Here is a 144179-nt window from a genome sequence, read left to right on the forward strand (position 1 = left end):
TACGAGCAAGATGAGTAGCGGGCGTCATAACGGGAGGCGGGGGGTGTGATGTCTCGCAGCTTCGCGCCACTCCTGCGTGAATCGAGGCAGCAGCTTCGCACACGTGCAGATAATCAGCGCTCAAAGCGGGCGGGCGCGTTTCGCCAAGAGCACCTGGGATGCACCCGGGGAGGGAGGCGATCCTCATTGCAATCCACGGCTTCAAGTAATGAATGCGCGCGCGGCCTGAGAAATGCCCATCTCCTATTGCGCCAATTGACAATGGGGGGGGGGGGGGGTGTAGAACAGCGGCGCGAGTAATGAGTTCATCTGTGCCAGTCGAAGGAAGAGAGGGCGCTCTGGCTGGCATACGTGTTGTGGATGCTGGCCGGACAGGTGTTCATTACATGATTTAAATTGAAGAGCCCGTGGTCAACCATAAACCGCATCCGCACACGCCATGGCAGATGCGGATACCTGATGCACAAGTGGGAAATTAAAACTCTCCAGTAGTGTACGCCCTGTGGTCATCCAGAAGAGACCATATACAACGTTTAACAACGCAATGCCAGATCTACATATATGACGGAGGCATTACAGCGATACACTGCGCCGCTCCTGACGCGGTTATCTTGCTTGACCACCTGAATGTGAAGCCGTAGTTGTTGCTTCTGCATCTACATCAGCCATACAAAAGAATAAGATTAAGAGGTTGTTGGGCCGAGAGGAGATTGGGATGGTTTGGCCATAACGAGGACGTTTCCCTGGAGGAGTGGGACAACTGGGAGGGGGAGCCCAGTGTCTGTGATGCTTGACGATGGTGGAAAACAAACGGAGCCGAGCTCCGTGTTCGACCCAAACTAAGCGCGCGTTTGCTAAATCAGGTCGCCAGATTGAATGCAAAAAGCGCCCTGAGAAGGATTGTTTCAGGGCGCTTTATAAACTTAAATTATTATTTTGTGTTTGTCCACGATAATATCCATGCTGCAGCGTTCGGATTTATAGCAAACACGCTGGTATATTCAAGTGTGTTGTTTTCATATAGCTTATTTGCTGACTCCCCAAGCTGTCCTTCGTTTCCTTCTTGGCCTCCTTCCCAGCATCTGTGAAATTATTATATACAGTATTTTGGAAGCCTTCCTACATTCTCTAAACATGTTCGCACTGTACTCCTGCAGTTAGCGTATTTCATGTCCCCCTCTTTAATATCACGGGATGACAAACCCCGACTTTGAGTCCCTTTTTTAATTAGCAATACAGGGTGTTTAAAATGATGGACCTAATTTCAAAGCAGTATATTTCACGATGTCAACATGTTACAATTACACAAAAAGTTACAAATAGTTTAATGAGTTATCAAGTTTTGCTAACCATTTTATAAATGCTCTATGTGCCCTCCACCTGCTGTACGGACAACATCGAGACGATTGTTGAATTCGTCCCAAACGCCTCTCTTCTCACGTTTTTCTCTGAGGTGCGTGGTCGCCCTGTGCTCTTCCCCTTACATCAACAGCCTGATTCCTCATATTGTCGGTACCAACGACGAATGCTCTTTGACATTGACGGATCAATTCCAAAACGCCGTTGAAACGCACGGTGCACCGCAATTACAGATTCAGTCTTGCCTAACTGCAGAACGCAAAATGCCCCTCGTGTTGCGGGGTTACCATCTTGCGAATGACTGAGGCTAGGGGCTGTTTGTGCACTGGGAGAGGCATCTAGCGGTAATCATTTGAAACTCTACGCTCCGCCCTCTCTATGCCCCGCCCTTTGAAGTGGTAAGAGTTTCATTCATGGGCGGTTTGTGGTTGCAGAGATATAGCGATTTGAAATCGGGTCTAACTGTTTTAAACACCCTGTATATTCTCCAATAGAAGCATTGGCCTGCTTCTGATAGAAGGGTTGTGGGTATCTCTATGTACAACATGATGCTGCATGTGACGTCCCACGTTCTCTGTGGATCAGCCTCAACACTGGTTCACCAACAAACCTGTAACTTGTGACTCAAGCCTGACACCCCATGCTTGTACAACACTTTGTAAAACCGCTGCTGGATGAGGGTCGCTCACGCTGTGCAGGGCATGAGGATTATTGCCCATAAATCACCACGCTGGTGAGTGCAGGTTGGTGAAGGTGGAGTACTTAGGCGTTGGAGCGTAGCAGAGTACAACAATGGATCGTTGCCGCACTCTGCGGCCCACAACACAACCCACCAGAAAATTTGTGTAAAGTACGCTGCTTGTTTCCACATCGCCGAGGAACATTAATAACCATGACAACACCGCTCGTCAGAGGCCCTCTCTGGTGGGCTACACGCTGCAAATGCCGTCGGGCGCCCTGGGATTCCGACCTCGTCCATGATGAGCCGGGACACCGACCTCTGGCTGGTGCGTTGACCTCTGTGGGAGTAACAGAAGAGCCACGGAGGAGTCGCCAAGCTCCCAATGCGTGATCAACCGTGCTTCGCGTGTGGTGAGCATACGGCGCAGCTCCTTGACTTATTATCTCATGGCCCGCTCCACTCACTGCACACCCCACCGGTGGGATCTTTTGCTCATGAAATCAGAGGGAAAATTTTCGCAATGAAGCGCTTTTTTTTGTCAACAATGACTGCGGGTGGATGGAAAATCGCACCTCCGATTATCACGGTTAGCAATGTACGATGCGAAAGAAGTTTAACATACATACAAGCGTAATTATGACTTAAACTACTCTCCAAACCCCAATGTATGACTGAATGTTACGAGACAAAATCAGCTATTCGCGAAAATGTAATAACCAACAAAAAACTATTTTTTGTGTCTTTAGACAACTAGACTAAGAGAATGAGTACATGATATCCACAGGCCTAAGACTTGGCTCAAACCCTACGAGGTTTATTATCGACTAGACTGAGACTATGACTAAAATAAAATATGCCGACTAAATGAATTCGCGACAATACCCCATGGTGTCGTGTAACTCGGACCTGAGTGGCAGTGCCGTTTCCTCAAAATTTTCCCAAGGCCCAAATGGCCTTACTCTCGTTGTCAGTGTTCACCGACCGATTGAATGGCCGCGAGCAATGGGCACAGTGTAATTTGCGGGTCCATAATTAAGCCTCGCCCATAAACAACTGCCTTACACACTGGATCCATTTAAGCCAAGGGAGTTGAGCTCACTTTACTTCATTGGAGTTAATTATCAATGCAATCTCCAAACGGAACAACACCGAGACAGTGATAGTCACAGTACATCCATAAGCTCGGCTGGATTAAACGAGGGGCTCGTGTTTACAAGACACGCACAGGGGTGGGTGGAGGGGGGTAATAATACCTTTAACCTGTACACTAAATTGTGTGCAACTTGACTCAAAAATACTACACTGTACAGAGTACACACTTCAATACTCAATGAAGATCTGCGCCGGACTATAAGTCACCACAAGAAATATTTTCGTGCATTGCCTACAAATCCCCTGCATCAGCTTACTCACAGAAGGTCTGAGGCCTAATTTCTCGGGCTGCCCACAAAGGGGAGTGGGGGGGGCAAAAGGAACAAACTTGCCCGAGGCATCAGACGAAAGACGGCCACGCAGCAGACCTGGGGACTCGAATGGCCTTCTGCCCCCGGGTCTCCAGTAACTATATGTCTGGGATGCGCTGCCAATTCATGCAGCTATTTGTCCACCGGTATGCAACTTTTTGGAGGAAATGACAGTCGTTTAATTTAAAATTGGAAAACATTTCCACTGGTTTGTAAATTATGTGCAGCCACTTCCACACACAATCCCATCCCCCCACCAATTCTGCCACTTTTCTGTCCACAATTTCAGAATGGCCCAAAGTGGATCGCGTTAGGGCAGAGCCTACGATGAGGAATGTCTCCACCATTGTGCGGAATCGCGTCAATCACAAGTTTGGGGGGCGTGCCTTGCATGGGGAGAAAGCTGAGAGGATGTAGCAAACCACGTCGCACAAATCCGTGCACATGTTTGGGGCCTCCGTTCTGCTCCATCTTCATGTATTCGTACAGAAAGTATAGAGCAGGAGTTTGGGAGCTCTTAAAACATTTTCAGAAAGCAGCCATACGGAGACGGACGTGCACGTGAAAATGACGGTGATGATGACGATCGAAGAAGAAAGATGATCCATAATACTGTACAGTTTTTTTAGGTTAGATTGCGTAAATATATAAATGTGTTGTTTAACCCGCCATCGCACAATTAGTAAGGTTTGTCATGTAAACAGAACATGCCAATTCGTTACGAGTACAGCACAGCGGTGTGTTGGAGAGCCAAGCCACAACATTTCGCCAGTAATTACAACTAGCTTCATCAGGCGACAGCCAGATGTGTGGAGAAGTCCTCCTGTTGCGTTCCTTAAATAGAGGGGTAGATGTAATCACGACGCTTGTGCGCTCTTCAAACAAGAAAGATGATGCTGGTAAAGACAGTCATTGATTATTTTCCATCTTTGTAAAATACTTCCCAGAATTCACTGCCTTAACATATGTTTTTTTTTAATAACAAGGTTCCTCAAAGCCTTTCGATGAGTACATTCCCTCCACGTACACAGTGGCTTGAGATGCAGTCACAGTTGGACGCTTTTATAAACACAAATTGGATTGCACTCGAAACCAAACAACACGAGCAGACACGATATCAAATCTGCTGAGCCGATTCAATCCACGCGCATTGACACCACCTTCCGTCTCAGAGATGAAGACGTTAAGAGCTGCTTCAGTCTGCGACACACAGCAATGCATCTGGTCATAGTTGTGGCCACTGGTGTGCATCGTTTGTTTTGAGTGTAAATGCCGTATAAAGGAAACCTTTGTTGGACTTAACACATGTCGGAGAAACCGCAAGGCCCCCCCCCCACCGAGTCTCCAAAATGTCACCGAAAGCACCCCCCCAGCTTTGATCTTCCCACGTGGCGTTTCTCTGCCTATCTTTACTGTCCTCCCAACAGCTAGCGATCTGCAGATAGCGCTGGCCCAGTGTCTCAACAGGATGCCCTATATCACTCAGGTATTTGCAGTCACTAAACGAGACAATATTGCATGGGTTAGGAAGGGGTCCAGCAGCACGGATGAAGCCACAGTTACAGGTAAAGCCTTGCAATTGCTCACGCATGCCACTGCTGGCAGAAGAGTCTACAATAGAGGGAGCTCTTGAGAGACCCTGTGGAGGATATCTGGCCCACTGGTCCATGCTGAGCAGAGGTTTTGCACGTGCTAATGTATGTGCGAAGCACAATTCTGTACAATTCATACCATTACTTGAAGGGCATTTGCAATTTTGTTGTCCTATACTGATAAGAGGCGTGTATCAATGTGTGAATTAACATTGATTCTTACACTCGTGATAAATGTGTCAAAGAATGTGTGTGAGTTGGGATGTTGCTGGAGGAAGCCCACTGTCAATCTTCTTAAGCAGGCCCACTCAGAGGTTCCTGGAGGCCTGGGGGCAGAATGCCACCTGAGGTCCTCTGAATTGATATGCGGGGGCCCTCTTCTGCGTGAAATGCAGGGCCCTGGTTATGTGGCACGACGACGGTGCGCTGCTGCTGCTCGAGCAGCTGCATTGAGTGGCTGCATATGCGCTCATGTTTGTACGTTCGTGCAACGGAGCAGAAAAATAATATTCTCCCGTGGCTCCTGACTCAGAATTAAAGCTGAGGTTGGCACAGCAACAGCGAAGGGGATTGGGAAGGGGGGGGACTAAAAAACACGAACAGCACTCTCCATTTCCTTACCCAAACTCTGCGAGTGTAAGCTGTAATCACTGCTGTGAGCACTGTACAAGTATGACCTGTCAGACGTTGTTTACCCTTTCATGAGAGATTGAATTGCGTTCCCATTGCTCTTGAGAAGCAATTGTACGGGTAAATCAACACTGCATTGCAGTGGTTCGACTCTGGGTTTCAGCTGCCTGTGGTATAATCTGGGGGTTATCTGGTCTCAGCTTGGTCACCAATGACTGCACACACACACACACAAGACATGACATTAAATATTTGGTTCTGCTTTTCATTTTGAAATATTGCAGGTCTGAGAATTAAACGTTACCTTGCGATGCTCCCCATTTCTGTAAATTAGAAATCACTCGAGGATTCTCGGAGGGAGCTCTGTGATATCCACTTCTGTGGGCCGTTCTCTACCAGGAAGGGTTGCACTGCTGTTGCGAGACTTCCAAAATGAATCTTCGTCTCGGGATACAACGAACACAATCTAGATAAAACTTGGGGAAATAACAAACATCTTTTTTTAAAAATAAAAATCTACATCGCAATGCATAGTTCTTCTTTCTACAGTTTTGTTGAAATTCACAGCGTTGTTAAAACGGAGACAAACCTCGTGTCACACGAAAACCGTACACAGTAATAGATGCTCGCTTGAACTCTGATGCACGTTTCAACTGTGAAGGAGATAAGTATTCCCATGCATCCAAAAACTTCTGCCCACGTGGAAGCAATTATAGTGCATTTACACATTTTTATATGTCCACTGTTAAAAGATACGTAAATGGTTGTACCAGAATACTTTAAGAATCAAACCTCATCATCATCAACGTGGTGTTTCATTTGCCACTATTGTGAACACGTGGCACGCACAGGCAGACAGGAATGCACGAGGATATCGGCAGGCAAACGCTATTATTTAATTGTATTCCTTTTCCCAACCGTATTCCTCCTGACATATTGACATCATGCCCTAAAACGAGGACACACTCATTTTGGTAACGCATTGCAGTAAGCATTGCATCACGTTGTGTCAAATTATGCATTCCCATGAGCACTTAATAGCGAACTGGGCAAGTGGGCCTATCCCAGATTGCTACAGCAGCCCTTGAGTTCCACCCGAGCCGTGCAGCCCACTCAGGTAGCTCCTGTTGCCAACGGGGATTACAATGCGAACGCAATGGGAAAAAATTAACCCGTAAAAACAAAGTTTTTCACTATAAATCCTTTATATGCGTGGCGGCTAGAGTCCTCTCGTCCTCTGGCTTGAGATGGCTGCCACCTATGGGTCAGATGATTGCCTGCCACCATTAAGCAATTGGTAATTAAATATAATAAAAAAAATTCCTAAAAAGTGTAAAATTTTGGAAACATTTTTTCACTAAAATAAATTGTCACGCACAACGAGTCTGTGTGCAAAATGTCAGCTCGATTGGATCACGGGAAGTGGGTTTAAAAACGACCGAAAGATTTGCACGGTCGTAAGCACGCAAACAAGCAAGCAAGTGAACTTAATATAAAGGATTTAAAAAAGAACGGGCTGTGGAAGATGCCGTCGCATAACCACTTCTGAATACCCTTCAATTGCCACGTATGCACACTGTCACTTGCCCAGCTGCAGTGATATTTATTGCAAAGGTTGATGAAACCAAAACTGTTGCCCTCAAAGCAGGAACTATGCCAAATAGTTAACTACATTTAAACTCAACTAAGCAGCTCAAAGATAAGTTGTTGGCATTTTAGCAAGGATGTTTTAGATGGATACTATGAATGTGATAAACAGACAGGATAAGCAATGCAGGACATGGCTGATAAGTGTTGTCGATATGATTAGGGAAAACAAAATATCGTGCTGGGTAAGACGTGTGCTGGATGGGGAAGGACTTGCTACCAAGCAGGCATTGGAGTGGTCTCCACGAGTTCAGCGAGCAAGGGGAAGACCTAAGAGAAGATGGCGGGAGGCTTTCAGGACAGATTCTGGAGGTTGCATGTCGACAGTGCAGCAGCTGCAGGATCTGGTAAAGGGCAGAAAGCATTGACGAAGCGTGGATGTAATAGGATTAGCAATTTTTTTTTCGATTTAAAGCTTTCGTGACTGCAGGTATTCATCTTCTTGGTTCTTTCGGTAAAGTCACGTAGAAGGGAAATAATAAAATAATAAAAAATAAAGCAGTAAAATAAAATTCTCACGACGTTTCGGCCACAACGCAAGCAGCCGTCCTCAGGTGAAGAACAGGGCTGTCGGAAATGATGCACGTTTCAACTGTCATTCGGACGATGTCTTTTCGACAGACCTGTTCTTCACCTGAGGACGGCTGCTCGTGTTGTGGCCGAAACGTCGTGAGAATTTTATTTTATTATGTTTTATTTTTATTATTTTATTATTTCCTTTCTACGTGACTTTACCGAAAGCAATGATGACATTGATCTTGAAATAATAAATAATGGTCTTTCGTGAAGTCATTGGTGATTTTGAACCAGCAAAAATTTGAGAACCCAGAAAATCACTGCAATGGCTGTTTGGATTTGAACCCAAGATTTTAGGGATACCAGTTGAGCGCTCTGAAAAGATAATAGCTCCCAGGGCGACCCGACCACCTTTAGGAAGAGCTATTCATAACAAACATAGCCCACCTCTACACAGGTCAGCAGGGGGGAAATATAAAAAAACGCTATGCATCAACAACGGGTGGAAAAATTATTCAGTTTTTATTACGAACGTGATTTTTTTTTCAAACACAAAAGCATTTAGGTCACAGTGCCAGTGCATCGAATTCCTTCCATGAGTGAACGTGGCAGAAGCTGAGTGGCCCAAAGTGCCAGGCCTCTGCAAGGAACACTGTTGCCGTGGAGTTGTCATCTGAGCAACAACACAGGTCAAAGAGTGCAGAGTCAAATATGAGAGCGATTATTCCAATACTTGCACAGAAAACTATGCGCCTTTGCTCAACGGAAATAACGACGTTAATTGCGAACCAACAACTTAGCCATGCGTTACCAGCACACGCACACGTCTATTTAAAGAATCCTGGCATTTAACATCAGAGGTTCTATGACAATGCAATACGACCCACTGCAGCACCACACATATTTTTTTTAAAAGTTTTTTTTTAAAAGTGCATACCACTGCAGAGTTTACATGAAGGGATGTTTGCATTTTCGTGACCGCATGTCATCATTATTATAAGCAGACGGCCATAAGCCATTTTTTCCCGGTGTAAAATTGATCTCTACTTTTACGTGAAATCGGCTCTTAAACCGGCACTCAAACTCGCTCAGCATCCAAGCAGCATTTGCATGCAAATCATAATAAAGCAATTTTTAACAGCTAATATTTTAACGTGTTTTAGGAGGCATAATGTGGTACAGTCCTTACCATCATAAGCCATTGTCTATACGCTATTGCAGGAAGGCCTTCCCATTCCGTCACCATCCATCTGGGTCTAGTGCTGCTATCGTCCGTTTCTCTACTCCGCATGAACTCATCTTATCGCTCACTGCCCGAGGGGGTCGTGCTCTTGGATGTACTCTCCCTCCTTTGGTTGCCATTCCGTCACCAGTCTCGCCCATCAGCCATCATCCCATTCACGTGACCTGGTTAATCTCATTTATCTTACTTGTCAACACGATGTCTTTGGTTCGTGTTTCTTTCCTGATCCGTGTGTTCCTTTTCTGTCCCTCGGTGCAATTCTAAGCAACGCATCTCTCCAATGCTTCTTTGTGCAATTTTCTGCTTTGCTCCATTTCTTTGCCAATATCCATGCTTCAGATCACCTTTTCAAAGCTGGCAGAAGAGTGCACTGATTAAAAAACTGTCTTCTTCATGACTCACTAGTGTGCTCATTTTCACTATCATGTTCAACTCTCCGAAGGCACTCACACCATCCTGTTCTTGTTCCCCTCTTTATTGCAACGTGGTATATCACACTGCCCCTTGTTTGTTATTCTAGCATGTGTGTGGCTCTGGAAAAGAATACGGAGACTGAGACGCATAGTGAGCTCTGCAACGCATTTCGGCCCGACCAGGTATGGAAACTCCGGGGTAGGAAAATTATTCCATCGTGCTTGGCGAACCGTCGTGCTTGGCAAGAGTTTATTTTGATGGGACCCTTGTGTCGCTTATAAGATTGACTTATTAAGCAGCATGATCATTCGGGGGCCTCATCCTCACTCTCACAGCTGCAGCAATGTGTTTAGATGCCGTCCATGCTTCATTCACAATCAGAAATAAAGACAATACTGGTGATTATCAATTCCAGTGCTAGACCTAAGGCCTCCTCAAACCCCGTTAGTCACGACTTTGTCGCACACGTTCAGTGCGGGTTGTAGAAGAGAGATGCCCATGACTGGTTTAGGATATTAAGAGCCACTGGTTTTTAGCCATGGCCAGGGATAAAACTCAGGTGTGCTGGGTTCATATCTCAGCATGCTAAACAATTCATATTCGTATGGCTGATGTTTGATGTGCAGCAAATTTGATTTTACATTGAGGCGGTTGAGCCAGACAATTATGTCGGGAGTAGCTTATACGCTCCGCCACCAGAGTACAGCAGGATAATCGCGATGACTCATTCCACAGCAGGCGAGCGACAATTGCCACCACGGCATAGAGCCAAGCGGCATGAAACTCGATGAGACGGTTCTATTAACAGGTTCGCCGATGGCTCCTGGGCGTAGCCGTATCTCTCTCTCGCTGTCCCGCCAGAGCAGTCTACAGCTGCGAGGGGCCGTTAAAGGCAGTGTGGCGTCTTAGAGGCCCTCACGAAATCCACCAAGTTGTATTATTGCTGGATGGAGTTGTGCCGACGCGGCACAGACAATTCCACTGTAAAGTCCGTGTATGGAATCAACCCTACCCCACACCCAAATGGGGGTAGGGAGGGGGCTCTAGAGTGGGTGCGTGGAATGGAGCACCCATAATTTGATGCCTAATACACTTTGGCAGCTTGTGCATTTAATACATCTTCTGGAACTTGCTGAGAGGGCGGATTGCAAGCTTCGTGTACTCTCCCTCTCCTGCACCCCCCCGCCCTCTCTCCCAGATCCCTTCAGTCCCCTGCCCTGGCATCACGTGACACCACCTCCTCTCTGGTGAGGGAATGGATGGGGCCCTCATCCTCCCTCGCAAGGGCACCCACTCCACGCTGTCCTCTCACCTCCCTGCACTGGCTCACTTCACGCCTCCTTCCCCTTTAAGGATGGAATGCTCGCTATTCTTTCTTGTTTCCCCCTTTTCTCCTCTTCAAAAAAATCACCACGGCCCATCTGAAAAAGAAAATATTTAAACCATATAAGCAGAGCTTTTTAAAAGCATTGACAGTGCTTGTGTAGATATTTTCCAACCTCTGAAAAAGCAGATCCGTGCAGTCTGAAAGACAAAATGCTATCAAATTAGTTTTAAAACGAGATATTTTCTTTAGTCTTTGAAATGTGTTTTGTTGGTTGAGCAAACGTCTAGTTCAGCTTTTAGTGAGGACACAGCAACGTAATTCAGACATCTACCGATGCAGTTGAAACGAAAAAAAACAAGTCAACTGCTGCCACACAATTTGGCACGATCAAATCCTCGCGTTAAATCTGCTGTCGTGCAGACTAACGCGCATTCACACAAAAAACGTCAGTAGCTTTGCGTCTTTCTGCTGGAAAACATAACCACAGTGCGGCTGGCAACACGGCCTCGCTGACTGCGCTGGGGGTCCAGACACCGAGTGAACACGTCTGTGGTCAGCGCCACATCCCATCAAGACACTGGCTTTTGTCTCGCCATATGTGCACCGCCTCACCACTGCTTGCTCCCTCACTTTTTAAGACATGAAATATGCCCCCACCCACCCCTCCCGATCTGGAAATCGTTAACTTTGCTCTATACACAGGAAAGAGAGAACTAATGTTACTGGCTTCTTGCCTGTTTCCAGTGCTCACTCTTGCCAATTCTAGAAAGACTTCAAGATGGGCAGTCCACGACTCCGTTTTTTTTTCTCAATTTGTTAACAAGATATTGTGGTTGGTACTGTGAGTTGCCAACCAGAAACTGCCTCGACTCTGCACGACTGAACTTTCCTTTTCCGGTCCTTACAGGGCACTGTGGAGAGTAGATGGTCGACTGGAAATATGCTTCTAGAGCATTCTTTTTTGGGGCCATTTACACTTTTCTTACTGCTCCAGTAGGCCTAAACTCGACTGGTTGAGCCAGTCGTTACTTTGAAGTTTTAATAGACGGCAAATGACCTTCTCGGGGCTCCCTTCAATGGGCCTCTATTAGGCCACGTGCTTACATGGCTCTTCACGATACTCAATCAAATATAGTGGCACATTTCATCTCGAAGAGCTTGGGATGAGCAAAGAGCACAACCAAGTTTTAAATTGGCTTCACTTTGTGTCTGTGTGTTCCGTCACTGGTGACCGTTCGCAGCCATCCATTTGCTACACAACGAGAACTTGCTTTGTGCAACCTGTGTCCGGAGCCAGGATCTGTGGTGCTGGCTCCGTGATCTGACGTGGCCATTAATGAGTCCCCGGAGCCATCTCTCTTGAGTGCTTTAGTGCGTTTATACGCACACTAGGGAGAACCAGGCGCTCTTCCGAAGGGAGTCCCAAGACGTGCGGTTACGTCCAATAGAACTGGGCCTGCCAGGCACCAACTCGAAATGCACACAAAACGCAAAGGGGCGTTCATTGTTGAAGTTTTTGTTGGTTTGAATTATGAAGACGTTTGGAAAAAATGTAGTTCTCCAGCACTTCAAGTCGAAGCGGATGTCAGGAAGATTATGGGATTTTTTTTCAAAGATTGCTAATGCACAAGGAGCCGAATAGTTTTAATTAAAAAAAAACGCACGTAAATAAACTGCAGTATAATTGTTAAATTTCAAATCGTCTCACTATTGCACACCAGGTGATAGCATCACTCCATCTCCATGGTGGTCATCGTCTCAGGTGTGTTCCCTACCTTTGGCTGACATTCACACACAAAAAAACACGTGTAAAACCTGTGGGCTTTATGGCTAACTTATGGGTTTTCTGGCCTGCACTATTCTTCCGTCGTGATGCCCCCCCCCCCACACAAAAAAAAATTTGTGCTACAGTTTCGATTGTTCAACTGTCGTCCGCCCGAACCACCTCGGCGGCTGCTCCACGTGGAAGAGTCCTCGATCCGAAGTCTCTTCCACGTGCAAATCTCCACCCCCCACCCCCCCGGGGCTCGGCGTTGCCCGGTGCCCGCTCAACAGGCGCGGCAAGATCCCGCGCGCGTCGGACTCTGCTGGCCGCAGAGAACGGACGAGCGAGCGCGGCGCAGGTTAACTTGCAGGGTGCGCAAGGCTCAAATGGAGAAGACTGTACGCCCGCTCGGGTACTGTACATCCCCAAGAACATCGCGCCGTGTGCGCAGTCTCTCCCCCCCCCCGCCAAGGGCCTCCGCGCACGGCCGCTATCACTGCCAGGGGAGTCTCCTCTACCCTCCCACGTGCAGACAGGTTCCATAATTTCTTGCAGATGTGTCTGGCAGGCGGCGGGTTTTTTTTCTTCTCTGTTGTTTGGCCTGGCCCCGGTGACCGGGGGTGGGCGAGCGGGCGGGCGTGCGTGCTGGCCAGGGTGGGGGTGAGGTGGGGAGGAGGAGGAGGTGGTGGGGAGGAGGAGGTGGTGGGGGTGGTGTTGGTGGGGGGGAGATGCCAGGAAAATGTGAACCGTCGCCGAGCCGCGGGTATCGAGCGGTAGTCGTGGTCGAGCAGAAGAAGGCGGTTGGGGTCTTCTCGAGCTCATCAAGCGCAGAACCAGCTGTGGGACGAGGCACGAGTATGGCGACTTGGGGGGGGGGGTGGAGAGTTGTCGCGTCTTGCGCGACCGACTTACGTCCACGCGTGCGCACATTTGATTGTTGTCATTTTCAAAAAAAAAATGTGCACGGTTTACTGGGAGATTTTTTTTAAATCGGGATAATTCCTCGGAGATGGAACGTTCTCGTTTGCACGGGCATCCGAGGTGTCGAGTGACACGCAATGCGAACACGCAGAACGTGGACTCGTAAACGTCGGCCCACGCTGATTGTTGAATTCGGTCACGAAAATTCTCAAGCAGCTCATTGGGAGGAACTTGATTGGTCAGAATGAATTCAGTATTGAACTGTACAGAGTGGTCCAGTTTGTCTTGTGACCTCCAATTAATTGATCCCCTAACATTTTTCCCCCTCTGCATATTCATTTCTGTTTTAAATAAACCTTTAAAAATGTTAAGCAAGTTTTAGAAAACTAAATAGGAGTCACGCGACATCTGGACCACCCTGCATGCACGTGTCGAGTAATTGGTATCTTTGTAAACTTGACAATCTCTTTGGGTCGTGGTGAAGTTAAATACATTAATGTTGGCATTAAGCTACCAACCACGTGGCCCAACCCAAAAACAAATATGGGATCATTGCGTTGGCAACAATAACCTGCGTTTAAGTTTACAGGAATATAAATATTATTTGGGTTTTTCGGTAAAGCCACATAGATAGAAAACATATCTATGTGGCTTTACCGAAAGACCCAAAGAATATGAATTCCTGCAGTCACGAAAGCTTTAAGTCAAATATACAAATATGTTTTGGTTTTAATTCTTGTGCGTGTGGTGATGTTTTCATGTTGGTGTGATTGTGGTAAGGTCCATTTAATGGGCATCACTCCTTCACTGGTTGGAATCGCTACAGGTTGATGCTATGACATGGGCGACACTTTAATTACAACTGAAACGTTGCACGCTTTTTAATTTACACTCTTGTCGCAAAGTGAATATTAGACTCGATGTAAATTCGCTCAGGCTACTGCCCACCAGTAAGTCCAACACATTGAGAAAATACCAATGACAAATCAATATTTTTTAGTTCTTCACTTTCTGAGGATTGTATATTCTGAATTAGAAAAATATATATTTTGGGAGATCTCCCCACCACCGAAGAGGTAACTCGATTTTAATCAAACCTGGGCTTAAGTAAACTGCTTTTATAAATAATGCACAAGTATGCATAACAGTTGAGACCGCTCCTTTATCACAAAACAATACCCAGACTTCTTATTATTGGTTCTTTCGGTAAAGTCACGTAGAAGGGAAGTAATAAACTAATAAAAATATAAAACAATAAATATTCTCACGACGTTTCGACTGCAACACAAGCAATCATCATCAGGTGTGAAATCCACAGCAAGAAAATGTTCTTGCTGTGGATTTCACGTGACTTTACCACAAAAACCAAGAATATGAATCCCTGCAGTCACGAAAGCTTTACATCACAATACTCAGAATCTTTGGAGTAGCAATATTTTGGTAAGTAATCATTAATGAGCTTAAGTGACCCATTAACTCCCCCCCCCCCCCCCCCGAGGTGATGTGCAGATGAGCCTATTCCTGACCCTCTTTGAGGATGATACTACATACCATTCATTAGAATCAGTCATGCTCAATCCACTGTTGTATGAAGGGCTCCCCAAGCCACCACCACCTCTCGTTATCCTGCGATGCAATAACCCAACTAGCACTTCCACCCGAACTGATGCCATGGCTTTATCTCCTCGGTGGACCCTCTTGAGAACGATCAATTCCTTAAAAGTCGTCACTTTAAAATATATGGCAGTGGTCAGATCTAGGAGGTGTCTTGTGAGTCTTAGCACCCCTGTCGCTTCACCATCCCAACCAAAGCCAATGATTGTTGGATCCAGAGCTGCTGGCGACTGGGCCCATGGTTTAGGTCAGTGGTTCTCAACCATTAATGTAGCCTTGCACCCCTTTGGTTCTGAATCGTTAAACAATGTATCATGTCAATAAATAAAAAGGTTGAATGAAACAAAGTAGTTGTATATTCTTGGTTCTCTCGGTAAAGTCACGTAGAAGGGAAATAATAAAATTATTTAAAAAAGTATTTTATTTTATTTTATTATTTCCCTTCTACATGACTTTACCGAAAGAACCAAGAATATGAATCCCTGCAGTCACGAAAGCTTTAAATCAAAAGTAGTTGTACTTATGTGCCCGTGCTTAATTTGTATTTCGATTATTTAATTTCGAAAAAAACCTGGCATGTCTGTCACCCGCCAGAAAGGGCATATCGCATCCCCAGGGCCTGCATGCGCCCCAGGTTAAGAACCACTGGTTTAGGTGCATTGATCATGAAATATTCTCCCATTCTGAACCAAGTGTCCGGTGAATGGGCACAGGGTTAGCACTTGGCTATAAACGGTGATTAACGTGCACTTGAGGTCGTCACGTTTCTTCAGGGATTGATGGTAAATGTTCAGAACTTGCGTGGGACGTTCAATGCTTTATGCTCTAACCGTGTAATAATAAACGTCCAATGGACAATAATTGTCATTAATGATATAGCTGCTGAAAGTTACGCTTTGCAGATGAACTATATTAATGTTAAAATAAATAAATTGTTTAGTTTCTTGTGTGGGGTCCCTCTCTCCCTCTCTCCCCTCGCCCGCCTCATTCTGCCTTCACCACTGACTCAAATACACTTTTAACCGCAGTCATTCCACAAACACACATCATTTACCAAGTCCAAAAAGTCACACCCACAATTTTCCAAACTACCAACAGCCGGAGAGACATTTCTCAATTCGTTTTTCATCGCCCTTTCTCACAAACCTTTGCCGTGCACTGTGTTCTGTAACAACGTGACATTATCACCGCCTGGCGACGCTTAGTCAATTACAGAGGAGTTTATATCGGATGGGGGAAAAAAGAATGCGAATTTCAGTATATAGATATATTGCCATCCAGCACTAGATGATCATGACCTATGAGAAATATAAATCAACGAATGAATGAAATCTCCTTTCATTGCACCCGTGTCGGGAAAATAGCCATTGGCATCGCTCGTGCACGCGTCAACATTGAGGGTGGCACTATTTGTTGTGATTTCACGTTGTCCCGTCAGTCAGCCTTCGCGTAACCTGCGAATGTCTTTTACACGCTTTGTGGCTTTTGCAGAGAAGTTGGTTGGCGTCGCTGTGGGGGAGGAGAGGGGTCTTCGTGGAGTTGCCATGCAGCTTCAAAATAAACCATGTCATGGAAAACAGACGGCCGCTGGCCGTCGCCAACGCCAACATCTGATCTGCATTTCCTCGCATTCTTGTGGCAAGAGAGTGGCTGCTGCCTTTGTCTCGTTTTCTTAATAAAAAAAACCCGCGACATAACATCACAACAGCAAAAACATATATATACAGGAGTTACACTTAAGAACACGACCACAAGATTTATGAAAGTCACAGCACAAGTCATTGAACGTGTTACATTTAAAGTGGTAAATGCTTGATTCGTTTACATCACAACTTGTCCACCGTACAATGGTACAAGCTCGTGGAGTTCATCAAATAATTAAAAAGACGTACAACATTTGTCTTTAACGGTGTCGATTATTTGCTTGAATGCACAGGAATAAACAACCCCTAGGACAATGCTTTACTTGTGTACACGCAGGCAGAGACAGCTGCTTACAAAGCCGGAATATATCCTACGGAACAATGGGGGCGATGTGTCACAAGCCTTGGATATGGTCCAGCCCATGCCACGTACACACTACTCCAGGGGGAATCGCTTACACTGTTTTGCACACGAGGTGAGATTTAATACCACACTGGTGTTCCAGGATGGAGTCCACAGACTTGTGCAGTACATGCAAGAAGAGATCGGCAAAGCACAACTACGTCGGGTGGCAGGGTCAGTTTAATAAGAGTGTCTTTCACATTGGCCCAATCCATGGATCAGGACAATGAAGGTGAGCTCAAAACTAAACAGAGGCCTCCCTTGGGGTGCTAATTGGTGTGGTGGCTAATTATCATGCATGAAAGAACTAGCAACTTTCCAGAGGTTTTGCTCACCGCTTGCAGTTTTCAAACAAAGCACAAATCGCATCAGTCGTTTGAAAAAGTGTTGATTTGCATACAATGCAACATCAGCAAAATAACGACTCGCGACCAAAATGCAGCGCTACACTACCAAAGTCATCAAGGTGGAAGGGTACATGGTGAGAGAATGGGCTTGCCGGGAAGGTAGAGATTCTTGGTAACTTGTTAAGTCAAGACGCCCTTTTATACTTCACAATCAGCAACGGCCACATTTGTAGTCCGAAATGATATTTCTAATGTTAAACGTTTCTTTAATGTATAACAGATTTGGCAATTGCCAATGCAAATGGTTATTCCAGACACAACTTTGTCTCGCTCGACACACACGCACCACAGCACTCGCCATTTGCTTCCAGTGAGCGAAACGGTCATTATTGTGAAGGCCAGGACGGTAAAGACCACGGCCAAGTAAAACACAGCTTGTGAAAACCCCCGAGACACGAGCGCATCATGGGAAGGCCATACAAGCTGGAGGACTGTGCGCTTCGTGCACATGAAGGCGCTGCCTAAGGTCTTGAGTCAGGCCCACATCCTCATACCATCGCAGGGGAGTGGTTGGTGAGCACAGGACTCGCAGCCTAAACCCGTTTTACCACGAGCTTTGTAATTTGACGGTCCTTAGAGGCACCTACAGCCACCAATAACTAATTATTTAGATATACTTGGTTCTTTCGGTAAAGTCACGTAGAAGGGATGATGAATCCCTGCAGTCACGAAAGCTTTGAATCGAAATTTAAGTAATTAGATGTTTTGTTTGTTTGTTTCGTAGAGATAAATAAATACCAAGTTATGGACGAGTTTTCGATCAATGTGTCCAGTTTCTCTAGGGTACGTTCTTGGAAGCAACACGACGTTGATGCTCGGATTTCATTTACATTGGATCATGTTTCCGAGCGTAATCTCATAACCGAACGTTACAGACAAACGGACAAAGAAAATGCATTAATGCTGTCAAATGTGGTTGGAAAGCATTAAAACAGATATGCTCCTCGTCAATCAAGACTATTGTAAAAATCTTGGCTTTGAAACGTACTCCACCCAAACATTTATAAATGCATTGAGCCTTTGCAAAATATCAAGCGTTAGACTTTTATGTTTCATGCTGTAAATACAGATTGTCCTGCGTGTTCCAACAGCGAATTTGTAATTATAGAAGAACCAAAAACATGCGAACACTCGGGCATTATTACGACAACCACCACAGGGTGTACGAGTATTATTACGACAACCACAGGGTGTACGGGTATAGATATGGAGAACGTGTATATGGTGAGAAGGAGGACGAGAGGGATTGACCTAGGAAAGGCTTTGATTTTGTTTATTAGGAAACACGTTTCCTGCTGGGAAATACTGCCCCTTGGCATATTACAGTACTATATATTGTGTTCTTGGTACGGTCTACCAGCCTAACGGATCAATCTCAACATACATAATCACCATCTTACAGTCTGCATCTCTCATCACCATTCTACAGGCCTCATAAGCCCACCCTCAATTTAACCCATCACAAAAAAAACGACACGAGCATTGCTTGTTCACTGGATATGTTAAACTTTCTCAAAGGTACAAACTGCAAGGCACGGAGAATAATAGTAAAACCCCTACATGCAATACAAGCACTGTATCTCAGAGTGAAATGGTTGAGATCCTTTACCAATCCACCCAATCCCTGGCCCTGTCCGCAAGGCACATGGGGACCCAAGGGGGGGCAACTTCTAAGCCAGTTTTTCTTCCTCTTCAGAAAATTGACCCAAGCTGCTGCTGTGACTGCCTCTGCTGCCCCCGCTGAAGAGAGTGCACCCCCTACTCAGCCTTGAAGCCTCTTTGCCCAGGCCAAGCCCAAACCTCCACTGGCACCGTGCACCACAGGAAGCCCATTCAGCCGACCCGCCACCAACGACACATCACTCGCAGGAGCCTCCTCACGAATGAAGACTACAACCTTCTTGCACCCCCTCGACAACAACAACCGAGCCTTCTCACACATGACAACTACAACCAACTTACATCCCCCCAACAACAACCACCGAACCTCCTCACACATGGTCACTACAACCTTCTTACATCCCATCGACAACGACCTCCAACGCCTCACATGACGACCACAACCTTCTTAGATTCCCTTGACAACAAGCATCAATGCCTCCTCACACATGGCGACTACAACCTTCTTACACCACCCCAACAACACCCATCAACGCCTGCTCACACATGGCGACAACCACTTTCCTACATCCCCTCGACAACAACCACCTAGCCTCCTCACACATGGCGACTACAACCTTCTTACATTCCCGACTTGGCCTCGACAACAACCACCGAGCACAGCAACCGCACAACCGCACGCTTGCCGCCGTAGAATAAGACCTGCAAGACAATGGGTATGTCCGAGATGTTCCAGCAAGGCAGTTGGCAAGGCAGCCATGTACATAAGTGTAATGCTTAATCATAAATAGCGGTGACTATCGGTGATGATCATGATGAAGGGATTCTAATTATGATGACTGATTCTAGATTTGAAGTTTTCGTGACAGCAAGGATCCATACTTTTTGTTTGTTTCGGTAAAGTCACGTGGGTAAAAAATAAAATAAATAAAAATGAAAACAACTGCATTTAATTTAATTTAGTTGTTTTCATTTTAATTTATTTTTTACCTCCGTGACTTTATCAAAAAATACAAAAAAGTATGATAACTGATTTTTGATTCATCACGATGAGGGCACTCATGACTTATTAATCACGTCACGTGACCATGAACAACAGTCTGGAAAATAATAGTCATGGACCAACTTATTGACAGTGAATGTGATCTCATGCCATGTGCTGAACATCGTTGTGCTACTTTTGTAACAAGAGGTTGAGACTTGGGATGTTTACGTGCAATTAAAGCGCATATTTCTAACGTTGCATGTCTATGCCGCAGGCATGGTCTGAACCCCACTTCGTTGAGCTGTCATTTGTGGCCAGGTCGCTTCAGAAAAAGAGTCAACTAGCTCAGTGCGGCCTTACCTGGTAAAATAAAATAAAAAGTTTAGTTTATAAAGTACGAACCCTTTAAGTGCCATCCATTGCATTGCACCACCACAAAGTTCAAAACTGTACTCCTTCTGCTTAATATCGCCCCAATGATTTCCAACGAACATTGAGACTGGGAAAATCTCAAAAGCCAGATGCAGATTCTTTTTTTCTTCCTTGGAAAACTTCCTGTTTAAATTCCTCTCAGGCACAGTGCAAGGGACCTCAGCCTCCACAGCTACAGTAGTTGAATGCAATGTTTTATACAGCACATTCCTCGGGTTTAAATTAACTTTGTTTCCCTAAATATCCAATTAACTGTGGCACCCTGCAGGCCTCTTAAATTAATTCCATATGACAGAAGGCAATAAATGGAAGCAAATGAATTGCTAAGTGAACACAGTTCGATAAAAAAAGTAGAGTCGTAAAAAGTAGTTTCAAAAGTAACACTTGTTTAGGTTTGGCTTCGACTGACACTGCCTGGTCTCGTATGTTAAAGACCCAGAGAGCATATTCATAGCACATGGTGTGAACGAACGGCTGGTTCCGGAAATGGGGTCCACACAATGCTCTGTGAATCTGGCTACCTGAGTTGAACTCCTGTCCACGGCGACGAATTGGTGGCAAGTGCTACCCACACTGACGAGCATCGTGAGGTATGGTAAAATAATATTCTTAGGTTTTTTCGGTAAAGTCACGTAGGTAAAAAAAAAATTAATAATAATAAATTAAATTTAATTAATAAAAAACATTTACCTACGTGACTTTACCGAAAAAACCTAAGAATATGAATCCTTGCAGTGACGAAAGCTTCAAATCTAGAATTATGGTAAAATAACTCACATGACTCACATGGCATCCAGGAGTGAATTCTCAGAGGTTTCATACACTGTTTAGAACTAGTATGGCACCAACGTAATGTGTTATTTCTCAATCAACAATAAGCACCACTTTGCGGGGAAGTGAAACTGTCCGTGCTGGGGATGAGACTTACTCCCGTCATGGTAACATGGAATTTCCACCACTGGCTCAGGGCCACGAGTATGAGATGAGCAACGCCTCGATGCTCATTCAAACAAGAGTTCGCCTCTTAACTTTGAGTCACTAAGGTGACGTTGTGGACGACACGCTGCTGCTATGAAGAGGATGGAGAAGCGTTTGCTGTGTGTGCGTGGCGATGATTTCCCCCGTGAGATGTCTCATCTGTGGATCGGATATCCCCGTGTCAGCAGAAACTAGCTTTTTGCGAAAATGCTCTCTTCGTTGGAGCTCTTCCGCTCAAAAAACATCTCCAGCGTTTCATTAAACCACCGGCAAGCCAAGGCTAGCTTCAACATTGGACCTATTTAGGTCTACATTCTAAACTCTTTTCTTTCCAACTGATTCGCACGGATGGCTAAGTACGCTGCGAAAAAAGTTCGACATACATGCTGCATATACAAGCCAGAGTAAAATCCTAATTTCATTAAATTATTTTCCACTGGAATAACTGGCCAGTTTAATGAAGACAGGCATCTTATACCTGCTGCGGACATTGAGATTGCGTGGAGTACCGAATGCAGTGCAAATTGGGTCAATGGTCACACTGCAATTGGCTCCCATGAGTGTCTCTAAACGCTGCATATCGGATGCAAGTCCCGGAGTCGTGATTTCTTATGAATTAATAAATACATGTATTCCAGTACTCCATCGGCCACATCGTTAAAACAAAGAGATAATCTAGTTATGAGTACATAATCACGATTAAACCACGAAGCAGGGCGATCAGCTAAGCCTCGTGTATATTTATTTACAAACTTCATTATTATTCTTTGTATTATTTTTAAAGAGGCAATACTGTGCAGTAGTTGTTGTATGTGTGTAAAAAATGAAGACGCTAAAAAAAAACCCTGCTAAGCATCTCTTTTGTTGTTGTTATTGTGCACCACTCATCACGTCCACAGCATGTCCACAGCACGCCTTTCGTCCCGCGCCCCTGCGCTTCTGCTCGCCGCTAGCTCGCTCGCTCGCTCGGAGCAATTCCCACTGAAACCTTTCACTCCCAGCCTCCCACGCGTGCCTTTCTTTTCCACGCGTGCCTTCCCAGCGGACGCGGTGCTCAGGGCTCGCTGACGAAGCTCCGTCACCAGGGAAGGCGGCTAACTTGCGACGCAAATGCCTCCCCCCCCGTTGTAAGATGGTGACATCAAAGTGACACGCTACGTACGTCGGGTAAGAAGGTAACGGCAGAGGTGCGTTCCTGCAATGGCTATCACGGTCACTGCTCGTGGAAAGGGCTGCACGAGTGGGAGACCTCGACAGCCCCTATCCACGGGGTATTTGGCCTGCATATCACGGCTGATCAAACATCTTGGATGAGGTGGGATTACGCCGCGACTGTGGTGTAACCATTTATACTGCTGGGGGACAGAGGCAAGGAGGGGGGGGTTAAGAAACTGGAACTATTACTTTGAATGCCGTGCCGGGAAATTGAATCAACCGCACACCTCTGGATTGCAAGCCGAGTGCGCTAACAATGACACCAAGGCAACATCTTAACTTGGGCTTAAATGGCTTAAATGTAAAGTTCCTTTGCACATTAAATGATTCGCAAGAATAAATCCACTAGGGGAAATGTTATCAAGTCGTTGCTCAGTTTTACGAACGAGCATTACAGACTTGGCATCATGTTACAAACACAAGGAGCCCAATGTTTTTGTTTAAAGGAAAAAGAAAATGGGTGTATATAGTATTTAAAAGTTGCTATTGATATTCTCCAGAAAACAACATCTTCTGCCATTGTTGTGCACCAGTAAGGATTTTTTTTTAATCAGTGCAAAGTTTCCCCGAAACACACAACTGCTCATTGACGTAAGGTAACAACAAATACCTGTATTTAACTAATTAGGGCTGTCATCTTCACCCAAGAAGGGCTGCAAGCTAACAGTTTTAATTATCTCACGTCTGCCACAAAAGGTTATGGATTCCAGTAGAGATTTTTGCAGTGAGTCACACATACGAGTGTTAAACACAAACCACTGTTCTTTCTGCGCCTACAGTCAGCATGGGAGCTGTACGAAGATACATGTTTTTCGTAATCCCGCGTTGGCTGTGCTGGAACAAGCGCAAAAAAAAAACTAAAACGCAACACATTCGTCAGCCATGTGGCTACGTGGAAGAGCGAAGCGGCTCACAAACAGAAGGCTGCGAGATCAAATCCTGGTTGGAGTTTGACTCAGCTCATCATCCCCTCCGAGGTTGATACATTGAAAAGCACTTTGCAGGGAGGTCAACAGTGGTTGTCATATTGACAGACTCACTCCGTTCACAGGAATGTGTAATTTCCACCACTTGACCAAGGCTGCGAACAAGATTACGAGCACCGCCTCAATGCTCATTTGAGCAGGAAATCACTTTGACTGCTTGTTTGAAAGGCCATTGCCCAAAACGTCCCCTGCAACTTTACCCGAGCCATGCTAATGGAAAAAATAAAACATACACGAGACGGTCACAATTTGAAACTGCGACGCAACTGAAGCCCACTATTTGGTGGATGTAACATGAGGTCGAGCCGCAACGCACCACCTCTCCCGCCGACACGATCGCCGGGATAAATGTTTCCATGACTCATTGGCGTCCCGACTATAAACGTCGGCACGAATCTATCACGACCCAGCGAGGGCTTGGTGTGCATTCAGGAAATTCCAACTGGCTTTAAGTTTAATAAATAAAACGTTCAACGCGGGCCTGCAAACAATCCCCGTGGAATACACCCATTCATTTCGCTATACCGTTGTCCATGGATCGTTTTCCATGCCGTGTCCCCGCCGTGTTTTTCGCTACGCGATGGGCGAGAAAGAGAGAACGAGTTTCGCTGTGAGTGTCCACGAGAGGAGAAGCGCGACACCACACATGCTCCGGCCGGTAAACCCACGAACAGCCCATTCATTCCGACATTATTCAACGCTGCACCAAAAAAAAAACCCCACCGGCATTCAACGTTATCACGAGCGCCGCATTCCTCGCCACTTGGGCGCATTGCCCCTTACATTCTGATTTACAGCACCACATCAATGGAAGGTGCCACGTGGACGCCTGTTTCAGTTTTCATGTTTTGCCCTATCGCCCTGATATTATTCTGCAAATGCAAAAAAAAAATCCATTTGTTTTACATTACACGGTTGTGGTTTACGGGTTGAATAAAGGCAACGCAACAATGACTGTGGCGCTTCTGTCCACAGCGATCGTTACATTTTACAGTGCGTGGTTGGCACTACCAGACGCAGGTACGAGAGAGAATATTAAATCCAGTCTCACTTACCCGGAGAAAGCCTCAATGAGTAAAACGTGTATTTTTCAGGAGTGTCACATTAAGGAAGGGGGGGCCCTGGGGGTTGGTCACGATTGCTATGAGTTTCACAAACCATTCGGAGGTAATTTTTCAAATTTGGACCGTGATGTCGGCTCACAATGGCACGTTCTTTTTCCAATGACAGCACGGGATATTTAACGTCCACCGTGAAGCAGGCGGTGCATATGTTACGGTTAGCACACCCACGTTATTAACCAGGGCAGCCTTCCAGATTCAAACCGGGATCCTCCGCAACAAGCGGTGAACATGCTACCGCTGGGCCGTGCCACCACCGATATGAAAGAAGCGTAGCGTAATGAAGGCACATGTGGCCGACTCAGCTTCAAAGATCCCCCCATGGCCCAGTGGGTCACTTGATAGTGAACCTGGTAATCTTCTCAGCTTCATCGGTGCCAGATGTGGGCACGGACAATGAGATGCCGTAAGGATGAACGGGCGAGTAAGGGGGAAAGTTCTTCAGCATGCAGATGGTGCAACCTTAAGCTTTGAAAACACGTGGCTGATTCAGTCACACCGAGCTGTCGGTAATTACAGATTAATTTATGGAGAACTACCTACAAGTGTTTTAAGGGGGCCTTCAGTTAACTGCCAAAACGTGAACACCCTGAACGTACATCAGAAAGCGGGAGAGTTATTTATACGACACGTACAATTATCTTCGTAAACCATAACGCTTAAAAGCTGCGCGCTCACAAAACAGAACTGCATTCATTCGAATGCATGGTTAGTGCGGTTTCAAACAATAAAATTCCATTCTTACACATCATGTCGTGCACAAATACAATGTGTCTTTACATGTGTGCGTCCGATTCGTGTTTTTTTTCTCTCAACGAAACATCTGGATATGCTTGTCGAAGTTTGGCACGTTCAGCCAAATACAAAACCGGGACTTCCAGCCAACAGCTATCTTCAGGCCACGTGCACATGCTTTGTTCGCTGCCACATGTACGTGTGTTTGTGGTCATGTATCGCTTCCTCTTGTTAGCTGTGCATCCGCAGAGAGGCGCGCTGCGTTGAGAACCCACGAACGAAACGCAACGCCCGCGACAACGACTGCCGAAACGATCGGCACTCGAATACTCGAGTCAGCAGGCCAGAGCCCAAAGCGTTTGGCCGCATTATTGCCGTCTTGCAGCCTGAGGCCTCGAATAAGTTGGAGATGGTGGTGGTGATGGGGGGGGAAACGAGGGAATTTAAACGCGAGGAGGGAATGGCTGAGTAAATTTCCTGTCGAAAGCCGCAATCCATTGGTTCAGGGAGCATAGGAATTTCCATTGAGCAGTAAGCCGTTACACCACTGGCTGGGTTTGGCTCGCTGAGAGGGCACCAGTTTTGGGTTTTTTTCCTTCCCTTGTCCCCATGCATCGACTCGCAAAGGGTCGATGACAAGGGACCAGTCGTGTGACTGTAAGCTCAGTGTACGGCACCTGCAAGCGAGACGACTGCTCAAGAACCCATTTTTATTGTACATTTCCCAATGTAAGATTTAAACATACCCAAAACGTAATATATATGTACATTCATGGCAATTGAATTACATTTTGGAATTAGTGGCAACATTTTAACCACACTTTTTTAAAAAACCATGTAATGTATAACGCCTTTCTGTGAGTTCCTATATTGTAACATGACAGTTAATTTTATTAAAAAAAACTCCACCAAATGTTTAAACAAACCCTCCATGAATTTTACCTGGACCAGAGAGTTTACTTTCAAGCCATACAGCTCCTTACAGGACATTAGCGCTGGATCAAATCTGTAAATGACGAGAAACACCCCATAATATAGTTAAGCCCTGTCTTGAAAACTCACCTCGTAAAAATGGCCTTTACCCCATAGTTCTGGCCGTTTACCCAGCTGGTTCTGTTAATTTCCTGCTTTCCATGCATGGTGCATTTGGATCTACGGATGAAATGCTTCTTACAAATGTAAATGATCATCATAATTATAACAGAAAAATAGTGCAGGCTGGACAACCATTAACTTTCAAACAAAGCACAAAAACACGTGTACAAAAAGCACTTAGTCTCTGCATAATTTCCAAAACTGCTCATGATTGTTTTTCATCACGCCAAACAAAAGGGCATGAGCATTTGCGTGCTGCTTGAAACTTAGCCGCTGGATGCCGATTAAACATCTACAAAGGCTCACGACAAAAAGGACAGATTGACCAGGATTTACACAACGCTGCTGCCTGCACCGCGATTCACGACCGACGCCTGGCCGAGCTGTAGCTGCACACCGCGGGGCCCCTGAAGCTGTGGTGGTGGTGGGGGGGTGCTTACACTTCGTCCGTTGCCGCTTCCAGCGACCGAAGCAAGCGGTGGGGGGGGGGCGACGCAGCTGTGGAGGCCTTTGCGGTCGGGGTCTCCCAGGAGACTTACAGTGCTTTGGGCCTCCGCTCGGCGCGCTCGCGAGAAAACAAATTGTCACCGCAGCTCGATGGCTAAGCTTGGAGAGACGCAAATCTTGAGAGATTGGTTTTCTTTGTTGTACATTTTCACCACATCGAGCGCAGCGCGAACGTTGTGGAGCTACAACGAAGCGAACAATGCAAGCCAGAATCAGAATAGTTATTTATACTGGAGGAATCCGATGAGCTTTAAACGTTCTTTTTCACAGATGTCCACTGCAATGAGCAGAGCGGTGGCGCAGCGGTTAGCATGCACCCAGGGATCCGAGTTGGAGTTTCCTCGGCCAAAAAAAAAATCTACGACTGACATGGCGTGGTGGATTGAGAATGGCTGGAATTATTTTTTTACGTGGAAAATCGTCAGCAACCACAACGAGGCCACAAAATCATTTGCAGGCAGCGAACGAGGACCTCTCCAGAGGTCGCACAGCGGAGTGGGCCACTGGCTTTTAGCTAAATTTCATGAACACTCCTTCAATAAAAAGAAACCACACGGAACGACTGCCATATTTTGTGCAACAAAAAAAACAATATATTTTCTGTTTAAAAACCAGTGCATATATTTCAGGCATATGCTGAGATATTGCATCAGATTTTCTGAACTGTTGGCAAGTGATACTTGAGGACTTCATTGACACTGAACACCTTCCTAGCGGCGAGGGTAAAAAAAATGTGTGAAACGGGAGGTATGTTTTAATAAGCGGCGGAGGAGCAAGCTGGGCCACATCCGGCGTGTGTGTGCCTCTGCCGCCAGCAGACGTGGCACAAATACCTTCACGCGTGCGGGGATTTATTCTAACAAATTATTCCTAACTACATCGCAAAATAATTAAGGCTGTATTAGTTACCATCGCATGTAAACGCCCTGTAAGTATGTGAAATTGTTGGCTACGTACATCCAGTTTAATTACGTTGTGTAAAAATTTAAAAATTTTCAGTTTTTTTTTACTTTTGTCTCTTTCAATGTCACGCAAATAATTGTGATGAATAACTGAACATTTGTGGTAAATTAAAAGCAAATAGAATATGAAATGCATATTATTATTCTGGCTCCTACTTAAATAATGACATCAAGAAATACATGTTGGTGTGTGGCTCACGATATGCGCCAAACAGGGAAGCTGTTAACTTACAATTGCTTGTCACTCAAAATTACAATATTAGGCCCAGATGTGCCAGTAATGAATAGCCGCTACCTTGGCCGCGCTGCTGGGGACACGAGGCATTAAACGTTGAGGCGCCAAATGAAGCTGTGGTCCAGCAGGACCCACAGGTGTTAGCAAGGTGAAGAGCGACTTCCAGTCAGGTGGCTCGCTCTTAACTCCGCGAAAAACGCTTACGAATTCAGTTTTACCAGGTGAACTATTTAGCGCTTTTTCAGAAGCGACTTGGCCACGAATGACAGCTCAACGAAATGGCTTATCGTGTGGAAATTTAGAGCAGACATATACTCATAATGCATGTTTCTAAATGTGAAGGGAATAACCGGAGGACCTGGAGAAAAATCCAAGCGATCACGGGGAGAACACAAACTCCAAATATACAGGTGGCACGGTGGGGATCGAACCCACGACCTCCTGTATACCAGACGAGGTAGTTAACATCTAGCCACCGTGGCGCCCCACGGTGTGCATCCATGACGTTAGTATCGCGCAATCACACAGAGCATTTACATTTTAATTTCCCAGCTGTTTAGAGGCTTCCCGTACAATCATTTACGGATGATTGTTTTTTTTCAAATTAAAATGTTTATATTGTGTTGCACTGTAATCAGAGTGGAATTATTAAAGCGCCTAAGTCAAGCGCAGAGGAAATAGGAGTGAGCGGCAGAGAATATTAAATCGGAGAGGTCAGTGGGAGCGAAAATCGCATTCGAGTTTGAAAACAATTCGACAAAATGCTTTGTGGATTGAAGTTGGTTGGAGGAGAGATGTTAGTGGAGGCATCTCAAATTCTTCCAGTCACGAGAATGATCTTTTTCAGACATGGAAGATTAAGAGGCATTCTGCAGTGGATATGCTTCCAGACAAAGGATGCTCGTCTTGCCATATCACAGATCGCTGGAAGACGTTCTCTACCACTCAACCATTGATTTCCTTGCGTTAATTACATTGTCATTACGTGTCATCGATTGTCACTCGTCATCAATATTTTTTGCTTGCTCAATCTTCAGCTTGATAACCAATTAAAGCTTTTACATTTTAGAACAAAAAATATGTAGTTTGTGTTTTTTATGATCCATGATATCTTCCAACAGCCTCACAGAAAAGTCACAAACCTCACCATGCAGCGTTTCCTCCCAGGTGGTCTTAAGCGACAGCGGTGCAATCAAAAGGCAATTTCTCTCCTGTCTCTTGGTACTTTCCACCCCTGACAAAAGAAAACAACAAGGTATTTCAGAAGCCCGTGCTCACACCTCGAGATAGGAAATGCCTTTACAGACGTTAACAGGCGCTGGTACGGCAGCGACGCTTTAAAAGACGGACGTGGCACGAACGGGGGCAGAGGTCACAGCGCAAAGCTAGGCCCTACCCTTCGAGAGCGGCCGAGCCAATGCCCTGGCCCTAACGATAGCCTCTTTGTAGAAGAGCTACTCGAGGCGTACTCGATTTTCAAAACGACAGGTTAAACACAACACGTGTGCTGGGTCGCCCAGAAGATCCTGGAGGCCACGGGCAGGACGACACCCGGGACCCCTGATTCGTTACCGACAAGATCCTCTTGTGTGCGAGAGGAAGATTGTCCCTTTACAATCCCTCAGTCCCCCCTCCCTTCGCTGGGTGGCCGTGCAGACAATCATGGCCACTCACTCATCTGTACAAACCCGTTTATCTCGCACGCCGCATGCAATGCATTACTTGGAGTGGCATTCAGCTAGCAGCGTAAATTCATATTGTTTGCCTAAACTGATGGAAACGTTTTATATGGGGAGGTTTTTTGTTTAAACATTTTTCACGGTTGCTGAGCAAAAGGCCCTTAAAGGCCAACATTGCCAAGCAGCTAGCAATGAACAGAACTGTTCAGAATGTAATGGACAAAAAAGTTTACATGTTTCTTCAATTAAGCAAGGTTGTGAGAACCTAGGAGAAGCGAATATTGGAAGGGATTCCAAAGTTGAGCAGAACGAGGAAAGACGCAGAGAGGAGGAAAGTTTTGACCGTCATTGCCGTGATTGAACGAAGTTTGAATTTACCTCTTGTAATTGCTGGCATCATTAAGCACTGCACATACGTCAAATTAGCAAGCATTGTTGCAAGATGGTGAGTTAAACCCACAAAGATAAGACGTTGCCTCGTGTAATTCTCATTATTTTTTACTTCAAGCAACTCTACACAAGGTCCTTGTGAAACTTTAATTGCGCTATCTGAATGTTCAAATCAGACGCACGGTTTTTCATTATTTTCACGGTTATTTCTCTCCTGTGCCAGTTTCCTCTTTAAGTCGTCGCACGCCATTCCCACGTGAATCGTGGCCAGCAATGTGCACTTGCACCGTGTTCATCCAGGTAACCGCTGAAGAGTTCACAGTTGGTTTATTTAGGATATCTGAGAACGTGCAAAGATTGTGCATTAATCGTGGACAACATCTATGCACTATTGCACTTTTGCACAATAGTACGGCCCCATCAGATATATTAAATGTGAGCACCCACGTAGGTTGAGAACATTTTCTCCTAAATCAGAAATATACTACAACTCCACATGTGTATGTATTAATTCTAGATTTGAAGTTTTCGTGACTGCAATGACCCTTACTCTTTGGTTCTTTCGGTAAAGTCACGTAGGTGAAAATAATAAAATTAAATACAAATGAAAGTGATTTAATTTAGTTGTTTTTATTTTATTATGACTTTACCGAAAGAACCAAAGAGTATATGTATGTATGTGTGTTGAACTTCTTTTGCACCGCACGTAGTCAACTGTGCTAATCCGAGGTGCGTGGAAGGACAACAAACTAAACACAAGTAGTCTGCACGAGACACGAGAATGTGATCTTTTGTTCATCCGTTTTATTGGCAAAAAAAAAATTCCAGCAGCAATTGTTCAAGCATGCACATTCTAAATGACATCAGCTGTCAGTTCTGTTTAACACTGCCGCTGGGTTTGTTTAACTGACCTGGATGGACTCTCGTATGTTTACAGTTATCCATGAACTTCTATACAACTAAACTAAACTATATTTTTTATTTTACGAAGCTGGGCCCACTGAGCCATACACCTCTTTTTCTGAAGCGACTTGGCCACAAATGATAGCTCAACGACGTGGCTTATCACGTGGAAATTTATAGCAGCAAACTACGATACCAGCAAGTGGCTTTTATAGTAATTATACGACTGCGCACTATAGGCTACTCTCGTAAGCAAGCATTACTCAAAGCTTCACGATTGCCCTTCGTGCACTTGCGTGCACAACACATTACGCTCACGCGTTCTGGGAGCTACAGCCACAGACGGGAGTAATGCGGGGAAGAGCAACAGCAGCAGAATACCCGAGAAATCGGCTCAATCCCCTGGCCACACCCAGTGCCCCGTAGTCCCTGTGCTCCTACACAGAGTCTGGCTCTATCGGGCTGAGCTATGCACGTTAAGCGACAACGTTAAACTGCAGCACACTCACTTTATTTAAGAATAATAATAATAGTAATTATGATAAAAGTTACACATTTGTCAGTGCATTGCTGGATGATGGTCTCCCCACGCCATGTCGGTCAGGGGGATCGGTGAAGGTGTGAAGGGAGCAGGAGGCAGGACCCGTTTAGATTTCAACTCGCCCCTGTTGTGAGCCGTGGCCAAGAATCAAACTCAGGTCGGCAATTTTTTTTAGCACGGTGTGCTAAGGCACTGCACCACTTCTTCCCCATTTACTTATTCGGAATAACTAAATACAACAAGAAAAAATGACATTATTTTAAAAACTTAACCCAAAAGTGAGTTTAAATTCATGTGTTAAAAAAGAAAATGAGCGGCCCTCGTCAAATGCACATCTCTTCCTTTGTGCCTTGACGGGCGCTGCCCTGAAACGAAGACCCACGGTCACAGTGCAGGTCCGACTAGGGCTGAGCAGCAGCAGCAAGCGCACAATAAGCACTCGTTCAGCCAACATTCTCGAGCAAATTAATAATGCGCCGCATTCCAGCGGCCCCTCTTCCCCTGGAAATCAAGCAGGGCCTCGTCAATAAATACCGCCCCTGCAAACGATTTAGTGCCGTGAATGAAAATGTCAAACTTTTGAGCAAGCTTTGAAATATAAATGTATCGATTGTAAAAAAAAAACGTTTAAATCTTTTTATTGTTCTGCGGTGATGGTCGGGATTTTTTTTCCACCATCTAAGCTTTGAAAATGTATATTTTTAAGAAATTGGATTGTCTTACATTTTCCATATTGTTCAAGTGTTTTATTTCTTTTTGGAAAAAAGTGTCCCATGAAACAGAAAGGTTTAACCGTTTCCTAAATTACACATGCAGTAAAAGTGTATACAAAAAGATAAGTTGACATACATTGCGAATAAGGGATAGTTCATCAATTGCAGGATTTGTGGAAAGTGAGATTACAGTATGTTAATATGAGCTTTAAAAAAACAAGCATTTTTTATATTTTGCTCATTAATCGTTGCGTTAAGGCGTGCTTAAGTACAGCCATTAGCAAATGTGCACCGGCTGTAATTATAATGACACGAGATTTGAAGTTATACGGGCAGCCATGCAAGGAATTCCACAGAATAAAGCAGGCCTGTGTTTTAAAAGTAGCGAGTCAGCACCACCTAGTGATGATTATGAGCATTACAGTAAGGGCCCTGATCTCAAGAGCCTTTGTAGAAATTTTCATATTTCTACAGAGCATGAAAAATAAGAATGTTTGACACTTTCTGCCAATAAAATATGTGTTAAGATGTTCAAACACCAAATAGATAGCTTTTGCAAGGAATCACGTCTGCATTATCCACACGTACTTGTAGTAAAACATGCAAACAGACGTGCTCTGGTAATAGAGCAGTTATGTTCTTTGCACTGAGATGTTGCTATGTTGTTTATGTTAGCTGAACCAGAGCCCAAATCGTGACAGCATCAATCACAGCCACCGGTATTCACCGTGCAATGGGCATGATAAACAAACCAACAAATTAGAAGCCACAACAACGAAGATACAATTAGTGCACAGCCAATGTTTAAATTACTGTATAGCGCTTGATAGAGAAATCAAACGATTAAATAATGATGACGAAACAATTTTGACACCGTAATTAAAATAGCATTGCACAACCAGACGCATCAACAAAAATCTGAAAATGTAAACATGTGCGTCATTTTTTGTTTCATTTAAAGTTTTTGGTTTTTAGTTTATACCTCTGAAACATGAAACTATTAACATTATTTTTTCCACCATGCATCCAATTTGTCACACGCTGGTGGCTGTATGCAAATAGCTTCACCTCGTTATCCCAAGCCTTCACGACGAGTCGGCGATTAATCAACCAATTCGAGAATTCAAGTAATTAATTCGGAAAATCTAATTACTCACCCCAGGGGTGACCCAAGTCTATCTCCATAGCAATTCAAATTCTCGCGCTAATGGTCCCAGACTGAATAAACAGTAACACCGATTGCTTTGTTCTACTCCCGAAGCTGTCATTTGCAGAATTCGTGAACCCGAGTCTGTGTCTATTATGAGACTCGCGGCATGACGGTTTAGCACTGGGTTACATGGTTAACAAAAGGTGCTTTATAAGCATAAAATGTGCCCTGAACATGCAATCCCCTTTCTCATTCGCAACAATTCTCCAGCAAAAATGAAATCTGTTCCATAAAATAAAAATAAAATACCTTCACAATAAATGGCAGAATTTCTAATATTCGTTAATTGTGTTTGTATTATTTTCAAACCTTCACAGATAAAATTCCCACCCAAGCAACATTTCTGCAAGGAATTGAAATTCAATTGAAAACAACATTTTCAGAAGGTCATTTGAGCGTTCGTTTCAAATTTTACGCGCAGGTTACCATAAAAATGTGTTTTGTATGCAATATGTTTGAAGGTTGTATCATTATTATTCTCTGTGTGATTAGCTTTACATAAATAACGGCTTAAAATGATATTTGGCTTCAATGTAATTTCCTGCTTTGGTGAGAAGGGATATGCAGGAAATTGTACAGTGTGACTTATGCACCTTGCTATGTATGTATGTTTAACTTATTTGGCAGTGTGTATTGCGGGACATACACTTACATTCAGCCTATACATTAATAAGACATTTATAAATGATTTACAGCCCTTTGTTTTAGCTCTCCTATGTTGCTTTCAGCTTGGTCCCATGTGCTGCTCCCCACGATGGCGACCGTTTCGCTCCACATATTAGCAAGCCAACGAAGCTGTGCACTTTTAAATTTAGACTGAAAACTCGTATTTCTATAGAACTGCTTTTTGTGTGTATTTGTGGTCGTTCACCTGCACCTCCGATTAGCACGGTTGGCTACGTACGGTGTGAAAGAACTTCAACATACATACACATGAATATGAGCTTCTTAGAAACTAAACATAATTCCCGAAGAATCACTTCCTGAAGAAGCTGCCGGCATTCGGAGGGAAACGACGGACATCATTTACACCATTGGAACCTCATTTGCCAGTAAAAAATATGATAATTGTTTTTTTACCCTTCTATCTGGCAACAAAACTGACACCTTTTTTACAAAGAGTCATGTTTGCATAGACCACAATACCTGCAGTCATAATGCAAACAAAAAACATGGTGCGCCTTTTGGCGTCATCTGGTCCAACCCATGTGAGACTAGGCTCTAAGGAAAGCTGTCTCGGGTGTGGACCAATCAACTTCAAGGACAGTGCACATTATCAGAGTTATGTTTTTTGTTTGCATTATGACTGCAGGTATTGTGGTCTATGCAAACATGACTCCTTGTAAAAAAGGTGTCAGTTTTGTTGCCAGATAGGGTAAAAAACCAATTATGACGGACATCGTGTTGCACAACACGCGGTATGGTGAGTGCGTACGAGGGTGGGCACCCAATGGTGGCTCACACCTGTCATTCATGATCCAGCAGGCGAGGATTGGCAGATCATGGAGTATAACTCTCAAACTCACTGGGCTGCAATGTGACGAGGAGGTGGCAGTACAGCAGGTAGATTGAATCCGTATGTGCAGAGTGCTGAGTTAGAGCGCGTCTATATAAATGTGTCGTTAAACCTGCCATCACCCGACACAGCTAATTAGTAAGGTTTGTCACGTAAACAAAACATGCCAATTTGGTACTAGTCCAGCACACCGGTGTGTTGGAGAGTAAACCCACAACATTCACAAGTGTACTCGATTTATACTCGACTATAGAATCAAGATCTCGAGCATCATCTCTTAGATACTCAACTAGAAGGTGAGTCAGATGATGGTGAAAGGAGGCTTCCGCTCTCGTTAAAAATAAAGGCTGGCGAACACGCGGCTTTTCCGCCCCGTTTGCTCATCCGTCTTCGTGCCGTGACGACTCTGAAAGGGAAAACACAAAGCTCGAGTGGGAGCGGAACTTGGAATAAGTTCAAGTTCATTTATTAGGTATATCCCTGTGAGCCATTCGGCTCTTGAATCGGGTGCAACCGCAACAAACACAAAACAAAAACATGAACAAAAAAACATCTTAAAGTGAATATGTGACTAAGTGCAAACAGAAAATCCAAGAAAAGACAGCAAAATATTGCAGAAAAAAACACCGTACACCAACGCTGTGTGCAAAAATCCCAGTGGGATGCAAGTCAAACAACCAACAACAACCACAAGACAACTTAGATTAAGGCCATCAGTCTAAATAACAGAGAACATTGCCAACATGGTGCAAGTGGTAAGGATCCCATCCGTCTTGCAGCGGCGGAGGTGTTACTCTGCAGGCCCTTGAAGTGATTGCAGCAGAGGAAAAGGTGGCATCCAGCGTATGACGCGAGGATGAGGAGGAGGAGGAAAGAGAAGGGAGAAAAAACAAAGGGTAATGAGAGAAGCTGTGGGACAGCGTGGCCTGCAATTGCAACACAATTATGTAAATATGTATTTCCCCCCCCAAAAAAATATGACCCTTGGCAGTCCACGTACGCGTGCAGACATTGTTTTGGATGAACGCTCAGTAAACAAACCCCTTGAAGTCTGCGTGTGACAGCTGTGGTAAGAACACGGGGGTAGAAAACACACACGCCGAAAACATTTCTCTCGTTTAATTCCGGCCAAAGATTCACATGATTGTATAATTTCCGATATTCGAGGTTGTTGTGCAAACTCAAGCCTCCCGCACGGCTGTCAGTTTTGCGTCTCGCGCACGCACGCACACACTCATTAACCCAACCACAACAAATCTGCATCCCGATAAGGCATTAATTACGCGTCACAGGCTCCAACGTGGAGGCACGTCATCTCCCAAGCGGTTCATAATCACTGTCCACAGAGTGCTACGACTAATTAATTGCAAATGCTCGACGGAATTCTCAAAGCGAACGAAGAATGCAAATGTCTCTGAAAATACGACTGCCGACTTACAAACACCCCCCCCCCCCTCACTTTGCGCAAGAGCGCAGAATCGTGGTCACCACATCTACGCCTCTATGTAAGGAACGAAACAGGTGGACTTCTCCACAAATCTGTCTGTCGCCTGATGAAGCTAGTTGTAATCGTACTCAGATTGTAAATGTTGTGGCTTGGCTCTCCAACACACCGGTTAGTGCTGTACTAGTGACGAATTGGCCACGTTCTGTTTACGTGACAACCCTTACTGGTTGGCTGTGTCGGGTGGTGGCGGGTTTTAACGACACATTTATATATTTACGCGATCTAACCCAAAACAAACTCTATTGGTCGCAAAGTCTACCACGTGTTAAACTTATGCACACCCTGCCGCAGCGTATTCCGAATGCCACAGTGCCCCCACGTGTTCACTGCGATGAGTTATGTTTCGCTTTGCATCGAATATTTATTATTAACGTAAAAATAGATAGTGACATAATAATTATATTATAATTAACATTTGTATTTTTTTTTATAATAATTATCAATCATTGTATTAGTATCCATTGTTATAATAATTATTATCCATTAATAATACATATGATATAGTAATTATATTTTGATTTAAAGCTTTCGTGACTGCAGGGATTCATCTTCTTGGTTCTTTCGGTAAAGTCACGTAGAAGGAAAATACTAAAATAATAAAAATAAAACATAATAAAATTGGTTTATTTTTGTTTCATTTTTATTATTTTATTATTTTCCTTCTACGTGACTTTACCGAAAGAACCAAGAAAATTATAATTATCTCATTATATTTTGATTTAAAGCTTTCGTGACTGCAGGGATTCATCTTCTTGGTTCTTTCGGTAAAGTCACGTAGAAGGGAAATAATAAAATGATAAAAATAAAACATAATAAAATAATTCTCACGACGTTTCGGCCACAACGCAAGCAGCCGTCCTCAGGTGAAGAACAGGTCTGTCGGAAAGACAGTGTCTTATTTTATTATGTTTTATTTTTATTATTTTATTATTTCCCTTCTACGTGACTTTACCGAAAGAACTCAGAAGATATTTCATTATAATAACATCAAAAATATCATTTCTAAATATTATATCATTCTAATTATTATTAATTATATTATACTGTAGTTATTATTCGTAATTCGTTTGTCTACCAAGGAAGGCAAAAGGGTCCTGCCAAGTCTTTGCAGCAGGGGGCGACGTCACTCTGTGCAATCCCAATTGAGTCATTTGCAAAAATAAAAAATTCTTCCGACGGGATGTTTGGTCAATACCACATTTTTTTTACGGAAGAAAAGCCAGAGAACCCCGAGGAAACCCATGGATAACAAGGGGGGAGAACATACAAAGTCCAGTTAAACACGTAAACTTTCGCGACCAATATCATACATAATATAGGTTTTGTTGGGTTAGATGGCATAATTATGTGTCGTTAAACCCGCCACAACCCGACACAGCCAATTAGTAAGGTTTGTCAAAACATGTAAATGTTGTGGATTTGCGCTCCAACACACCTGTGTGCTGTACTAGTCATCAATTGGCATGTTTTGTTAACGTGACAAACCTTACTAAATGGCTGTGTCGTGTGTTGGCGGGTTTAACGACACATTTATATTTACGCGCTCCAACCCAACAAAACCTATATTACACAAACTCCACGCAGAAAGGCAAGTCAGACTTCGAACCCAGGATATTCTTGCTGCGAGCCACGAATGTTACAGCGGCACAGTCTGTCCTGCTGCCTCGTCAGGATGAACTCATTAGCTGTGTCGCTATCCTGCCCCCCCAACCCTCTACTGGGGCATGGGAGGGTTACAGTTCTGGAAGCCACTGCTGTTCTGAGTCAATGACATTCCCTTGTTGCGTCTTCAACAAAAAGAGCAAACAAAGACGAACGTCTGCTGCGTAACGCCACTGAGTCGGCAGCACTCATAACCTCGGTTCGAATCCACGTTTCGGTTCGAGGCTGGAGGGGGATTGGTAACCATATTTCTCATAGCTAGTTCAGATACACGTCTGTCCTTCTGAAGGCTGAAATGGGCACACGAAGGATGTCAATCGGCCTGTGAAAAATAGCCATTCCCTAACACGAGGGGCGATGCACCGACCTTGCGATATTTCAGACTGGACAGTACCAACATAGTACAATCTGTAATGAATTGGGGGGAAATATTTTCTTAAAATTAAAAATATATATTTGTTATCCACTTCGAATAGAGATATGTGGATTGTAGCACTCACTGGTCGTGGAAAAAACGTTCCATCACAGGAGGCACACCACACGGTGTCCCCTACGCTGTAAGAGAAACACGGATAAATGAAATATGTTACCCCATCAGCGCCCTGAAAGATCAAACTGGGGCAGCCACTTCCTCTGTTGACTGCGGGAGTTCATGTAAAGAAAAACAAAAAAAATGTTTGACAGCACCTCTGACAATAAGAAAGAGAGAAAATTACATTAACACATCACGCACTCACAAGACACGCACGGCTTTCAAGGGACAGGGGCATTAACGACGGACTGCATGTCTATTCCCAATGGCAATGCCTGCTGGAAGAAGGCTTACCTACAAATATGCGAGTCGTGGGGGTTGTTTGACCATTTCTCACCACGTTGGTCGATGCATGTTGGGGAAGGTGGTATGCATGAACGTTGGAGCAACGTCGAGTCTAACAACGGATCTTTGCTGCACTCTGCTGCCCACAACATAACCCACCAGTAAATTAGTGTAAAGTACGTTGCTAGTTTCCACATCACCGCAGAACATTAATAACCATGACGCCACCGCCTCCGCTCGTCAGAGGCCCTGTCTGGTGGGCTACACGCTGCAACTGCCGACGGGCATGCTGGGACACCGACCTCTGGCTGGTGAGTTTGACCTCTGTGCGAGCACGACCTGGCGGTGGAGGCATCAGAAGAGCCCTGGAGGAGTCGCCCAACTCCCCACGCGTGCGTGTGGTGAGCACGCGGCACAGCTCCCTCGACTTTTAATCTCGTGACTTGCCACCGGTGGGAATCTTTGTTCGTGAAATCAGCGGCAAAAATATTCCGCAATGGAGCGCTTTCAAAAATAATCTTAGTCAACAATGACCGCGGGTGCATGAAAATCGCACCTCCGATTAGCACGGTTGGCTATGTACGAATTAGGCGTGCGGTAAGTACAAACGCGAATTTTGCTTGCAAAGCCCTCTATTTCCCACTACACAGCCACGCAGCCGAAGTCAAAAGCCAACACCAGCCTGCTTTAATGCACGGTGGCCGCCCACGCAAGCCCTGTCCAGGCTCGAACCTGCTTGGACGTCCCAGATCGGATGAGATCGGGCACATGCCGGGTGATTAGGTTTACAGTCGAGATAGATTACGTTACCAAAAGCCATCGTTTTTTGGAACAAGGACGTCGAGTGACGCATTTCCACCATCGCCGGTAAACACGACCAAAGTCTGCTGCTGGGACGGAGACAGAGAAACCGGGGCAGGCGACTATCCAAACAAGGCGGCGCCGGCAGAGAAACACAGCCGTGTTGAGTGCCGTCTGGCAGAAGTGGGCTCCTGACTCTTCGCGCAAGGCTGTCGCTGAACTTTTTGGGCAGCGAGTGAGTAATTTTTGCGGAAGAGACACTCACGCCTGGGTTTCCTGCCCTCTCACTTTCTCCAACTGTCGACACACACCGCTCGTGCTGCAAGCCCGGGGTTCTGATGAGCCACTGGGGGTCCTTTCTGACTGAAGCGTGACCGGCCTGTGGCTCCCATAACAACGTCATTTGTTCCGTCTGAGTCAAGCCAAGCTTGCCCCCACTGTGAACGGGGACATTTTGTTACATAAAATTTTCACCGTCTCAATTGAATTGGATTTTGTTATTTCTTTGTTATTTTCTTTGAACCTATCTATGTGATTGTACCGAAAGACCCAAAGAATATGAAATGGATACCGTTGCAGAGAATTACACCACAATAATATTTCCTTTCACACAACAAAAAAGTCTCACCCAGTCCTAAGGCATTCCCTTCCTACTGCAGACATGATTTAGGCCACACATCCCTCGTTAACCAGGATTTACAACCCAGGGGAAGGAGGGGCGAGGTTGAATCCTTCTCAACTTGCAACCGCGAGCTGCCACTGAGTGTGAGACCTGGTGAAGGAGCAGCGTTGCACTGAGATGTAGCATCTGGTTCACACTCACAGCGGTGTCGTGTTCTAACAGCCGCTCTAGCTGGGCTCATTTTCCACATTGTGAGGGCTGATAGCATTACTGGAGTAAAAATCATAATATTTATGCCCTTTCATCCAGAAAAATCTGTCTGAGCCTCAAGATTGTTTTTTTCAGGAGGGTCCTGCATTGATATGTTTCGGCCAATTTCATGAATGCGCGTTTGGTTCAATGTGGGGGCAAGCCGGAGTACACGGAGATAACCCATGATATGAGGTGTAACAGCCAAACCTCTGCACAGATAGATTCAAGAATTCATAACTTATTTTGAACTGGTGGGCTCCATGCACACGCTGTATTACACACCCCATGTAAAGTAAAAATACATTCCAGAACTGTGCTGAAAGCGGTGTGTTCCACAGGAAGTCATAATGGGTTTAAAGTGTACGCGTGCACCATACAATCATCGTGAAAAAAATATCACGTTTCAAGAACGTGCAAGTGCATGCTACGATATATTTTAAATGCGCTTTAAAACGATACCTGGATATGTGGCGCAGCGGTAGAACGTGCGGCGAGCAGTACGAGGAAGGCACTTAAGTTACATTTCCGATTAGAGGGTTGACTTTGGCCCATCATCCCTTTGGGACTGGCAAAGTGAGGACCACTCCATGGAGAATTTCAACAGCAACAGTGGTTGTCGTATAGAAACATACTCAGCCCTGTCGGAGGAATGTATCATTGCCACCAACTGGCTCAGGGCTCGAAACGGGAGATGAACGACAGCCCCACCGCAACCTCAATTGAGCGCTGCAACCACTCTTACCGTTTTCAAATTGTTAAATCGCGACCACCGTCGTCGTTGTTAAAGACGATACCCAGAGTGCGTGTTAACAAATCACCCTGAAGAAACGGATGTCCACGGAGTTCGTGGCGTGGGTTAAACATCCAAAGCATGGGAAGATAACACACAGCTTCCCCCGTCTCACTCGTGCCGGATGCCCAGGCCGCCCACACGTCCCGGAGTTTAATTTGACTGTGATTCAGGCAAGCGAATCACCGCCTCCGCTATTTTTCTAAACATTTCTTCACTTTGCTCGCAAAAAAAACCCACAATACATCACAGTTTTTTTAATGCATTTAATGAAGTCTTATCGCCCGGGAACAGAAGGTGCATGTTTGATTTAGACTGTAAAACTCTACAAGTTTGTTTTCTTGGGACGTAAATATGTCTGCAAAATTCATGCCTGACCTGTCGTGTTGACCTCCTCAGTAGTGGCGTGCAGTTTGTTGAAGTTTAATTACACAGTTACTTCCTGCAGGAAACGAAGCGACGTAACATTCCGCGTAAATAAGTTTTCAGATTTTTAATAAACCTGCTGGGTTACGGATGAGTTACTACTCACTCGTCGTAGGAATACAGCAAAAAATGCGAACCTCTTACCCAGTGCAAAATAAACGATGACACCCCCAGATATTAACTCAGGGGGCATAAGACGAACGAAAAAACACGTTTTTTAAAGATTCGGCATCACCTGCACTCACGCTAAGTAAGGTGCACGGGATGAAACTTTCAACAACATATGAAAAATAAGAATAGGTGTTACCCTTTCTGGCAATAAAACAGGTTTAAAGCATTCGTGACTGCAGGGATTCATATTATTGGTTCTTTCGGTAAAGTCACGTAGAAGGGAAAAAATAAAACAATACAAATATAAAACAATACAATTCTCACGACGTTTCGATTGCAACACAAGCAATCATCATCAGCTGTGAAAACCACAGCAAGAAAATTGAAGAAAATTCAAATTTTCTTGCTGTTGTGTTGCAATCGAAATGTCGTGATAATTTTATTGTTTTATATTTTTATTATTGTATTGCTTCCCTTCTACGTGACTTTACCGAAAGAACGAAGAACAATAAAAGAGGTGTTAAGATGTTCAAACACCAGATAGATAGCCTTTTCAAGGAATCAAGTGCTGCATCAACCACACGTACTAGTGGTGAACATACAAACAAACACGCTCTGATAATATATGCATTGTCTTTGAAACTGATTATCCTACACCAACCAGAGACAGCCTTCTCTATGGCCTTATCTCACCAGTGTTAGACCAGATAACAACGTCAAAAGGCGAACGGTACAACGACAATGCACGTATCAGAGCATGTGTAGACAGTAGCTCGGGCAGTGCCGGATTAAGCTACTGCGGGGCCTGTAGCATATGTTATAAAGGAGTCCTAAATAAAAAACAATTTACTAAAATAAAAGCACAAATGTTTTACTTGTATAGTAAAGCAATCGAATTCTTTTCATTTGTTATACAGTCAGATAACATGACAAATCGCTAACCTTAAACACCCAGTCGTTCATAAAAGTTGAAGGCGGTATAGTACTAGAGTAATAGAGCAAGTGCAGAAGCACTGAACCGGAATTGATAGCTTGAAAGCATTTAGCGCGGGGCCCTTGAAAGTGCGGGGCCCGTAGCTACTGAGATCATCCGGCACTCAGCTCGGGTAAGAAGCTATATCATGGGACCTTTTTGGCAATACAATAATTCGCTCCCTGCTTTGCCCCTCGTTACACACAGCTGCGCGACAGACAGGTCGCATATAAACATTTTACTGTGTATGCAAACGCTTCAGTGGCTCTGCTCAGACGAGCGCAGAGAAAATGCATATGAAGAAAAAGTCAAAAATATTTCACTGCGTCAGACAGCTCTTTATGAAGATCTGTCTCGGAGATGATATGTTTAATCAACCGCAGAATATTTCACATTCGCCTGCCACCCAAACTCCAAGACATTTGTCCAAACCCATAATGACATACGCCACAAAAGTTGAACTCTCTAAGGCTTCAACAACAACAAAAAGTCGAATCAACGGTTCAACGTTTGAGTCCGATGACTCAAATATACATTTCCCACACACCCCGCATGTCATCGCAAACCCCCCCCCCAACACCTTCAGAAAGTTATCATCATCACAAAGTAAATAATGGAAAGGAAAACAGAAGCCCCGTGCCAGGGCCTCTGAGAGCCGCCGTCCGTTCTCCTCCCCTTCCGAGGCCGCGAGGTCGCGGGGTGGGGTGTGGGATATAAGCAGTCGCCACCGCGTCCCCAACCCAACCACGCAGCCCCCGTCATCCCTCGTGAAGACACCCCGCTCGCGACTCGCATCTCGCCATGGCCGCTCCGCTGCTCCGCGCCGCCGTCGCCACCCTCGCCACGCTGATGCTCGCGCGGCCCGGCCTCGGCCAGACAGGTGAACGACGGCCCCCCGCCAGCCTCGCTCTCCCCACGTGAAAGGCTCCTCGATCATTACGGAGCACCCCACCCGCTCTTTGTCACTGCGCTGCACCTTCTTTTTTCTTCTTCCTAGCGCTGTTCCCGCTGTGGCGCAGGGTCCGCTTTTCTGCATTGTCTTCTCCATTTGGCTCGGTCCAAGGCATCTTCAGGGGATGCGTTGACCGTCTTCACGTCTTCCTTTATTCGATCCATCCATCGCTTCTTCGGACGTCCGCGTGGACGGCGGCCCTCTGGCTCAATACGCATGGCAGTCTTGGCCACTGATGACTCTTCACTTCGCATCACATGGCCGTACCACCGAAGCCTTGCCTCTAGCATCTTGTCCGCAATGGGGGCCACACCAAGTCGCTTCCGAAAAGTTTCCAGTCGTGGCAGGGCGCTCGTTTGACCGCGCCTCGCCACTGTCTCTCTTTCTCTCTCTTGGCCGTTGCAATGTTTTGGTCACGGTTGGAGGCATTGAGATGCTGGCAGATGTTGTTTTGTTCGTGGATATTTTTTGGTGAGCAATTGTATATTTGTGTGTGTGTGTGCGTACTATTAACAGACACGTAAAAATAAACATTCTGAAGTTGTATCTGTTTGAGGTCTCCGATGGCATAACAAGCCTTTTGAAGCCATCTCTTCGTATACACAGTTGTGACCCTTAGCCTGCCTGTGAACATACAAACACTTTTGTTGATTTATTTTTTTAAATAAGTAATTGTGTATATTTTTTAACATTTGAAATTTAACAAATACATTAAACATGAAAATCTCTGATCATTTTCTGAGGTCTTCTTTAGCTTAAAAGCCCTCTCAACGCTTCTCGTCAAACAAACCACATGCTTTTGATACTGCCCTGCAGTTTAGGCGATGAATGCACACAGTGTATCATCGTAATCATAAGTTCATCTTAATTAGGACGTCAGGTGAACTACAGTATCACGTATAAGTTTACACCGATATTCTATTGCAGTATATTTAAAGTATATTTACCGGTTGGTTTCATCGCTGTAAGGGCCCATGAAAAACTGCTGCGATATCGGATGAAACGCCAAATTTGAAGTGTGGTCTTGAAAATGACTTCTGGCAACACACCTTAGAGACGAAGCGGGTGTTATGACGCTCTCTTTTGGTGTACACACTTCATTATTGGCGTTTCATCCGATATCGTAGCAGTTTTCCTAAGGACCCCTTCCAAATTGCTACTCTCTGGCAGCAGAAAAAAAACATCTATCAACATTGATGCGAATGGTGTATTTGTTTTTGCCCAGTGGAACGGGGCCAAAACTCGCATGTGGTTCAGACTGCGATATTTAAATGTTTATTTAATATCAACAGACAACGTTTTGTAAAATACCTGTTCGTACACACCAGGCGTGCAACGGTCTCAGTCCAAGTTTGAGAAATCCATCAAGAGAACCGCCGAATCCATGGCGATTATCTAAACCCCCTTACAATCCCACACGTGTGAATATAATGCGCTCGGCTGCCCACCACATACACAGAATACCAACTATAGATCATTGAGAGGGTATCGTGAGGGAGGGGGGAGGACTTTAGGAGAGTGACTGGAAATCTGGAATGTATTCTGCATGTCAGAGCTAAATCAACTTCTTCGCAACACAAGTTATATTGTTGCATACTTTTTTAACGTGAATAACAAGAGACAATGTTTGGATACACTATCCCAGCAGCTCCCTGCAAAATTGCACGCATGCATTCTATTCATTCCTACTGATACAAGCATTGCAACAAAATATCTCCTCTGCCACTTTAATTGAACTAGCAGGGCCATTATTCATTCATTTTGCCCGAACATCATTTGTGTTGGGTCTCACTAACTCGCGCAGTCTCACGAAGCCCCTACAGAGCCCCATTCAGTTATTCTACAAAAAGCTACGCTAAGTGTTTCAAATGTGTAATTGGTGAAAAAGCCTTTTGCAAAAGAAAAATATTCCTGTGGGCTGAAAACAAATATATTCAACAACATGCAAAGGGTGCGCAGCATTTCATGTACAAATGCTCTGAGCCTTATCCAACCCACCAGCTCAAAAATACTGAAAGCATGAACATGTTTGTTATTAATGCCACCAACTCAAACGGGAAAGAAAAAGCGGCCATCTCAGCAGGCAGCTGGGATGGCCTCATCTGGGATGACAGCTGGGAGGACACATCCCAGCTGCCTGCTTGGATGGAAGTTCGATACGTAGGCTTTCGCGACCAATATTATTCACAATAAAGGTTTTTTTTTTTGCCTTTTTTAAAGGAGCGCTGAGTTAGATCGTGTAAATATAAATGTGTTGTTAACCCACCTCCACCCGACAAGTCCATTAGTAAGGTTAATCACGTAAACAAAACGTGCAAATTAGTTACTATTTCAGCACACTGGTGTGTGGGTGAATAAACCCACTACATGTAGACGTTTCGCTGGTGATTACAACCAGCTTCATCAAGAAATGTTCACCTTCGATTAGCACGGTTGGTTTACGTACGGCGCAAAAGAAGTTCCAAATACATACATGTACAAAACAGTACGTTTGCTTCACTGCTGCCCGTGTGTTGTGGTCTATGCAGCATGAATGGAAGGACAGCTTGGTTTTCCTTCTTAGAAAGACTCAGTTTTTTTTACGACGTCTGCCACGTCTGTTTTGCAACGGCGAGGTCAACTCGCTCAGCGGCGCAGAAGATCCGTAGCACCGTACACGGTGTCCCTACCCCTCCATCAACCCCCTGCCTCGATCGAGCCTTAGTCGTCCTCACCCAACCGGGATTTCTGTGCGAGCTTTTACTCGTCACTCTCGCACACTCCCGGCACGCTGTCTGGGAATCGGAAAAAAGCCTTTGGGTTTTTAAGATCGATGCCTTTTGCGTAAATCCATGGACGCTTTAACGGTTTCAATTATATTTTGCCAATTGCGGCCATGCGTCATGTGTTTATTTATTTTTAAATATGTATGATATGTTATGTACTTTTCATGTATATGTTATTTTCGCTGCGGATATTCAACATAAAATAAAAACGATGAACAGTAGGACGCATGTAAAGTATAGAATTGTTCATTGTGGATTAATTGAATTGCATACTTCAGGAAAACTACAGTTCACAAAAAAATGAGTTCCTTGGATAACTCTATTATGCACTAAACATATCAGGGGTGGGAGCGGTGGTGCAGTGGTGAGCACATTGCTCAATGAACATGGCAACCCGAGTTCGATTTCGGGCGATGGCGAACAAAAGTGGTGAGCGATATTTGAACCAGATAAACCAACCTCGCTTCCTAGACAGGCGATATCTGGGTGATGCGACCACGAGCCAAGTCCTGGAGCCCTCTTTCCATACCACCTCTCTCTCTATTCATCAACATTTTGCTCTCACCTCCTTGCCACATTATCCACAACTCCGTCCACACTCCCTCACGCTCACCTTCACACCCCTTCTCCCGTTGCCCCCTCCACCCTCTCCGCTGCACCGTTGGCCTCGCGGGGTGCGGTGTGCAGGGGTGGGTGCAGAGTCTCGCTCGAGCTGCATGATGGATTTGGACCCGGGGCCGTGCCGCGCCTATCTGCCGCGCGTCTTCTACAACCGCTACACGCAGCGCTGCGAGCCCTTCCACTACGGCGGCTGCTTCGGCAATGGCAACAACTTCGAGAGCCTGGCCGAGTGCAACGCCCAGTGCGCCTGGATCCCCGGTGAGAGCCCTCGGCACTGGCGCACCGGCGATCCAGTGGCTCGGCTGGGGCAGAGCGAGCGGCTCGCGAGCGGAAGGTTGCAAGTTCAAGTCCCAATTTTGGGCGTTGAGAGTCAAACTCCATCGTCTGATCAAAATACTGAAAGCGTGGTAATTGTTTTGTGGCGAGATGTTAACTACCTCACCTGGTATACAGGAGGTCGTGGGTTCGATCCCGACCCTCACGTCTCTATATTTGGAGTTTGCATGTTCTCCCCGTGGTCGCGTGGATTTTTCTCCAATTTTTCCCTCCACATTTATAATGACACAATTAGAGTATTTGGCTGCTATAAATTCCCATATGATAAACCACTTAATTAGGCTATCATTTGTGATGGCCAGGCCGCTTCTGAAAAAGAGCTACATAGCTCAGTTGGGCCTTACCTGGCAAAATAAACAATAGGCTTGAAGTAGGTTAAATTTGGGCCACCGACTCAAACGGTTGAGGAAATGTGGCCATCCCAGGGGGCAGCAGTGAAAGAGCATGTTTGCTTCACTGCTGCACGTTTTTTGTGGTCTAGGAAGCACGAATGGAAGGAGACCTTGGTCTTCCTTTTTTGAAAACTCGTTTTTTCATGATGTCCCTGCCACATTTATTTCGGAATGCCGAGTTCAACTCACTCAGCGGCGCAGAAGATCCATAGCATTTTGGGGTTGAGTCAACCTCACCAACCCCCTCTGGGGGTCGATAAAATTAGTACCACTTGCAGGGAATTCAAAAGTGTTTGTCCTCTGGGCAGACTCGCCCCTGCAATAGGAATGTTGTATTTCCACCAATGGCCAAGAGCTATGAGTACTGCCTCAGTGCTCATTTGAGCAGGACATCACTTTGTCTTTGACCACAGATTACAATTGAGGAGGAAACAAACTGATACCAACTCTCCCATGGCTTTTCCAGATTCGGATAATGACGTTAAGGATCCCGTGAAGTTGTTTGCAAGAGTAGGTCCAGAATGTGCCGGCGTCAAGGTCCGAATTTACCAAATAAGAAAACAATTACCCGCAAATGACCTAATTGCGATTATACATAGCAACCATCACCGCCAACTGCAAACAACTTGGCAAGACCCTCTTGATAGAGAGTCATGAGACTCGGTGAGGCTTTCCTGGCTAAACACGCAAATAAAATAATCAAAGTAATAACTCTGACATTCCACAGCCTGCACCGCACGGACCCACACAGCAGCGCCGCACGCAATCCTTTGTTGTCCTTCCACCCTGCAGAGTTGGCTTTGTACGGTGCCAAAGATACCATCGCTCACGGCGCTTTGCACGACCACGGTGACAGCATTGGGCATAAACACGCGCGCGGCGTACGAGCTCGTGACTCGCGTCTTTCTGCCCCCTAGTTGCGCCGAAGGCGTGCCGCCTGGAGATGGATGTGGGCGTGTGCCGAGCCCTCCTCCGCCGCTACTTCTTCAACATGACCTCGGGCTCCTGCGAGGAGTTTGGCTACGGAGGTTGCCAGGGCAACCTCAACAATTTCAAGGACGCAGCATCTTGCTACCAGCACTGCGTCCATCGCCCAGGTCGGTGCCGTCCTCGCGCCAATTGCGTTCGTCGTCGGCGTCCGCGTCATCACTTGCTTTTACAGTTGTAGGCAGCCTGTGCCAGAGGTCGCAAACGGGTTTTGATTCCTTACCCCTACCCGGCCGCCTACCAGGGTCGCAAAGGGGTACCCGTACCCGTACCCAGCCGGGTACAGGTAGCCGGGTATCGGGTAGGGTACGGGTATCGGGTACCCGGTTGCGACCTCTGGCCTGTGCACGCCCACGGTTGACTATGTACGGTGCGAAAGAAGTTCAACATGCAATGCATGCAGAGATCAGAGCGTTGAGATGGCAGCACTGAGATTCTGGGTTCGAATCCAGGTTCTCAAGTGCAGTGAGTTGATGATCTTAACTCCTGGTCAGAGATCACTTGAAGGGATCTCAGAAGTAGCTCTTTCATACGCGCTTCCACGGGCTGTTCTCTGAAACAGAAAGGTGAACTGCTCTGCGAGAGTTCATCATCTCAAATGGGTGATACCAATCGAAGAATGGAGATAAAATCTGAGAAGACTGTCTTGGATTAATACACTGCCTCCACGGACGGCTGGGGGGGGGTGCGTGACGTCAGCAGGCACACTGCGTGACCCTGCCGCATGCGGGTGACATCACAGATGTGACGTCACCGCTCACTTGCCGTGCAAAATATATCCAATATTGCGCCACCCCCCCCCCCCCCCCCCAAATACAAAAGTCTATTTTTATACTTTTTGCATTGTGTACAGTCTGGAAGCTACCCACATGCCAAATTTCAAGTTTGTTGCATGTTGGGAAGTATGCTACACATTTCGAACAGACACACATATTCACAAATTTCCCTCATATATATAAGAGACATTTCCTTGTTTGTATCCAGAAAAGCCTCACAGATGCCCAATATTGTTTCAGAAGGGTCTTCCAGAGGTGTCGGCAAATCCCTTTGTTTTGAGTATTTTCACTTGGGGGAAAACCACAGTGCTTTGAGAAAACCTATCAAGGCCGTAGCCATGGAGTCAACATTGGGGGGACCAAATCTTCCAGGGGGTCTGGGGGTCCCCCCCCCCCCAGAAAAAAACTCTAAATTTGAAAACGAATTTCCTGCCTAAAATATAAAAAAATCACTAACACATGGGATTGACTTTTTATTTTTTTGAATAATGTCTAATAGTGTATTGTATTACATTGCTCTATTTTTTCTTTTTTACCTTTTCGTGTTTCATTGCATGTAATGGCAGAGATTAGGGATTAATAAAGTACAACCATAACCGCATTCATATGAACAGAAATCTATTTTATAGCAATATTTTGGGGGGGACATTTTTAGCATATTTTAATATTGTGGGCAATGTGTCCTCCCCAATATATATATTATAATTACGACCTTGAAACCTAGACACACAAGGCAACAGCGCTCGATGGTGTGTAGAGACCGATTGGGAATATATTTCCTGTACTGCCGTCTCATGGCCACCTCACAGCTCGGCGGAAGCGTCACAACACATTGTGAAATCTGCTGCATCCACCAACCCTGCCTCCAAAGAGCCGGTTTGCAGGTGCGCGTTACCGCGTCTCTCATACAGCGGCATCATGTTATGAAACGCACCAGATGTGTGATGGTGATGATGCTGATAATAATAAACCAGGCCTGCTCTTCTGGGAACATCTGTGCCGTTCAGTGTTTCCATCTGGTAGATGAGGCTCTAAATGGAGCCACTGCCAAACCACCTGAGCACGTGACCTGACACCAAGAATAGATCTCATGTGTGCAGGTGTGTTGCCTCCCAACCGAGAGTCGCTTTGCATACACACCTGCACGCAAGTCAGCGTTAGAGGACACGAGAGCAGCACCGGGAACTCCAGAAACTAAAAAAACGGCCCAAAACAAGCAACAACAACAACAAGGCCGCGTGGTGCAATGGGGAGAGCAAGAGCGAGCAGTTTGGGTTACGAGCACGCCAGTCGATCGAAGGCGATAGCCGTAATCTCCAGCCTCGAACCATAACCGACCAGTCAACCAGCCACGAGTAGCACCAGTCCTCACACTGACCGCTAAACCAACTAGCCAACCAATCACAAGTACCAGGTCCTTCTACTCTGCTAACCCCACCTCTCACGCTTCAATATGCCCACTGTTTCGTTCACTTTTCAGTTTTGGCGTTCGCTCGCACCGCCCGCCGCCCTGACGTGCTTCGAATGCTGTCTCCCCCTGTCCTCTCTACCTCCCTTCCTGCGTGTGCAGTGCTCCCCCGGATCTGCCTGATGAAAGCCGACCCTGGCGAGTGCAGTGGCGTCATCCCGCGCTTCCGCTACAACCCGCAGACGAGTAGCTGCGAGAGCTTCACCTATGGTGGCTGCGGCGGCAACGACAACAACTTCGGCAGCGAGCGCAGTTGCATGAGCGTCTGCGGCCAGGGTCAGTGCTGCTCGGTTGCCGCCCTCTCTCTCTCTCGCTCTCATTTTTCCCAGCAGAAGCCTCCTTTGTTTTGTAGCTGTCCTGGGAGATCTGCAAAGTCTTCCTGGGACATTACGAGTCTATACACCCCAGTGTTTAAATCAGCCGGAACAGTCAAGAACGCTGACCCTGGGAATTGTTTCAGCAAGAGCGTCCATCTCGCCTTATTTTTTACCATAAAACCAGGTAATATTGTCACAGGAATACAAGGTACAGTAATGTATGATTATTACGGATAGACGTACCTCATACTCTAGTGGTAATGCCTTACACCGATAATCCCTACTCCAAGCCAACCTCGCAGCATTCTGGAAAATAGAGTGGGGAAATGAATAATAATGCTTTCATTTTCTAAAGCATTATTCATGCCAAAAGCATCCCACAACGCTGTACATTTATTAAATATATAAGGATTAAATCCCATGTAATCGGTTGGTTACGTACAGCGCTAAGAAGCCCAACACACACACACGTACAAACCAAGCAAATGAAAACCTTACTACTGAGAAAAAATTATAATAAACTAATTAAGAAATAGCACCAAAACCAAAAGCACAGAATTCACCAACGCAGTTACACGTAGCTTCTCCCCTCTCACAGACACCTTGTGAGATATTACTTTTTCCCCTTCTAAGTCCCATTACTTTGTGCCTTAGAAGTGGCAGCCCTAGACATGGAGTCTTGGCTCAGGAGGGTGGGGCGGTCGGGGGGGGGGGCGGCATTTTTCTTCATCTGTACGCGTCACCGCGTTCCGCGAGGGAGTTCGCTTGTTGTGTATTTATAGGCTGAACATTATTTTGTTCGCGAGGGGTCACGGGATCAACAAAAAAACATAATTTTTTACAGTAGGTGCTGCCCCTGATAGTTCAAGGCAGATGAGGCGGTGTTGCAATTCCCAAAATGCCAGAATTTTTTTACATCAAATCATGTGGCGTTGCGGGTCAATGGAAATCAACTTTAATTAAAAAAAACACGTGTTGTTTTTCAGCTGTCATTCCGGCGTCTACAAGTGATCAGTACCTGAGCCCGTCTCGTCGTGTCTTCGTGGCCAGGAGGAGGCAAGGAAAGACCTTCAAGCACAAAATTATTCGCCAATGAACGATGCACACGACACAACCAAATGAGGCCACAGGTCTCTGATGTGTTTCCGTGTCATACCGTGTTTTTTTTTGGCATTATGTCCGACGTTTGGCTCCACGTGCTGGAAGCTTCATCAGGAACTCAATGAAAAGCTTCCGGTATGTAGAGAAAAACGCCGGACATTGTGCCGAACGACTCCCAAAAACATCGGTGAGCCATGTAGTACAACCGTGAAAACCTACGCAGTGGTAATGCCAGGGTTGCTGTCAGAAGGGGTAAGGATTTGCCGTGGCTTCAATGCAGCATTTCAACTTTAGTTTATTACTGGATTGGTTTATAACTTTTTTAGAATTGTAAATAGTTTGTTAAAGATGGTTAAATTATTGCCTTTTAGAAAACACCTCAAAAGTGAAAAGGAAAGGCAGTATTATCTGGACCAAAATATTTAGTATCTAATTCTGAATCATTAAATTCTGAAGTCACTGTCCAATTTAAATTCAACGCCAGATGTATAAAGTCAATGATTTATACAGATCATGTTTCACTGCATCGTCAGTTTGTGATCTCTCTGGGTGGTGTTGGGTGGATGCTATGAGCCCCTGGCAACCGAAATGTGGTGAGATCTGTCCGTCGTAAGTGATAATTTCGTCGGAATCATCACGAGCCATGGAAACGGGCGTGGTCATCAGACACAGTGCCAACCTCCACACGGCACCACGAAGACGCGCTCCACTGCTCAAATCACGAGGCATGCTTCAAGAAATTTAAATCATAGTCGTTCGTATTCATTCACAGTCCTTTGTCAATGGACTACTGGATGTAGTCCCCCGCCCAATGCCGTGCTGGTCGTGTATGTTGAACTTCTTTCGCACCGTACGTAGCCAACCGTTCTATACTTCACTCTCGTAAGTGCAGATTCGTTAAGGGGGGGGGGGGCAGAACCGATTTGGCTACAATCGCCACTGACTTTTGCCGTGGCAATAAATTGAACTCGGTCGCAGAGTCCATAGCTCAGTGTGCCATTGCCCCACCCGTTTTCGGAAATGTGCTTATAAAAACGATTAATAACAGCCATCAGTACATCTCTCCACATGAAAACAAAAATACGATTTACTCCACCAGCGTATGGGCTTTCCAGATAAATATTATTTCGTGCCATTTGTTTCAACAAGAAAGCTCTGGACTGGTTTTGACCTTTTTGGGTCTCATCAGTCGGGTCAGGCTTGTTAAACAAATACTGCTGGGTAGCCAGCTGATACTCTCACAGGGTACTCCATGTACACAACAAGACCCTGTTCAACTCCTAAAGGAGTTTTCTATATATAACTAAAAGTAACCTTCTTGGTTCTTTCGGTAAAGACACGTAGAAGGGAAATAATAAAGTAATAAAAATAAAACATAATACAATAATTCTCACGACGTTTCGGCCACAACGCAAGCAGCCGTCCTCAAGTGAAGAACAGGTCTGTCGGGGAGACAGCGTCTTGCGTTGTGGCCGAAACGTCGTGAGAATTATTTTTATTATGTTTTATTTTTATTCTTTTATTATTTCCCTTCTACGTGACTTTACCGAAAGAACCAATAAGATGAATCCCTGCAGTCACGAAAGCTTTAAATCGAAAAACTAAAAGTAACTCGTGTTATTCATTAGAATTGTGGATGCCAGTGCATTACCCATAATGCACCACATTAGAAGGGTCTTGAGACATTTCCAAGTCCACCGCTGTGCAAACCTCCAGAAGTGCTGCAATTGTGAGGTGCGCTGACTAAACCAGAGACAGTCTCCCTTGCATATGGCTGGGTGAATGGCAACCCCTACGTTTATGTCCACATTAGATGACCCAAACGGCAGTGCATGTGCCGATAGCGTAGACGTCAGTCATCCCACACAAGGAGGCACGTTGTGAAACTCGCCAAACAGCCGAATCGACGTGAACGTGCCTAATCTCAGATATTAAAAGATAATCAACCTTGAGGCCGGTTAGCAAATGCGTGGGAGACTGCCTGCAAAGTACCATATCTTGTCGGCTTGGGCTGCGAGGTAGCCAAGAGAAGGCAGGAGAGCAATGGAGTCTTCGCATCTATCTGCGGAACTTTAAGTGAGTATACCTCATCGTGTGCGTGGGGTTTATCCAAGCAACTCTGAATTCGTCCCACACGCAATCTGTTCATTAATGAAATTGGCTTTGAACTGCAATCGCAGTAACCCCGTGAGTCAAAAACTCCTGAGGCTCAGTGAGGCAGTCCCCTGCGAAAATATAGAACATGACTTTTATGAATCAAGAACCCGAGGGTTGTCACATAACAGATTATAGTACATTGTCATCTCGATGCCGTTAAACATATTTTTACGCGTCCTCCATCTTTATATAGAATTTTTCGTTTTCCAAAAATAACAAAATTGCACAAAAAAAATAAATATATGTATTGTTGTATACAGTAGTGTGACCTAGTATTTTTTTATGAACAAAAGATGTGTTCTGTTGGAATTTTGATTACAGCTTCTCAATATGCTAATGGAAATTCAGTCTTTGTTTGAATTTGTCGAAAAGAAAAGCAACTCATTCACAAGTGACACAAAGAATTGCGGGATTCTCTTTCACGGGAAGCTTTTTTACTACATTTTACTTTGGCAGACAGTGCAGCTGTTAACATTCATATAACGCCGTAGATAGTTAATTAGTTTTGTTTTCATTTCATGACAAACCGAGGTTTCAAGCGTGTTTTGTTCGCGCCAATGTTATTAAGCTGGATAAGCCTCTCCTCGGGCTCCCGGCCGCACCGAGGCTCAACTGTGGTGCAGTCGTGCCACCTGCTGTACACAGACAATTCGCGTCGCTGTCGAGCGGCCAGGCGATGCAACTGCTCAGAGACCCCACGAGCCAGAGTGGTGGTGGTGGGGGGGGTCAGGCGCTTCACTGCACCAGGGGCCCACATCCACCCACCACAACCCACTAATTATCTCGCCCCCATAACAAATGCATTACTTCACCATATCCTGTGTTGCTTGAAAGCTACAGCACTTCATCACATGGAGGCTCAGGATGTAAGGACGATTCATGAATTACTACCGATTCTCAATTTACGATTTTTTTTTATATATTCAGTGAAACGACTGTAATGGGTTTCACGTCAGCTCGCGTTGACGGCTGCAGCCACTGGTGGACCGCTTACGTTCACTGCAGTACTAAAACGAAAAAGTATTCCATTCACATCGTAACCAACTGAATTGTAAGAATTAATCGGACCGCCGGGGAGGTGAATCGTGACAGCTCAATGGAGACCGGGGGAAAATTCCGGGAGCCGGTCCGATTGTTCGTCAAATTAGCGCCGATAACCCAACAATTCGCGGCCACCCTCAATTGTGCATGACCCACTGCCGGGGGCTCACTGACTCGCTCCCACCGCGCCCTCGTCTCAGGAGCAACGTGCAGCGCGTTTCAATGAACGGGTTGTTGATCGCCGATCGCTTCAGAGCCGCCGGCGGGTGGTTGCGGGCCGCGTCCGACCCGAGGCTCGTGACCACGTGGGGCTGCCCACCCCGACAAACGGCCGCACAGCAGCGATTATCGGTCACCGCCAAAGCATCGTACAGCAACACTGAGTGAGTGCGATAGGGGAATGTGTGGTCACCTGGGGAGCGGCGGTGCAGCGGTTATCGCGCCGCGCTCACGGCCACCAACACTAGTGACGATTATTTTAACCGCTCCTGGGCCTCCCCTAGGTCGACTCAGCCTCAAATGAGTAGCGGGTGAATTGTGTAAAAAAACATCGCCACTGGGGAGACAAAGGCGGCCGGGCGTGGTGCTGGCCACTCACCTCATCGAGTGCCGTGCCGGCCTTCATCGGTGATCGCTTACAGCACTTGCTCCAAATCTGTTAAGGCTATACAGGGGATCTTTGTATTTGCCTCTATTTGCCTGCCAAAGGTATTTAAAAGTCCTATTCAGCCCTCAGCATGGAAAAGGTGGTATGCATCCGTCAGGTCATCCTGGTTATTACTGCAGGTGTTTTAACCATTAAATACGCGCCGCCTGCTTCACAGCAGACGCTAAAGATCCTGTGATGTCCTTTGATGTCATTGTGCGCTGGCGTAATGGTCCAAATTTACCTAATTATAAAATGTAATTGCTGAAAATTATTCAATTGGCATTACACGTGACAACATCCTGCGAAACTACTGCAGACTGCGTGAAACATAGCACATTGGGCTACAGCAACAGCGCAAATGCTAAATGTACTAAATAAAAAAAACATTGATGTTTGCACCTTTCCCATAAAAAAATAAAACACCTGACACACACACACCGGTCAAACATCAAATCACTCACAAGATCCATTCGTTTAACACGTAGGCTTCCGCGACCAATTTCCATCATAGTGCAGTGACGAATTGGCACGTTCTGTTTACGTGACAACCCTTACTAGTTGGCTGTGTCGGGTGGTGGCGAGTTTTACGCGATCTAAACCCCCCCTCCCCCCAAAACGTCTTATGAAAGATCCATTCGCTTGTGATTCTGATACGAGCGGAGGGGATTGATCCATATTCTTAGGTTTTTTCGGTAAAATCATATAGGTAAAAAAATAAAATTAAAATTATTAAAAGTAAAATAAAATTAAAATTAAATAAAAATCACGACATTTCGGAGGCAACACAAGCTTCCGTCTTCAGGTGGAACCGTCACAGCACTTGATACAGCAAGCGTGATACAGCAAGCGTGCTGTGACGGTTCCACCTGAAGACGGAAGCTTGTGTTGCCTCCGAAACGTCGTGATTTTTATTTTATTTTACTTTTATTAATTTTAATTTTTTACCTACGTGACTTTACCGAAAAAACCTAAGAATATGAATCATTGCAGTCACGAAAGCTTCAAATCTGGGATTGATCCAGTTTAAGGAGTCGGAGCATGCTCGCGTGGAGCCCGGTGCCAAGTTCACGGACCTCACACTCGTGACCCTCTGGCCGGGCTGTGAACTCACCGCAGAGTTGGGCGCAATTCGTTGCGTCAACCCACATCAAGACTCTGTGTAGCGAGAGACGCCGCTAGCCCCGACGTTTGCTCGTGGTGTGTCTCTCTCGGCGTCAACAACGTACGCGTCCACTTCTTCCTGAGGCTTTGCGAAAGTTATGTAACTCTCGACCATCCCGATTGCAGCCGCGGCAAATGGCACGACATTTTCTTTTTTTAAACGACCGTACTCGAAGTCTATTCCGAAGCTTCCGTTACTTCTCGTGCCACAAAACAGCCTTCAAAACTCCGTCACTTGAGCCCGCAGCACCGGGGCTCCCAGTGGCTGTTCCTGACCTTCGCTTGAACCCGGGTCCGGAGGCATTCCGCGGGCTTTACTGCAGCGATCTAAACACAGCATCGCCACGCTGGGCCATGGACATACACCCAGACGCGAGTTTACTGTAAGTGAGGCGGAGGGCCATGGGATCCCCCTTAACAACGCCCCCCACCTCCTCCCCCTAATCCGAAAGGGACTCAACTTTTCAAGTTATCGAGGCAGCCAAGATACATCACAACCATTGCCATCGATGCCATCGTACCTTCCTCCTGCCAGATCCCACCCATGGAGTTTATAACAAGGGTGTGGATATTGGTGGACGTGTGTGTCTCCCGCCATCACACTACCAGATGCGCCCATCTCTCGTGCTCCCTGTTCTCAAAATGAATTGATACATTTTTAGACTGTCTGTGTGTGTGTGGTGTACAGTGGTGGTGTAAGCGGTGAGTGCGATTCCAGCTCACGACCAATACCATCGACGATTATCTGAACCGGTCCTGGGCCTCCCCTAGGTCGACTCAGCCTCAAAGGAGTACCTAGTGCGACGTGTAAAAACATTGCCACTTGGGAGACAAAGACGGCCGGGCGTGGTGCTGGACACCCACCCCCTCGTGTGCCGTGCCGGCTTTCATAGGTGATCGCTTACAGCACTTGCCCCAACAGTCTGTTAATGCTTTACGGAGGATCTTTGTCTTTGATGTCCAGTGAAAGTAGCGTTAATAGCGTGGTATGCAGGTCTCGTTGGTGTGATGTGGCCGCATATGATGCGCACATTAATGTGGACCAAAACAACACGAGCGTCAATGTTACGTTGCCACGAACGTTTCTACCCCTGCCTTCCAAGATCTGTTCTGAACAGTCTCACCCCACTGGTGGAGTTGTTCACTGTGACTGTGGATATGGGGGGGGGGGGTGCCTCCCTACATACGATTTGGTGCCGCAGACCAACGGGACCCGTCCTGGAATCACCTCTGCCTCAACCGCACGTGCAGCCCAAGTAGCTGCATCGCTGCCAGAGCCATGATTTATCAAACGCAGTGAATGCAATATTACTCAAAAATCGCATGCCTCTTTTGATTCTTCTTCCAGTTCTCACGTTGACATAAAACGGCGGCGAGAGAAGATTTCTGTCTCTTTGTGGACTATGTCCACACCCAGCGCTGGCCGGCAGCGCGGACATGCACAGGACGCACGACTGCATCCCTGTCACTGCCGCCACACACAAACACATAGAGCCCTCAACAGACTGCTTCATGGGGGCAAGTGCTGTCAGCAAGCACCCGGAGAACGACAGCACGGCACACGAGTGGGTGGTGTGTTCAGCCACACTTCGGAAAATCACCACTTGTGTGTTCCATCGCCCTCCCTGAGTCTTTGAAGATCAACGTGTGCTCCATTAAAATCGATCTTGGCGGGGCCATCGGATTATTTGTCAGTGATTACCTTACCAATTATCCGACATATTAAATGACATAAAAATAATAGTTACGGGGGGACCTCCCACCGCTGTTCCCACGTGCGCCGCAGGACGGGAGGTGATGGGCCGGGCTTATAGAGGGGGTTTGCCCCCCCCCCCCCCCCACTTCGGGAGACAGGATATGAGGACGGCCACCGTTTTCAAATGTGTCTGCGTTATCGATTACAAGAAAAGCAACCAATTACACGTTTTTTTAATCAATTAATCGTAATTTGGCTCTCCAGTGCTTCATTGTGAAGGTTGGGGGGGGGGAAGGAGGACAGGGGGGGGGGCAATGAACGAACGAACGCTCGACGAGGACTCGCGGCGACCCGTGCGGACTTGGTCTGCCAGCGCGCGCTGCCTGTGGAGCTGTGGAGCCGTGGAGCTGTGGAGCCGTGGAGCTGTGGAGCCGTGGAGATGTGGAGCCGTGGAGCTGTGGAGCCGTGGAGCTGTGGAGCCGTGGAGCTGGCAGCGCGCGCTGGGCAAAGAAAGAGCGCCGCTGGCTTCCCCGGCAGCATCGCTCGACGCGCGGCCGCCACCACCCCCACACCACCACCACCACCACTCCAACACCACCACCACCCACCACCACCACCACTCCACCACCACCACCACCCCCCACCACCACCACCCCACCACCACCCACACCCGCACAACCACCACCCCCCCCACCACCACCCCCACCACCACCACCCCCCACCACCACCACCCCACCACCACCACCCAACCACCACCCCACCACCACCACCCCCCCACCACCACCACCACCCCACCATCACCACCACCACCACCCCACCACCACCACCACCCACCACCACCACCCACCACCACCCCACCACCACCATCACCCGCACAACCACCACCCCCCCACCACCACCCCCACCACCACCACCCCCCCCCCCCCACCACCACCCCACCACCACCACCACTCCACCACCACCCCCCACCACCACCACCCCACTACCACCAACACCCGCACAACCACCACCCCCCCACCACCACCCCCACCACCACCACCCCCCACCACCACCACCCCACCACCACCCCACCACCACCACCCCCCCCCCCACCACCACCACCACCACCCCACCATCACCACCACCCCCCACCACCACCACCATCACCACCACCCCACACCATTCCCCCACCACCACCACCACCACCACCCCCCACCACCACCACCACCACCCCACACCATTCCCCCACCACCATCACCAAAGCCCCACCCCCCCACCACCACCACTCCACTAAAACCACCACCACCACCCCACCACTACCACCAAAGCCCCACCACCACCACCACCCCCCCACCACCACCACCCCACCACCACCACCGTCGAGCACTGGCAGCGCCTGTCCGTGCCAATCACACCATCGCTGTGGCGTAATGCGACAGCGAAGTTGACCTTTCATGAAGGCGCCTTGATTGCTTTGAAAATTGCGGCCACAGTCAAGGGCAATCCCGTCTGGAGTGTCACCAGCATCGTTAACAACTTGCCGCATCTCCTCTTTGTGTGCGCGCAGGCTCAATAATACGAATTGTTGTTGCCTGTCTTCAGATATAAATGTACATCCTTGCTGCCACTATGCTGAACTTCTTTCGCACCATACGTAACCAACCACGCTACTCGTAGGTGCGGGGGACGGACACCAAACTAAACACAAAAAGGCAGTTTGAAATAAATGAGTTTTCTATCTAGATTTTCAAATGCGTGGCTCCAATGGCTTCCCAATATTCAGGGGGGGGGGACACGAGTGTACATTGTGGACCCCAGCTCTCATTGCTCTGCGTAAGACGTCGGAGGCAGGCACTGGGAGACAGCGGCACGGCGCCGATCCTACACAGGACCACGTCTCCTGACGAGTCACCTGGCGTGCGCGTCTCTGATGAACATTCATTTGAATTGTGCGCATGCGTGGGGCTGGAAAGTTGGCTCAACCTTCAATGTCACCGAAGCGTGGCGGTCTCGATGTTTGTATATGACTTCTCATCCGTCCCCACGGAGCCTCGGCGTCACTCACTTGTCAATGTGCCACCTCGCAGCCTCCCAAAAATAGCCGGCTAACGTTATTGACCCGATCCCCCCCCCCTCCACCACTGCCGCCCCGCACCGCCCACCCCTCCTCCTCCTCCCGTCTCTCGTGGCGCTGCTACGTCAAGTATAAAGAAAGGAGGGCGCTCACTCGCTCTACAAGTCGCTTGGGAGGGAGGGAGGCAGGGAGGAAACGGGAAGGAGGGTGGAAAGGAGGGAGCAAGCTTGGCCCAACAGACACAGTCGCACGCGCGCGCGCACACACAGGCAGGCGCATCCGCTCCAAGTCGGCGTGGGTTGCTGCACCCGGGCAGAAGCAACGAGGCCGCGGACAAGTGCGAAGTGAGGGCAGTTTCGCTGGACAGCGTCGTGGAGAGAGCGGGGGGGGGGGAAAGAGTGCGCGCTGTACTCGCGAGCGGCACGGACTCCCGCGGCAAATGTCCAATTTACACGCGAGAGTTTCACCATAGACACTGAGCGGAACATTTGTCGCGAGCTAATGAAGACAGCGGTCCCGTTACACGGAGCCAAGGACGAGGACAGCGTCGGTGACGGAGGAGTGACGAGACGCCCCAGCCACAGATGGGGAACTTTAGAATCAACAGCATCGCGTTACATCGGCTCTCAAAGGTGACTCCCGTTGACCCTGCTCATCGCTCATCTTCTCGTTTTATTCATCCTCATCACCATCATCTTCCGCTTCAGTATCATCATCGTCAGGAAGGCAAGTGGCATCATAGAAGTGCAAGTATTGTTGTTGTTTTGTGCATGTGTATTATTCCCGTGGCATGTGTGTTTCACGCAGCACAAGTCAACACGGTTCCCGTGATAATTGTAATGTTTGGAAAATGCATCGGGCTAATACTGCGATTGTATAAACAGCTAAAGAACAAAAACATGCGAATATGTTCTCTGAAACACCCCGTTACGTAGAGCGATGAACAGGGCGATGTTTTCACTCGTAGTACCCATTAACTCCCGCTGCCCATCAACTCATTCTGCCCATGAACCCCCTCTGCTCGTTCAGCCTCCCGCTCCACGCGCCTCATTCATCAGTTGATGCGTCAACGAGGTTTTTTTTTGCCGGCATGTTACCCGGTCCTACCTCTCCTCCATCATCTACAAAAACTGGGATCGGAGCACCAGAAGGGAGGGAGTTGCACAGCTGATTTACTTCAAGCACAAATGTTTTCATGAGCGTACATCATTATCACACAACTCTGCCATACAACCCGCGTCTCATAGTCGAGTTGTCCCAATGGGTTTTCTTGAACTTTCTCCTTTAAATTGAACATTTACAAATACCCGCCCGCTCCCTTGTGTGTCGCGTGCTTTGTGTGAATCGTTTCCAAGCGGCGAGCGGCAATTTACTAAGCGGTCTTTTAAAATAGGGAAAACAATTACAGTTTGCTATTTAATGTGTCGCCAGTGCCATGCATGCCCTCCATAGTGCTACAAAAAACTTAAATTAATCAAGCGGATTATAATTACGCTTCCCAAGCACTGTACCGCGTTTACTTATCCCATTAGTCCTCGGTTCATATTCGACGGCGTGTTTAAAGGTCACATCCATTCATCATCGGGGGTTTAATGCGGCACGGTAGCCCTTTCCCGCCGCACAAAGTCAAGTGACAGCGCGCAAGCGTACGGCAATAGCGAGCAGCCGACAAAAGGAAGGAAATTACTAGGAAGGGGAAGCAATTCCAGGCATATTGTTTTTTGCCTGCGTGTCCCATGTTAGCGTTTAGTCAGGGCGGCGTGCCAAAGCCGACCGCTCGCATCGCGGGGTCACGCGGATCGCGTTCGCCCGATTGCGCCAATTTTCTTCTCGTGCCTCGCTCTGCTCTAGAATGCTCTTTCGTTTCGCCCAGCGGCGATTGTATGATGGGCCCCGGGAGGCCGCGAGTTCAATGTCAAGAGGCGTCACGGTCGCTCTATGCTACTGATGTCACCACCACCACCATCACCACTAGTCGTCATCACTTCCTTCCGCCTGCCACCACATGCAGCCGCTGCGCACACGTGATACTTCACCTCCACGGTCTCGCGGCTTTTGCAGCGACATTCCACCCGAGGGGTTTCACACCTGTGGCTGTGGATATGGGTACCACCCCCCCCCCCCCCCAATGATGTGGTGCCCCGCTCAATACTCGCTGTTCCAAAATCGATCTAACAGATTTAGGCTGTATGCGTGTGTGTATTTGTATATAAATACTGTTTAAAGACACGGTGGTATTTCCGTTCTCATTAACACAATCTTTAACATCAGCACGTTGTAACGTGGTGTATGGCATATGAGTAGCAAGTTAATATGGATCGACAAAATAAGAGTTAATGTTCGATTGCGACGTTTCGTTTTCCCATCAAAGCACATGTGGGCCACATCATATACACCGAAAGACAAAGACACACACATACATAGGTTGCCTTCTGGAAGTCACTGCCAAACAGCTCTTTAATTGACCACCAGATTGCCGTCAGTGTGCGTTCTACGTTCCCGCACACTAATGGACATCCAATGAGTACAAAGTCCTCGGGACGTGATGTGTTTCTGCGGCGCCGTCCATGAGTTGATTCCCTCTCGAAACGCTGTCTAATGAAACGTGGCAACTCTGCCACCGTCTCGGTCACCCCCCCACCCAGCACAATGTGACCGCGCGGGGTACGAGCGAGATGCCTCGGCAAGTGCAGCAAAAGGCGACGTTTTCAAAAATCGCGTTTCTCTTCCCCCCTCCCCCACCCCTCCCCCACCCCTCCCCAGCGGACGTGGGATAAATTGCATCTGTCCCATTAGCAGAGCGTGCGACGACTTCTCACCCCCCGCCCTCCCCCTTCCACTCGCTCTGTCACGCCGCCGCCACTGGCCCCGTTCGCGTGACTTTGTCCAGGCGCACACAATTTATTTTCCGTCCGGACAACGCCGTCCATTATAAATGCACACGCGCGCGCCTTGGGGGCCCACTCGCAATTCGCGCTCGGTTGTTTGGGGTGCGAGTAACGGGGTGGGCTCCACCGCCTTCTGCTTGACCCCCTTGCGTGTTCACAGGCTGCGGGTTTCGAGCTGCGGTGCCGGTGAGGACCCCCCCCCCCCCACCGAATAGGGTCCAGCGTGTCTGCAGTGCAGAATTTCATTTCTGGAACGAAACGGCGGCAGCGCGCAGGCCTCGGACTCGCGAAATAACCTGCCCATGTGCCTTGTCCAGACCGTCGCCACATCTTTTTTTGTTGTTTTTGCACAACATTTTATTTAAACAACTTTGTTTAATTACGAGGGGTTGGTAAACTTACCGGCAAACTGGCGCGCGTGTGCTCAGGTTTACAGTTTGTATGTTTTGCGTGTGACACGTGCACATGAGCACAAGCTTATTGCGTGCACGTGGTCGTGTGCATGAGGGTGCGCCTATAGCAGTGTAGCATGTGACATGGTGGAGTGTTTATTTACAATGGGGTGTTTATATCAGTATGCCTATATATGTATCGCATGGCGTACTTATGTACAGACATGTTAATATGTGCATAGCATGAAGGTGTATGTGGTATGTGTGTATATATACATGTGCTGCTGCTGCGCCACGGTAGTGAAATGTTAACTTCCTCTCCTGGTATACAGCAGGTCAGTGGTTCGATCCCGATCCCGATCCTGACGTCTGTATATTGGAGTTTGCGTGTACTCCCCATGGTCGCGTGGATTTTTCTCTGGGTCCTCCGGTTTCCCCCCTCTACATTTATAATCAACATCACGCGTTTAGAGGGTTTGGTTGCTAAAAACAAAATACACGCGATAAACCACCTCGTTGAGCCATCATTCGTGGCCAGGTCTCATCTGAAAGAGAGCTACATAGTTCAGTGGGCCTTACTTGGTAAAATAATAACAAACAAAAAAACGTTTACGTTTGAATCTGCATCGCACTTAATAATGAACTGCGCGCGTACTCGTCCTCTCACACTATTCGTCAATATTGTGGAGTTTTAGAGGATGTTGGCCCGACGCCGTCTCGAGTCTCTGTGATCATCACGACTCTGCATGGAGCGGACTTGTCACGGGGCCCGATTGCTCTGTGCGACAGCCGCTCAAACAACGCGCGCCAGCGCTCTGCACCGAGCAGCGAGCGTCACGTCAACACACAGTGATGGAATAAGGCAGGTTCAACCAACGCGCCCACCTCAGCGCCACGATACCGGTATTGTAATGAGCACGGACGTCTTGGTTTACATTCCCAATCTGCCGCTTGCTTAAAAAAAAGAGCATCGGGGAGCTCGTCAAACAAAATAATTCCACCTGACAATCTCGATAGCAAATGAAGCTCCACGTGAAATTCTCATTGTTCATTTCCACGCAGCGAGAATGTTTTATCGGCCTTGCCTGGAGAAAGCCTTTCGCTCGTCCGCAGTCCCAAAAGAGCCCCGCAAGTGAAGATTTTCCCCTCCGCTCATGCCTCGACCTCATCGTTACGCCACGGTGGCGAGATGTTTATTACCTCGCTAGGTATGCAGGAGGTCGTGGGTTCGACCCCGACCCTAACGCTTGTATATTTGGAGTTTGCATTTTCTCCCCGTGGTCGTGTGGATTTTTCTCCGCGTCCTCCGGTTTAGAGTATTTGGCTGCTATAGATTTCCACAAAATACACGCGATAAACCACCTCGTTGAGCTATCATTTGTGGCCAGGTCGCTTCTGGAAAAGAGCTGTATAGCTCAGTGGGCCTTAACTAGGAAAAATAAAAAATAAATTGTTTAGTTTATAGAACAACACCGCCGCCACGATGTCACCAGCATGAAACTCAGGAATTCCATCGGCCCATTCCCACCGCTCGTTCTTTAAAAAAAAAAAGTCATAATAATGTACACCATGTTAATCTATTCTGACGCTTCATTTATTTATCTTTCCCAAATAACTTTTCGAGACGTGTAGCTGTGTCACGTCCTGTGCCGTGCTAGTCCTGTGCCGTGCTATACTTTTGGCATGGGGACATTTCCCACCAGAGGTATATATATGTAGGCCGGGCGCCAGTGATTGCTCGGGCCGGAGACACCCACGTGAGACAATTGGCATCGCTCGAAACACAGGCAGGTGCAGCCACCAACAACTTGGCTGCATTTGCGATCAGCGAAACACATCCATTGTCGATCAAGAGCGACATAAAAAAATCTACTTTGACTTATTCCTGAACTGCGATGGTAAAACGGATTGGGGCAGATACACCGTTCAGACCCAGCGCTAGCTTTTTGCTGAAGCCTCGTCGTTTATGCGCGACGCATGTAACTGAATACATTCGCCTATGTCCAGAATTATCATGCTATCGTTAGCATCGTCTTAAAAGTCTCATATGCACAGCCTTCATATTCTAGGTGTATTAATGCATCAATTGATTCATACATTTACATATTTTTTATAAGCTACATTCGTTGAATGATGTGTGTAAGAATCGATGTATTGTTATTTGTTTATGTTGTATGTGATGGGTTCACAAGATCTCTGCACAGCCACCAGTAGCTGCTACATTCACTGTCAAAGGGCGCCACGATAGCGAGTTGTTAACTCCCTCGGCTGGTACACATGAGGTCGTGGGTTGGATCCCGACCCTGTAAATTTGTTTGTTTTCCCCGTGGTCGCGTTTTTCCCTCCACATTTAGAAAGACGCGTTTCGATTGTTGGGCTGCTGTAAATTTCCACGTGATAAGCCACTTCGTTGAGCCATCATTTGTGATCAGGTCATTTCTGGAAAAAAAACTAATTAAATAAAAATAGAAGAATTTACATTAAAAAAATTGAATCGATCCTTTGAATTGTGGCAATTCACCAAATCACGATGCTGTACCACCTCGAATTAACGTTTATATTCTCACACGTACTCCCTGCCGCTTGTGCCATAAAACGGCCCAGCACCCATTCATCACAGAAGAAATAATTCAGTTGTCCTAAGTGAAGAATTGGGGATATATTTCAGACTTTCCACTGGATTGTCAAGTTAGCGGTTACCAAATCCCTGGCTTCTCTCCGCCCAGTTCTCCATCGCCTGCTATGCGCAGTTATAACCCCACAGTTTAGTATCATAACAATATTTGTAAATGCCTGTAATATTTATTTACAGACCTCTGTCATCCTATTGCGAGATGAAGGGCCTACGCCATGGGGGGTTGGTTTGACCATACTTCACCGCACTGGTTTAGTGTGAGTTTGTGCAGGGAACGAACCATGGACCAGTTTGGATATCATTCACTACTGACGCTAGTCGTGGCCAGGAATCGAACTCAGGTATCCGAGTTCATAGCCCCACTCTGACAAATATCCTGTGGATTTAACGAGCGTGTGGTGTGTGTGGGGGGGGCTGGTATTTGTGCTCAAATTTCCTTTCCGTGACAAGCGACCTCCCGCGATTGCCCTGCGATTGTTATCGAGCCGCGATAAAGCCGAGAGGGCCTCACAAACTCTCCCACAGGGGCCCCTCGCAAAACTCCATTCAATCCCACGCACAATCCCGCGCCCCATGATGAAAACCAACAATACAATGTGCCGAGAGATGCTGCGCGAGATTAAAAACCACAACTTGAATCCTCCTCCTCCCGTTCTGCATAATGGGATCCATCAAAACCCCTGCAGGAATCATGAGGGCAATGTTTTATTGTCGTCATGATTTGTTGAAAAGAGAGACTAGATGCGTCCTCCTGTTGTGGGAGCAGATACATGGGTTTTATTGGCATACAAAGATGTTATTGGCCACAGTGAATGGCTAAGTGGTTTATATAAGTGCTCTTGTTTACATCTTGCGGGAGCCTGGCCAAAGATAAAATGTACAGCACGTCAGCACAATGACCAGCTTCACAAATTGTCTCATTCATATTTAACCTTGACTTCCTCAATTAGCTGTACAGACATTCAGCACCGGTCCAATTACCATAATGCCCTCGGAGTAAAATTTCAACGACGTGAGAGAAGGGAGGGCATTGAACACTCGCGGAGTGGGCGCTTTGAGGATTCTGAGCGATGGGTGAGCCGCAGAAACCGACTGGACCGACAGATCTTCCCCGCCTGAGACAATCATTCAGGGTTCCCGCAGCGTGGCCGACTCGATGAAGGCACATAACTCTTTACTGTCAGATCCTTTGAAAAATGTTGAATTCTGCCAGGGGGCATCGCCACTTGTTCGACTCCAAGGTTAAGTCACAGTAGTAAAGGGTGGCTATGCTGAGGCAATCTGTTGGTTTGCCTCTACTAAACATTAAAAATGTACTTTATCAGTGTACGATTTCAATTTTTTTTTATTTACAAATGAATTTGGATGATGTAACATACTCAAGCAATACTGTGTAAGAGTAGACCAAATACCCTGTGGAGTGGCTCTCTAGAGCTCCGTCTAGTGGACGCCTCTCCTCCAGCAGAGACTTGAGTGAGAAATTGCGGGGCTGCACCTTTAAAAGAAACAAGGCACTGCAAGTTTATAGCCGTCACAAACGTTCGTTTTTTTAAGTGCCCAAGGCTCAATTTAATGAAAGCCACAAGTCATATCCACGCTACAAAGCGACGACTTTACAAAGCAGGGATACAATGTGAAGAGAAGCTCACAGATGCATCAGATTTCTTAAAATCGTTCTCCTCCCCCCACCCCCGAGCCGTGCCCTCGAGGGCGCCTGGTGATTCGCACTCGCAAGACGACGAGGAGGAGGTGGTGATGACGAAGCCACTCGTGGCATACCGAGATCCGTATTCTCCACGGTGAACAGATTTACATCGGATATTACTTTCGAGGGCGATCGTCGTGGATTGTTTCAACTTGAAATAAAAAACAATTTCTGTTGCATTGTACATTACAGAGCCTCTTGCATTGTGACATGTGCTGTTACGATGTTTAACTGTGTGTTCATTTGTTGCACTCGAGAATACGTTTTTGGCTTTTGTGATGTTTGTCGTTTATGATGTTTAAATGGGAGTTTTAATTGTTGCACTGAAAACTGTTTGCTGTTACGATCTCCTTATTTGATCGGTTCTCTTTTGAAAAAAAAGAGGCATTTACAGTCGATTCAAGCAAAATCTATTTTCATGCGTTTGTGGAATTCTAGAGTGAGCTAGAATTTTGCGGCTTAGAAAATGTATGGCTTAGTAAAATATGGCTTAGCATTACTTAATATTGATGTCGATGATGATGAAGACAAAGTTGAAGCTGAACAAGAAAATTAAGATAACGATGATGATCACGACTATTGTCAACAATGGAAGTGATCCTAATGACGATCGTGATGAATGAACGTGATGTTTATGATTACATATCATTGTGATGGAAATGATACATGACGATGGATGGAAAATGGAGGTGATGATAACGATGATTCTCCTGCTGCAATTACTGATGATGCATGAACTTACAATCCACCAACCCACAATACAATGTGAACCCCAATAGCATATAAATGCACCCACATCTCAAAATGTTGTCGATAGACAGTGCACATTATTTTATAGAGGCAGACAGGCCAGGGTTCAATTGAGGTATTCAACCAGGACCTGAATAGAGGCAGAGAGTCGATAATCTGTATGACTGGGAGGAGCGAGTTCCACACTCTGGAGAAAGCAAAGGAGAATGAGCGACCATGCTCACTGGTTAACGGTTGACTCGGAGCTTCCACAAAAAAATAACTTTAGTTGCCGGAGTGGAGAGTGTTTGTAGGGGAGCAGAGTAAGATGAGAGGTCGTAGAGTGCGTGCAGAGTTAGGCAGAGGCAAGTCCGCGGAGGATCATCTGTAGTTTGGAAATGAGGAAGCCGGAGTAGTTCGTGGAGGAGAATGTTGCAATAGTCGTGTGAAAATACAATGAAGGCGTGGGCGATGGTCTCAGTAGCACATCTGGGTCGGGAAATGGCAGACCCGGGGTATGTTGCGCAGTTGGAGATATGAGGCCATGCAGAGTTGACATGTGGGAAGAGATCAAGAGCTTGGCGCCACTGACAACTACAATGTTTCGCTTGCTCTTTGCCAGTTGTCAAAGTTTGGGAGGTGTACTCTCAAACTGGAGTCTACTTAGAGTGAATCTTTTTGCCGATGAGGGGCTTCGGTTTTGACAAAAGTTTAGCGAGAGGAAAAACATCGAACAAAGCCGAGACGAGACCGTGGTAAGACAGGACGTGGGGCTGGAGAGTGATTTTGGGTTCATGGAGTCAATGGGAACGGCACCAGCGCAGAAGTGATGGCGAAAATAAAAACACATCTTGGCAAGTGGGAGAAGAGGGGTAGACCTTTGCAGGACACCCAAGTGGGCCCCGAAAAGCGGCGACGTGAGTTACGTAAGGAATTGGACAAACGTCAATTTAGGCATTGCTCGATCGCACGAAACAGACGTGATACAGAACAGGGGCAGAATGACAGCCAGAATAGCTCGAAAAAATCAGCTCCCTCGTCTTAACTGGCTCTGACCTGGTGTTTGATATACGAGTTTAGATTAATAGAAAATTCCTGTGTGACCAGCGTTGTTTGATGATGTTTGTTTTTAATTTAACGACCGCGCCCCCCCCCCCCGGCGCCACCCCCTCATTATTTATTTACATACTTCCTGTTATTTTCTCATCAGCATTACAATTGCGTACGTCTATTAATGCAGTTAAATCGGGCTGTTCTAATATCTCTACTCCGGCGCGTGCAAGTTGAAACCACAAAACGATGCCTCCGAAAGGAGCCCAAAGTTCATCCGTTGTTGTTGGCCCCCTCTCCCCGTGGAGCACGGACCGTAACAAGCACTCAAAATAATGATCCTCAAAATGTGGGCTTCCTTGTGGGTATTATTTATCAAGTTTTAGATCTAATCTAGCCGCTATGGCGTAAAGTACAACCGTAATTATACAGATTAAATCTCGGAGGCGGGATCCTGGCATCGACGAGCGGAGCCACAGCAACAGTCTGCGGCCCCGTTTGGGTTTCGCCCCCCGACTCCTATGAGCACCCACATCCCCCCCCCCCTTCATCTCCCAAGCTGCTGTGATTTAAGACAAAAAGCGAAAAAACGAGGAAGATTAATTATATCAGATTAGAGCAAATCGGCACGGACCTTAAAAGATGCAAGCCCCCCCCCAAACCCCTGGGACCTTCCAATATGCTGCACCCCCTACCACCCACTCACCCCCACACATACAACGCAGTTATCCAATTAAAATTCTCGGCTCCTGTAATTCGGTTTCAAAGCCATAGGCGAGTATGTATTATTTACTTTTGGAGCGGTCTGTTTCGCGTGTCCTTTGTTTTGCTGCGGCCTTGCGTGGTCGTCGTCGTAAAGAAAACACACACTCGGCAAACAGAGCAGCAGAGAGTTTACGGTACACTAGAGACCTCCATCCCTTCAATGACCCCCCCCCACCACCACCCCCGACTCTCACCCGCTCCCCCCCTTCAAGGCGGCAAGAATCTCACTTTCTAGACCCTGCCACCCACCACATCCGTTCGCTCGGTGCAGAAGTGAAAAGGCGGTGGCAAGGGGGTTGCCCGCAGCCTCAGAAATTCCCACGTGGCAGAAAAAACGGCGTCGTTCACTACAGACGCCACGGCGAGCACTCAAAGCCCCGAGCGTGCCAGGCACGAAACCCGCTGCGTCCATTAACGTCGGGTTAAAAACAGACGCCACAAGATTGCATAACAAGGCTTGTTTTCCCCCACTTAACATCGCGGACACCGGCACATGTGTGTGCCCTCACGAGTTCTGGCCAGCAGGCAGAATGTGTCGGGTCTCTTCCGTTTATTTCAGCGAAGCACTTGTGTTAAACGTCTGCTGTGGCCGGAAGGAACTTGCATCAGCGCCGTTGTAGTTTTTCGCTTCCTAAATTCTAAAGGTTTCAATCCACACACCAAACGAACCCCCCGTTATTTGATCGTAAAAAAAAGATACCCGCACGAGTCTCACGTTGCGAACTTCTGAGGCTTCATCGCTGCTCTCATCTCTTAAATCAAGGAGGCAGCCGCTCTGATCTCGGCATTTTGACGCATAATTATTATCATCATCACTATCATTCGTTTCTTTCCCGCAGACTTCGTCTCGTGAAGCCGGATCATTTTAATTGAAGCTGCAGGCGCAACATCTGGCACGAAGCTATGGCGAGCGCGCCGTGGATATTCTTCCTCCTGCTCGTCGGCTTCCAGGTTGGTGCCGCGTTCACCAAACCCCGGGGGCTCCCAGCGACGCGTTGGGCCTCTGGGCCAGCGCCATGCGGGCAACGACAGCGCGCAGCGGCTTCGAAATATCTCGCTCGGCGCCCCGTGCCGAAGGCAGGAAAAGGGCTCACTGAGATTCCAGCGTCTGGCACCTGCCCTTGCCTCGTGCCCACAAGGCAGACGTCGCAAACGGGTTTTGATTCCTTACCCGTAGCCGGCCGCACCAGGGTCGCAAATGGGTACCCGTACCCGGCCGGGTACGGGTACCCGTTCCCTACCCGTACCCCTACCCTACCCGAAATGAGTGACAAACGGTTACTCACCAGTGACTCACGGCCTACCCGTACCCGGCCACACCAGGGTCGCAAACGGGTACCCGTAGCTGGCCGGGTACGGGTAGCCGGGTATCGGGTAGGGTACGGGTATCGGGTACCCGGTTGCGACTTCTGCCACAAGGCAACTCTGGGCTGGCACTCGCGGCGGAGAGCGAGAGGGTGACAAGCGCCGTGCGTGCGAGATTGTGAGGTGAAGGCGCAGCCCTGCAATTACCTGCTCGCGGAGATTTGCTGCCGTAAGGATAGCAGCAGCTACGGCAGCTCGCTCGAGAGATCCACATCGAGCAGGGGTCAGCGACCTGCGGCTCCGACGCCGCATGCGGCTCTTTAAGGAAGTGCTTCCTAATGTTATCTTTTAAGGACCATTTCGCATTCATACGCATTGCGGCTCTTGAAATGTTGAGTTTTTTTGTTGTTACCGAATTCGAAAAAATACAATTATTTTTATTTTGGTTTGCCGGCCCCTGCTCGAGAAGGCATGTTTGGCCTACTCTTCCACGCTGACCAGACGTCTTAGAAGAAGCGGCAGTTCCCACGCGAACCTCACCACGCGGGACCTGACGAATATCTAACTGTGGGTGTAACACATTCATACCGTTGTATTGACGGAAGCGGGGGAAGAAACGCGCCCCATTGTTTCAACTGCTGTGCTGAGCAGAGGTCGCAAACGGGTTTTGATTCCTTACCCGTACCCGGCAGCACCAGGGTCGCAAACGGGTACCCGTACACGTACCCGGCCGTACCCGTACCCTACCCGTACCCGGCCGGGTACGGGTAGGGTACGGGTATCGGGTACCTGATTGCGACCTCTGGGATGAAGCCATGTTGCAGGCGCGGGTGGGTTGATTCTAGGAACTTGAATTGTGAGAAGAGACAAGACGTTGGGAAATGAGTGACAAACGGTGACTCACCAGTGACTCACGGTCTACCCGTACCCGTACCCGGCCGCACCAGGGTCGCAAACGGTATCGGGTAGGGTACGGGTATCGGGTACCCGGTTGCGACCTCTGGTATTGAGACAGCGCCTAGAACCGGCGGATGGTGCGGTGTGATGACCGTTAACACCACGGCGCCCGCCTGGGTGACACAAGCTTCGCCTGAATGACAGAGGTTGCCGATTTGTAATGCCTCTTTAATGATCCCCGCGTTCTGAGCACTGGACAATTACCACTCGATTTGTCGAGCTTCATAATAAGGTTTTAATGGGATAAATCGCGTGAATATATAAATGTGTCGTTAACTCACGACCACCCGACACAGCCAATTAGTAAGGTTCGTTCTCTTCTCAGAGAACGTGGCCCATTCGTTACTAGTACACCACACTGGTGTGTTGGAGAGTAAGCCCACGACAGTTACAATTTGAGTTCGACGTTTCGCTGGTGATTACAAGCATCTTCATTCCAATGAGCTTGTTACCACGACAAATTGTAGAAACGATGGTGGGTAATGTGGGATTTCATTTAGTCATCATTGCTTCTCGAATAAGTAATAGCATCACACTTGTTTCAAGAGAAGCCTCTCTTCGTGAAGTTTAAATATTTATTTAAAAGTAGATATTGCAGAACGAATCCAAGTACTAAAGTACAGCACAGGTCATACACAATCTTGTGACGAATCTTTTGGCTAGCCATCGTACACATACGGTCACTTCATCGCACTCTCAGATGCGCTTCTGCGGCCGTCTGGAACGCTCTTCTTTCCGATATTAGGAAGTTGCTGGAGATATGCACTTTTAAATCATCTAGATTGAAAACTCATTTCTTTAGAACTGCTTTTTGAGTTTAGTTTGTTGTGCTTACCCCGGACCTTCGATTAGCCCATTTGGCTATGTGCAAAAATCAAGTTGAAAATACTATTGTTTCAACTGCAATATTTAAGTGGTCGACATGATTAATAACGTGATTATATATTTGCATGTAATGATAATTACTGATTCTTTGGGTCTTTCGGTAAAGTCACGTAGATAGTTTCAAATTAATAAAAATTTACTGAACAAAAAACTCATGACGTTTCGATCGCATTTTACTTTCATTCATTTGAACCTATCTACGTGACTTTACCGAAAGACCCAAAGAATATTAATTCCTGCAGTCACGAAAGCTTCAAGTCAAGATAATTACTAAATTACTAAAGCATCAATGGGGGAACTTGTTCCGCAGTCGCCACGGCAAAGCGTGGGGCAGTAGACCTCAGTCCAGCTGCGGGTTGACAAAGGTCTGCAAAAGGAGCATCACCATCGAGACATATTCAGGAGGATCCTACATTGGGATGTTTGGCCAAACTCTTAGGTTTTTTCGATAAAGTCACGTAGGTAAAAAATAAAAGAAAAATTAATAAAAGTCAAATAAAAATCACGACGTTTCGGAGGCAACACAAGCTTCCGTCTTCAGGTGGAACCGTCACAGCACGATTGCTGTATCAAGTAAAGAGAAATTCTAAGAGACCCGTCCTTGTATATATTCTGGTTGAGGGGGGGAGGAGCCATGCAAGGTAGGCACCTGGATCGGAGTTTTGTATTATTATTGTGAGGTTGGTGCGGCTGAGGTTGCTGCTAGGAATGAGCCTTTGTTGTGTGGACTGGTTGAATTGGGAGGTGCTAGAGTTGTTAAGGTACGGCTGCTGTAAATGGCACTGAGCCTTTGTTATGTAGATGAAACAGCCCTTTGCTCTGTTGCTGGGTGGGTACAACTTAAAGCAGATTTGAAAGCTTCAACTCCACTCGAGGAGTAAACACGACAAATGATGTGCATGATAATAACAGTTTTGGGATAGTCACCATCCATCAGTGGATTGATCGTGGCTGACGACGGGCGTACTGTGATTGTAGTCAATATGCTGGGTTTTTTTTCTCACATTGCTTGTCCAAACCCTCCCCTTGAAAATATATCACTTAGGTAGTGACTGCATCACTTTCATCGATCCGTGAATTCATACGAGTGAGGTGTCGACACACGCATTGAATTGCGCGTGCAAATATCTCATGCCCTTCAGGGCGCCTACGTTTTGAGTTGGTGGGGTTCACGTAACCCCCCTGCAGACACACTATAGGCACTGACGTTCGCTACAATAAAAAAAAATTATTCTGAAATCGTGACCATGACACGTGACAATTCATAAGATTGCCACAGGATAGATCGTCCATTACATTCCTACCTCGAATCTTATCGTTTTAGATGGGATAAAGATGTACATAACACAACCAGTACATTCCCTTTGATTGTTATTGCAAACCAAGCTACAGGACATGTACATTGGTGTATCTATTAAGTAATTCACTTCCAGGGAGTAGCATGCCTGTTCCCATTCACTTGTTCCCAATCACATGTTCCCAATTACATATTCCCATTCGCCTGGACACCCAAATCGCACGTTCCGAAACACCCCATGGAACAAATGAGTCAACGGCGTGCTTCTGCATCGATGTGCGCATTTACTAATTTGAACGCTCGCAAATGAAGACGAGTGGCAGCGCTCCTTCGCGACGTTCTCGGGGTACATGCCACGTGGACTCACCGATGTCCTTCGTACGCACGTGGGAGAGAGAGAGAGAGGCCTGCGTGCCGCCTTTGAGATGCAATCCTCCCGAAGCCGATTATGTAATGAAAAGCGATTTGCGTATTTATTTGGACAACGGAATTTGGGAGGGCTTCTAACACAAACGTTCTCATACCCCAATCCAACGTTGTGTCTTACTTTAAATAGTAAGCTCTACTTCTCAGCATCACAATGCGATTTTAATGTGTACAACATACGAATGTAAAATTGTAGCTTTTTGCCAGTGTCAACGTATGAAAAAGAATAGATTTTACCCTTTCTGGCAATAAAACAGGTGTTAACATATTAAAACACCAAATAAATGCCTATTGTAAGGAATCAAGTCTGCATTAACCACACGCACTTGTGGTGAACATGCAAACAAACACGCTCCGATAATTATATATGCATCGTCTTTGAAAGTGAGTGGCCTACACCAGAGACAGCCTTGATCTTCAGGGCCTGGCAGAGTTCGCAACCGGGTACCCGATACCCGTACCCTTCCCGATACCTGGCTACCCGTACCCGGCCGGGTACGGGTACGGGTACCCGTTTGCGACCCTGGTGCGGCCGGGTACGGGTACGGGTAGACCGTGAGTCACTGGTGAGTCACCGTTTGTCACTCATTTCCCAACGTCTTGTCTCTTCTCACAATTCAAGTTCCTAGAATCAACCCACCCGCGACTGCAACATGGCTTCATCCCAGAGGTCGCAATCAGGTACCCGATACCCGTACCCTACCCGTACCCGGCCGGGTACGGGTAGGGTACGGGTACGGCCTGGTACGGGTACAAGTACCCGTTTGCGACCCTGGTGCGGCCGGGTACGGGTAAGGGTGAGGAATCAAAACCCGTTTGCGACCTCTGGGGCCTGGTCTCACCAGTGTCACACCAGAGAAGGTACAACCGCATCAACGACACTGGACATAATCATTAGTGGCAGGCGTTATACTCCGTTGCTGAAGTTGGCATATCTGCCTTTCAAAAGAGACTCTCTCGCCTGGCTCTCTTCGGGGCTCTAAATAAAGATGTATTTTTCCTCGTGATGATGCATAAGCACTCATCGCAAAGCTCAAAATCCGTCAAGAACAGTTCCCATTAAGGAAATACTGTTTATGTGTACATGCAATCGGAAGCGTTTCTGGGAAATGGCTGTTCGTCACAGGGATATGAAGAAGGGCGGTTGTTATTGGCGTGGGTTTTGGTTCTCGACAAACGTCGATGTATAATGTCATGGGCACACACCACCAACATGCATCACTCAGCCACACAGTGCCTTCTTTCTCTTATCTGTGATCACACGATTCAGCAGACTGCACCCGTTGCCGGGCGGTTCGATGTGCATTATGTAAACAAGATGCTGCGGTGAATCACGTTTTAGGATGAATGGGTTCATATGCATGCTGGGCTCTTAGGCTCTCACGAAGACAAAAGACAAAGACACCCGTATAGCCTTAACAGACTGTTGGGGCAAGTGTTGTTAACGAGCATACATGAAGGCCGGCACGGCACACGAGGGGGTGGGTGTCTCCCTAGAGGCGATGTTTAAACACCACACCAGTCAATCAGTTGAGGCTGAATCGACCTAGGGGGGGCCCGGACCGGTTCAAATATTCGCCACCGTTATTGGTCGTGAGCAGGAATCGAACTCGGGTCGCCGGGTCCGTAGCGCACCACCGCTCTTCCCCCACAAACCCACGAACACGCGGAGAATCATTGAGTTGCGTGTTGGAACACGTGAGGGCCAAGAGGGTAGCAGTTATATTTCCTGTACCACATGCTGCGTGGCCTGGGGTCGCGACGAGGCAGCGTGGAAGTGGCCTGCGGAGCGCCATTTGGCTCCTGAGTGCTTGCAGCTACGGTTGCCACCTGTCCTGGTTTTTCAAGGGTTGTCCTAATGTTTCTTTGCGGCCGCTGCATTGGGAAATATGTCAGCTTTTCCGGGACATTTGACCCAGTTTATGTCACTTATGCAAAACTAAACCACTCAAGACAACGCGTGATACTATACTGTACTCTTCTTCCCATGATATTTCATGGTGTTCGTACCTCAGAGGTCGTAACCGTAGCTTGCGATGGGGCTGATGCGTGGGGACGCTGCATTCGGTCTTATTTTGCTTTGTCACCGTTATGTAGTTACACGCTTTAACCGTTTCTATTTATTTCTATTTCCTGTTTGTGCAAAATGTTCTGTCCAGCATCTTGAGATCCGTTGTATTTAGATGCTGCACAAAATGTAAATCGTGAAATCGTTACAACGAGAGTGGAGCGAACCCCAGTCAGAATCTGGATTCGGCTACAGCCACGGTCAGGATCCCAGATCCAGGGCCAGTATCTCAGCATCAGAGGTCAGAGTTCAATGTTGAGCTGGCCCCTAGATGGACCCCACCAAATCCCAGACCATCATAGACAGGACCTACAGTCCTCAGAGTCTAGCCGTGTTAGTGACTTCATCCAACAATTTATTGGGCGAGCAGCTCGGATAATTGGCAATTAGTAATGAGAGGTTCCAGTGGGTGCACAGTTATAGAGACGTCTGTGGTGGAGCTAGGCATAAGAAAACCAAGCCAAAGTGTATGGCCCCAAGTAGTCCAAGAGACTCCAGATTCATGAAATAATGGGGTGCATGAAATACCATCTGAAATCAGCTCCTCGTAAATAAAATGCGAATTAACATAGAAAAGTCAATATTTTCTCACCTCACCACACCTATATTTTTGTATACATTTCTCCTATCTCACCACATCTATACGTCTTGCATTTTTACGAGGTTTTAATACATTGATAAGGAGGTGGGGGAGGGTCTAAACATATTTCTAGCCCCCAATGGGCTATTACCACGACTAGGAGAAGCCCTGCAAGGGCCCAGAGGCAACGGTGACATGTGCAGGTCAGCCATCCCCACGCCAGCGACTAAAATTAAATATGCTGGGTTTAGCTCTGCTGCTTCGTCTCTCTCTGTCTGTGAGGAATAACCGTGTTCGGGATGCCGAGCTGAGCTGTGTAATTCCGTAACACCGACAGCCGATGGAGATTTTGGCGAGCGGCACGGCTGGGGAGGTCATAAAGACGCCGCCCTCACCGACGCCGCGGCCCCCTGCCAAGCACCTCAACACGCATCGGATTTCCAAGATGCAGTACGAGTGCAACAAAAGGATGCTGCTGGAGCCGCCCTACACTGGCATGGGTCAGTCTCCCACTCACACGTGCCACCCGTATGTACGCACGTATATTGAACTTCTGTCGCAACGTACACAGCCAACCGCGCTAATCGGAGGTGCGGGGAAGGATAACAAAGTCAAAAGAAGAAGAAGTTTTAGAAAAATATCTACATTTAAAAATGGCTTCCTAATATCGGAAGGAAGAGCGTTCCAGACGGCCGCAGAGGCACATCCGAAAGTGCGCGATGTAGTGACCGTCTTTGTTCGATGGCCAGACAACTCTTATGGGCGGTGATGCGGCCCAGCGGTAGTGCATTAACCGCTTGTTGCAGATCTTAACGGCTAGAATCCAGTGGCCGCCCTGATTATTCCTGCAGGGATAATAACCATAATCATACTAACTCACCGTCTGCTTCACAGTGGACGTTAAAAGATCCCCTCATGTCATTCAGAAAGAGTATTTTCATTGTGTCCAGGTGTCTGGGTCTAAATGTGGCACATTCGAAAATTACACTGCAAATTACTACATTTGTATTATACTTCTCAAACATTGCCTCGGACCGGCAAAGTAAGGCCCCAGGTCCCTCTTGAAAATGGGACTATCTTGATTACTTGAGTTCTCACCTGGTTCATCAAAATTAACTTGAACCAGCCACACCACAAAACACCACGGCTACCCAAGTAACACAGCCACACCACAGACACACAGCCAGTGACCCGCAAGTTTGCATAGCTACATCTAGAAACACAGCTATCCCCATCAAACATAGCTAGCTACCGGCTAACACAGCTGGCCCTAGTAAACACCTTCCACCTGTCCTGATTTTCCAAGGATTGTTATTTTGTTGTGATTGATGCTGTGCTGGGAAATCTGCAAGTCATCTCGGGGCATTGAAAGTCTCAATGATTGTGAGTTGGGGAAAAATACACCCAGTGCTTAAATCAACTGGAACATTACAGAACGTTGTTCCAGGAATAATTTTAGCACGCACATCCATCTCACCGTATTTGTCATTAAAAACTTTTTAACTGAGTTATGAGAAAGCAGGCTACAATAATGTAGTGCTAGTGCCTAACTCCAATAATCCCATCTCTGCAATAATACACCACTCAAGACGTGAAGTTCTCCCCCCTTTGGACATATTAATCTCTCCATGATCGGTCCTGGTTTGTTTCGAACCTTATAGGAAGAAAGGAAACCCGTGATAGTGGCAGTTGGAGATGGGGAGAGGCACAGCCAACGCACAGTCCAAACACAACACACGGGATTTAGTTTGTAAGCGGTGTCAGGTACCTTTAACAAGGATAAAGTTCCAACCTGACTTTTCGCTACACTCTGTCACCGAAAATCGGGTTCACTGCCAGATTAACCACCAGCTATGACGCATACATAACCTACTAAACAAACAGCGCCGTCTTTATGAAGCGCTCGCGTAAACGCAGCTTAAATCAGCGCTGAGGAGCGATGCGAGCTGGCCTGCTGCAGAACTCCGTGGTGCCCAGGCCTCACGGCTTATATGGCCAAAGGCACTTTCGCACTTTCGGTAGAAATGCCTCCACTGTTTAGCCACATTATTACCCGGGCCCGTCCGGCACTACGGAGCCTTCACACGCAATCAAGAACGGCACCGTCGTGGATTTAAAGCCACCAAACGCCCTGGTTTGACCGGGACAGTCCTCGTTTCCACCGAAGTATTTGCGACAAAGAAATGAACAGATTTTGTCTGCTGCGGAAAAAAACCGCTCTGGCCTGGTGCTCGGCTAGTGGTGCGGGCAAAGGGTAGGGGCTACCCAATTAGTTGGCGGGGCTACCTGAGCAGTGGATGGGGTCAATGTCAGGACGAGGTCACTCGCTGTGTAGGTGGGGCTCGTGGCTCGGTGGGCGTGGCACCCAGGATGACGCACATCGCGATGTTGGTGAAGCCACACCTCGAGGCAACATCATTGCAATCGTCAGCCATGATCGTTCCGCTGCTGCTGGATCAGGGCCTCCTGAAACGGTCATCTCTTACAGTCTCGCAATGTAGCAATCTATTTAGCACCCTACGCGAGCCGAATTCGCCACTGTCTCTGCAGTGGACATTCTCTCGGGCGCTTTACCTGCAAATGGCTGCCATTTTGACATGAGTTTTGACCACCGGTCAATCATCCCTTCCTCACACTGGACCCAAGCCCACTTAATTTTCTTCACGGTCAGGATATCAGATCAGCAGGATGTGGGGAGGGGAATCGGACAATAAACCCTGCTGCACAGCCAGAATCCATCGCCAACGACCATCGTGTTTCTGGGCACGGGCGCTCTTCGCTCTCGCTTGTGGGTTTTTTTTCTCGGAGCGTGGATGCGAGGGAAGTTGTTTGAGTCGCCTTTGGGGGGCCTTTAACAGGCACTGCTCGAGCCCCTCAGGCCAGGGTTCTTATTGCTCCAGGGTCTACAGTCTGCACTAAAAATACTGGAGGCACACTGACCAAGGCAGGGGCGACGTGGAGCTCTTGTTACGTTGCAATAAATATAAATAGCAAAAAAAAAATCACACGACTATTGAACATAATCTGTGCCTCTATTGTTCGTGGCTGTGGGCTAAAACTAGCCGGGTAACTGGCTAAACGGGATTTTCCATGCAACAAATGAACATTTAATTGAATTGAAATGGTGAAAAGAAGAAGTTGGGAAGACATACAATAGTGACACAGAAGAGGTGGGCGTAACAAATACAGAAAACTGACCACGGTTCAATCTCTGTAACCTTTTCAAATTTGTGCTCCTATTAATGACATTATTTAACCAGAATATTCTTAAATCCTAGAAAATGAAAAAAACACTCGCAATATAGTATCTCGGCATTTTATTACATAAAAATGGCAGATTACTTTGAGTGCTCCGAGTACAGGAGGATTGTGAGCAGAGTGTGGCAATGACATTTGTCTCTTATTTTCCGTTGGAGTGCAATTGGGATCCCTCTGCTCGTTATTATAAGAATGCGAATCAAATTATGTTTGGCATAGACCGCACTGTATTCAAGTTGTGCTTGTAAGACATCAAAACTGCAATCACGGGGCTATTGTTACATAATGCTCATTGTGGCAAATTCCCAATCCTTTTCCTTTCATGGCCCAAGATGCATTTGTCGCATTTCAGAGCACCACAGCAACAGATGTGCGTGCTTTTTAAATCCTTTATATTAAGTTCACTCGCTTGCGCGCTTACGACCGTGCAAATCTTTCGGTCGTTTTTTAACCCACTTCCCGTGATCCAATCGAGCTGATATTTTGCACACAGACTCGTTGTGCATGACAATTTATTTTCGTGAATTTTTTTTTCCAAAATGTTCCACTTTTTAGGAAAATTGTTTTTTCATATTTTATTTAAAATACCAATGTGATAAAAATGAAACTCTTACTCAAGAAAAACAGGAATGAATAATAAAATAAAACCGATGCCACGCATATAAAGGATTTATAGTGAAAAACTTTGTTTTTACGGGTTAATTTTTTACGCAGATGCCATAGGAATTCTTCAGCGAAAGACGACTCTCGTTTCTTTTTGTTACTGCGTCTCTACAAAGCGCGGCCGCTCTCCCGTGTGCACAGGGCCACCCACAGCGAAATGGGCTCAAGTGGCTTGGGCCAACCCCGTGACACGCGTTGGCATACCCGAATGCGGGCCGTGGGCAAGCGGCGTAGCTATCGTGTGTGCAGGCAGTCCAACTGCGCGGGTGACCGCGGGTTTTAGGGGGCCCAGGCTCTGGGCTACAAAGAACGGAGTTGATATCGGGCGGGGAGGCCCCATTTCATGTCTTGTCACCAGGGCTCATGCCAATCTCGCTCAAACTCCTCTGCTGCAGGATATGGTAGTGTCCTCTTAATTGAGGACATTGAATGAAAAACAACACGAGCCAAAAACAAAAACGCGTGCCTTGACTGTGCGTCCATCGGCCACGCTCTGGGCATGCAGTTTCCTTTGGAAAAATAAAAGGTAAAGGGCGCAGCCCTGCAATTGCTTGCTATTTTCACTACTGATGGAAGGGCCTCCATTGGAGCGAACTCTCAAGGATATTTGGTCTATGCTTCCACGCTGACCGGACGTGTTGTAAGAGGTGGGCATAGCCACACTTTACTCCCACCGCACCCGACCTGCCTATCAACTTAACTGTGGCGAGCCCATTCAGACGGCTGGGTTGGAGAAACTTGCTGCATTGTTTCTAGATTTGAAGCTGCATTGTATCAACTGTTGCGCCGGAAGATGGAATCAAACTGGTAACATCTGGATTTCAAATCCAGTGCGCAGCTAATCATTTCCCCCACGGCAGCTCCGGTTTTCTTGGAAGCCACGCAAAAACGCAACACCATGCCAACTGGCAATTGCGTTGCGTTGGGGGAGTCACTCTATGCGGTAGGAGTGGAGTGTCCTTGCGTCTGCCCACAGGGAAACACTGCAACCGCACGTGGGACGGATGGCTCTGCTGGGGAGACACCATGGCAGGGGATGTCGCCATGCAGCACTGTCCCGACTACTTCCCCGACTTCGATCTGCAAGGTCCATTAGTGCACGCACGCACACGCGCTATCCCACTGGTGCCAACTCCTCGAAGCGTGAAAGTCTCCAAACGAATCTCGCAAAGTAGTTAGATGTCACTCGACAGACCTTCTAGAGCCGTCATGAATGTCACTAGGCAATTTGTTGAGTGTTAAACATAGTAAACTAACAATGGCCAACTGATGAAGGATCCTCAGTGCACACGTGGGATCACTCTCAAATCTGCATAATTTCCTCGACCCAGAAATTCGCTAGATTTGTCACAAGATCAAGAGAAAATATTGCTAAGTTGACAACACTGCTCCAACCCGGACCCTATTGGTTCAACGTATTCTCAGGGATTCAATGAATTATAATGGATTCAGAGTCACAAGTCACATCACTAATGGATACTTTTTGTCCGATATACCATCTCATTGATATTCTCATATTCTCATTTAATCTGTCTCATTCGTGTAGTTATGTTTACTCCATTAGTCCAGACGTAGAATTAGCATAAATTCAATGTTAGCGCGAGTTCCATGCATAATCACAGCTAACATCAGTGGCGAGTGACATTTGAAATGGTCCATTCACCATCCCACATTGAACAGCATGGGACAGTAAGGTCAAACAACCACCATTACTGACATTGCGCGGGGAGGCTTTCATACAAAAATGTATTGAAAAATTGGCTGCACATTACATGTAACATAGCAGCATTAGTAGCGTCCTTTATTTAAACCAGGAGATGAATACAGGCGTATTGTGACACACGATTTTTGCATGAGCGACTTGGTTTAAAACACTTTACATTTAAAAAATTTCTAGACAATATTGAGCCCGAAAATCGATTCAAAATGCATGAATCATCACAAGCCCAGTGCACCCAGCCAGCCTCCTGTCAGATTGGGGTGGAGGGGGGCAGTAAAACCGCTGTGTGTGGGGGGGGGGGGCACTACAACAGTCATTCACCGCTAAAGATTTTGTACTTGGGTGGTGCCACAGGGGTGGTGTAGGGCCCACCCAGGACCCACCCATGGCATACTCCAGATGCCCTCTAGCACCGACCGTGCTCACCCGTGCCAAGTCCCAGCAGCTGGTGGTTTCGCACAGCCCTGTAAAAAGGGAAGCTGTAATTTTTTACGCAGCGCGGGACATGTTTTATTAATATAATTATTGCCCAACTCCATAAACTGAACGTTAGAACGAGGGTGGGAAAATCTTGCAGAGTTGAGTTATGATAGGGGATGAGTAAACACGGTCCTCATAAATGCAGTTGGCGATATGGCTGCGGATGGGAGCAGGGATATGCGAGTTCAGGGGTCGACGTTTTAACGGCGAAGCCCATTCCGTAAGAAGTCTCACCCCAAACAGCCGCCTATCTGCCCGAGATTATGACCCAATCTCATTGATTTCCCCAATCGTGTTGAGGACGTGGTCCAACAGACTGGCTGTTTCATCCCATCCACTCTGTGTTCAACCACCACACTGCTGGCCACAACGCTTCTCTTCATGGTTATTTCCCCACAATGCTTTAACTTTGGAATTCCCTCCCATCGTCTCTATTCTCACGTTCGTACAACTTTACTCAATTAAAAAAATGTATGAACACTTACCTATGACACCTTCAATAGTTTCAAACAACACGCAGAAAAATGCGTATTAAGCACACTGCTTCTGGGCATATGCAAAGGCCATCAGTATTTCCTGAACAAGTGCATTGTGGTCTTCTCGTCTTAGATCACCATCAAATGTGACCCACTGACAGCAGCAATGCAGTGATAGACAACAGTGGACTGGCTTCATCCTTACCAGGACTCATCAGCACAGTTTAGTCACCGATGTTCACAGCTGTAAGGTCTGTCTCTGAAAACCTTTCGTACCCTACCCGTACCCGGCCGGGTACGGGTAGGGTACGGGTACGGCCGGGTCCGGGTACCCGTTTGCGACCCTGGTGCGGCCGGGTACGGGTAAGGAATCAAAACCCGTTTGCGACCTCTGCCATCGGGGCTTGCCAGGTGTTGTGGGTGTGGGGCTGCGAGGTGGCCACGAGACGGCGGTGTTGAGCACTTCCCACCTTGCACGCATGAGGACCCCCCCCCCCCCGCTTACTCAGATTGCCTCCCCCATGAAACCACTCGTGAGTAGGAAATGTTCAAACATCGCTTTCTTGGTGAAATAATTGACATTATTATAATGTACAACAGGTTGACATTTAATGGAGAGAAGTCGCGTCTCTGTCAACATTGGGCCTGCTCTTGGTCATCCCCATAGTTACGATGCCCCCCTCCCCCATCACCACAAATCATATTGTCCACGCACGGTTGGAGTGACACAGGGGCTAAAGGTGTGTACGTGAGAGAGAGAGAGCCAATCATCAACGTGGGAAGTGCTCTGCTCACTGGAATTATCGTAGCAATTTAGCATTGACACGACCCACGGGACCACAGTTGAACTATTTTAATGATCGTTAATAAGGCAGGGAATTGCATCCCTTGCGCCTGTGGCAGCGTTCTCGATACACGACCTCCTGCTCCTGTCGAATGCTGAACATGTCCTCCGAGAGGGTGTTTTGAATATTTAGAAAGTCATATTTCACCACATTTCTGCGCAGTAATGCATTCTGTGTTGAGTGCCGTTCTTCCATTAAATAAGACACAGAGGGCCTACTTCATCACACACACACGGGTCCTTACCGATGTGAGAGTGTTAGAGTGTGCTGGGTACAGAAGATAAAAAAAAATCACTCCTTCATTCTAATTTAAATAATTCACAGCCCTTGTTCAAACCACTGCTGGACGATTGACTCCCTATGCCGTGTCGGTCATGGGAATTCTGTGATCATACTTCACCAAACCGGTCAGTGAGGGCTTGTGAAGTGAGGGGTGGGGGGCGGAGGATGTGCCACTGATGCCAGCCGTGGCCAGGAATCACACTCGGGTTGATAGCGCCTGCACCACTGCTCTGTAGACCCCCATTGCCGATAACCGAACCGTTTAATTCACAGACGTTTATCATCGCCCTGGCCTGGCGAATATAATGAATGCGAGCCACATGCGCAGACGTGTTTTCATGAAGAATCAACACAATATAGACCGGCTTTCGAGCCTTCTGCCCACGCGCGTAAAGGTCGCGCCGCAGAACGCTCGGCACGTCCCAAAGGGCGCGATCGCACGCATACAGATCCAGGGGGCCCTGATTAACACACGGCGCTTGATTTTTTTTTCTTCTTCTTCTTTGCAGAGAAAGTCACAAAGATTTGCAACACGGACGGACAATGGTTCCGTCACCCCGACAGCAACAGGACTTGGTCCAACTACACGCTGTGCAATGCATTCACCGCTGACAAGCTGAAGGTAACAGCACGGCTTATCGCGCGCAAGCCGAGTTCGCCCAAGCTAGTAATTCTCTCACGACTGCCAATGGAACGGTCTTGCGAGAGGTGGAATTCATGCTTTAAAAAATAGTGTATTTGGGAGCTCTAAATGTACGAAGGTGCCGCTGATTTGTTCGATGGGGCTGAACTCCCAACACATGTCAAGGATTCATTTTTAGGTAGGAGGTCCTAGATAACCTGAGAAAGGCGCCCCTTGCACAAGTGTGATTTCAATCGTTCGCGCAAACATATGGGGAAACGTTTCTAAAAGCATGGCACGCTAAAATCTAGATGTGAAGTTTTCGTGACTGCAGGGATCCATACTCTTTGGTAAAGTCACGTCGGTATAAAATAAAATGAATTAAATCACGACCTTTCGATTGCAACACAAGCAATCATCATCAGGTGGGAAACCCACAGCAAAAAAAGAAAAGCAAGAAAATGTTCTTGCTGTGTTTTTCCCACCTGATGACGATTGCTTGTGTTGCAATCGAAACGTCGTGATTTAATTTATTTTATTTTATACACGCGTGACTTTACCGAAAGCACCAAAGATGGTTTATCACACGTGCTGCATCGGAGGAGAGGGATTATCCAGCATCTCTTTGTTGGTTTAACAATTCAGGAAATACGTCCATCAACGTCCAAGTAGAGATTGATGAGGGTTTCCAAGTATTTCCGAGTGCGGTTCTCTCCGGGGTCATTTTGGTTGATGCCAGAATTTTCTTCGGATTTGGAAATGTCACACGATCGTCACTCACTCTGCCCATGAGTCCTCAAGCATTGGGGCACACTGGCTCTCATATGTTCACTATTCACGCTGTTCATCCTTTAGTAACGGGGGAGGTGGGAGTGGGAGGGCAGTGCACCGTAACTCCCGTAAAGATGGTCCAGTGTCAACAAAGGTTTAGTGTCAAGTTGTATTTCTATTAGAGACTTGAAAAGTGTCGAAATCTATCAAAGGGTTTTGCTGGATTTGGAGGCACAAGCCGGCGCTACAAATGCCAATTTGCAAATGTGACTACGTGCTTTGGCCAGACATTGAAAAAGATGAAATAATCAATGCGTATAAGTGATTGTTCTTACTTTTGTGTTGGCTTTTCATTGTAATTTTCATCACCAGCCTATTTCGAAAAAAGATAATTCGCCGGCCTTGAGACGGTGGCGTTAAACTGCGCCGTCGAATTTGCGCCACCGTGCAGACAAGTTTCAAGTTTTCAAGTTTCATTTATTTGGTATAGCCCTGTGAGCCATTCGGCTCTTGAATCGGGTGCAACCGCAACAAACGAAAAAACAAAAACATGAACAAGAAAACATCTTAAACTGACAATGTGCAAACAGAAAATCCAAGAAAAGACAGCAAAATATTGCAGAAAAAGCACCGTACACCAACACTGTGTGCAAAAATCCCAGTGGGATGCAAGTCAAACAACAACAACCACAAGAAAACTTAGATTTAGGCCATCAGTCTAACTCTGTACTACAACAAACATGGCCAAACCGAAAAACTTTTCAAAAATCACCAAATAAAAAGCGAAGGCTCGCGATGATGGCCCTAAGGGTGACGACGCCGAGGCGGCGCCATTCCTTACGGGGACCACAGCGGGAAGCTCCACACGGGGCCGGTGGGTCAGGGTTAGGCACGGGCAGTTTGTGTCGCCTGGGGGGGCGGGGGACGGGGGTCTCATCGCACAGACCCCCGGCTTCATTAGCGCCACGGGCCACGCAGTAGGTTAACCGCTTCACCCGAAGGAGAAGCCATTACATTTTGACTTAAAACTTTCCTGCCTGCAGGAATTCATATTCTTGGTTCTTTCGGTAAAGTCACGTAGATAGAAAATTAAAAATAAATGAAAATATTTTTTTATTTATTAAAATTAATTTTTAATCTATTAACATTCATTTTCATTTTTATTTTTGCTTCTATTTTTAATTTAAATTTATTTTCATTTTTATTTTCATTTTATTTTCTATCTACATGACTTTACCGAAAGAACCAAGAATATGAGAAGCCATTAATTAAACTCTGTCTGCTCGACTCAGCCCCGTGACCTTTTTTTCTGGGGTAAAACAATAGCTGTCATGCTACCGAAATGAAGCAACAGAAAAACAACAAGCAACAAAAATTGGAAGTGGAGATTTTTGTTGCGTCCAAATGCATTCCGAGCTTGTGTCGTGCGCAACAAGGGATGTGCCACGGGCACTGAACCGCGTGCACATCACCCTCGCAGATAATTAGCAGATTAATTGTGCTCCGAGTATCCTCGTGGCCGGTTATAAATGGCTCCGGCTGCCGTGTAACGCGATCCGAGGTTTGCCAGCGCGGCTAAGGGAAAACGTTCCTCCTGGAAAACACAACAATCGCGGAGGCGACGGCCCCCGTTGCCGTCACTCGTCTCGCGCGTCACAAATTTGCGATGTAGCACACGCACCGGTAGACTTGTCAGCAAGATCTCTTTTATAGTGGTGGGTTTCTTTTCATTATATATTATCACAGTGTCAACGTGTTGGAGCAATAAGACGAGGATTTATGCAGGTATACGTTATTAGATTTGTTTTTCACGGGGATGTTTTACACATCCCTTGAAATGCAAAAATTCACCAAGTGTACCGATCATCGGGGGGAAATGAGCATATTCGTTCTTGTTTCACCGAGCAAATACGTACACGTTAACTGGAAGATGCTAAGCAAGGGCTCATTAGCAACGCACGAGCCTTGACGGTAAGTTATCAATTACTTTGATTTACGCCGTATTTGCCGCGCTGCTGCCCGTGTAACTGCCGCAGAATATTAAATGCAGGCGGCGCGTGTGCGATGACTGTGGGATGATGCGGTGGAGAAAGCGCGCTACCGAAACCCCGTTCAGAGAATGATTTGCAACCCAAACCTCACTCCTTTTTTGGGTATCGATTCTCGAGGCAAAGCCTCAGGGAAGCAGCTGGTGAAGGTGCAAACATCTCGGCGGCGAGGGAGAGGGGCGTGGGATGAATTCCAAAGTCACGCTGCACCAATTACGGCTGCGTCACGCATTCGCACAAGGGGTCACTCTGGTAGCAGGGTCCACCGCACTGAACCCCCACAAGGTGCAGGCCACCAAGGTTCGACTCCCAGTAAAGGGCACGAAAACATGTATCAGGAGGACGTCCTCCATCCACTACATTTATCTGCATATCCAGTGGTGAAATTGGGCCGTTGCACTCCAACAAGTGTGACAGTTAGCAGCAGTACCTTCACGTGGTCAGCATGAGCCCTGCTCGTCATCATCATCATCTCTCCCTTTACTGTGACGGTCGTTGGGCCACTGATGCTTCGGCCGTCAACTCTCTCCGTGTTTCCGTTTCATTCACAGTCCTGGTCAGATGCTGTGCCGACTCATCAGTCCCTGTTATCGCTTTTGCATGTACAATATGTTGAATTCTTTCGCAACCGCACGTAGCCAATCGCGTTAATCAAAGGTGCGGGCAAAGGACAATAAACTAAACACAAAACACACAGTTGCAAAGAAATTGTTCTTTTTCAATCTAGATTTACAAGTGGACAGCTCCAGTGGCTTCCTGATATCGGAAGGAAAGAACGTTCCAGACGGCCACAGAAGCGCATTTGAAAGCGCGCGATGCGGTGACCGCCTTTGGTCGATGGCTAGACAAAAGCCGCTGCTGCGAGGAGTTCACATGATGGGTTATGCTTCTTGACGAGATCAGCATGGTGTTGTGGTTCATTCGTGGCAAGCACTTTGTGTAATTAGTGCGACCTTATATTTAGTATATTCGTTCGGCATCCAAATGATCTTGGGTCGGCCTCTCCTTCTGTATTCTTCCTTCCCTTGGTGCAAGTAATGAAAACAACAGGGTTCAGATAATCCAACTACCGCGTGTGACAAAGTTGTGATGTAACACACGCATCGATAAACTTATCAAGAAGATCACTTTCATAGTGGTGGGGGGTTTTTCCATAAAGATTTTCGCTCGAAGATGCACAGTGTATATATTGTTATCAGCGTCAACGTGTTTGGAGCAATATGGCGATGATTTATGCAGGCGTCATATTTTAGATTTGTTTTTCAAGGGGGGATAAGATCATTTTACACATCGATGAAATGGGAAAAAATTCACCAAGTCTACAGATAATCAGAGCGAAAATCAGCATATTCATTCTTGTTTCACCGCGCGATTCAATACAAGTTACCTGGAAGATGCTCATTAGCAGCGCACAAACCTTTACTTTCCGCGCTGCTATCAAGCTCTGTAGCCTGGCGGTGAAGGCCCCCTCCTAAGCCAGATTGGGCCCTCCCCTCCCCGGTGCAGTTGCACCGCCTGCACACTCGATAGCTTACGCCACCGATTGACAGATCGCTTGTGGGTTTAAATCCTCGGCACCTTTCTCCACCTCTTCCGGCACGCGGGCTACTTGTCGACCGTGCCAGCAGAATGTTGAGTATCGCTCGCTTGGTGTGTGCGGCAGATGGCGGTGAACCTGTTCTACCTGGCGGTGACCGGCCACGGAATCTCCATCCTCGTGCTCCTCGTCTCCCTCGTCATATTCTTCTACTTCAAGTGAGTCTCCCGTGCTCGCCGCAACGCTTAAGAGCCACGGCGGGACGGGTTAGTGGTTGCTGCGGCCTGGAGGGAGTTGACCCTCTCCGCCCCCAACGCTGTTCAAGAAGACCCAAGTGCCCTTAGGTCAATGTTCTTCATGGCAAGGCCCCGCGAGGGGCCACTCACGGCCCCCCCGACAATACACAAATGTGCGTCGTGGTGTGGCCGTCAATATACGAGTGGGGGGCGGTGGCGCAGCGGTTAGCGTTACGAACCCGGCGACCCGGGTTTCCGATTCCGGCTCACGGCCATCACCAGCGACGATTATCTGAACCGAGCCTGGGCCTCTCCTAGGTCGACTCAGCCTCAAATGTGTACCTCGTGCGGTGTGTAAACATCGACCACTCGGGAGACAAAGGCTATGCCGTCCTGGCCTTCGTAAGTGCTGCTCGCTAAGAGCACTTGCCCCTCCAGTCTGTTAAGGCTATTCGGGGGATCTTTGTTTGTTTTTGTTCCTTACGAGAGTTGAGCACAGAAACAAGCTCGCACACAGCATGCGGGTCTCGAATCTCGAGTGCATTCGCCGACTTGTAAAGCACAGGAGGGGAGCGTTCCCCCGCCTCTCCCACCCCAAGTCATGAGAATCTTTATTGATAGTGGAGGAATCCGATGAGCTATAAAGCTCTTTGAGAGGCAAAAACAAGCGCTTCGGTGTTTCTGTCCAGCGAACTGTGCAACTGGTGTTGTACAAATGTTCACAAAATCCGAACCCGTTCCGTCGGACCTGTAGCGTTGTGGCGTGCTAAACACTCACGATTAACGGGACTTTGAATTAAACTGATTCATTGATTGTTTGTGCTGCACGACCCCGACTCGCCCGCGCAATAATCCCATGTATGGTCACTACCGCCGGCGCTATCAAACACAATGCATTTTTTGTGTGCGTTTCTGGTATATTACATCATTGGTGCGTGAGCGTGCACTGCGCACAAGCGAATGTGGGTTTTTTTCCCCCCATAAAGTATTTGTTGGGTTCGATCTCTCGAATATAAATGTGCCGTTACACCCGCCACCCCCAATCGGCAAGGGTTTGTCACGTGAACAAAACGTGCAAGTTGGTTTACTTCTTCGGTACACCGGTGTGTCGGGGAGTTATCTCGTCTGCCACTGGTGAGACTCGGCCATAAAGGATGTCTCTGGTGCAGGCGAATCAGTGTCTAAGACAATGCCTTACATTATGTGTGTTTGCATGTTCAACCACAAGTACGTGTGGTTAATGCAAACTTGATTCCTTACAACAGGCATCTATTTGCTGCTTGAGCATCTTAACACCTGCTGTTTTATTGCCAGAAAGGGCGCAGCCCATTATAACATTTTCAAACTTTGGCACTGGCAGGAAAGTCCCATGATAAACCCACTACATTTACAATTCGAGTAATCTGCAGCATCTCGCTGCTGATTACCACCTAGCTTCATCAGGCAATTAGCCAGCATTTTGAAGAACTTTTTCCTACCGTTTCGGTCTTAAAGTAGAGTGAAGGGTGACGTCATGACTCTGAGGCTATCAGGTGCGAGTTTGGTTTTTGGTTGGTTTCGCGTTCAGAGTTTCCTTATTTAAATCGCTTGCGCACTCAATCCTCTAGCCTTGTGACTAAATCACCCAGTGCCCCCGGTCTCGTCAGATGTCAGAAGCTAAGCAGCGGTTGAGCCTGGATAGTGCTTGGATGGATGACGATCCGCGCAATACTGGTTACTATTTTGGCCGAGGTGCTCACGTGGCAGACAGGAGAGGGCAACGCAGCAACAGCCATTGTTGTATTGCACTTCCATGCTGCCCGCGCCTATGCTCCTTACTGACCAGTATGTATAACTAAGGTTCAATAACCGGATGTTAGCCATAGCCAAGAATTGAATTTCGGTGGCTGGATTCGTAGCGCCAGTGCGCCAAGCGCCGCACAAACGCTCCCCACGTGGCTGTAAACGGTGAATAAGAATTCCGGCGAGACTTCCACTTGAGCGTTCGGTTGTGCGGCATGTTTCCTGAAACGAGTTTCCTTCGCACATTCTGCGTGTGGGGGTGCGGGGTGCGGGGGGGGGCAACTTGGGTGCCCGGCGCGCCCTCTCGCACAACCCCTGTGGTACGAGCTCGTTCCAATGTGTGGCAGGAAGCAGTCGATGTCAATAAAACTTCAAACGCACGTCGAACGGAATGAGTCAACGACGCGCGATCCGCTTGCGTCTCGTCGCGCTGGGCTCTCGCCCCTGTGTGCTCAAGGAAACGCTTTGTCGTTGGTTCCATCCGTGCGTTGGGTCCAAGTTGACTCCGACTCTCTGCAGACATTTTGCCCACCGTCACACACGACGCTGGAAAAGCGCAATCATTCCTGCGGCAGGTCGCGCGCAATCGGTGCGAACTTAAAATACATCCATCGCCGCTGGTAATTATTGCACCGATATATTTAATTGTAATATTAGCATGTAAGAAGAGGGACCGATCCTTCAAAGGCGGGTGGATTCAGCCGCCCCAGCCCCTCTGATGCCATGTGGGGGCTTGTCTCGCACTTCCTGTTTTCTGTCCACAGAAGTCTCAGCTGCCAGAGGATCACGCTTCACAAGAACCTCTTCATGTCCTACATCCTCAACTCCATCATCACCATCATTCAGCTCACGGCAGTGGCAAACAATCAGGAGCTGGTGGCCAGCAAGCCGGTAGATGCCGTACGAATGTTCGCGCGTCGCGGCCCGCGGACAGAAATCCCTCTCGCGACCCCGCAATTTTCGCTGTGGGGCATATCTCAGATTCCTGCATGGGCGGGCTCCTTCGTATTGATACAAAGTCCTGCCGGGTTTACTTAGGAGCGCGGAACAACTTCGCAGTAATTACTTGTTGCATTCAACGAGAGGTCAAAGAGAGTTTATTTTGATAGGAAATGTGTTTCATATCAACGAGCTTGCGTGCGTGCACTGCGCCCAACTCCGTGGTAGCTCCTCTCACGCCCCCCCTACCCTCCACGATCCTCTTCATCCCCTGTCGCCATCCTCCCACTGCTCTTCAGGTCTGGTGCAAAGTGCTGCAGTTCTTCCACCAGTACATGATGGGCTGCAACTACTTCTGGATGCTATGCGAGGGCATTTACCTGCACACGCTCATCGTGGTGGCCGTCTTTGCCGAGAAGCAGCACCTGTTCTGGTACTACCTGCTCGGCTGGGGTGAGTCAGCTCGCGTCGATTCGCCTCCATCGCCTCGGCACCACGCCAGTGGCGTGACTCGCGTGGGGGGCCACGGGGGGGCCTTGGCCGCCCCTGGTCGCCAAAGCCACGAGCTGGGGGCCGCCTTGACAGCTACGACGGGAGCTGTAGTGGCTGCATTTTGTGAAGACGGAGCGCCCCTACAGCGTGAAATGTGTGAGACCGTGAGCGTGATGATGTGATGATGGCAAGAGGAGCCGCGATATAGAATAGCCTAGGTGTGGCCTGGGCGACACAAATCAAATAATGGGGCCCCACCTGACCGATTGCCACACCCCCCGAGTTGACAATGTAGTCACTACGCCACTGCACCACGTACTATAGGGCTCCATGACTAGGGAGCGATTTTGATTTGAAGCTTTCGTGACTGCAGGGATTCATATTCTTGGTTCTTTCGGTAAAGTCACGTAGAAGGGAAACAAGCGGCTTCATCGAGAACATTTTCTTGCTGTGGATTTCACACCTGATGATGATTGCATGTGTTGCAGTCGAAACGTCGTGAGAATTGCATTGTTTTATATTTTTATTATTTTATTGTTTCCCTTCTACGTGACTTTACTGAAAGAACCAAGAATAGGGAGAGATTGCCAAGGTGGCCTACTCCTATTCTTTCTCAGGAGTATTTAACGGGATTCCAGTTCAATTTCATACCCAGGAAACAAAGCAGCAAAGAGCTTCCTGGGTATGAGCCAAATAAGCTATAAACTAAACGATTGAACTATTTTTCATTTCACAAGGTAAGGCCCACTGAGCTATACAGCTCTTTTTCAGAAGCGACCTGGCTCGATGAAGCCGCTTATGACGTGGACATTTACAGCAGCCAAATCTTCTAAACGCAAGTTTCTAAATGTGGAGGGAAAACCCGGAGGACGCGGAGAATAATCCACGCAACCACGGGGAGAACGTGCGAACTCCAAATATACAGACGTCAGGGTCGAGATCAAACCTTCGATTCTAGATTTGAAGCTTTCGTGACTGCAAGGATTCATATTCTTAGGTTTCTTTCGGTAAAGTCACGTAGGTAAAAAATGTTAATTAATAAAAGTAAAATAAATATATAATTATTTTTTTATTTTACTTTTATTAATTTTAAGTAAAATAAAAATAAAAATATTTTTTTTATTTTACTTTTATTAATTTAAATTTAAGTGTTTTACCTACGTAACTTTACCGAAAAAACCTAAGAATATCAAACTTACGACCTCCTGTATACCAGGCGAGGTAGTTAACATCTCCTAGCCACTGTGGCTCTTGAGGGTGAGTCTCGTTGCTGTCCTCAACAGTGTTTTTCATGTGACACCATCGTCCACTGTTATATCAAACCCAGGAAGAAAAGAGCTTCACCTTTTAATTTAAAAATGTCAAACAGTAATCTCTCAATTATCTTGGGTAATGGCAGGCAGTGCCTGCGTAGGATGCATCACCTGTTTTTATATCTTCCTAAAGTCATCGGTTTACTCGCCGACAAGAGAAATACGTATAAGATGGCCCGATCTTGTCATCACGGATGCCAAATTATTAAAACCCAAGATCGTTGATCAAATCATAATTAAATTCAATTTTTCAGAAAACAAAACTCTTGTCGGTGATGTCACAAGTGCCACAAGCGGGGATTGCCACGTTTGATCACACGCCCTTTTAATCAGTGCTCGCTATTAGCACTTGCCCCTGCAGCCTGTGTGGGCTACACGGAGATGTTTGTCGTTGTCTTTGTCCGCCCGCAGGTTTCCCCATCGTCCCCGCTCTGATGCACGCCGTCGCACGCACCATCTACTACGATGACAAGTGCGTGCCGCATTACGCGGGCGCCCACATTTGTCCAAAACGATCACCGCGCAGGGGCCACGCCACAACTGTGCATTGTTAAACTCCTACGGTCAGATGCTCGCTCCGTTAAAAAAAAAACCTCTCACGCCCAAAACCGCACCGGAATACGTCGCCCCAAGAACGCGCGCCGCGGAATCGCGTCACCAAGTTTTTTCCTGCAACAAAACAAAAAAACGTGCTAAGAAAAATGTGCTTTTACATCCTCGTTGCAGCTGCTGGATCAGCTCTGCCACTCACCTCCTCTACATCATCCACGGGCCCGTCGTGGCCGCACTGCTGGTGAGGACAACCGTGCCGTGAGGCTGTAGGCCACCACGTGCTGTGCGTGGGTTGACAACCATCCTGGTTTTCCCAGGATTGTCCTCTTTTTGTTTTCCCCGGGGAGCTGTCCTGTGAAATGTGTCATGTTTCCCCGGGACAGAATTTTTAAGTTTTTTTTGCCAGTTGTGTAATAATTACACAATGATAATTATGCACGCAGGGCCTCATCTATTCTGGTTTTGTGAGATATTCTTCTTATTCTTCTCATGATACGTCCTGGTTTGTTTTGTATCGCGGAGCTGGTGACCCAACCTCCACGCCCACAGGCACCATTCCTCATCGTCGAGTGGAGGCGTTCTCCACAGCATCAGCAACGTGTCCTCTGTCTTCACGCGTCTTATGAACAGACACACGTTCTGTGCGCTGCTATCCCCGTGCCTCAAAATGAGAATAATAAGAGTCATCTTAGTGTGTCCACACTCAGTTCAATATTTGTCCATTGTAACATCTTTACACGAGGACACAATTCCAATTATCTGTCGATCCCGAAATCAATGGCTCTTACTCTGCTTTAGAAAAAAAAATGAAACGGATGAAGGCTGCTTAAGGATAGTGGCTCATGTTGTTGAAAACAATCAAAACATGTGAACTCAGTAAATTCGCGCGCCTGTGACTCATGCTCGCGGGGGCTCGGAGTCAACAGGCAGCGCAAGGAATTCGACAATCCATAGGAGAGTTATTCACTGAATTTGGATTATTTTCTCCCACCAACACCGGCCTCTCTCGATCGGCTCCCCCACCATCCCCGCTTTGCAATGCAATGCAATTTAATGTTCATACGGCGTCTAAACGCAGCTCTGAGACACAGTGCGTACATCATGGAGAACCACCACAAATCTTCGTGGATAGGAGACGATCATAGGATGAACGGATAATTCTTGAACCCAGCCTTGAAGAGTGGAGGGAAGTGCAGATCAGATGACCATGAGGCAGGAGTTCCAGACCGCAGGGACAGCAGCTGAGAGGGAGCGACCTCCCATTGAGTAGAGGTTAACAGAGGGCCTTCAGTGAAGGCCTTGGTTACTGGAGGGGAGAGCGCATGGAGGTGAGTAGAGCAAGATGAGAGGGGAGAAGTCGGCAGAAACGACTCCATGGAAGACGCTAATTCTCGACTGAATTGGGAGCCAGTGAAGGAATCTAACTGCTGGGGTGATCTCGTGTCATTACATCACATGCTAGGGGAGTCTCGCATTCTAAATTCGTCGGGGGGCAGAAGTGATGGATCTGTGGAGGCCATAGAGAGTTGCGATAGCCGAGTTATGTCTGCAGCGATAGCTGGGGTAATGGCAGTGACAGATATTCGGGTTATTGCGGAGTTGGAGGCATGAGGTCCTGCTGAATGGAGATATGTGGGAAGAGAATCACGGCTTGGGGATCAATGCCAACTTCAGGGCTTCGCACGCTCTTCTCCAGCCTGTTGTCAGAGTTTTGGATGTTCACGCTCAACCTGGAGTGCGTATCGAGAGTGGACTTTTCTCGAATGAGGAATGCTTCAGCTTTGGGAACATTTAGCTGGTGGAAGGTAGAACGATGTAAAAGATTGAGACCGTGTTAGGGCAGGATGCGAGAGTGGACAGGGATGTTGGTTGGGTTCATGGAGTCAATGGGGACGTAGAACCAATGTCACCGGCATAGAGATGATGGCAGGAGAAATATTGAGAGGAGCAGGGGACTGGGGGATGGAAGCTCGCGGGGACACGACAGCACAGGAAACGCGATTTAAGAGGTGAGAACAAAACCAGGCGAAAGACTTGCCGGAAATGAAGGGATGATCCAACCCTGTGGCCGCTTACACAGATCTCCCCCCCCCCCCCCACACAACGTCACATGACGCAGGTGAACCTATTCTTCCTGCTGAACATCGTGCGCGTGCTGGTGACCAAGCTGAAGGTGACGCACCGCGCCGAGACGAGCATGTACATGAAGGCGGTGCGCGCCACCCTCATCCTCGTGCCGCTGCTCGGCATCCAGTTCGTGCTCGTGCCCTGGAAGCCGGAGCGGTTCGTGGGAGAAATCTACGACTACATCATGCACGTGCTCATGCACTACCAGGTGCTCATTCACCACCACGTGCTCATGCACTACCAGGTGCTCATTCACCACCACGTGCTCATTCACCACCACGTGCTCATTCACCACCACGTGCTCATTCACCACCACGTGCTCATGCACTACCAGGTGCTCATTCACCACCACCTGCTCATTCACCACCACGTGCTCATGCACTACCAGGTGCTCATTCACCACCACCTGCTCATTCACCACCACGTGCTCATTCACCACCACGTGCTCATTCACCACCACGTGCTCATTCACCACCACGTGCTCATGCACTACCAGGTGCTCATTCACCACCACCTGCTCATTCACCACCACGTGCTCATGCACTACCAGGTGCTCATTCACCACCACCTGCTCATTCACCACCACCTGCTCATTCACCACCACGTGCTCATTCACCACCACGTGCTCATTCACCACCACGTGCTCATGCACTACCAGGTGCTCATTCACCACCACCTGCTCATTCACCACCACGTGCTCATGCACTACCAGGTGCTCATTCACCACCACCTGCTCATTCACCACCACGTGCTCATGCACTACCAGGTGCTCATTCACCACCACGTGCTCATTCACCACCACGTGCTCATTCACCACCACGTGCTCATTCACCACCACGTGCTCATTCACCACCACGTGCTCATTCACCACCACGTGCTCATTCACCACCACGTGCTCATTCACCACCACGTGCTCATGCACTACCAGGTGCTCATTCACCACCACCTGCTCATTCACCACCACGTGCTCATTCACCACCACGTGCTCATTCACCACCACGTGCTCATTCACCACCACGTGCTCATTCACCACCACGTGCTCATTCACCACCACGTGCTCATTCACCACCACGTGCTCATTCACCACCACGTGCTCATTCACCACCACGTGCTCATTCACCACCACGTGCTCATTCACCACCACGTGCTCATTCACCACCACGTGCTCATTCACCACCACGTGCTCATTCACCACCACGTGCTCATTCACCACCACGTGCTCATTCACCACCACGTGCTCATTCACCACCACGTGCTCATTCACCACCACGTGCTCATGGACCACCACGTGCTCATTCACCACCACGTGCTCATTCACCACCACGTGCTCATTCACCACCACGTGCTCATGCACCACCACGTGCTCATTCACCACCACGTGCTCATGCACCACCACGTGCTCATTCACCACCACGTGCTCATGCACCACCACGTGCTCATTCACCACCACGTGCTCATGCACCACCACGTGCTCATTCACCACCACGTGCTCATGCACCACCACGTGCTCATGGACCACCACGTGCTCATTCACCACCACGTGCTCATGCACCACCACGTGCTCATGCACCACCACGTGCTCATTCACCACCGCTTCGTTAACCGTTCACCGCTCGTTCTCCAAGCACAATTAACAAAAACGCGCGCCCATTCGCACAGTCAAAAGTTGAGTTAACAGCCCCGCTCCCCCATGGTTTGGTTTGTTGTCCCGCCCCCTCACCTCCAATTAGCACGGTTGGTTGCGTATGGTGCGAAAGAAGTTCAACAGATATACACACATACATTGTCAATCCACTGTTTAAATCTTAAAATGCTTCCCCGTGTATATTTGCCGTGGGTGTTTGTCCACACAAAAAAACGACGTAACCTCGACTTGAAAATGTCGTGATAATTTTTCAGTAATTCTCTTTCGTGGACTTCCCCACACATTTAATACAACGCCGCAGCCCTACGACAAGTCTGATTAAGGCACGGTGATCGTCCATCCAAGTGAAATAAACCACACGCTGCTTAGCTTACGAGGTTTTCACAAGATGGGGTGCCTCTCAAGGTAGATTCTGTCGGGGAGGCGATCGGGAAGGTGACGACCCAAGTTGTTTGAACGTCGCTGACGTGCCCTTTGACGTGCACGGTGTACACGTGTAGTGGTGATACGCGCTGGGTGTATATGTCGTGTGCCAGCGCGTATGTACGGGTGTGTGTGTGGTGACGCGCGCTGACGGGGAGGAGCAGGCGTCAGTGCGCGGGTGGGGGTAGTGCTGCTGATTGGCTGTGTGCCGGTGACGCGCCCAGAGGGAGTGATCGGGTAGCAGCGCGGTGTGATTGGTCGGAGAGTGGAAACACGCGCTGAGCGGAACCGGATCGTGGGGATAGCGCGTGGGGATTGGGTAACGGAGGAGCGGTGCCGACGTTGAGGTCCGCATCCGCTCCGTCTCCCGGGAAGAAGGGGTATATAAGGTGATGCACAGAGGAGCAAAGGGCAGAAGTGGAACCATCTAAGAATGAAGACGAGGGTGTAGAGATAGAGCCCGGAGAGGAGAGTAATGGAGAGTAGAGCTGAGTAAGGTATAGTGTGTAGCCAGCGAGATAGAACGGTCTACACGAGCTGAGTAATGTATAGTGTGTAGCCAGCGAGATAGAACGGTCTACACGAGCTGAGTAATGTATAGTGTGTAGCCAGCGAGATAGAACGGTCTACACGAGCTGAGTAATGTATAGTGTGTAGCCAGCGAGATAGAACGGTCTACACGAGCTGAGTAATGTATAGTGTGTAGCCAGCGAGATAGAACGGTCTACACGAGCTGAGTAATGTGTAGTGTGTAGCCAGCGAGAGAGAACGGTCTGCACGAGCCGAGTATGCATACGGTGTAGCCAGCGAGAGAGAACGGTCTGCACGAGCCGAGTATGCATACGGTGTAGCCAGCGCGAGAGAGGCAAAGTCTACACGAGGCGAGAGAAGAGAGTGTAGCAGAGGCGCAGAGTCTACACGAGGCGAGAGAGGAGTGTAGCCGAGGCGCGGAGTCTACACGAGGCACAGAGAGCCGGCAGCACAGAATCCGGAGTAAAGAGAAGTGCGGTGTGAAGAAGAGAGGCCACGCGTTGTATTGTTACAAGTCAAGATTTAATAAAAGAAGTGTGTTCCCGTCAAGGAGTTTCCTGCCGTCATTTTCCAATACTTCATCTGGCGTCAGAAGTGAAACGGGCTTCCAAGTATGGAGACGAGGAAGACCCGTAGGACCCACGGGATTGACCGCGAGGAAGACCTGGACGACTCGGAGCCGCTGGTGGCGGGGGGTGAGGAAGAGGACTTGCCCACGCTGCAGGGTCCGTCGACGGCGCCGGCCGAGCGACCGGGGACAGACGCCGGGCTTCGTGAGGCGCACTCCCGACTGGCGGAGCTGCTGCTCGCCGCCGCGTCCATCTTGGCGGAGATCAGCTCGTCGGGAGGAGCGGGGACGGTGGGGGACATTTTACAAGGTCGCCCCGCAGATTCCCGCCAAAACGAATGGGGGATTCCCGCCATTGCGCCTGGGCCTGCTTTTGGCGGGAACGGCGAGCGCCACGTGGTGGTGGGTTCCCAAGCGCGCGCATCGACGTCATCAGCGCGCGAGGGGGTCCGCCATCTTACGTCTGCTGCTGGAGCCGCCATCTTAGACACCGACGGACAGGCGGAGAGGAACCACGAGGCGGATGACTTCATTTTTCAGCAGCGCCTGCCCACGTTGTCAGCCTTCAAGGCGGAAGGCGGAGACTGGGGCCAATTTCAGCGAAGGTTTTTGGCGCATCAAGAGATGTCAGCGTGGTCCGATGCTACGGCGCTGCGGGCATTGCCCGCCATGCTGGACGACGATGCGCTCGCGGCCTTCAGGGCTGCACGGAAGTCGGACCGCTCCACGCTGAAGGATGCGCTGGGTTTGTTGGCCAGGGTCTACGGGCCTCCCTCTACATGCCGCCATCAGTTCTACGCAAGACGGAAAGCGGCCACGGAGACCGCGCTGGCCTATCGCACGGCGTTGCTGGCTCTTGCTGATGCTGCGTTCCCTCGGATGGACGAGGAGGGCCAAGACGCGATGGTTTTGGAGCAGCTGCTCAAGTTGGCGCAGGACCTGGGGGTCCCTATCAACACAGCTGACGACATTGATATTTCTTCTTTGAGAGTCGCCACGAGTATTCAAGCGCACGAGGCCCTACAACGGAAGCAAGGCGTTGGTTGCAACGCTGCTGTCGTCGCAGCCCCGGGGTTGGTGGTCGCCGAACCCCAAGTCGTCAGCCCACGAGAGGAGGCGTTCGCCACGGGACGACCAGGGGACTGGAGGCCGGGGGCCCGGTCGCCTCTGCGATCGGGCCGAAAGTCGGAGCAACCAAGATCTACTCCGACCCTCGTCACGTGCTATAACTGCGGCCTCCGGGGCCACGTGGCGTCCGGGTGCCGCGCTCCGCGGCAGCGCGCCATGGGAGCTCGGCTGGACGACGACCGAGAGCCCAAGTCATCTCTACAATCCCCGGCAAGTCGCGGCACCTCACACGCTCGGCCTGTTTATTCGGCACACATGGGACGCCGCGTTGCGGCGGAGGAGGGCCGGTTAAGGTTCGGGGATTCGGTTCGGCGAGGGGGGTTCGGCCGGGACCAGAGAGACATTGAATGGGCGGAATTGGGGCATAGAATTGTGGCTGCTTCGGCGGGTTCGTCCGTTGTTACGGGATCTATTGATGGGGTTGAGAGTAGGGTGTTAGTGGACACGGGGGCATCGGCAACTATTATATCGGACCTCATTTATAATATTCTTCCAGTCCAATGTCGTCCGCTGCTTCCAGTGGATGTGCCATTTTACGCCGCTAATGGGGGATCGTTGGGCATTATCGGTCAGGTTAGGGCGTCCATTTGCATTGGAGATATCAAATTATCGGGACCCGTTTTCGTTTCGTCTTCTTTGGCAGTTCCGTGTCTTTTGGGCACTGACTTTTTGGCTAAAATGCCCATTAAAATTCTTATCGATCAACGATGCATTGAACTGCCATCGGGTCGCCGGATTTCATTTTTGACGGGCCCTACTGACATTCGGACGGCGTGCGCTACGATACAAGCGGTGGCGACGCAGACAGTGCAAGTGCCCCCGGGTTCACAGATGTTGATTCCCCTCCGGTTGCGAAAACCATGGGTGAGGGAGGCTTCGGGACAGAGTATGCTTTTGGGTCCTTCTAACAAGGCTGTCGGGAGTCTTGATTTATCGGTGGCTCACACTTTGGTGCGGGCTGACAGGGATCCGTTTGTGATGGTTTTGAACGCGGGGTCGCGACCAGCTGTCATCCCGCAGGGCACCGTGCTGGCTCACGCGGCGCAGGTTCCTGGGGATGATGGGTTGGTTGCGCAGGTGGGCTCGAGCCCCGCGCGGAACGTTGAGCCAAGGGAAGACCTTGAGTGGGTCCATTCGTTATGTGCCGCCTCGGACGATTTGTCGGCGGCGCAGTTGGGTGCGCTGCGCGAGTTGCTCATTGAATTCTCTGATGTATTCAGTAAACATAAGTATGACATTGGGTGCACGGATTTGTTGCACCATCACATTGAAACGGGCGATGCGGCGCCGGTCAGGCTAAATCCCTTCCGACTGAGTCCCGTGGAGAAGGAACATGTTCAGTCGGCTGTTAACGATATGCTAGAAGCCGATATTATTTCACCCTCCTCTAGCCCGTGGGGAGCGCCTATTGTGCTGGTTAAGAAGCAGGACGGGTCCCTGCGATTCTGCGTTGATTTCCGTCGCCTGAATAAGATCTCTGTGGCTGACGCGTATCCGCTCCCCAGGATGGATGAGTCCCTCGATGCATTGTCTGGTGCGCGATATTTTTCGACTCTTGATTTGTTATCGGGGTTTTGGCAGTTGCCGCTCGACGAAGAGTCGAAACCTAAGACAGCATTTCGGACTCCAGGGGGGCTGTTCCAGTTTAACCGGTTACCCATGGGACTTCACTCCTCTCCAGCGACGTTTCAGCGACTTATGGAGCTGGTTTTGTCGGGCTTGCAGTGGGATACATGCTTGATTTATATGGACGATGTCATTGTTTTCAGTAAAACGTTTGAGGAACACCTCCGGCGATTGAGAGGGGTGTTCTTGCGAATGCGATCGGCTAAGTTGAAATTTAAACCGGCCAAATGTCACCTCCTTCGTAGGTCCGTTAGATACTTGGGTCACATTGTCGATTCTTCGGGGATCTCCACCGATCCCGCGAAGACGGATTGTGTCGGTTCGTGGCCGACACCTACGTCCGTTTCCGACGTGCGTAGTTTCATCGGGTTTGCTTCTTATTATCGGCGGTTCGTTGAGCACTTCGCCACTATTGCAAAACCCTTGCACGCTCTAACGGCGAAGGGAGTGAAGTTCAAATGGGGACCGGAGGAGGAGGCCGCGTTTCGCTCCCTCCGGGACGCCTTGGTGGGTGCCCCACCCTTGTGTTATCCCGATTTTGCCAGTCCCTTTTTGCTGGACACGGATGCTAGCAACACGGGCATTGGGGGGGTGCTATCCCAAGTCGTTGGGGGTGTCGAAAGAGTTGTCGCCTACGGTAGTAGGGTGTTGTCTCCGGCGGAGCAGCGCTACTGTGTCACCCGTCGCGAGCTGCTTGCCATTGTTTTTTTTGTGCAGCAGTTTAGGCCATATCTGTATGGTCGTCACTTTACAGTCCGAACGGACCACGCGGCGCTACAGTATTCATTGAGGGTCGCCCAGCCCTCGGGCCAGTTGTCGCGTTGGTTGGAAGTCCTCCAGGACTATCAGTTTACGACTACGTACCGTAAGGGGTTGCGACACACGAATGCCGATTGCTTGTCGCGGTTGTTGCCTTGTGATGAATGCGCGTGTTTGTCGGGATCGGCGCGCTGTAAACCGACGCTTGCGGGGGAGATGGGGGCACTGGCTGCGACAGCGGGCGCACCGAGTGGGGATGATTCCACTGCCTCTCAGGGTCGGGACTCGCTGCTCTCGCTGTCGCTCAGCGAATGGGGCCGCCTCCAGATGGCGGACAGCTCGCTGCTAGCATTGCGCCGCAAGGTTGGGGGTCCCGAGGGGGACCAGGAGCGTACCGGCTCCTATGTACTTGAGCGGGGCGTGTTATTGAAATGGGACAGTTTGTCCCGGCGGAACGCACTCGTGGTGCCTTCCGCTGTGAGGGGGAGGGTTGTCTTGGCGGCACACGAACGCCTCTTGCACTTAGGAGTTAACAAGACGCTTGCCCTGCTTCAGCGTGACTATTACTGGCCGGGAATGGGAAGTGATGTGGTGCATATTCTGAAGGGGTGCGTTGAGTGCGCCAGGCGTAAACCACCGGCCGTGGCAGCTAATCCACCGCTGCAATCTATTCAGGTCTCGCGTACCAACGAGCTCGTTGCACTCGATATTTTGGGGCCCTTCCCAGTCACGCCGAGAGGGAATAAATATTTGTTAGTGGGGGTCGAATACTTTACCCGATGGCCTATGGCGTGGCCTCTCGCTAACCAGTCGGCAGCGGCTGTGACGGATGCCTTCGTCCAGGGCTATGTCCTGGACAAGGGGGCTCCCGAACGCCTGCTGACCGACCAAGGTAAAAATTTTTCGAGTAAATTGTTGCAAGAGGTGTGCGATCTGTTGGGTACCAAGAAGGTGCGTACCTCCCCGTACCACCCGCAGACTGACGGGATGGTGGAGAGACTCCACAAAACCTTGACTTCCATGCTGTGCCAGCAGGTGTGCGAGGCACATGTAGATTGGGACCTGCAGGTCCCGGGAGTCCTTGCCGCGTATAGAATGGCCCCCCATGCAGCTACGGGGTTTTCCCCATTCTATTTGATGTACGGTCGGGAAGCTGACCCGCCAATAGAAACGCAACTTGGCCTGTCCGCTCCACGAACTAATTCTAATTTGGCAGAACATATTAAGTTTAATATTCATAAGCTGACAGAGGCGAGGGAGGCCGCACGGCTTAATTCGCGGGCTCGCCAAATTGCTAATGAACGGTTGCGGGCACGGAAGGTGTCCATGCACGAATAGAAACCAGGTGACAGGGCCTGGCTGCATTGCCCTCAGGCACCCTTGGCTACGTCGCCTAAATTGTTGAGACCGTGGAGGGGACCCGTGGAGGTCGTGCGCGTTGCACGGCCCCAGTGCGTTCAGATAAAGTGGGGAAAGCGCCGGTGGTACGTTCACCCCTCCCGACTGAAACCGTTCTCGCCTCCATATGGCCTCCCCTTGTGTCGTGATGGCCGGGCGTGTGACGTGACCGGCGACCCAGAGGGGGAAATGTCTCTGCCTGATCCACACGTATTGTCGCCTGATCTGCTCCCAGGTGTCTCGGAACTGACAGCTGCCGATCACCGGCGGCCGGATCTCCGCGGCGGGGCCGGCCCTTTCAGGCCCGTTCCGCGCCGTCTGGAGCGGCCGGAACCGCCGGACGGTCGTCAGTGTCCCGCCCCATACGATGGACCAGCCAGACGGACTCGCGCCAGGTCGTGCTACTTTGCATGACCTGCCTCGTGAGGAGTCGGGGCAGTTGGAGCGCCTCGTCACTGCGTGTAGTCGCAGGGACGTGGGGCGCGTTCGTTTCGTATTTGCTCGTATCGTGTTATTGTTGACTTTTCGCGTTCATTGTCAATCTGTACATAGTTATTCTTGTTGTTGTTGTTGTTGTGTTATGTTACGGGGCACACTCGGGGGGTTATAAGGTTTTTTTTTTTTGTTGGTTGTCGTTTTATCGTCGTGGTTGGTTGTTGTTAGCAGCCGGGCCGGCTGCGAGCTATGTGGGAGGGGGTGATGTAGTGGTGATACGCGCTGGGTGTATATGTCGTGTGCCAGCGCGTATGTACGGGTGTGTGTGTGGTGACGCGCGCTGACGGGGAGGAGCAGGCGTCAGTGCGCGGGTGGGGGTAGTGCTGCTGATTGGCTGTGTGCCGGTGACGCGCCCAGAGGGAGTGATCGGGTAGCAGCGCGGTGTGATTGGTCGGAGAGTGGAAACACGCGCTGAGCGGAACCGGATCGTGGGGATAGCGCGTGGGGATTGGGTAACGGAGGAGCGGTGCCGACGTTGAGGTCCGCATCCGCTCCGTCTCCCGGGAAGAAGGGGTATATAAGGTGATGCACAGAGGAGCAAAGGGCAGAAGTGGAACCATCTAAGAATGAAGACGAGGGTGTAGAGATAGAGCCCGGAGAGGAGAGTAATGGAGAGTAGAGCTGAGTAAGGTATAGTGTGTAGCCAGCGAGATAGAACGGTCTACACGAGCTGAGTAATGTATAGTGTGTAGCCAGCGAGATAGAACGGTCTACACGAGCTGAGTAATGTATAGTGTGTAGCCAGCGAGATAGAACGGTCTACACGAGCTGAGTAATGTATAGTGTGTAGCCAGCGAGATAGAACGGTCTACACGAGCTGAGTAATGTATAGTGTGTAGCCAGCGAGATAGAACGGTCTACACGAGCTGAGTAATGTGTAGTCTGTAGCCAGCGAGAGAGAACGGTCTGCACGAGCCGAGTATGCATACGGTGTAGCCAGCGAGAGAGAACGGTCTGCACGAGCCGAGTATGCATACGGTGTAGCCAGCGCGAGAGAGGCAAAGTCTACACGAGGCGAGAGAAGAGAGTGTAGCAGAGGCGCAGAGTCTACACGAGGCGAGAGAGGAGTGTAGCCGAGGCGCGGAGTCTACACGAGGCACAGAGAGCCGGCAGCACAGAATCCGGAGTAAAGAGAAGTGCGGTGTGAAGAAGAGAGGCCACGCGTTGTATTGTTACAAGTCAAGATTTAATAAAAGAAGTGTGTTCCCGTCAAGGAGTTTCCTGCCGTCATTTTCCAATACTTCACACGTGTCACACGGCGAAACTCAGATTTGCCTTATCGCACCTAAGGCGGTTGTTGGCGCTGGAAGTGACATCACCTGCAGAAGTAGCGCACCCAATAATGGGGTCCCAGCCTTATTCTTTCCCCCCCCCCCCGACACGGTCGAGTTTCCGCTTCCAATCGCCGCGAGTAATGAACACAATGCCCGCCGCCGCTGTGTTTGCAGGGATTTCTGGTGGCAACGATATTCTGCTTCTGCAACGGCGAGGTAAGGAGTGGCCTTCTCGAACGCCCCGGTTTTGTCACGCATCGCGGCCCGCTTCCAACAATAACTTCCCGAGAATTGTGAACCGGGTCACTGAAAGAGACGGCTGAACATTCAAAACTGTACTCGCATTCGACTACGTGCTGCGCTAAATATGTGAAATGTGGGTGAAATATTCCTGCCCGAATCTTCCGCGTAGATTTTGCGGTTATTCAAAGTAATTTCGAGCCCTATGTCAAACCACTGATGGATGAAGCCCCCCCCCCATCCCCCGACACTGTGTCGGACAGGAGGGTTGTTTGACCATACTTCACCACGTGGGTTTGTGAATAAAGAGGCTCAGGATCGGTTCAGATGTCGCTCACCACTGGCGTTGACTTTGGCTGGGAATTGAATTCAGGCCGCCGGGTTTATAGCGCAGTGCACAAACCACTGCGCCATCACCCCCCCCACCCCCTCGAATTGATTGAAGTGTCATTTGAATTTTGGGGAGCGAAATGTAACCTTGCACGATTTTCTAATGTCGTTTATTACCCACAGTCCATCAAGATGACACATCAAACATAAATTTTCACATCGTCGATACGCTCACTGAAAAATATTTCCCTCTCAATTTAATGTCATGGCATTTGTAGCGCAGTGCGCCCAACTGCCCCCTTGTCCCCCCCCCCTCCGCGACATCTCACTGCAGTCATTAATTGAGTTGCCTGTTTCATTCGAGTGGGAGATAAACAAAAACACAGCTTCGACGCCTCATCCTCCATTGCCAATTGCTCTCGCGTTGAAAGGGCTTCACTACAGACTGTCTCAGATAATAAAAAAACAGCCTTCCCCCCCCCCCCACACACACGTTCGCGCCCACACTCTCGCATTACGTGTGAAACCGACGCAGAATATCCCACACGGCGCCTTCAGATTCTGCACGTGTAGCGCAGGGGCAATGCGTCCTGATTAAGGAGCGGTGCGGCACGTACAAGAAAATAACCGGAGATTTAACCAAAAAAACGTGCGGTAATGCTCTCTGCGGGCGCTGGGGAAGGGCGGTCTGCATTTTACAACCAAACAGGGAGATGTCGCGTTAAGCCTGAGATCACTGCAGCCCCGAGGCCAAACAATCCCCGACCCCCCCAGCTGCCCCCCTATTACCCAACACCGTCGGCCCCCGGCCATCCACGGGGCTGCCGCAGAGTTTCCGCTCGCCGTGCTGGAAAACAAAAGCCACCGCGACTGCGAGCACCAAAAATAACGCAACCGTTGACTCCACCGATTTTACAACAACAACAAAAATATTCCCAAGAATGACTCATATTTCCTCACAAGTTATGAAACGCCAGCAGGCCCACTCTGCACACGAAATAACGCGGCCCAGCTGCCCATCCGCGTATTACATTGAAAATTACAAATCGTTAACTGCAAGCAGAGGAGAAAGAAAAACTAAAACGGTGGGGAGATTTGCTAACAAAAAAAAACGAGTTGGCGGCAACCTCCCTTTCCGGAAAGTAAGACGCATCACGCAAAGCTTGTGCCCGCTGTCGATGTAGTACCGCATAGAAATCTGGTCCCGCACAAACCAGGCCGACCACATAGCAACGTGGGAACGGCGGCGGCACGCACAGCTGTCGGATTGCCAGACGCACCCCCGACTTTCGCTCATAAAAAAACCGTATCATCCGCAGCGTATGGAAACAGGCAAAGATGGCATGAACAGTTGGGAACGGCTCGGCCCCACGTCTCTCCCCTGTTCCTCCCGCCAGGTGCAAGCAGCGCTGAAGAGGTACTGGATCCTGTACATGCTGCGCATGGGGCACGAGCGCAGGGATCAATACTTCATGGCGTCCACGTCCTACACGGCCTCCGTCACCGAGCTGCCGTGCCCCAACGGCGGCGAGCACCACGGCAGGATGGCCAGCAGCGATGCGGAAGCGAACACTTTCAAATTGGAGGAGATGTACACCTAGCGGACGCGAGCGCGGCGGGGTGGGTGGGGAGGTCGATTCGCCGAGCCGCTGGGCTCCTCTCGTGCGGAAAAGCCGCCGCAGCCGCCGCAGCCGCCGCGCGAGCCAGTGACCTCGCGCGCGTACCCCGGACGCGTGGCCTCTCTCTCTGCTCAGGCGACGCGTGGACAAGTCCGCTTCGGCGCGGTGGACTGGCCGCTCGGCGAGGAAGGGAGAACAACTCGAGGCGTCGAGCGACTCCCGCAGAGCGTTCCCGCTCAAAACTGGGGGGGGGAGGCGGGGACCGGGTGCGTGACGGTGCACAGATGTTCTCTCTTCACGGGGCGGCACTCCCCCCACACATCCCCGAGGTAGAGGGGGTCAGAACGCTTGCGCTACGGCCGGCTACGTGCGCCGCTTCGTGTCGAGCAGCCCAGAACGGCAGCTCCTGCAGGACCCCCTCGCTGCGAACCAGGCCGGTGGAGGCGACGCAGCAATCGACTCGGCAAACACCGAAATGCGTGCGTGCGTTGCAAGTGCTCAAAAGTGATTGCCGCAAGTCATTACGAAATCAACGCACACGCGTTAGCCGGCTGCAGGTGGCGCGTCCCAAATCTGACCGGGCCGCGCCGCCCATCGCTGCCCGCGAGGAAGCCCCACACGACGCGAGGTGACCGCACCTGAGTGGGCAAGGAGAGAGGAGTGAAGGTGACCGTGCGTGCGTGCGCGCGGTTGCCGGAGATGTGCGACATAAACGGCTGTGGAGGACATTATACGCGCCCCATAAAACTTAAAGCGCAATCCACAACTCTGCTAAGCACCAGCCTAATGATGTATAGTCTCCGCTTGAACAGCCCCAGACTTCCCGAACGCCCGTGACGTTATTTTATCCACGTGGGGCCATATTTTTTTTTTTATAGCGCCACGGGTTTTCATTTAAAACGTGTCGGTGTGTGTGTGTGATTTTTTTTTCTTTTATAACACTATGTGTGAACTCGCCAGGTGGAGATATTACATCCATTGCGAAGCGGATAGCCGAGGGTGAACACGAACGAGCGTGACTCCCACGCTCCTTACACCGGCGTCTTTAAGCCCGAGCAGGCTGCAATGTCTGGTGCCGATGAGACACGTGGTCGTGAAGAGACGGGATAATTTACTCAAGCTAAACTATTTTTTTTTATTTAATCAGATAGGGCCCACTGAGCTGTAGAGCTCTTTTTTCAGAAGCGACCTGGCCACAAATGATAGCTCAACGAAGTGGCTTATCGCGTGGAAATCTATAGCAGCCAAATACTCAAAAGCACAAGCTTCAGTGCCACGTCACTTTGCGTTGAGTACAGAGAAGTCGATCATTCATGCTCAGGGGCTGCAAGTTACGCGACATCAACGGCTCTGTCCGTGACAACATCTTGACCGTCGTTGAAGTTAATCGTTTAGATAATGGTTAATGAGACGCTAAAGTAGCCTCTCCGTGCAAATATCCATGGAGCGCTTCCGAGAGGATGTCCTCCCGACACGATGGCGCGATAAGATGAGGTCACGTGCAGGAGCTAGGTGGATTATTACATCACACGACCACCTAAAGGATGGCGGTGGCTTGGGGAGGCCTCGTCCAGCAGTGAAATGACCATGGCTGCCGAATTGTGACGGCTTGTTTAAAATATATATATATACTTGCAGGCTCATCTAAACACCAAAGGCAGAGCCAACATGGCACCGAATAGATATTTTTAAGAGCAGCAGTGGCTACAAGCGACGTCTATTAAATACCACTTTTCCACTTCCACATTCGAGCCGTGCTGGAGCCGTGCCATGCCAGCGTGGCACAGGTCAGGAAGCACTGGTTGCATTTCCACTGCACGAGCCGAGGCGTACCTCTTGACGTCACACTAATCGCACGCGTCAATAGCCTCGCCCCAGCACGGCTTGGTGCATGATGAGCCATATTCAGACGTTGTATTGTGAGGCCAGCGTAGCACGGTTCAGTTCCAGCTCAGCTCGGTAAAATTCCAGTGGAAAACAACCTGCGACCGTGCTGGGTCCGTGCTGGCTTGGCTCACTTGTGCAAGTGGAAATGGGGTAAAAGTGAATACTGTCTGTATTAAACGCAGCGGGCCAGAATCCAGGTACCCGTCTGAAGGCGGGCTCGCCTAGCCGCGGGTTATTTCGAGTGGTCGTGGTTTCAGTGGAAAGTGCAGTTAACAAAGCGTTTTTTTAAGACCCCATGTCATATCACATGCGTCACGTAAGTGACAGCGGCACTTAGGCAACCCGGCATTGACACTCACAACTAGCGTGTGCGGGGTGCATCGGCCGCATTGTTATTTCGTGCCTCTCCGCACGAGTGCTCTGTCAATAGACGTCATTGAGAAACGCTCGTTACCGGTGCAGTGGTTTCGTCCTTCTGTTGTCGTTCTTTAAATTGTAAAAAAAATATATAAATCGCATCTTACGCCTTAAAAATGTTAGAATTATTTTTACAAAAAATATTGTAAGAAAAATATTGAAAGGTTTCGAAGAATTTTTTGGGGGGGGGAAAATATGATATCAAGATTCACACGCGTTGCGGTGTTCCTTTGGATACAAGCATGCCAACAACAGCAAGAGCACACACTCGCGGTCCGTACCGCGCGTTGCACGCAACGCGTTGAACGTGGCACGCCCTCCGAGCAGACACAAAGCAACCGAACGGCGCATTTCCACCTTCAAACTCGTCAGCGAGTCGAAGCGACGCAGCACACAACCTCGTCCGAGGTGCCACGGCACGAATGACTCCCACCCCACCCCTAACCACCTCCTCCACTGCAATCACAAAAGCCGCGTCTCTTCCCCCCCTCCTCCTCCTCCCACTCCAGCCCTGGCACCGCGGCTGACCTGTCCGCAAAAGGGTTGCAGTTCAGCCCGGCACCCGACGATTTAAAAAAAAAAGAACCCTTCCTGCGCTCTGGGTGGATGCATAACAATGCCTGATGGGTGTGTGGGTGGTGGTGGTGGTAGTGGGGTTACTCACCACACTAATGGCCGGTGCTGGTTGGTGAATGGCTCAGCGCAGCAATGGATATTGTTGCGTTTGTGCTCTGCTGCAGCTGCCTCCCAACCCCCGGTGTGTTAGTCTCACGACACACGCATTGCATGGTGCGTGTAAGAGTCCATTTGGTACGATTCGTGCAAATTACATGCTAATGCTGCATTCAGGCTAATGGCGTGAAATAAAAACAAAAACATATACGTATAAAACTGAACAAGAAACAATACAAATGAGCGGGCAAAAAATGTTGACAAAAAATACATTCTTGAATGGAGACCTCAAATCGCTGGGAGGGTGAATGACAGCTGGTAAGCTCTGGCTCGAAGCTTCTTTCCATTTTCGCTTTGAAACCTTTGCCCCACTTTCTAAGTGTACGCGATTTCCAGATTAGGCCCTTTCGCGGCACTTATTTTGTTTTCTTCCCCTTGTGAACGCTCCATAGACTCGCTCACTCAGCAGGGCTCGCAGTGTTGTAATCTCAAGCACATCCGGTAATTTAAAGAGATTTACCGACAACAGCGACGCTAAATGTGCGTGGTGCGAATGCTTGAAAGGGGGGGGGGTTACTCCTTTCAAATGAAGGAGGCTCTTCTGCCGTGCGTACGGAGTGATATATAAACGCGCCGTAAAATCGTGTAAACTGTTTCTCTGAAACGTTACTCCGGATACGGGAGACGACGTTTTTGGGGCGTTTTTGGACCGCGTGGTTGTCTGGGCGAAACGGAGAAGTGACGACGTCACCACATGCCCGCTCACGTTCGATGCGCTCCCACCAACGCGACGTGGGTGGACAACTTGATTTTGAAAGTCTCAACATTGGTACGTCTACCGTATGGACTTGTGGTCGATTTACACAAACGTCTCGATGCGCCGCTAGACAAAAAAACGTATGGCAAGATCTGCTTAGACGTTACGGGAATGAATTAGTAATTCCCACTGTTCCAACATTTCATTGTTTTTATTTTAGTTTTGGTTTTTTTTTACCCTAAATTTCCCTTCCCTGGAAAAACAGAGACGGCTACTCATACGGTGCAGAAACTACTCACGAGACGGGAGCATTCATCACAACTGTCCTCAGAGTGAAAAACGCATTTCGTAGAACTCATTAACTCTGCGAGTAATGGCTTTCTTAAGTGACCATTACGTATTACATTTTAAGCGATAACAGAAAAGCAGAAAAAAAACACAAAAAAGATTGTAACATTGCGCCAAATTAAATAAACGCGTAACTTTTTCAACTTGAGTGGCTGCATGTGCGAGCCAGGTCCTTGTTGTGTACGCAAGTGTTGTTGTCAAGAGCTTCAGGAAGACAATTTCATTCCCCTTTGTGCGAATGTCATATCGCCCAGGGGCTCGGCAGAAGGTTGCGAGTTCAAATCCTGAATGGAGGTTGAGTCAGCTCATCATCCCTGCAGTGTTTGATAATAAGAATTAAAAAACGAGTACAACTTTGCAGGGAGCGAGCCAACAGGGCTAAGTCCTATGGGTAGACCTTCCCCTGCCATAGGAATGTTGAATTTCCACTGTTGACTCCGGACTTGTAAATGGTCATTTGAACAGGAAGTCACTTTGATTTGACCTGGGGTATTTATGAGCAGGACACCGGAAAAAAGCACGCATGGGATGCTTGAAGGCTGCAATACTGAAAATTATCGTTTGCAATCGCTACGGAGGGTTCCTTCCTGGACTCGGAGCGCTTGCTGGACTCAGAGATGTATCTACACTAGACGTGGCCCGGGGTTCATTTTGCCAATGTGTGTGCAGAACCGTACTGTAAAGTATTGACGCAGTAATGTATTTTCCTGATAAACGTCCGTGCAGTGAATTCAAATCACGCGTATTTTTGTTTGCATATCAAGGATAATTATTGCGATGAATATTTTCAATTAAATATCTGTCGGCGATGAAACTCATGAAATATGCATCGCCCGTGTGTGTGTACATTCCTGCTGAACAAATAAAGGCTCTCATCCCCGTGCTCCATTTCTTATTTAATCGCGTACAATTATACTGCATAATTGCATATCGCCGACGCTTAATGACACACTGGGGCAATTCCGTTCACAGCTCAGCGCCACAAGTGCTACTGGGCTGGGTTAACAAGCAATAAGTATAACCCGTAAAAACAAAGTTTTTCACTATAAATCCTTTATATGCGTGGCGGCTAGAGTCCTCTCGTCCTCTGGCTTGAGATGGCTGCCACCTATGGGTCAGATGATTGCATTGCACCATTAAGCAATTGGTAATTAAATATAATATTTTTGTCCTAAAAAGTGTAAAATTTTGGAAAAAATTTTTTACGAACATTAATTGTCACGCACAAGGAGTCTGTGTGGAAAATGTCAGCTCGATTGGATCACGGGAAGTGAGTTAAAAAACGACCAAAAGATTTGCACGGTCCTAAGCAAGCAAGCGAACTTAATATAAAGGATTTTAAAAAACCCGTTTCCCACAGCTTCGCGACGACTTTGGCAATCACTTCGATGCGCATCTTCTTGCCATTGCGACGCCTCGCTCTTTAGGCTGCCGTGGTCGTCTTCGTCGTCGTATCTTCCAGACATCGCGTGCTGCAGTGCCACTCCGGCACAAGCCAGCCTGGGTCCCGTAATTCATTGTACGTAGGCGTTGCGAGATTTAGGGGAAGCGCCTTTTGCCCGTTAAATATCACACGACGAAAAGCCGTGGGCAGAAATAGAGCGTAGGAGACTCAGAGATGCTTGGTCAGTGAGTCATCGTCATTTGGGGCAAAAGCCCTGGGCAATGACTGACTGGCAAGGGACGTGATAGAGGAAGGCGAGAGGGGAGTTCTGTGTCCGGAGTGCTGAAGCGTGGGGCGATGTGGTGGCAAGATGTTAAATACCTCACCTGGTATAAAGGTCGTGGGTTCGATCCCGACCTTGACCCCTGATGTATATTTGGAATTTGATTGATCTCCCCGTTGTCGCGTGGATTTTTCTCCGGGTTTTCCCCTCCGGAATTAAAAACATGCGTTTTTGAGTATTTGGCTGCAAAATATTTCCACGTGATAAGCCACTTCGCTGATATATCATTTGTGATAGCAAGGTCGCTTCTGAAAAAATAGCTTTACAGCTCAGTGGACCTTACCTGGTAAAATTAAAATAGTTATAAAAAAACTGTTGATTTTAGTGTATTGCCTGCTGTAGGGTCGGGGACGTTACCTGTGGGTCATCAATAAAGAGACCTTTGCTCAACAATGGAATGAGCTGAATCCTTTCATACATACACATGTTACACTTTTTTCGTACCGTACGCAGCCAACCGTGCTAATCGGAGGTGAAACAACAGTGTGATGTTTGTAAACACCTTAAAATTATTTTGTGGGATATAAACCGAACCTGAAAGTTGCGTGGGATGTAATCAAAAGTAATCCACTGGATATGCATCTCAACGAGAAAAAGTCTTTCGGCTTAAGTCCACGGTTACTGGCACAATTACTCGGTGCTGCAGGCGAAATGTCGAGCCCCCTTCCCATTTGTATTTTTGCTACTTCATCCTTTACCCAGAAACCAAGCAACCGATCGTCAGCATCGTCGGGGCTACCGAGAGCTGCACGAGACAACGTGATTGATGGCTTACTCTGCAGGCGACGAGGAGAGCGAGCAAAATCGGCCGCAGGGTTTCAACGGAGCTATTTTTACAAACAAAACAACAACAAAAAATCTTCGTGCCACCGAAGTAATGCGGGGCCACACCACTCCGCGCGGAGGCCAGCGAGCTCGCCATCCGACCGTGACGCGCGGCGAGGCGTATCGAGCGGAGCCCCCTGGGACCTGCCTCGTCGCTGCCGCTCTCGCCAGATGCCACGTCCGTCCGCCCGTCCTTCCGTCCGTCCATCGGTCCATCAGTAAATGAGACGTTAACCCCCAAGAGGCCAGGCCGACTGAATAAACTTGAGCGTGCAATGCCTTCCATTACGGTGCTTGTGGAGGAGGCCGTTTGCACGGAGGCATTCAAAACTTGTCAACGTTTCCATTTTCTCCAAATGAGAGCACTGATTGACACCGGTGTGGAGTTTGAGAGCCGAAATTGGACCAGACTTGAGCGGAAAGTCCTTTCCTCTCAATGAGCTCAACATATACGTTAGATCCAGTGCAATACTTTCGAATATACCCTACGCTATTTTTAATTCAGTTAAAATTCCCACATCGTTTCAAGGTATATATTTATAAATAACACACTGGGGTCATGTTAGAAATATTGCGATTGTTATTGTAATCATTAAAAACATGTTGCATTTGTTGTTTGACTTAATTTGGCTATATTAAAGACAAGCCACAGTAGGGTGATTGTCACTATGCAACCCAAACTATGGATCATATAGTACACCACTGTCGTCTGTACTTTTTAATGTAGAAATATCAAAACTGCACAAACTCTCTCCTGAAGTCTTCTCATAACCAGCAGATCAGGGGATTGGCAATTCGTTCCCGAACATATTTCCAGCATATGCAAGAATAGAATCAGCTCTGAGGACTAACATTTGTTTAATTGCCACGTGATGATCACCTCGATAGCAAGGCATGATAGAAGGAGCACCATCTATAGTGGATGAGAGACCAGTGCATGCACCTCATAAGAAGTTTGGTGACATCTTTCAGAGGCCGTTCTCTGAGACTGGGTGTTGAATTTTCAACGTCTTCTTTCATCTCTAGACACGTACGTATGTTGAACTTCTTTTGCACCGTACGTAGCCAACCGTCCTAATCGGAAGTGCGGGGGAAGGACAATACACTAAACACATAAAGCAGTTCTAAACAGAAGTGTACATCTCCAGTGGTTTCCTAATATTTTAAGGAAGAGCGTTCCAGACGGCCGCAGAAGCGCATCTCAAAGCGCGCGATGCAGTGACCGTATTTGTTACTGAAAGAGCAGTTGGAATGTCGTTTACAGATCCAAAAAAAATCTAAACTTGAGATTTATTTTTTAAAGCAACCTTCAATATTCAAAAAGGTTTCACATGAGGCACTGCCAAGCCCTAACAGCACTAAGCTTGGTGCGTCGCCACCTAAACTTGGGTTCCTGTTTGCCTCCACAGCCACAAACGGCCTTGTCACTTATAACGCCGCATGACATTTTCCTTAAACGTCTAGATCTCAAAAACTAAACACGCCTGACATATTTTCCACGATTTGGAAATGTCATACCCCTAGTATGGAGATATAATGGCTCTATTTTCGTTTAAATAACGAGACAACACAAACATGCTTTTGCAGCCACGCCACACACATTTTGAGCGTCAATGGCAGACGGATGTTTAACCGCGGCAGCTGCCACTATGAATTTATGCGGTTATAAAATTGATGAGCCTTTCGCACATCTAATGCCATTTGTAACTCTGTGATATCCCCTGTAGGCAACTCTCAATTATAAATTATGCAGTTTTTATTTGGCTCCAGTGGGGCACCTGCTGTTTTCTTATTTTACACGATTCAGGGAAACCGATCTCTGTCAAGCGCCCGCCTGGAACGCCTCGCTTCATTGTCGCAACACGCTTCCCAACAGCGGCACAAATGATTCCGTCGGGATGACAAACCTGACTTCTGCGCGACGTGATTTAGTCGTGAAACAGGACCCCGAAAAACATATTTTTAAAACACCGGCGACCAAGAGATGAATGAGAGGACAACAGCGGAGCTGACAAAACCGCAAATGTTGTCAGGGCACGGGAAAGGCGTGAAGCACAACGCAAATTTACTCAAGAAATGATGATTCACACGCCGAGCGTGTCTCAAGGTGATCTGATGCTACCGTTTACGAGCGTCCCAAACACCGCAGGCAAATCACGAGCGATGGGGGCATTTGAGAAGCGCTGTCTGGCCACTCTCGCGATTTTCATTCACAGTGGCCCATTAAAGCCATCAGATTTGATGCTCAAGGGACATAGATAATACCGTGTTATCTATGGGTTGTTAGACATCTCTGTGGATCTGTGTATTTCTATGGGTCTCTATGCATCTCCAAGCGAGTATTTGCCGCAATAAATTCCCACGCGGCGATGATATCAGCCACGTGGTTGAGCTGCGATCATTTGTGATTGCCAGGCCGCTTCTGAAAAAGAGCTACGTAGCTCAGTGGGGCCTTACCTTGTAAAATAAAACGTTTGTAGATTTAGAGCTTCGGTTTTTTTTCAGCCACAAAATTCGCTGGATGTCAACCGCTCGCTCGCTCTCAAGTGTCTGCTGTCGTTGAAAAATCCTTTGAATGAATTTTAAAACTAAACAATGTTTTATTTGACCAGGTGTAAAAGTAAGCGACTTGGCTATTACAAATGATACCAGCTCTACGAAGTGGCTGATGTCACCATCATGTGGGGATTTATAGCAGTAGCCAAATTCATAAGTCTAAATGCGTGTTTCTATCGACACCAGAGACCCATAAAGATACACAGAGACCCATAGAGATGCGTATAAAACACAGAGATACACAGAGACCCATACTTATTTAGCGATACTAAAACTAAACTATTTTTTATTTTACCAGGTTAAGGCTCAGAAGCGACATGGCTATCACATATGATAGCTCAACGAAGTAACTGATATCATCACCATCGTGTGAGGGAAAAAAATAGCAGCCAAATACGCTGAACGCATTGAGACCCATAAAGATACATAGAGATACACAGAGATCCATACAGACCTATACTTGTAGATACATATAGAGACCCATACTCAAGAGATCCAGAGAGATCCAGAGAGACCCACAGAGACCCATACTAATCTAATGTTGATAATAAATGTGGTTGAAAAAATCGGAGGACCCGGAGAAAAATGCACGTGACCACTGGGAGAGAGAGAGAGACGCAAACTCCAAATACAGTGATACCTCGGTTCACGAACTTAATTCGTGAACTGACTCTGGTCGTGAACCGAATTGGTCGTGAACCGAGGCACATTTTCCCATAGGGTTCAATGTAAATCCGGTTAATCCGTTCTGACCTGTTTTTTTGGTTTTTGAAGCACAAAAATATGAAACAAATGACAATACACATTACTGTAGTACTGTACAGTATAGTAATGTATAAAGAGAGAACACTAACCTTGCTTGAGATGACTTCTGGCATGGAGGAAGGCAGGTGGGAGGCGGGTGGGAGACAGTAAGCACTCAAACGGGTGAACTGTACAATACAGTAAGTACAGTATTGTACAGTACAGTAGTACAGTACAGTACTGTATGTGCTAAAAAGCACACCAAAAATCAAAAAGTCACTGAAAGTGTCTTCACAGTACTCACAGTACTTCTTTCTGTGTCTCTGCTTCTCTCCACGATCTTCCTACAGGAAGTCACGACCATGTGACAGCCTGGAATTAGCATAAAAATGGGCACGGCTCCTGTTCATGAACCAAAGCGGAGTTCGTGAACTGGAGCATATTTTTATGAAATTTTCTGTTCGTGAACCGAGTTGTTCGTGAACAGAAGCGTTCGTGAACCGAGGTATCATTGTATACAGCAGGCATCGTCAGGGTCCGGAATCGAACTCATACGAGGCGAGAGAGATAACATCACCGAGCCAAAGTGACGCCATTCGATTGGCCGTGGTTGGGTCGTGGAGAAGTCTACGACACAACACACTCAACAGACACCTCCGTCCCCCTCCTCCAGTCAGTCGTTGAAGGCCTCCCTCGCGTCACACGCCACACGAGTCAAAGTTGATTATTGTTGTTAAAGTTTATTGTTGTTATGGTGTATTGTTGCGTATTGGTTTGTTATAGTTTATTGTTGTTCATTGTTTGTTCATTTATCGCGAAAGCTGCCAAGTGAACCGTGCACCGATCTGAATCCGTTGGCTCTCCCCACGCCCTCCCTCCAACGTTTCTCCCAGCCCTCACTCTCCTCTCCTTCATCTCTCTACCCCACCATCTCTCTCGCCCACCTCACGGCTCCTCATTCCACCTCCTCATTCCTCTTTCTCCTCTTCTTCCTCGTCGTCACCACCCTGACCCTCTTCGCCAGACGCCTGCGCCGGGCCTGGTAGCCCCTCCACGCCGCTTGGATCACCGCCGCCGCTCGGTGCCCCCCGTCCTCCGGGGCCCGGGCCGCGTGCCGGGTCGACACGTACGCGGGGCTCAGGCGGTAGACCCCCCCGCCCGCTGCTTCGGGAGCCTCCACGCCGCGCGACGCCAGGCGGCAGCGGAGGAGGAAGCCGCGCGCCACCGCCTGCAAGGACACCGCGGCACGGGAAGCCGAAGCGGCGGCGACCGCGGCGGCGGCGGCGGCGGCGTCAGCGGTGGAGGTTGTGCAGGTGGTGGGGATGGCCCTGGACCTGGCCACCGCAGAGGTAGAGGAGGCGGGGATGGCTCTGGCCCTGGTGGAGGTCGTGGTAGGAGAGTTCCTGGTGGAGGTCGTGGTAGGAGAGTTCCTAGTGGAGGTCGTGGTAGGAGAGTTCCTGGTGGTGGGCGTTGAGGTGGGGACGGCCTTGGACTTGATGGAGGTGGTGGAGGTGGGCACGGCTGTGGTCCTGTCCCTGGCCGTGACGGTGGGCACAGCTCTGGCCCTAGGGGAGGTCGTGGTGGGGACGTTCCTGGTGGTGGACGTTGAGGTGGGGACGGCCTTGGACCTGATGGAGGTGGTGGGCGCAGTAGGCACGGCTGTGGTCCTGGCCCTCCGGGAATTGGAGTTGGAGCGGGTGGAGTGTGCAGGAGGCCGAGGCTGCCCCATCGCGCCATGTGGTGGTGGTGGTAGCAGGCGCTCAGCGCCGCTCTCCCTGCGCGCGCCCCCACGAGCCTGGCCTCCCCCGCTCGCCCTGAGCCCCACGTTCTCTTCCACCTCCTCCTTCCCCTCCTCCTCCTCCTCCTCGCAGAACCCACGGCCATTTTGCCTCCGACTGCGATTCCCATCCTCCTTCTTGCGCCCCTGACCCTCCTCCCTCACCGCCTCGCCTCGTCTCCCCGCCGCGGCTCCCTTCATCAGCCGGGCACCACGCAAGTCCAGCCGAAGGCGGAGCTCACCGCCAGACTTCCCCACGGTCACCGTCACCAGACGATCGGCCTCCGGCGGCAGCCCGGCGGAGCTCCGACGCCGGAGGAGTGCGGCGACGGCCACCTCCGGGACCGACTCCGAATCGTCCTCAGACTCCGACGACGATGGCGGCGACGACGACGAGCACGATGATGATGATGAGCAGGACGAGTGCGGCTCAGTGGAAGAGCTACCTCCACGGTAGCGGCGTCCGCCGTCGCTTGGCAGAGGGGACCGGGCACCGTGAGGACCGCCCCCTCTCTCGCGACGTCTTCCCCTCCCCTCCTCCTCACACTCCTCGACCTCCTCCTCACTTTCCTCCTCCTCCTCCTCGCCCTCTTCCTCCTCCTCCTCGCCCTCTTCCTCCTCACCCTCCTCTTCCTCCTCCTTATCAGCCTTCCACGTCACTGTCTTTCCGTCTCTCCCACAGCTCCCGTCCAGCATCCCCACGCCCCTCTGTGACCCTCCTTCTAGCCGCCGCGGAGAGGTCGGAGGGGTCAACCGGTGGACACCTCCCGCCCGCAGGTCGCAGGGCCTCTGCCCATGCTGCTTGGGAGCTTGAGGAGAACCAAGGTGGTGGTGTTCGTGGTGGTTACCGTGGTGGTGGTGGTGGTTATCATGGTGGTGGTTACCGTGGTTGTGGTTACCATGGTGGTGGTTACCATGGTGGTGGTTACCGTGGTGGAAGTGAGCATCATGTTGGTCAGTTGTTAAAAGGTGGACGTGGAACAGCTGGGCCTGACCGCCACTACCGCCACCACAGCCACCGCCACAACCACCACCACAGCCAGCACCACCACCACTACCACAACCACCAACACCACAACCAGCACCACAACCACCAACACCACAGCCAGCAACACCACCACTACCACCACCACTATGACCGTCAACACTCCGGCGACCAGCACCACACCCACCACCACCGCGACCATCAACACTCCGGGGACCACCACCATCACCACCCTGACCATCAACACTCTGGCAACCACCACCGCCACCACCACCGTGACCATCAATGCTCCAGCGACCAGTACCACCACCGTGACCATCAACACACCGGCCACCACTACCACCACCGCCCCTGTCCCCCTGTCCCGGAGCGCTCCCCCCTCCCACGTGGCGGTGAGGAGCGCCTGTGAGACGCCGGGGGACGCTGCTCAATGCGGAGGGTGGACGTGGGGTGGAGGGGAATGGTGCCATTGAAGAGTCCGCGTCTCTCCGAGTGTCCACCTAGGATGAAAGAAAGAGCGTGCAGTGGCTGGATGGGTGAGTGGGTGGGTGGGTGAGTGGGTGGGTGAGTGGGTGGGTGGGTGAATGGGTGAGTGGGTGGGTGAGTGGGTGGATGAGTTAGTGGGTGAGCGAGTGGGTGGGTGGGCGAGTGGGTGGGCGGGCGGGTGGGTGGGCGAGTGGATGGGTGAGCGGGTGGGTGGGTGAGTGGGTGGGTGGGTGGGTGGGTGAGTGGGTGGGTGAGTGGGTGGGGGAATGGGTGGGTGGGTGAATGGGTGAGTGGATGAGTTAGTGGGTGGGCGAGTGGGTGGGTGAGTGAGTGTGAGCTGACAGTAAGGTAACTGATGATGACACAGTTGATGATGATGTAAACGATGATGTAGGTGATGGTGATGTTGGTGACACAGCTGATGATTACGCAGCTGCTGCTGATGATACAGCTGATGATGACAGCTGATGCTGCTGATGGCATAGTTGATTATGACACAGCTGATGATGCTGCTGTTGATTGTGCGGTTGATGATGCTGATGTTGAAGCCTCACCACCTCATCTTCTTGCTTCATTAAGATCAGAATTCTTGTCGCATCTGCTGATGCCCGATGTCTCCGTGCCTCTCGTCGTGAAGTATGGAAGGCGCCATCTTGAGAACACGCAAACACAGTGACCCATAGACTCACTACACAAAGACCCATAGACTCACTACACAGAGACCCATAGACTCACCACACAGAGACCCATAGACTCACTACAAGAGACCCATAGACTCACCACACAGAAACCCATAGACTCACTACACAGAGACCCATAGACTCACCACACAGAGACCCATAGACTCACTACACAGAGACCCATAGACTCACTACAAGAGACCCATAGACTCACCACACAGAAATCCATAGACTTACTACACAGAGACCCATAGACTCACCACACAGAGACCCATATACTCACTACACAGAGACCCATATACTCACTACACAGAGACCCATAGACTCACTACACAGATACCCATAGACTCACCACACAGAGACCCATAGACTCACTACACAGAGACCCATAGACTCGCTACACAGATACCCATAGACTCACCACACAGAGACCCATAGACTCACTACACAGAGACCCATAGACTCAATACACAGAGACCCATAGATTCACTACACAGAGACCCATAGACTCACCACACAGAGATATATAGATGGATCACACAGAGACCCATAGACTCACTACACAGAGACCCATAGACTCACTACACAGAGACCCATAGACTTACCACACAGAGACCCACAGACTCACCACACAGAGACCCACAGACTCACCACACAGAGACCCACAGACTCACCACACAGAGACCCATAGACTCACCACACAGAGACCCATAGACTCACCACACAGAGACCCATAGACTCACCACACAGAGACCCACAGACTCACCACACAGAGACCCATAGAATCACCACACAGAGACCCATAGACTCACTCCACAGAAACCTATAGATGAATCACACAGAGACACATAGACTCACCACACAGAGACCCATATATGAATTACACAGAGAGCCATATAGTCACCACACAGAGACCCATAGGCTCATCACACAGAGACCCATAGGCTCACCACACAGACCCATAGACTCACCATAGAAACCCATAGACTCACCATAGAAACCCATAGACTCATCACGGAGAGCTAGACTCACCACACAGAGACCCATAGACTCACCACACAGAGACCCATAGACTCACCACACAGAGACCCATAAACTCACCACACAGAGACCCATAGACTCACTACACAGAGACCCATAGACTCACCACACAGAGACCCACAGACTCACTACACAGCAGAGGTGGGACAAAGTCATTGTTATGCAAGTCCAAGTCGAGTCGCAAGTCATCAAATTCATGACTCGAGTCTGACTCGAGTCCAAGTCACATGACTCGAGTCCACATCTCATAGGTGGGACAAAGTCATTTTTATGCAAGTCCAAGTCGAGTCGCAAGTCATCAAATTCATGACTCGAGTCTGACTCTAGTCCAAGTCACATGACTCGAGTCCACACCTCTGCTACACAGAGACCATAAACTCACCACACAGAGACCCACAGACTCACCACACAGAGACCCATAGATGAATCACACAGAGACCCATAGACTCACCACATAGAGACCCATAGACTCACCACACAGAGACCCATAGACTCACCACATAGAAACCCATAGACTCACTCCACAGAAACCTATAGATGAATCACACAGATACATAGACTCACCACACAGAGACCCATATATGAATTACACAGAAAGCCATAGGCTCACCACACAGACCAATAGACTCACCATAGAAACCCATGGACTCATCACGGAGAGCCAGACTCACCACACAGAGACCCATAGACTCACCACACAGAGACCCATAGACTCACCACACAGATACCCATAGATGAATCACACAGAGACGCATAGGTTCACCACACAGACCCATAGACTCATCATAGAAACCCATAGACTCATCACGGAGAGCCATAGACTCACCACACAGAGACCCATAGACTCACCACACAGAGACCCATAGACTCACCACACAGAGACCCATAGACTCACCACATAGAGACCCATAGACTCACTACACAGAGACCCATAGATGAATTACAGAGACCCATAGACTCACCACACAAAGACCCATAGGCTCACCACACAAAGACCCATAGACTCACCACACAGAGACACATAGACTCACCACACAGAGACCCATAGACTCACCATAGAAACCCATAAACTCATCACGGAGAGCCATAGACTCACCACACAGAGTGAGTAGGTGATTGGGTGAGTGAGTGGGTGTGAGCGGAGGGGTGTGTGGATTAGTGAGTGGGTGAGCATGTGGGTGGGTGAGTGTGTGTGAGTGTGTGGGTGGGTGAGCGTGTGGGTGGGTGAGTGTGTGTGAGTGTGTGGGTGGGTGAGTGAGGGAGCGTGTGAGTGGGTGGGTGAGCGTGTGGGTGGGTGAGTGTGTGTGTGGGTGAGCGTGTGGGTGGGTGAGAGTGTGTGAGCGTGTTTAGGGGATGGGTGTGTGTGAGTGGGTGTGTGTATATGAGTGTGGGTGGGTGAGCGTGTGAGCGGGTGAGTGTGTGAGTGGGTGAGCGTGTGAGCGGGTGAGTGTGTGTGAGTGTGTGGGTGGGTGAGTGAGGGAGCGTGTGAGTGGGTGGGTGAGCGTGTGAGCGGGTGAGTGTGTGAGTGGGTGAGCGTGTGAGCGGGTGAGTGTGTGGGTGGGTGAGCGGGTGAGTGTGTGTGAGTGGGTGAGCGTGTGAGCGGGTGAGTGTGTGGGTGGGTGAGCGGGTGAGTGTGTGTGAGTGTGTGCGTGGGTGAGCGGGTGAGTGTGTGTGAGTGTGTGCGTGTCTCTGTTGCTATTTGACTCAGAGCGTAATAACGCCGAACGGTTTTATTTGTTAACGGTTTTTTTTTGGACCGTTAGTTTCTAAAGTTTTGCGTGCACGTGCCTGTGTGTTTGTGTGTGTCTGTGTGTGTGTGTCTGTGTGTGTCTGTGTGTGTCTGTGTGTGTGTGTGTCTGTGTGTGTCTGTGTGTGTGTCTGTGTGTATGTCTGTGTGTGTGTGTCTGTGTGTGTGTGTGTCTGTGTGTGTCTGTGTGTATGTCTGTGTGTCCGTGTGTGTCTGTGTGTCTATGTGTGTCTGTGTGTGTGTCTGTGTGTGTGTCTGTGTGTGTGTGTCTGTGTGTGTGTGTCTGTGTGTGTGTGTCTGTGTGTGTGTGTGTCTGTGTGTGTGTGTGTCTGTGTGTGTGTGTCTGTGTGTGTGTGTCTGTGTGTGTGTGTCTGTGTGTGTGTGTGAGGAGCGGTAGTGTAGCGGTTAGCGCGCTGCACTACGAACCTGGCGACCCGGGTTCGATTCCCGCTCACGGCCAACACCAGTGACGATTATCTGAGCCGGTCCTGGGCCTCCCTTAAGTTGACTCAGCCTCAAATGAGTACCTGGTGCGACGCGCAATAAACATCGCAACCAGGGATACAAAGGCGGTCGGGCATGGTGCTGGCCATCCACCCCCTCGTGTTCCGTTCCGGCCTTCATAGGTGCTACTCGCTAACGGCACTTGCCCCAACAGTCTGTTGAGGCTATACGGGGGATCTTTGTCTTTATTATTCCACTCTCCCCACAGCCTCCATCGTTTCCCCCCAGCCCCTCACTCTTCGTCATCTCTCTGTCTCTCTCCACCGTCTCTTTCATCTGCCCCATTAAGAAAACAAATACGTCGTGAGTAGATATTCCCCACAGAGAGCCTCGCTATGTTATAAGCAAAAGTTCTGCGAACATACAGGTTTGTTGTTAGATCGCGTAAACATAAATGTGTTGTTAAACCCGCCAATTAGTAAGGGGTTTTCACATAAACAGAACGTGCCAAATTTGTTACGAGTACAGCACACGAGTTGTGTGTTGGAGAGCAAATCCACAAGATTTACAATCTGAGTATACGACGTTTCGCCAGTAATTACAACCGGCATCATCAGCCAGATTCGTGCCTGCCGGCTGATGCAAACATCCACATCCATCTCGCTCCGGCAGAAGTGTGCCTTTACGCAACATGCCCAAGAAATTTCAAAAACGCAATAAAGGTACGAGAGAGGTTTTATGCACAAAATCGCAAGAAAATGTAAAAAAAAAATTTGAGCTGTGCGACCCAGGCAAAGGTGTAAAGTGGTGGTTCGCAAAATTATAGGATCAAAGAAAAATGTACGGGATTTGCATCAATCACACCACACGCTCTTCTTACGTTCTAACCAGGTACTTTAACAAACGCAAGGTTATCTCGGGGTAGGGCCGCCCAGTGCGGCCAGCAAGCAACACAGAAGTCCACTTCGCAAAGGCGTGCGGGTGCAGTCCGGCCGACCGAAATGGATGGAACATACCTGGGAGGGGAGGAGGTGGTGGGGGGGGGCAACGCGTCCATTCAACTAAGCCCAGCCACATTCCTCCTGCGCTCCAACTCATTTCTCACACGGTGATTTTTTTTATGGCCATTTAAAAACCGTCGCCATATATATAACTACTGCGGGCCACAAATTTGCTCCCCGGGGGGAGGAGGAGAGATGCGGGGGGAGAAAGGGGCCCGCTCATCAGCAGCCGACGGACACAGAGGGCACGGGAGTTCAGGAAATGTTCCAAACTTGGTGACCACCGCTCCTCGGTTCCTTCCCTTTAGCGGGCGAGTCCGACCCTAAGAGACCTGGTCCATGGTACGACGACGACCACGGCTGCCCAACCCCCTCCCGAGATCGACGACACTACACGTCTGTGTGCACACATCACTTTGTATAACCAAGCGGTGTGATCTTGATTTGAAGCTTTCGTGACTGCAGGAATCCATACTCTTTGGTTCCTTCGGTAAAGTCACGTAGGTAGAAAATAAAATAAATCACGACGTTTCGGGCGCAACACAAGCGTCCGTCATCAGGTGGAAAAGCATGGCCTGCTGCTGATGCAGGCTGTTTTAAAGGTTTGAAATGGGTGTAGCTCAAGGGTCATAAAGAAGTGGCCGGGACTAGTGATGTTAATGTGAGAAATTAGCATGTGACTGTAAGCTAGGAGAGTGGCATGGGTTTGCCAATGCGCCCTGTGGCAAGGGCTCAATGCCACCCGCCCTCTCTCTCACGCCCCAATCTACTTTGTAACGCGGTGTCTGGGCCCAGTGTCGGACTGGCACACAAACAAATTAATCGGTCCAGGCATTTGTAAACACAACCGGCCCCAAATTCTGGATATGATAGTTTACGCTTATTAATTTTGTTTTCAAATGGGTTTGTGCAACTGTGTTAGTACTAAGTGGGGAGAGGTAGTGTAGCGGTTTAGCACGCTCAACTACGGACCTAGACACCCGAGTTCGATTCCCGCTCGCGGCCAACACCACTGACGATTATCTGAGCCGGTCATGGGCCTTCTCTAGGTCGACTCAGCCTCGAATGAGTACCTGGTGCGATGTGTAACAACATCGCCATTAGGGAGACAAAAGCGGACGGGGGTGGTGATGACCACCCACCCCCCTCGTGTGCCGTGCCGGCCTTCACAGGTGCTACTCGCTAACAGCACTTGCCCCAACAGCCTGTTACAAGGCTACACTGGGGATGTTTGTCTTGTTAGTCAGTAGCTCGAGTGGCGATGTGATGGCGTGTGAGTGAGTGAGTTAGCCGTGCGATCCTACATTGGTCCACTTGGTGCTGGGTCCAACACAACAGGGGGTGGGGGAGGGTGCGGTGGGAACAATCTTTGGGGGTGCTGAATTATGGGGACTAAATGCCACCTGAGAGCCATAGGGCAGCAGTCCATGGCAATGAAGGAGTACTCAGTAGAGGTAATACAAATCTTTAAAAAAAAAATATTCTCATTTGTATGTTTTACTCTGATCACATTTGCAATTTCCCGCACACAGACCGGCCCTCGGAATGGACTGTTTCATTGCTTTCATGGCTTTATTTGGGTGATTTCGAAAAGTGTATTGGTTTAGCCATGTTTGTTTGTTGTAGTACAGAGTTAGACTGATGGCCTTAATCTAAGTTGTCTTGTTGTTGTTGTTTGACTTGCATCCCACTGGGATTTTTGCACACAGCGTTGGTGTACGGTGTTTTTTCTGCAATATTTTGCTGTCTTTTCTTGGATTTTCTGTTTGCACTCAGTCACATATTCACTTTAAGATGTTTTTTTGTTCATGTTTTTGTTTTTTGTTTGTTGCGGTTGCACCCGATTCAAGAGCCGAATGGCTCACAGGGCTATACCTAATAAATTAACTTGAACTTGAACTGGGCATGTATCATGTACTGCCGCCCAATGGCCAGTCCCTGGTCGGCCTAGGGACCCTCGGGCCCATGTGTCCTGGTGCAGCTGCACCGCCTACACACCCGCCAGCTACGCCACTCACGTGGCTGAACAAATCGAGCGGTGCTATTTTCGAAAATAGAACTCACCTTCCCGAATGCAGAGAGCTGCGTTGGCTTCCGGTTGCCGAACAAATACATTGGAAAGTGGCGCTCATTATATACAAAAGTGCTCGCCACAGATGTACCACAATAGCTTGCTGATCTCATCAAGGAGCACAAACCATCCATCACGCGACCTCCAGTCATCCTTCGCAGTGGCTTTTGGCTCGCCGTCGAACAAAGAAGGTCACAGCATCGCGCGCATTCAGATCCGCTTCGGCGGCCGTCTGGAACGCTCTTTCTTCCAACATTAGGAAGCCACTAGAACTTTTAAATCGAAATGTGAACACTCGTTTGTTTAGAACTGCTGTTTGCGTTTAGCTGTCTTTCCCCCCACACCTCCCATTAGCAAGGTTGGCTAAATTCGTTGCAACAGAAGTTCAACATACAGCTCGTAATTTCTGAAAACGTCTATTTTAGACTGCGCCTAGCTTGATTGTATCAGGTTAAACGGGTTGGCTGTGATGCCGAGCCAGTCCAGACGGATCCACGTGCTCAACAGATGGCAGCGCGGGATGATGAGATGTCCCACAGTGTCCTGCATAGGTAATTGTTCATTTTCCCCCAAATGCGTTCACTATGTTACACTCCTTAAAAAATAGACGCACACACAAACACAATCATCACTGTATAATAACAATGGTGTCTTGTGCTCCCAGATAATTGGGTGGAAAGGTTCTTCGGATGCTTAGCGATATAACAAGCACTGAACAGTATTACAAACTGTGCACCGAGATCTTGGCGAATGCTGCCGTGTTTTTAATTTCAAAATGTTTTGTGATTTCAAAAGCAATAAATAACAACAAACAAGAATCCCTGCTCACGACACGCAACGTCAAAAAATTACATGATGACGAGCAATACTCAAATGTCGGATTTGAGACTTCGAATTTGTCACGTCACAGCTCCAGCGTGAAAGTGTTTTTGAGTTTCAAGTTTCATGTATTAGGTGTAGCCCTGTGAGCCATTCGGCTCTTGAATCGGGTGCAACCGCAACAAACAAAAAAAACATAAACATGAACAAGAAAACATCTTAAAGTGACTTATGTGCAAACAGAAAATCCAAGAAAAGACAGCAAAATATTGCAGAAAAAGCACCGTTCACCAACACTAGAGAGAACCTCCACTAAAGCCGTGGCGCTGCGGTTTTTGATTCCTCGCCGAGGCTAACAACAGCGACGAGAGATGTCTGAAATAGTCCTGGGCCCTATCCCCCCCCTCCCTTCGTCAAACCCGGGGCACGCGAGGCAGGCGGGGAGTCGATCTCTATCCCAGCGGGAACCACGTGCCACAAAGCGAAGGCTCTCGCGCCCTCTAGTGGCGATGCTGTCGGTCATTTATCGCAGTGGTTCTTTAACCTTGACTGCAGCCTGCACCAGTTTGGTTCTCAATCGTAAAAAAAAACAACGGTATTTTTAATAAATACATAGGTTCTGTGAAACAAAGTAGTTGTACTTACGTGGCCGTGGTTAATTTGTGTTTTGGATTTTTTATCTTCTAAAACAAATCTGGCCACGTCTCGCACCCCCAGAAAGGGCATCTCGCACCCTCAAGGAGTGCGTGCATCCAAGGCTAAGAAGAAACAATAGCACTGGTCAACACACTTTTTCTGGCATAAGGTATTCCAATGGTTATAAGGTAATGCTGGGGTGCTGATTCCAAATCTGGCATCAGTTTTTGTCTATCACATCAGGTTTTTGAGATATCAAATATTGCATTTTCAATAAAAACTGCAGAAGAAAAATATTAAATAAATGTGGATATCTAACATAAAATTATATTATAAACACACTATCCTAAAAACACAGCACCATATTTTAATACTAAAGCAGTCACTGACTCGCAACAACTTGCAATCATAAGTGACAGAGTTAATTTTGGGTAAAATCAATGAAAATGGGGTATGCCGATATACTAAAATGAGAAGTGATAGAGCAAATCTAAGATCAGATTTGGAATCAACACCATGAAATTAGTCTAAAACGGCTGCAAAAGTCCAGGCCAGATTTTTTTTTTGTTGACCAGTGTAATCTGTCGAAAAACCCAACGCAGAAAATCCCTGGGTTTGATCATCCACGAAGCTCATGGTCCACCCTAAACCGCATCCACACACACCATGACAGATGCGGACACCTGATGCGCAAACGTAAAATTAAAAACTCCCCAGTGTGCGACTGTGGTCATCCAGAAAACAACTTATAACGACGCAATTCCCGATCCGCAAATACGAAGGAGACATCACAGCGATACACTCCGCTGCTCCTGATGTGGCTATCTGGCTTGACCACGTGAGTGTGAAATCGTTGTTGTTGCTTTGCATCTACATCAGCCATGCGAAAGAATAAGAAGAAGATATTTATAGAACAGCAAAACAACCGAGGAACAATAGCAATACTATGCTGTTAGTACATACAAGGTTCCAATTTGTTTTAATTCGTTTCATGTGTATGAATAATTTCACACGTAGGATTTCGTGACCAATATTCATAATAAAGGATTTTGAGTGGGATCGCTTAAATACAAATCTGTTGTTAATCCACCACCAGCTGACATGCAATTAGTAAGGTTTGTCAAGTAAACAAAACGCGCCAATTAGTTACTACTTCAGCACATCGGTGTGTTGGAGAGTAAATCCACAACATTTACAATGTGGGTACAACGTGTCGCTGGTGATTACAACCAGCTTCATTAGGCAATTTCTGACAAATCGCAAAATAACCCAAAAACCTTTATAATGAATGTTTATGGATTATACACCTGTTGATTAAATGATACACATTACTGCTATATATATATTGAACGTAAACATCGCAGCGTAACATTATAGAGCATATTCTTGGTTCTTTCGGTAAAGTCACGTAGAAGGGAGATAATAAAATAATAAAATAATAAATATCTAAAACAATTAAAAAATTCTCACGACGTTTCGACTGCAACACAAGCAATCATTATCAGGTGTGAAATCCACAGCAAAACATTTTTTTCACATTTTCTTGCTGTGGATTTCACACCTGATGATGATTGTTTGTGTTGCAGTCGAAACGTCGTGAGAATTTTTTATTGTTTTATATTTTTATTATTTTATTATTTCCCTTCTACGTGACTTTACCGAAAGAACCAAGAATATGAATCCCTGCAGTCACGAAAGCTTTAAATCAAATTTATAGAGCATGTCGTTGGCTTCGTATGTTGACGGTAAATAGTAAACATGTGCTTATGTGCAATGAAGGGTCATTGCCCGAAACGTCACCGTTTTCTATGTATTATCTTTGAAGACCACAGTCTTGTTGACGAGTATGTTGTTGAGTTTTTGTTTTGAATTCAAAGCATGTACATGTCTCGCAACAATCGCATCACCAGGGCTGGACATTGGAGAGAAAATAATACAGAGCAAACTCATGAATTGACGTCACTGCGTAGTTACGGGTGTCACGGTCCAAATTCGCCACATTTGGAAAATTACGCCCGCAAATCACTCAATTGGGATCACAAAGCAGCAGCAATCATCTACCCCCCCCCCCCCCCCCCACGAAAATTTAGCAAGATCCTTGTGAAAACAAGTAATTGTACTCGGTGTGGCTTTGATTCTTGGATAAAATAAGGAATAATTAGTTTTTGTAATTACGCGTAAAAAAATATATGTTTGCTTATGTTTTATGCAGAGAAATGGGTATTGGAAGGAGGGCCAGGGTTTGTGCGTTACCCCAACTCTCTTTGATTTTTCTCACAGTACCAAACGTCCCAATGCCAGCCAACCCCCCAGAAAGCCAAGTCACGGTGCTCTCGTTGAAGCCCTACGAAGTGCTTGTGTGCCCTCAGAGAACACCGGGCTGATTCAGGGGGTGGAGTGTTTCATGTAAAATGTCCGTATGTATCCCCCAGCCTGCGATACTGAGCTTACCCCACCCCTTCCACTCAGCCCACGCATGCCCTACTCCATAACGACACCTATCCAAGATTAAGCTCCCACCGAGTACCCGAATACCAGAGGTCGCAAACGGGTTTTGATACCTTACCCGGACCCGTACCCGGCCGCACCAGGGTCGCAAACGGATACCCGTACCCTATACCCGTACCCGTCCGGGTACGGGTATAGGGTACCTGATTGCGACCTCTGGGATGAAGCCATGTTGCAGGCGCGGGTGGGTTGATTCTAGGAACTTGAATTGTGAGAAGAGACAAGACGTTGGGAAATGAGTGACAAACAGTTACTCACCAGTGAATCACGGTCTACCCGTACCCGGCCGCACCAGGGTCGCAAACGGGTACCCGTACCCGGCCGGGTACCCGGCCGGGTACGGGTAGCCGGGTATCGGGTAGGGTACGGGTATTGGGTACCCGGTTGCGACCTTTGCCGAATACTGTACTTCTCAGGAGGCTCCTGCGTTGGGATGCCTTCGCCACGTTGCCCAATTTAATTCGGGAGTGAACTTGACCCAAGCATGGCACATCCTGGCTTTGACATTCGTCGAAGACACTGGTGTTACGGTGCCATCAACCGCATCAGAACATGAACGCAATGCGCACATGTCCTTCAACAATGTAAAATTAAAGACACGCCACATGAGTGCGATTGTGGCCACGCAACCCAAACAGGCAACCAGCGTTGTCTCAACTCTTTGAACGGAGGAGGGATATCAAAGCGACACGAGCTCTCTCCTGAAGCCCTCGTCATGGTCAGTAGAGCTCGACATTGGCAATTAACTCGTGAACATATCGCTACCATCGTGCGCAAGAATAATGTAGAAATGAGACGTGTTTTGTACGTGGGAGAAAACTGGAGTAACCCCGAGAAGAAAAAAACCTACGCATATGAGCACACAACACCAAGAGAGCTATGCAGTTGTGTTCCCAAACCCACTTGTAATACCACACGACCACTTCACAGACCAGCGGGTTTGGGAGGTTCACAGACTTCTGCGTGATCCACCAACTTGACTCCGAAATGCTGGATTACAGGTGTGCCTGTAGTCCTCGTATATTACAAATAAACATCACGTGACTGGAATCTTGGCCTTCACAGTTGCTATGAATGTTAATGCTTCACAGTGGTCAATTATAATCAGGCTCTGCATCAAACCGAGATTCCTCGGAAGGCGCTGTCGTCTCAGCAAAATCAGATGAGAGACAAATACATCCAATCTTAACAATCAGAACGCGAACCTGATGTTGTTCAGGTCACATTCAATTCCGCCCTAGATTAACCAATCAATTCGATTGCGATTGTCATATCGCTAAGTTTAACGCATGTTCCGGCTCACAAGAGTGAAGGTTTTGTACAATAGTAATCATTTTTTTGGTTCTTTCAGTAAAGTCACGTAGAAGGGAAGTAATAAAATAATAAAAATAAAACATAATAAAATAAAATAATTCTCACGACGTTTCGGCTACAACGCAAGCAGCCGTCTTCAGGTGAAGAATGAGACACTACCAAGCTAGGAGCTTATATATAAGCTGGGTTGGAGGTGGAAGAGCGCCCCAACCCAGCTTATATATAAGCTCCTAGCTTGGTAGTGTATCATTCTTCACCTGAAGACGGCTGCTTGCGTTGTAGCCGATACGTCGTGAGAATTATTTTATTTTATTATGTTTTATTTTTATTATTTTATTACTTCCCTTCTACGTGACTTTACCGAAAGAACCAAGAAGATGAATCTCTGCAGTCACGAAAGCTTTAAATCGAAATATAGTAATCATTGTTCTGCGTGTTTTTGTAGTTGTGTCATTGTTCTGGTAATCAATGCTCACAATGGCAAGCCTTCAATTCAGATTAGCTGCACGTGTGCATTATGCACACGTAATTACCAGTACGGTACTACCATACCAATCGCGAATGAACCCACGAGGCTTGGAGCTGTGTTGTGGGTGAATGGTTCACTTACGCCACTTATGAGCTTTCATTAATAGCACCTTAACCTCATGGGATAATGATGATGATGAGATAAAGGGCGCGAGATAAACACAATGAGAGGGACCAGGTTTTTAATTTGCTTGCAAGCTCCATCAAGGGCTGCTGATATTTGAATTTAGTTAGATTTTTTAAAACATACGTACAATCAATATCAGCCATGATTAATTTACTTAAAACTGAACTAATATTTACAATTCATTATTTTCTGGAACAAATGCATTTATGACGCAGTGACTACGTAAAGTCAACGAACAAGTAACCAAGTCGCCCAGAATCCGCCCCATTTCGTCAAAGTTCGGAGGTTTGTGAGCCTGGACAGCACCAGTAGCCGACAAAGCCTGTGTATGAGAGTACTGTATTGTAGTTCAGTTCAGTTAATTTATTAGGTGTAGCCCTGTGAGCCATTCGGCTCTTGAATCGGGTGCAACCGCAACAAACAAAAACATGAACAAGAAACATCTTAAAGTGACTACGCGCAACAGAAAAATCCAGGAAAAAACAGAAAAGTCTTCCAGAAAAAGCACCGTATATCAATGCTGTGTGCAAGTCAAACAATAACAACCATAAGGCAATTTAGATTAAAATTATCAGTCTAACTCTGTACAACAACAAACAAATATGGCTAAACCAAACCGTTTTCGAAATCACCAAAATAAAGCTATAAAAACAACGTAACAGTGATCATAGGAACTGTGATACAAATTTAACAATAAACGATATACATAACATGTGCGACCAAACTTTGCAGCCATAGCTGGCAGCATGAGTCACTCCATAACAGCAGGAGTATCCGTAGGAGTGGGGAGCGGTGGCGTGGCGGTTAGCGCTACGACACCCAGTGACGATTATCTGAACCGGTCTTGGGCCTCGCCTAGGTCGACTCGGCCTCAAATGAGTACCTGGTGCGGTGTGTAAACATCGCCACTAGGGAGACAAAGGCGGTCGGGCGTGGTGCTTGCCACCCACCCCCTCGTGTGCCGTGCCAGCCTTCACACGTGCTCGCTAACAGCACTTGCCCCAACAGTCTGTTAAGGCTATACGGGGGGGGGTCTTTGTCTTTGTGCTGCGGTAGACATGACAATTGCGACTCTCTGACCTGATCTGTGCTTGAATGCGCGCGAGAGAGAGAAAGAGATTGGGGGGGGGGGCAGAGAGGGGGGTAGAGAGAAAAAGAAGGGGTAAAGAGAGCAGAGCGAAAAAAAATGTTAAATCTTTCATTTAAAAAGGGGGGTTACGTAAAGCAAAGCATTAAAAAAATACGAAATGAACGAAGCAAAGTGCCGAATACACCGAGCATCTTCTTGTTTCCTCTGATCGTAAAAAAAATATAAAAATAAAAGAGAGAGAGAGAGAGGAGAGAGAGATGGGTCGGTGTCTCGTCGCCCTTGGCGCCCGCAGAGCAATCTTCCGCGCCAGTCCGGGCAGCGCGCGCGCGCGCGCGCGAGAGAATAATCGTCGCCCGAGGTGACGCGAGCCGAGAGGAGAGCCAGAGACGGCGGTGGCGGCTCGCCCCTTCGCTCGCTCGTGCTCGACACACGCACGCGGCTTGTTTGCGTGTCGACAATTTACAGCTCGCAATGGTTTTGGCGCGGAGAAAAATTGAAATACCGGGCAAAGCTTTGGGAGGTTTTTTTTTTTCTCGCGCTCTCCCTGTGAATCACGCAGCGTTACGACACGATGGTAATATTTCACGATGATGTGTAACGAATTAGCTCCGATATTTACCAAAGAATTGCCATTTTATTGCATTTTCTCGCGCGTTGTGTACGTGTGTTTTTTTTTTGCTTGTATTTTTTTGACAAATGGAAATCGCTTAAAATATCTTCAACATCAGTTCACTCGACCGTGAGTCTTTTCATCGTTGCGACTTTGCAATCTTCCTTAGGGACCCTTTGAATTCGTTCCCTGCAATATTCAAGACGCTGATTGTGGATTCGCAGCACTCCGTAGTGAAGATGTCCCCTAGACAGCAGCGGTCCCCAACCTTTTTGGCACCAGGTACCGATTTCGTGGTACGACAATTTTTTCACGGACCGGGGGGGGGGGACATCATTGGGTCTTTCCCCCTTTTCAAAGAAGCTCTCCCGCGACGTTTGTTTTTTGACTCATGTTGGCTACTAGGGGTTAGAGCTTGTGGGCTCACCAACACTGTGACTGAGACAAGTGCGCAGTGCGGGAAAGCGGCGCGGACGGGCCACGCGTGGACTAAAACAAGTGTCGGATTCTGACTTTTCATAAGGAGCGCGCAGCCTAGACCCCTCGCATGCGCAGTTGACAGGAGGGTTCGCGCTCCTATGAGAATCTCATGCCGCCGCTGGATCTGACAGGAGGCGGAGCTCAGACGGCAATGCGAGCGATGGGGAGCGGCTGTCAATACAGATGATGAAGCTTCATCATCTGTCAATGCAGATGATGACGCTTCATCATCTGTCAATGCAGATGATGACGCTTCATCTGTCAATACAGATGACGAAGCTTCGCTCGCTCGCCCACCGCTCACCTCCTGCTGCTGTGCGGCCCGGTTCCTAACAGGCCACGGACCAATACCGGTCCGCGGCCCGGGGCTTGGGGACCCCTGCCCTATACAATGTACATCGTCTATAACCAACACCTGTAAGACAAACTCCATGCTATTGTACTTTGTCGTCCCTTCTGCTGTGCCTACGCACCACAGATCCCCATTGTTAAAGAGCCTGGCAGGAAACTGCCTGAACGGGACCACCATCCGCGTTACAAATCAAATCAACTCAATCTACAGGGTGGTCCAGATGCCTTGTGACCCCCCCTCCCCCCTCCATTCAATTCCATAAAACTGAATGTTTGTCTTGAAGTAAGGTTAATTTAAAACAGAAATTAATATCTAGATTGGAAGCTTTCGTGACTGCAGGAATTACTCTTTGGTTCTTTCGGTAAAGTCACGTAGGAAGAAATTAAAACACATTCCTGTGGAGGGAGCTGGAAGGAACGTTGGGTTGCTCGGTCAATATTCAGGGTCAACGGCGGCGTGGTGTATTCCGCAAATATGGCCGACTGTGAGGGCGGGCACAAGCCGGCGTGAGTAGGTTAAACGTTGAGTTTTATAAGGGCACCACGGGGTGACCAGCCCCTCCCCTCCCAGCCCCACCTCTCCCACCCAGCCCCTCCCCACCCTCCCCTCCCCACCCAGCCCCTCCCCACCCTCCCCTCTCCACCCAGCCCCACCCCTCCCAGTTTGTGATGCACGACGGACGGACACAATAATCCCCTGTGGGCTTGGGATTACTGCTCGTGTATAGATGCAGAGCACCGACTGGAATTTCACATTCAGGTGGTCAAGCCCGGATAGCCGCGTCGGGAGCAGCTGAGTGCGTCGCTGCGATGTCTCCAGGGATCGATTAATTGCGGGCCACAAGACATCTGGACCAACCTGTGCAACGCTCTTCACGCACATGCTGTCAGCTACGCTCAACTAATTAAACAATGAATACGACGACGTTCAATGCCCGTGGGGGGTGGTGGGGGAGGGGTGGAAGATTCGGACGTCCACCGCAGAGATGGAGCAATGAAAGTGGCTCGAGTGCAGCTGCTCGGTGTTGGATTATGACAGCGCTGGGACCGTGAGAAACGGCGTCGGCTTGGGGAGTCCATCATCCAGCAGTGGATTGATTATGGTTGATGATGACAACGACAACTGCGTACCTACGTTGTTGAACGCAATGTCGTACCAGCGGCATCGGGAGCAGCTCGCGATCGGAAGGCTGCGACTTCAACTCGACCCATCATCCCTTCCTCTAGGGGTCGATAAAACGAGTACCACTTTGTGGGGAAGTCAATCGTGGCTAATCTCTAATGAAGCGGTTTTCTTCATTGCAAGGCTCGCGGACCACTGGCGGCCCCTAGTGGCCTTCAGTGCGGCTCCCGACAATACACGAATGTGATAACACCACGAGCTCGAATACATCAACTCTGATACGTGCATTGTCTTTGTACTGCTCGCCGTTTGGCTTTCTCTGGTCTGACAATGGTGAGACAAGACCATAAAGAAGGCTGTCTCTGGTGAAGGCCAATCAGTTTCAAAGACAATGCCATATAATATAGAGCTGATATACTGTAGGGCAATTTGTTCAGCAGAGGGATGTAAGCCTAGATATGATTGCATCATCCATGGTTTTTAGGAATAACAATGCAATTCATATCATGTATGACGCAATACCAGGTTAAGATAGCATCATTCATAGATGTATTCATAGATCCAGTCAAAGATGTATTTTAGTAATTTATGGTTTAAATTGAGATCCCTTCTTTTTATAATAATAATGCAATTTATAACGCGCGCAAATTTGCGGACGTAACGGCCGCAACTCAGAGGCGCGGAGCCAAGCTCAGAGTCGCTCGAAAGCACGTGGTTATAGAGGTGAGTTTTTACGTGTCTCTTGAAGGAGGCGATTGAGGTGATGCTGCGAATGTGCAGAGGGATAGCGCTCCAGACTGTTGGGGCTGCCACCGAGAAGCGGCGCATAGACGTGATGACCATCCTGGATCTTGGTATCAAGAGGAGGTCGTGAGTCGCGCTGCTCAGGCATCTGCCGTGTGCTGAGCTGCAAGTTGTCAATAATGAAGAAAGGTACGGCGGGCAGGCAGATGTGAAGGCATCGTGGCAGAGGCAGGCGATCTTGTATATGACCCTACAAGTCAAGAGTCGTATATACTGACCCGATTAGCATATCTGAAAACTAGAGCCAATCAACAATTTTAAGCATCATTTTCATTCTCAGTGATCCAGAATTAGTAAAGTTTGACTACATTTATTTCGGAAGCATTTTGGCTGTACACCAGTGTTATCAGAGCATGTTCGTTTGCATGTTCACCACGAGTTCGTGTGCTTAATGCAGACGTGATTCCTTGCGAAAGGCATCTTTTAGGTGTTTTAATATCTTGACGCCTCCTGTTTTATTGCCAGAAAGGATAAACCCTTTTCTTATTTTTCATATTGGCAAAAAGGTCACATGACACCCCACATCATGCTGTCAAACTCAATGGTTTCCAATGCTTGACTGCTCTCACACTGAAATTAGTGAAGATCGCTGCTAGGAAGAGACTCGCTCCCAGCAAAGGAATGAGGAATGCCCACCACTCGTTCAGAACTGCAAACAGGAGATGAACACCAATGCTTTCATGCTCATGCGAGCAGTAAATCACTGTCACTTTGTAAATACACAACACATGGCCACGGTTTGTTGATGGTAAGAAATGGTCACAAGTGAATGGCAATGCCTCGCACTCCAATGTCGCCGCGTGTTCAATTCCTATCAGTGGATAGCCGCGCGGTGACTGTCAGCGTATGGCGGCCAGATGTTAACCCCCTCGCCTGGTATACAGGAGGTCGTGGGTTCTATCCCGACTCTGACGCCTGTATATTTGGAGTTTGCGTGTCTCTCTCCCCGTGGCCGCGTGGATTTGTCTTCGGGTACTCCGGGGTTTTCCCCTCCACGTTTATATTCAAGGTGCGTTTAGCGTGGTTGGTTTACTATACATTCCCACACGATTGTGATGACCGAAAATTTTACCCCAAGCCATATCCAGCCTAACGGCTACTTAAAAGTAAACAAATATCTCCGATCTGAAGAAAGAGGCCTCCACGGTGATTGGTCGGGAGGCAGAATTTTAAAGGTATTGGAGAATAAGGATTGAACGAGAAAACGGCGAAATAAAAAGGATCAGTTAAGAGAATAGACAGCGATTGACTAAAGGTAAAAAACAAGGACAATAAGTATTCTTTGGGTCTTTCGGTAAAGTCACGTAGGTCGGTTCAAAGAAAATAACAAAACACCTACCTCCGTGTCTTTACCGAAAGACCCAACGAATATAAATTCCTACAGTCACGAAAGCTTTACGTCAAGAAGGACAAAAAGGTTCGAGAAAGGGAGCTGAGGGATCTATAAGGGGAGAGCACGAGGAGTGGGGAGGTTCGGAGGAAGATACAAGCAGGAAGACAAGACCGAAGCCTAGGGTCCCTTGTTGTGGAAGTCTTTAAATGAACGTGGCTCTTCTTATTAAGTTGTCGTCGGAGTCGTTACACGGTGATGGGCCACTTCGTCGAGCTGTCATTTGTGACTGCCGGGTCGCTTCCGAAAAAGAGCAACGCCGCTCGAGTGAGCCTTACCTGGTGAAATCAAGAGCAGTCCGTAGTCGGTGTCGCCGTCGTGTGCGCGACACGGAGAATCATCGCAGGCCACGCGGCGACACGGCGACCAGTTCCACGAGAGTTTATTGTGGACCCCGGAGTGGCGCGCGACAACCGATCACTCGCCAGGCCGCGGCGTCGCGTGGAGCGTCGACAGGCGGACACGGCACTGCCGGGGCCACGGAGCGTTTC

General features: G+C 48.3%; 2 protein-coding genes across 3 annotated transcripts; both read left to right on the top strand.

Moving 5' to 3' along the window:
• Positions 1 to 44144: 44144 nt before the first annotated feature.
• LOC144729191 (carboxypeptidase inhibitor SmCI-like) lies at positions 44145 to 53636 on the top strand. The gene is made up of 5 exons (XM_078609230.1): positions 44145 to 44290; positions 47815 to 48006; positions 49394 to 49573; positions 51810 to 51983; positions 53011 to 53636. The coding sequence occupies exons 1-5, from the start codon at positions 44212 to 44214 to the stop codon at positions 53118 to 53120; spliced, it is 735 nt and encodes a 244-aa protein (XP_078465356.1). The 5' UTR covers positions 44145 to 44211; the 3' UTR covers positions 53121 to 53636.
• An 8471-nt stretch (positions 53637 to 62107) lies between these two features.
• Positions 62108 to 111807, top strand: LOC144729192 (calcitonin gene-related peptide type 1 receptor-like). 2 transcript variants are annotated; one of them, XM_078609232.1, is made up of 13 exons: positions 62108 to 62514; positions 72886 to 72997; positions 79902 to 80064; positions 84462 to 84572; positions 87798 to 87910; positions 92393 to 92484; positions 95049 to 95175; positions 95523 to 95676; positions 97440 to 97500; positions 97755 to 97821; positions 99700 to 99915; positions 109729 to 109770; positions 111522 to 111807. In XM_078609232.1, exons 2-13 carry the CDS (start codon positions 72950 to 72952, stop codon positions 111723 to 111725), a joined length of 1398 nt encoding a protein of 465 aa, XP_078465358.1. In that variant the 5' UTR covers positions 62108 to 62514; positions 72886 to 72949; the 3' UTR covers positions 111726 to 111807. The 2 variants fall into 2 exon arrangements, with proteins under 2 accessions (XP_078465358.1, XP_078465359.1); XM_078609233.1 differs by lacking the exon at positions 62108 to 62514 and having other exon boundaries at positions 72583 to 72997.
• The last annotated feature ends 32372 nt before the right edge of the window (positions 111808 to 144179 follow it).

Source organism: Lampetra planeri, chromosome 31 (assembly GCF_965212315.1).
Source record: "Lampetra planeri chromosome 31, kcLamPlan1.2.h2, whole genome shotgun sequence".
In the NCBI taxonomy this organism is placed as follows: Eukaryota; Metazoa; Chordata; class Hyperoartia; order Petromyzontiformes; family Petromyzontidae; genus Lampetra; species Lampetra planeri.

What these genes read in the sequence shown, in the direction of transcription:
- LOC144729191 (XM_078609230.1), top strand. Translation starts at nt 44,212, where the DNA reads ATGGCCGCTCCGCTGCTCCGCGCCGCCGTCGCCACCCTCGCCACGCTG. An exon ending in GCCCGGCCTCGGCCAGACAG is followed by an intron (nt 44,291 to 47,814) that starts GTGAACGACGGC and finishes TGCGGTGTGCAG; the next exon opens with GGGTGGGTGCAGAGTCTCGC. An exon ending in CCAGTGCGCCTGGATCCCCG is followed by an intron (nt 48,007 to 49,393) that starts GTGAGAGCCCTC and finishes TCTGCCCCCTAG; the next exon opens with TTGCGCCGAAGGCGTGCCGC.
- LOC144729192 (XM_078609232.1), top strand. Translation starts at nt 72,950, where the DNA reads ATGGCGAGCGCGCCGTGGATATTCTTCCTCCTGCTCGTCGGCTTCCAG. An exon ending in CCCCGACTTCGATCTGCAAG is followed by an intron (nt 84,573 to 87,797) that starts GTCCATTAGTGC and finishes TCTTCTTTGCAG; the next exon opens with AGAAAGTCACAAAGATTTGC. An exon ending in GTACTACCTGCTCGGCTGGG is followed by an intron (nt 95,677 to 97,439) that starts GTGAGTCAGCTC and finishes GTCCGCCCGCAG; the next exon opens with GTTTCCCCATCGTCCCCGCT.